At 44.5% G+C, this 144179-nt stretch overlaps 3 protein-coding genes and 1 long non-coding RNA gene across 6 annotated transcripts in view; 1 reads left to right on the plus strand and 3 right to left on the minus strand.

Moving 5' to 3' along the window:
• Positions 1-1921: 1921 nt before the first annotated feature.
• Positions 1922-64402, minus strand: LOC128703432 (uncharacterized). Its single transcript, XM_070104585.1, has 5 exons — positions 64378-64402; positions 63144-63788; positions 9548-9736; positions 7909-7989; positions 1922-3998 (listed from the first exon to the last, which is right to left on the minus strand). Exons 2-5 carry the CDS (start codon positions 63147-63149, stop codon positions 3369-3371), a joined length of 906 nt encoding a protein of 301 aa, XP_069960686.1. The 5' UTR covers positions 63150-63788; positions 64378-64402; the 3' UTR covers positions 1922-3368.
• On the minus strand, positions 4208-7050 carry LOC138855416 (uncharacterized). Its single transcript, XR_011394654.1, has 2 exons — positions 5211-7050; positions 4208-4595 (listed from the first exon to the last, which is right to left on the minus strand). It is a non-coding gene; the product is annotated as an uncharacterized lncRNA (long non-coding RNA).
• A 34788-nt stretch (positions 64403-99190) lies between the features above and the next one.
• On the minus strand, positions 99191-126649 carry LOC128703516 (serine/threonine-protein kinase PAK 2). Of its 3 annotated transcripts, none has more exons than XM_070104584.1 (11): positions 126531-126649; positions 124114-124308; positions 122718-122866; positions 120890-120933; positions 118671-118787; positions 117949-118067; positions 116192-116378; positions 115185-115310; positions 113707-113856; positions 110327-110509; positions 99191-107869 (listed from the first exon to the last, which is right to left on the minus strand). In XM_070104584.1, the coding sequence occupies exons 2-11, from the start codon at positions 124299-124301 to the stop codon at positions 107705-107707; spliced, it is 1428 nt and encodes a 475-aa protein (XP_069960685.1). In that variant the 5' UTR covers positions 124302-124308; positions 126531-126649; the 3' UTR covers positions 99191-107704. The 3 variants fall into 3 exon arrangements, with proteins under 3 accessions (XP_069960685.1, XP_069960683.1, XP_069960684.1); XM_070104582.1 differs by having other exon boundaries at positions 122715-122866; XM_070104583.1 differs by having other exon boundaries at positions 122715-122866; positions 126427-126618.
• Positions 126650-129745: 3096 nt separating this feature from the next.
• Positions 129746-144179, plus strand: part of U3-55K (U3 small nuclear riboprotein factor 55K) — an 18488-nt gene continuing 4054 nt past the window's right edge. The window contains exons 1-7 of the mRNA XM_070104586.1: positions 129746-129883; positions 131665-131878; positions 133842-134084; positions 135871-135992; positions 138155-138348; positions 139348-139545; positions 143339-143475. Of these exons, the coding sequence (XP_069960687.1) occupies positions 129836-129883; positions 131665-131878; positions 133842-134084; positions 135871-135992; positions 138155-138348; positions 139348-139545; positions 143339-143475 (1156 nt within the window). The 5' untranslated portion in view covers positions 129746-129835. The remainder of the gene's footprint in view (positions 129884-131664; positions 131879-133841; positions 134085-135870; positions 135993-138154; positions 138349-139347; positions 139546-143338; positions 143476-144179) is intronic.

Consider the following 144179-nt stretch of genomic DNA (forward strand, 5'->3'; position numbering starts at 1 on the left):
AACAATTCACAACCACAATACCATGGCTGGAACAATTCATTCCCACAATACCCTGGCTGGAACAATTCCCAACCCACAATACAGTGGCTGGAATAATTCACAACACATACAATACCCCACAATGGCTGGAACAATTCACAACCACAATACCCTGGCTGGAACAATTCACAACCCACAATACCCTGTGGAAAAATTCACAACCCACAATACCCTGGCTGGAACAATTCACAACCCACAATATCCTGGCTGGAACAATTCACAACCCACAATATCCTGGCTGGAACAATTCACAACCACAATACCCTGGCTGGAACAATTCACAACCACAATACCCTGGCTGGAACAATTCACAACCATAATACCCTGGCTGGAACAATTCACAACCCACAATATCCTGGCTGGAACAATTCACAACCACAATACCCTGGCTGGAACAATTCACAACCCACAATATCCTGGCTGGAACAATTCACAACCACAATACCCTGGCTGGAACAATTCACAACCCACAATACCCTGGCTGGAACAATTCACAACACATAATACCTTGGCTGGAACAATTCACAACCCACAATATCCTGGCTTGAACAATTCACAACACACAATATCCTGGCTGGAACAATTCACAACCACAATACCCTGGCTGGAACAATTCACAACCCACAATACCCTGGCTGGAAAAATTCACAACCCACAATACCCTGGCTGGAACAATTCACAACACACAATACCCTGGCTGGAACAATTCACAACCCACAATACCCTGGCTGGAACAATTCACAACCCACAATACCCTGGCTGGAACAATTCACAACACACAATATCCTGGCTGGAACAATTCACCCACAATATCCTGGCTGGAAAAATTCACAACCCACAATACCCTGGCTGGAACAATTCACAACCCACAATACCCTGGCTGGAAAAATTCACAACCCACAATACCCTGGCTGGAACAATTCACAACCCACAATACCCTGGCTGGAACAATTCACAACCCACAATATCCTGGCTGGAACAATTCACAACACACAATATCCTGGCTGGAACAATTCACAACCCACAATACCCTGGCTGGAACAATTCACAACCCACAATACCCTGGCTGGAACAATTCACAACACACAATACCCTGGCTGGAACAATTCACAACCCACAATACCCTGGCTGGAACAATTCGCAACCCACAATACCCTGGCTGGAACAATTCACAATACACAATACCCTGGCTGGAACAATTCACAACACACAATACCCTGGCTGGAACAATTCACAACACACAATACCCTGGCTGGAACAATTCACAACCCACAATATCCTGGCTGGAACAATTCACAACCACAATACCCTGGCTGGAACAATTCGCAACCCACAATACCCTGGCTGGAACAATTCACAACACACAATACCCTGGCTGGAACAATTCACAACCCACAATATCCTGGCTGGAACAATTCACAACCACAATACACTGGCTGGAACAATTCACAACCCACAATACCCTGGCTGGAACAATTCACAACCACAATACACTGGCTGGAACAATTCACAACCCACAATACCCTGGCTGGAACAATTCACAACCACAATACACTGGCTGGAACAATTCACAACCCACAATACCCTGGCTGGAACAATTCACAACACACAATACCCTGGCTGGAACAATTCACAACCCACAATACCCTGGCTGGAACAATTCACAACACACAATATCCTGGCTGGAACAATTCACAACCACAATACCCTGGCTGGAACAATTCACAACACACAATATCCTGGCTGGAACAATTCACAACCACAATACCCTGGCTGGAACAATTCGCAACCCACAATACCCTGGCTGGAACAATTCACAACACACAATACCCTGGCTGGAACAATTCACAACCCACAATATCAACAATTCACAACCACAATGGCTGGAACAATTCACATCCCACAATACCCTGGCTGGAACAATTCACAACCACAATACACTGGCTGGAACAATTCACAACCCACAATACCCTGGCTGGAACAATTCACAACACACAATACCCTGGCTGGAACAATTCACAACACACAATACCCTGGCTGGAACAATTCACAACCCACAATACCCTGGCTGGAACAATTCACAACCACAATACCCTGGCTGGAACAATTCACAACACACAATACCCTGGCTGGAACAATTCACAACCCACAATACCCTGGCTGGAACAATTCACAACACACAATACCCTGGCTGGAACAATTCACAACACACAATACCCTTCCTGGAACAATTCACAACACACAATACCCTGGCTGGAACAATTCTGGATATCAAACTATCGGTCCTCCCTGGAACATCAAGATGTTTCGGTCCGTCCAGGACCATTATCAAGTAACTTTTCGGTCCAGGGAGAACCGAAACGTCATCTAAAGTTCCCTCTCTGAATTGTAGGTTAGATACAAATCAAGGGACCTTGCTGGAGGACACAATATCGTACACAGTTCTTACGTTTCACTTATATATTGCAAACAAAATTGCAGAGAAAGTCACTAGAGCAAAAAGTTGCCACAATAGAGCTTAATCATCACTTGGATTGACCTTATAGAGCTCTACATAGAGCAAGAAGTTGTCCCAGGTGGAACTCTATACCTGCCTTTTTTTCTCTCCATTTTTAGGAAAGTTGAGATTCGGTTTTTGACGGCTCAGTACAATGGGCAATAAAGGCAAAAATAGTGGTATTAACATGGTGTGTGAAACTATCTGCCTCGAGTCATGGAGGATTGGATCTAAGTTATGTAGTTGACAATTCTTTTATTTCGATTCGCGAGTCATGTTTAGCAACATTTGTCTTGGAGTCATCGCTGCATTTATGGCGTTATATGAGTTGGCGTGTGAAGGGATTTTTAAGTAAAGAATATGTGGAGAAATATTGCAGTAGGCCTACTGGCCTATACTAAAGAGGTATGGGCCAGTATGGACCGGTATGGACCACTAGCAAAGCAATTATGGCCCTTGCATATTCTTTGGCTTGCCTCCAGAATTGCTAATATGAAGAAATGACATAGGTTACAGACCTTTTTCTCTGTGTAGAGTTTTAATCATAACTCTAGCTCTATATAGAGCGATATATTGTCCCAATAAAAACTCATTCTCAAACCTATGCCTTCTGTTTACAATTGTCAATAGTACTATACATGAATCTAGATTAGTTTATAATCATTTTTAAGCAAATTAGGAACGGGTACAGAGGTGGCACTACCTATAATATAGCTTATAACTCAATGCACAGTCCTCCATTAACAAAAAAATAATAACAGCAGACACTACGAACGATAATGGAAAACTTTGATAGGCGCTGGACGCATTTAAACCCCAAAATGACTAAGAATTAAGGAATATTAGAAAGGGGTGGGAAGAGCTGCTGTTCACTGGGTTTCTCGTTGGCCAAAGGGAGGACTCCAGCGTTGACAGCTGGAACTGGATTTACCAGCAGTTCTTCCACTGAATTTGAGTTTATTGGTGGTAGGGGTCGTATGGGGCGAGGGGTGGCCAGGTCCACTGCTTGTAAGATAGTGGGAGGAGGTGGGGAAGGTGGGGAAGGGAGAGAAATAGGTTTGGGTGCTTGGGGACGGGGTGGAGGTGGAGGGGTCATGCCCAGGATGGTGTTGGTGATGGGGTTGGGTAGTGGGTTTGTGATGGGTTTGGAAGGGGAGAATATTTCTGGTGGGGGTGCTTGTGGTCGTCGGGGTTGTGATTGTGAATTAGTAATGAGGGAGTCGGGTCGTGGTGATCCAAAACCACTGAGGTCAGATGGAGGTTTTCGAAGCTGTTGTTGTTGAAGGCGTTGTTGCTGTTGCAGCTTCTGCTGTTGTTGTTGAAGGAGTTGTTGTTGTTGCAGCTTCTGCTGTTGTTGTTGAAGGAGTTGTTGTTGTTGCAGCTTCTGCAGCTGCTGCTGTTGCAGTTGTTGCTGCAGCTGCTGTGGCCGAGAGAACTGTGGCGTTGGTCGACGTTGTGGTGTCTGAAAAAAATTTAAGTCATAAATATTATAGTTTCACCTTAAAGTGAAAAAAAAAATCACAAATTAAGGGAAACTAAAACATTTTAATTTGTAACATAAAAGTTATTTTAATTTATAATTAAAATGGACCAATAAAATATTAATAAAATAATTAATTAAATAAGAAAAAATAAAATTAATATTACTCTAATAAAAATAAATAATTTAGAAAAGAAATTAAGGAAATGATAATATAAAATAATGGGTAATTTTTAAGAAATATACGCTACGGATTTCTGTAAGCGCTAAATTAGTATGGGTACTTTAATGTTGGGAGTGATCTACTTCAAATCAGAGGGAAAAGTGAGCTCTAATTCCCTTGATCAAGAGCCTTCATTAACATCAATTAGGTTTAGGAAAGCAGTGAAAGATGACGCCATAAATGGGATCTTAAGTCAATATTGCACAAGGTTACAGTGCAATGACTTGTGCAACGTTAAGGAATGAGTAAAATAAACACACTCAGCCTCTATAAGGCGATGTTTCGCTCATGTGCGAAGATGTCAGTGCCTACAACAAGACCTGAGACTTGTGCTTTACTGTCCTGGCCTCACATACCTGTAGGATAAATAACAAAAAGGCACAATACCGTGACTGGAACGATACACAAATAACCCGCACATAAAAGACAGAAGCTTACGACGACGTTTCGGTCCGACTTGGACCATTGACAAAGTCACACTAACAGAGGAGGAGCAGGACGGCTATATATAGGCAGGAAGAGGTGGAGGTAGTAGTAGTGGTAGTAGTAGTAGTAGTAGTAGTACAAGAATTGTATATAATACCGACAGGATGAAATGACACATGCACAACACCCGGGCATCCCCACCGTAGACGTTTCGCCATCCAGCCAGCCACTGGATGGCGAAACGTCCACAACAAAGACAACCCGACGCCGCACATGTGTCTAATTTCATCAGTGGGGATGCCCGGGTGTTGTGCATGTGTCATTTCATCCTGTCGGTATTATATACAATTCTTGTACTACTACTACTACTACTACTACTACTACTACTACTACTACTACTACTACTACTACTACTACCTCCACCTCTTCCTGCCTATATATAGCCGTCCTGCTCCTCCTCTGTTAGTGTGACTTTGTCAATGGTCCAAGTCGGACCGAAACGTCGTCGTAAGCTTCTGTCTTTTATGTGCGGGTTATTTGTGTACCTGTAGGATACATGACAGTTCTTGGTAGATCGTCTCTGTGGACTACCATGTCCTCTGATAGTTGTTTCCCGTGTACTCCCACGTACTCATGCACTCCCATGTACTCTCATGCACTCTCATGAACTCCCGTGTACAACATTACCAGGGAAAAACGAAGTGTTATCATGTCAAGTTTTGGGTTCTGGGCATCTCAAGAAAAATCAAGTTGCTGGTGGTCGTCACGGCTCACAGAAGGGGTGTGGAGGTCGTCATGGCTCACAGAAGGGGTGTGGAGGTCGTCACGGCTCACAGAAGGGGTGTGGAGATCGTCACGGCTCACAGAAGGGGTGTGGAGATCGTCACGGCTCACAGAAGGGGTGTGGAGATCGTCACGGCTCACAGAAGGGGTGTGGAGGTCGTCATGGCTCACAGAAGGGGTGTGGAGGTCGTCACGGCTCACAGAAGGGGTGTGGAGGTCCTCAAGTCAGGACCCAACCACCCTCCCTACATCTCTTCCTGCAGCAGTGGCCTCTACAAGCAGGTCGACGAGGTTTTCACAGGAGTACAAATCGTCCTGGACGCAGGAGGAGAGGGACCTGGTCGTCGTCGACCTGAGAGAGAGTGGACAAGTTGCCCTAGACGGCAGAGGGTCATCCTAGGTCACGCAGGGCTGGTCAGAACACTCAGTGGACCAACGTTAACAAAACCAGATCGAAGCAACACATGCAACATCCGAACCAGAACAACAGGATCAGGACGTTCGTCGAGTCGTCGTACAAGTCGTACACGTCGTACACAGAGTAGTAGTCATAGTAGTCCATGGACGAACACTCTACACAATTACATTCGTATACCATTTTTTTAATTCAAAATACGTGATTATTGAGAGCAATAGAAAATAAATGAATACGTAATCAGTGATACAAAACATAGGCTGGGTGTAGGACTAAGGCCTATTGAAATGTTTCTGAAGCTGCCGTAGGCACTGAACTATAGTGGAATGTTTGATGATACCCTCATTACTTGGGTAACAGTAACTCCAGCACTGCTGGAAGGTAACTTTGAGGCTGTCGTAGTTACTGTACCATAGTGGAATGTCTGATGATACCCTCACCACCTTGCTGAAGTCTACCAGCTAAGATTGACACATTTTATGAGCTGATGTACGTAGCCCATCCTGTTCAGTTAGGTTAATATCTTAATTTCACAGCCCATACCCACCCTGTGGGAGGTAGTCGAAAGATTACAGAGGTACATAATGGGTCCAGGGACTGTACCTCAAAATTACAGAGGTACATAATGGGTCCAGGGACTGTACCTCAAAATTACAGAGGTACATAATGGGTCCAGGGACTGTACCTCAAAATTACAGAGGTACATAATGGGTCCAGGGACTGTACCTCAAAATTACAGAGGTACATAATGGGTCCAGGGACTGTACCTCAAAATTACAGAGGTACATAATGGGTCCAGGGACTGTACCTCAAAATTACAGAGGTACATAATGGGTCCAGGGACTGTACCTCAAAATTACAGAGGTACATAATGGGTCCAGGGACTGTACCTCAAAATTACAGAGGTACATAATGGGTCCAGGGACTGTACCTCAAAATTACAGAGGTACATAATGGGTCCAGGGACTGGGCCCCAAAGTTTTGATACCTAAACAAGGTACAAAGGTAATAAGCTCCAGGTAGATCTGGTCACAATCATGACCAAGTTACAAGGTAATGAACTCCAGGTAGATCTGGTCACAATCATGACCAAGTTACAAGGTAATGAACTCCAGGTAGATCTGGTCACAATCATGACCAAGTTACAAGGTAATGAACTCCAGGTAGATCTGGTCACAATCATGACCAAGTTACAAGGTAATGAACTCCAGGTAGATCTGGTCACATTCGTGACCAAGTTACAAACCTTGTAATTTGCTCATGATTGTGACCATGTATGACGTGTGAATGATTCATTACCCATCCTGTATGATGTAATGTTGGTTGAGTATGATGTATGATGTAATGTTGGTTGAGTTGTTAGGGTTACAATGTAATGAGTTGAGGGTCATTAAGGCTGCATGTCACCTGTACACCACTAGTCAAGAATAACTAAAATACTGATTAATGTGATATACTGAGATATACACTGAGATATACACCTCTCAGTGTATATACACTGAGATATACACCTCTCAGTGTATATACATTGAGATATACACCTCTCAGTGTATATACATTGAGATATACACCTCTCAGTGTATATACACTGAGATATACACCTCTCAGTGTATATACACTGAGATATACACCTCTCAGTGTATATACACTGGTCCAAGTCGGACCGAAACGTCGTCGTAAGCTTCTGTCTTTTATGTGCGGGTTATTTGTGTATCGTTCCAGTCACGGTATTGTGCCTTTTTGTTATTTATTTATTTATTTATATACACTAAGATATACACCTCTCAGTATATATACACTAAGATATACACCTCTCAGTGTATGTACACTAAGATATACACATCTCGGTGTATATCTAACAAAACAAATTCCCTTCTGTGTACCTGTCACTGACCCATTGTGCCTAGTGGGCAAGCCAGGCATGTTGCCCCTTGCCCTACCTGCTTCCCTACCTGCTTCCCTACCTGCTGCCCTACCTGCTTCCCTACCTGCTTCCCTACCTGCTGCCCTACCTGCTGCCCTACCTGCACCTGGATTATACTCACGGGTCTGATTATAGGAGATATGAGGTTCTGTTGAGGTGTGGGTGACTGTGGTCTGAGGACTGGAGGTGCTGGCCGACGGACCTGACAGAACAACAATGGAAAAAAACGAATTAGCATACAGATAGGAATTGCTCCTGTCCGGCTCTCAGCCAGACAGCCTTGCGACGAATAACCCACGTGGGTTTAGCTTTTAACGTGGATTACTAAAAATATATCCATAATAAAAGCATTAGTCGGGTGTATTCCAGCTGCTGCGTGATCCAATACCCGTATGGCATAATCCCAATCCCCTCTACCTCAGAGCACGCGATTGGAATAGTGGGGTGTATGGCATAATCCCAATCCCCTCTACCTCAGTGCACGCGATTGGAATAGTGGGGTGAGTATAATACACTGGTCTAAGACCAGTTTGCCATGGGTTCGAGTCTCCTTCCCCTTCGATATTTCGTTAGTAAGAAATCTTGCGTGTAGAGAGCGATGCGTGAGAGCGAGCAATAAGACGGTGTCCCGTAGCTGGGTTGGTAGCGCATTCATCTCACGCATTGAGGTCGGTGGTTCGATCCCCGGTCACTTGTTCTATCTAGGCTGGAATATTGCTGCACACTAACAGCACCTTTCAAGGCAGGTGAAATTGCTGACCTAGAAAATGTACAGAGAACTTTCACGGCCCGCATAACGGAGATAAAACACCTCAATTACTGGGAGCGCTTGAGGTTTCTAAACCTGTATTCCCTGGAACGCAGGAGGGAGAGATACATGATTATATACACCTGGAAAATCCTAGAGGGACTAGTACCGAACTTGCACACGAAAATCACTCACTACGAAAGCAAAAGACTTGGCAGACGATGCACCATCCCCCCAATGAAAAGCAGGGGTGTCACTAGCACGTTAAGAGACCATACAATAAGTGTCAGGGGCCCGAGACTGTTCAACTGCCTCCCAGCACACATAAGGGGGATTACCAACAGACCCCTGGCAGTCTTCAAGCTGGCACTGGACAAGCACCTAAAGTCAGTTCCTGATCAGCCGGGCTGTGGCTCGTACGTTGGTTTGCGTGCAGCCAGCAGCAACAGCCTGGTTGATCAGGCTCTGATCCACCAGGAGGCCTGGTCACAGACCGGGCCGCGGGGGCGTTGACCCCCGGAACTCTCTCCAGGTAAACTCCAGGTAAACGGTTGTAAATATTAGGACATGTTTCCTTAACACACCTGTTGTCCATGTTCACCTAGCAGTAAGTAGGTACCTGGATGTTAGTCACCTTGCATCTGCTGTCACTGTTCACCTAGCAATAAGTAGGTACCTGGGTGTTAGCAGACTGGTGTGGGTGGCATCCTGGGGACAAAATTAACCTAAGTTGCGGGAAATGCTCTACATAACCAGGAACTTTCTATATAGTATGTCATAGGTGTCAGCTATGGTCTGTATAAGTTGTATCATGTACTGGTAGAAATAAAGATTATTATTATTATTATTATTATTATTATTATTATTATTATTATTATTATTATTAGTAGTAGTAGTAGTAGTAGTAGTAGTAATAGTAGTAGTAGTAGTAGTAGTAGTAGTCGTAGTAGTAGTAGTAGTAGTAGCAGTATTAGCTGGATATATAACATATAAGCGAATTACGAACACTCACCTGCTGCGGGCGGAACTGGGCGGGCGGGGTGATGAACGGAGGTCGTGGGCGCGGGCGTGGGCGTGGGCGTGTAAACAGGGGTCTGAAGGCTCCGAAGAATATTTCAGGGGGTGATGGCAGTTCGGGGAATCTAAACTGTGCTTGTATATGTGAAGTTGTGACCATCACAACCACCACTGTCACCCACACCTGGAAAACGACCGGCAGAGGAGTATGAGAAGGAAGGAGCACTGCAGGAGGTCTACTGGTCCATGCTAAGCAGGTTAAGCCATCAGTTAAAGCTGGTATTGCAGAGGTACTGGATGTAGACACAGGTTGTGTATTAATGGTAGACAATACCGACAATATAAAGAATTAGACACATATGCAACATGTAGGTATATTTATTTGTAGACGTTTCGCCCATCCAGTGACTTTATCAATACAAGATGGAAAAAGAATAACGTTTTAAGACGTCAGACACAAGCTGACATCTATCAGCACATAGTTAATTAAGAAAAGATTGTCAGCTCAGCCTGCTGATTAGCGCTTAATGACACCTGCTGACAGGTAAGTAGGTAAACACACACACAGGAGGGGCCAGGAGCTATGAATCGACCGCTGTAACCACAATTAGGTGAGTACACACACCTGGACGATCTTTCAGGTCAATTTCGGGTCACTTTTTGCCCTCTCACAATTTTTCCGGTCATATCACCCTCGTTTCCCCTCCCTCCCTCCCTCCCCTCCCCTTTCTCCCCTCTCTCTCTCACCTTTCACCCCTCCCTGCCCCTCCCTGGGTAGCCAGTGCCCCACCTTCACTCACCTGAGTGCTAGCTATACCCATTGACCTAACGTCCACTCTAACTCCAGTGCCAACCTGCAACTGTGGTTGTTTCAGTTGTGGTTGTTTCAGTTGTGGCTGTTTCAGTTGTGGTTGTTTCAGTTGTGGTTGTTTCGGTTGTGGTTGTTTCAGGTGTGGTTGTTTCAGTTGTGGTTGTTTCAGTTGTGGTTGTTTCAGTTGTGGTTGTTTCAGGTGTGGTTGTTTCAGTTGTGGTTGTTTCGGTTGTGGTTGTTTCAGTTGTGGTTGTTTCAGTTATGGTTGTTTCAGTTGTGGTTGTTTCAGTTGTGGTTGTTTCAGTTGTGGCTGTTTCAGTTGTGGTTGTTTCAGTTGTGGTTGTTTCGGTTGTGGTTGTTTCAGGTGTGGTTGTTTCAGTTGTGGTTGTTTCAGTTGTGGTTGTTTCAGTTGTGGTTGTTTCAGGTGTGGTTGTTTCAGTTGTGGTTGTTTCGGTTGTGGTTGTTTCAGTTGTGGTTGTTTCAGTTATGGTTGTTTCAGTTGTGGTTGTTTCAGTTGTGGTTGTTTCAGTTGTGGTTGTTTCAGTTGTGGTTGTTTCAGTTGTGGTTGTTTCAGTTGTGGTTGTTTCAGTTGTGGTTGTTTCAGGTGTGGTTGTTTCAGTTGTGGTTGTTTCAGTTGTGGTTGTTTCAGTTGTGGTTGTTTCAGTTATGGTTGTTTCAGTTGTGGTTGTTTCAGTTGTGGTTGTTTCAGTTGTGGTTGTTTCAGTTGTGGTTGTTTCAGTTGTGGTTGTTTCAGTTGTGGTTGTTTCGGTTGTGGTTGTTTCAGTTATGGTTGTTTCAGTTGTGGTTGTTTCAGTTGTGGTTGTTTCGGTTGTGGTTGTTTCAGGTGTGGTTGTTTCAGTTGTGGTTGTTTCAGTTGTGGTTGTTTCAGGTGTGGTTGTTTCAGTTGTGGTTGTTTCAGTTGTGGTTGTTTCAGTTGTGGTTGTTTCAGTTGTGGTTGTTTCAGTTGTGGTTGTTTCAGTTGTGGTTGTTTCAGTTGTGGTTGTTTCAGTTGTGGTTGTTTCAGTTGTGGTTGTTTCAGTTGTGGTTGTTTCAGTTGTGGTTGTTTCAGTTGTGGTTGTTTCAGTTGTGGTTGTTTCAAAAGTTGCTATAATTATTATTGTTTTCAGCATATAGAGATGTTGGAGCAGAATAGGATGACAATGAGGGTGTATAAGACTTGGGATGAAGGAAGGAGGGGTAGGGGATCGAGGGAAGGAAGGAGGGGGTAAAGGTTTTGTGTGAGAGGGGCTTGGACATCCAGCAGGCTTGTGTGAGCGTGTTAGAGCGGAGTGCATACAAGGGGCTTTGCCGGCATGGTAGCATTTATGAAGGGATTCAGGGACACTAGTTGGCAGGACTTGAGTCCTGGAGGTGGAAAGCACAGTGCCTGCACTCTGAAGGATGGTTGGGAATGTCATGTAAGTGGGAACACCAGCAGTGTTGCTACACTATTCTATATGACAGTGCTGTTTGTCTAGTACATCTCAGTACACCTAAGTAGAACTAGGCGAGTACAAGCATGCAGGTCATTAGTCATTTCAACACAGGAAAGGTCACCTGGGTCACTGAAAGGTCAACAAGCTGAAAGGTCAGAAATTCATTTTTATTTTTGACCTCTTACGAGTTTTGTAACCAGAGATTTATTGTTATTATTATTATTATTATTATTATTATTATTATTATTATTATTATTAGTAGTAGTAGTAGTAGTAGTAGTAGTAGTAGTATTAAGTGTAGTTATCGTGTGATTTTAGTGATTGAGCACACACACACACACACACACAGACAGTAGAGCCAGAAAGGAGTTCAGAAAGCCGGAATGGAAGGGTGCACCAGCAAGTGCTGGATACACTACACACAGAAGAGGAGGAGGTGAAGAGATTTCTAAGTGAATTAGATACCTCAAGGCAGTGGGACCGAACATCTCTCCGTGGGTCCTGAGAGAGGGAGCAGAGGCGCTATGTGTGCCACTGGCAACACATCTATCAAAACTGGGCGACTACCTGAGGTGTGGAAGACAGCAAATTTAGTCCCAAGTTTTAAGAAAGGAGACAGACAGACAGCACAAAACTACAGCCCACTGTCACTGACATGTATAGTATGCAAAGTCATTGAGAAGATTATCATGAGAAGAGTGGTGGAGCACCTAGAAAGATTGAGTTTATACACGATAACCAGCACTGTTTCGGGAAGGGAAATCGTGTCACTAACCTACTGGAGTAAGGCAAGAGAGAGAGGGTTGGGTAGATTATATTTTCTTGGTATGTAACAAGGCTTTCGACACAGTTCCGCTCAAAAGATTAGTGCAGAAGCTGGAGGACCAGGCAGGTGTAACAGGGAAGGCATTGCAATGGATCAGAGAATACCTGACAGGAAGACATCAGTGAGTGATGGTATGTGACGAGGTGTCAGAGTGGGCGCCTGTGACGAGCGGGGTCCCACAGGGGTCAGCCCTAGGACCTGTGTTGTTTCTGGTATATGTGAATGACATGACGGAAGCGATACGTTCAGAGGTGTCCTTGTCTGTACACGATGTGAAGCTAATGCGAAGAATTCAAGTGGATGAGGATCAGGCAGAACTACAAAGGGATCTGGACAGGCTACAGACCTGGTCCAGCAGCTGACTCCTGGAGTTTAATTCCACCAAGTGCAAAGTCATAAAGATCGGGGAAGGGCAAAGAAGACCACAGACAAAGTACAGTCTAGGGGACCAAAGACTGCAAACCTCACTCAAGGAAAAAGATCTTGGGGTGAGTATAACACCGAGCACATCTCCTGAGGCGCACATCAACCAGATAACTGCTGCAACATATGGACGCCTGGCAAACCTAAGAACAGCATTCCGATATCTCAGTGAAGAGGCGGGCCCAGGAGCTGTGAATCGACCCCTGCAACCGGAAATGGGTTAGTACAACCACACACACACATTCCTCTCTCTTTCTCTCTCTCTCTCTCTCTCTCTCTCTCTCTCTCTCTCTCTCTCTCTCTCTCTCTCTCTCTCTCTCTCTCTCTCTTTACAGTACTGTATTTTCCATTTATATTTCTTCTTTCTTCCATCTTTCTTCTTTTATTTTCTCTTCTCTTTCCATTCACTACTCTTCTTATGTACTCACCTGTTCGTACTCAACTATTTGTACTAAATATTTTCCATTAACCTGCTTACTTATGGTTGCAGGGGGTCGAGTCTCAGCTCCTAGTCCTACTAGCCTCCTGCGCCCGGTCATACCTAGCCTTAAAACTACATACGAAGCCTTCCTTCTGCCTCTAACACTTGTCCGTCCACTTCCTGGCCACCATGAGGCTGAAGAAATACTTCCTATCATCCCTGTGAGTAATCTGTGACTTTAAACTCCTCCTGTGCCCTCGTGTACCTCTTTCCCGCCTCTCGAAATCTTTCTTCCAGTCAACCCTGTCAACTCCTGTGAAAATTTTGCATGTTGCTATCGTCTCTTTGGCCACTTACCTTTTATATCCTACCTCACTCCCCCTCCCACCCTTTTCCAATATATCTATCCCTACCCATCCTTCTATCTTACCCATCTTACCAAAGACTCTTGTCATAAGAATCGAAATCATATCTCCCCGTACCTCTGTCCAGTAAAGTCATTCAGTTTAGTTTGAGTTGCCCGTCTTGTCAGCTCTTCCCTAGTTACTGGACTAGTTCTCTTGCAAATCTCTGCACTTTCTCTAGTTTCTAAAAATGTTTTGATCAGGCACTTTGTGTGTGTGTTTGTTTGTGTGTGTGTGTGTGTGTGTGTGTGTGTGTGTGTGTGTGTGTGTTTGTGTGTTTGTGTGTGTGTGTTTGTGTGTGTGTGTGTGTGTGTGTGTGTGTGTGTGTGTGTGTGTGTGTGTGTGTGTGTGTGTGTGTGTGTGTGTGTGTGTGTGTGTGTGTGTGTGTGTGTGTGTGTGTGTGTGTGTGTGTGTGTGTGTGTGTGTGTGTGTGTGTGTGTGTGTGTGTGTGTGTGTGTGTGTGTGTGTGTGTGTGTGTGTGTGTGTACTCACCTCACCTAGTTGAGGTTGCAGGGGTCGAGTCCAAGCTCCTGGCCCCGCCTCTTCACTGGTCGCTACTAGGTCACTCTCCCTGAACCATGAGCTTTATCATACCTCTGCTTAAAGCTATGTATGGACCCTGCCTCCACTACATCGCTTCCCAAACTATTCCACTTACTGACTACTCTGTGGCTGAAGAAATACTTCCTAACATCCCTGTGATTCATCTGTGTCTTCAACTTCCAACTGTGTCCCCTTATTACTGTGTCCAATCTCTGGAACATCCTGTCTTTGTCCACCTTGTCAATTCCTCTCAGTATTTTGTATGTCGTTATCATGTCCCCCCTATCTCTCCTGTCCTCCAGTGTCGTCAGGTTGATTTCCCTTAACCTCTCCTCGTAGGACATACCTCTTAGCTCTGGGACTAGTCTTGTTGCAAACCTTTGCACTTTCTCTAGTTTCTTTACATGCTTGGCTAGGTGTGGGTTCCAAACTGGTGCCGCATACTCCAATATGGGCCTAACGTACACGGTGTACAGGGTCCTGAACGATTCCTTATTAAGATGTCGGAATGCTGTTCTGAGGTTTGCTAGGCGCCCATATGCTGCAGCAGTTATTTGGTTGATGTGCGCTTCAGGAGATGTGCCTGGTGTTATACTCACCCCAAGATCTTTTTCCTTGAGTGAGGTTTGTAGTCTCTGACCCCCTAGACTGTACTCCGTCTGCGGTCTTCTTTGCCCTTCCCCAATCTTCATGACTTTGCACTTGGTGGGATTGAACTCCAGGAGCCAATTGCTGGACCAGGTCTGCAGCCTGTCCAGATCCCTTTGTAGTTCTGCCTGGTCTTCGATAGAGTGAATTCTTCTCATCAACTTCACGTCATCTGCAAACAGGGACACCTCAGAGTCTATTCCTTCAGTCATGTCGTTCACAAATACCAGAAACAGCACTGGTCCTAGGACTGACCCCTGTGGGACCCCGCTGGTCACAGGTGCCCACTCTGACACCTCGCCACGTACCATGACTCGCTGCTGTCTTCCTGACAAGTATTCCCTGATCCATTGTAGTGCCTTCCCTGTTATCCCTGCTTGGTCCTCCAGTTTTTGCATCAATCTCTTGTGTGGAACTGTGTCAAACGCCTTCTTGCAGTCCAAGAATATGCAATCCACCCAACCCTCCCTCTCTTGTCTTACTGCTGTCACCATGTCATAGAACTCCAGTAGGTTTGTGACACAGGATTTCCCGTCCCTGAAACCATGTTGGCTGCTGTTGATGAGATCATTCCTTTCTAGGTGTTCCACCACTCTTCTCCTGATAATCTTCTCCATGATTTTGCATACTATATATGTCAGTGACACTGGTCTGTAGTTTAATGCTTCATGTCTGTCTCCTTCTTTAAAGATTGGGACTACATTTGCTGTCTTCCATGCCTCAGGCAATCTCCCTGAATATTGTTGTTAGGGGTACACATAGCGCCTCTGCTCCCTCTCTCAGGACCCATGGGGAGATGTTATCTGGCTCCATTGCCTTTGAGGTATCTAGCTCACTCAGAAGCCTCTTCACTTCTTCCTCGGTTGTGTGCACTGTGTCCAGCACATGGTGGTGTGCCCCACCTCTCCGTCTTTCTGGAGCCCCTTCTGTCTCCTCTGTGAACACTTCTTTGAATCTCTTGTTGAGTTCCTCACATACTTCACGGTCATTTCTTGTTGTCTCTCCTCCTTCCTTCCTTATCCTGATTACCTGGTCCTTGACTGTTGTTTTCCTCCTGATGTGGCTGTACAACAGTTTCGGGTCAGATTTGGCTTTCGCTGCTATGTCATTTTCATATTGTCTTTGGGCCTCCCTTCTTATCTGTGCATATTCGTTTCTGGCTCTACGACTGCTCTCCTTATTCTCCTGGGTCCTTTGCCTTCTATATTTCTTCCATTCCCTAGCACACTTGGTTTGTGTGTGTGTGTGTGTGTGTGTGTGTGTGTGTGTGTGTTTGTGTGTGTTTGTGTGTATTTGTGTGTGTGTTTGTGTGTATGTGTATTTGTGTGTGAGTGTGTGTGTGTACTCACCTATATGTGGTTGCAGGGGTCATTCACAGCTCCTGGCCCTGTGTGTGTTACAATAGGCAGCAAATCATACTGGTGACCCTGACAGGAGGAAGACAAGACCCTCACGTCCAATAAACCAGAGAATACAATTGATAAATCCACTTACATTCCCACAAATAAAGACAGTGTTTCCAGGTCCCTCACACTGAATAAGTGTGAGAATTTTAATAATAATAACAATAATATTTCTACCAGTACATGATACAACTTATACAGACCATAGCTGACACCTATGACATACTAAATCGAAAACTCCTTGTTCTGCAGAGTATTTAGAGCAAATTAAGTGAAGTTTTTTCCCCAGGATGCGACCCACACCAGTCGACTAACACTCAGGTACCTACTTACTGCAAGGTAAACAGGGACATCAGGTCCTAATGTTTTCATCCGTACCGGAGATCGAACCACGGACCTCAACGTGTGAGTTGAGTGCGGTAACACAGAGATATTTTCACAATAACAACGAAAACGATAAATTTATAGCGCCTGTGCGATAACCCCACATTTGTAAACAATGACTTGCCGATGTTTTTTTTTTTTTAATAAATTTCTAGAGGAAAGGGTGCTCTTGAGCGGCCCTTAGAGATACTTTTCCCCATACTCGAAAATTCACATGGCTGGTATAACCTCAAAAACGATCATTTTTTTTTTTTGCAGTTATCATTTGCGGAGAAATAAATACGAAAATAAACGACGCCTGTACGATAATTTCACTTTTGTAAACAATGCCTTCCCGAGGAAAGATAGTTACACTTTTTTTTTTTTAAATAAATTCCCTTCTGAGAAAAAAAATGTCAATGTACGACCTCTAAAGGAATTTCTTCCTCCTTTCTCGGAAGCTCACATAGTTATTATAACCAAAAACGACCAAATTTTTACGATAAGTGAGTCAAGTAAAAACGATAACTCTGCGGTGCTGTACGATAACCTCAAATTTGTAAACAATAACTTGTGGAGGTACGATGCTTCAACCTTTTTTTCCGCGACATTCCTGGCTAGAGGCTATATTTATGGAGCTCATAGAGCGGAAAATATATATAAAATGACATGCAAACGATCGCCCTTATTATACAGGAAGAAGTTCAGACCGACATTCACTGTGGATATGCATGACTCAGCATAAACAGAATGAAAGGAAAAGTGAACAAGACAATGGTGTGTTCTGAGAGTCTGACAATGTAACTATCATATAGAATAGTGTAGCAACACTGCTGGTGTTGCCACAATGTAACTATCATATAGAATAGTGTAGCAACACTGCTGGTGTTCCCACAATGTTACTATCATATAGAATAGTGTAGCAACACTGCTGGTGTTCCCACAATGTAACTATCATATAGAATAGTGTAGCAACACTGTTGGTGTTCCCACAATGTTACTATCATATAGAATAGTGTAGCAACACTGCTGGTGTTCCCACAATGTAACTATCATATAGAATAGTGTAGCAACACTGCTGGTGTTCCCACAATGTTACTATCATATAGAATAGTGTAGCAACACTGCTGGTGTTCCCACAATGTAACTATCATATAGAATAGTGTTGCAACACTGCTGGTGTTCCCACAATGTAACTATCATATAGAATAGTGTAGCAACACTGCTGGTGTTCCCACAATGTAACTATCATATAGAATAGTGTAGCAACACTGCTGGTGTTCCCACAATGTAACTATCATATAGAATAGTGTAGCAACACTGCTGGTGTTCCCACAATGTAACTATCATATAGAATAGTGTAGCAACACTGCTGGTGTTCCCACAATGTAACTATCATATAGAATAGTGTAACAACACTGCTGGTGTTCCCACAATGTTACTATCATATAGAATAGTGTAGCAACACTGCTGGTGTTCCCACAATGTAACTATCATATAGAATAGTGTTGCAACACTGCTGGTGTTCCCACAATGTAACTATCATATAGAATAGTGTAGCAACACTGCTGGTGTTCCCACAATGTAACTATCATATAGAATAGTGTAGCAACACTGCTGGTGTTCCCACAATGTTACTATCATATAGAATAGTGTAGCAACACTGCTGGTGTTCCCACAATGTAACTATCATATAGAATAGTGTAGCAACACTGCTGGTGTTCCCACAATGTAACTATCTTATAGAATAGTGTAGCAACACTGCTGGTGTTCCCACAATGTAACTATCATATAGAATAGTGTAGCAACACTGCTGGTGTTCCCACAATGTAACTATCATATAGAATAGTGTAGCAACACTGCTGGTGTTCCCACAATGTAACTATCATATAGAATAGTGTAGCAACACTGCTGGTGTTCCCACAATGTAACTATCATATAGAATAGTGTAGCAACACTGCTGGTGTTCCCACAATGTAACTATCATATAGAATAGTGTAGCAACACTGCTGGTGTTCCCACAATGTAACTATCATATAGAATAGTGTAGCAACACTGCTGGTGTTCCCACAATGTAACTATCATATAGAATAGTGTAGCAACACTGCTGGTGTTCCCACAATGTAACTATCATATAGAATAGTGTAGCAACACTGCTGGTGTTCCCACAATGTTACTATCATATAGAATAGTGTAGCAACACTGTTGGTGTTCCCACAATGTAACTATCATATAGAATAGTGTAGCAACACTGCTGGTGTTCCCACAATGTTACTATCATATAGAATAGTGTAGCAACACTGCTGGTGTTCCCACAATGTAACTATCATATAGAATAGTGTAGCAACACTGCTGGTGTTCCCACAATGTAACTATCATATAGAATAGTGTAGCAACACTGTTGGTGTTCCCACAATGTAACTATCATATAGAATAGTGTAGCAACACTGCTGGTGTTCCCACAATGTAACTATCATATAGAATAGTGTAGCAACACTGTTGGTGTTCCCACAATGTTACTATCATATAGAATAGTGTAGCAACACTGCTGGTGTTCCCACAATGTAACTATCATATAGAATAGCGTAGCAACGCACACACACAAACACACACACACACACAAACACACACACAAACACATGCACACAAACACGCACACACCACACACACAACACACGCACACAACAAACACAACAACAAGGGGAGACAGCAACAAGGGGACAGAGCAACAAGGGGACAGAGCAACAAGGGGACAGAGCAACAAGGGGACAGAGCAACAAGGGGACAGAGCAACAAGGGGACAGAACAACATGGGGACAGAGCAACAAGGGGACAGAGCAACAAGGGGACAGAGCAACAAGGGGACAGAGCAACAAGGGGACAGAGCAACAAGGGGACAGAGCAACAAGGGGACAGAGCAACAAGGGGAGACAGCAACGTAACTACCCACCAACATGGCGGTAAAGTCACGTGACAACCACCAGCCAATCACAGCCCTAGTAACTACCCACCAACATGGCGGTCAAGTCACGTGACAATCACCAGCCCTCGTAATTGCCCGCCAACATGGCGGTCAAGTCACGTGACAACCACCAACCAATCACAGCCCTCGTAACTACCCACCAACATGGCGGTCAAGTCACGTAACAACCACCAGCCAATCACAGCCCTCGTAACTACCCACCAACATGGCGGTCAAGTCACGTAACAACCACCAGCCAATCACAGCCCTCGTAACTACCCACCAACATGGCGGTCAAGTCACGTAACAACCACCAGCCAATCACAGCCCTCGTAACTACCCACCAACATGTCGGTCAAGTCACGTGACCTCCACAAAACAGTCACGACTCAATCAGCTTCGTTACGTAACATTATTATTACAATCAAGGGGGAAGCGCTAAACCCGGAGGATTATACAGCGCCTGGGGGGGGATGTGGAAGGCATTCAGGCTTAATTTGGGGAACTGGAGCACAGATCCAATTCCCTAAATCAAGAGCCCCTCACCAACATCAAGGAACCTTCCTTGAGGGGTCGTTACGTAACAATTCCCATCATTGCTCACTTGCAATTCAGTAGTTAATGACCTTCATGTCACTGGTACACTCTAATAACTACCCTAACCCTCCCCCCCTTCCTCCTGTTGTGGTCACAGACCTCTACAGTACGACCGTTAACAGACAACGGGACCCGTTGATTCGACATGTGGTTATTGCATTAAATCTTATGGAATTGCCATTTCAGAGTGAGCGAAACGTCTGGGCAAGTCTCCTTACACGTATATTATATAAATATGTCCGTGTTGAATAAGTAGAACTTGTGAATTTTGGCTTAAATAGCAACGCTCTTCTTGCCGAATAAGCAGGAGAAAATTTGTGTTTGCAATAACTTCGCCAAAATAATTCTGAACCTAACGAAAAAAATATATGCTGTATACATGCTGTAAATGTATGCTGTATGATCATACAGCCTCTGTGTATGTGCCTGGTGCATGCTGTATGATCATACAGCCTCTGTGTATGTGTCTGGTGCATGCTGTATGATCATACAGCCTCTGTGTATGTGTCTGGTGCATGCTGTATGATCATACAGCCTATGTGTATGTGTCTGGTGGATGCTGTATGATCATACAGCCTATGTGTATGTGTCTGGTGCATGCTGTATGATCATACAGCCTCTGTGTATGTGTCTGGTGCATGCTGTATGATCATACAGCCTCTGTGTATGTGTCTGGTGCATGCTGTATGATCATACAGCGTCTGTGTATGTGTCTGGTGCATGCTGTATGATCATACAGCCTCTGTGTATGTGTCTGGTGCATGCTGTATGATCATACAGCCTATGTGTATGTGTCTGGTGCATGCTGTATGATCATACAGCCTATGTGTAAGTGTCTGGTGCATGCTGTATGATCATACAGCCTATGTGTATGTGTCTGGAGCATGCTGTATGATCATACAGCCTATGTGTATGTGTCTGGTGCATGCTGTATGATCATACAGCCTCTGTGTATGTGCCTGGTGCATGCTGTATGATCATACAGCGTCTGTGTATGTGTCTGGTGCATGCTGTATGATCATACAGCCTCTGTGTATGTGCCTGGTGCATGGTGTATGATCATACAGCCTATCGGTAAGTGTCTGGTGCATGCTGTATGATCATACAGCCTCTGTGTATGTGTCTGGTGCATGCTGTATGATCATACAGCCTCTGTGTATGTGCCTGGTGCATGCTGTATGATCATACAGCCTATCTGTAAGTGTCTGGTGCATGCTGTATGATCATACAGCCTCTGTGTATGTGCCTGGTGCATGCTGTATGATCATACAGCCTATCTGTAAGTGTCTGGTGCATGCTGTATGATCATACAGCCTCTGTGTATGTGTCTGGTGCATGGTGTATGATCATATAGCGTCTGTGTATGTGTCTGGTGCATGCTGTATGATCATACAGCGTCTGTGTATGTGTCTGGTGCATGCTGTATGATCATACAGCCTATCTGTAAGTGTCTGGTGCATGCTGTATGATCATACAGCCTATCTGTAAGTGTCTGGTGCATGCTGTATGATCATACAGCCTATGTGTAAGTGTCTGGTGCATGCTGTATGATCATACAGCATATGTGCAAGTGCCTGGTGCATGGTGTATGATCATACAGCGTCTGTATATGTGTCTGGTGCATGGTGTATTATCATACAGCCTCTCTGTCTCGTGTATGATGTAAGGATGACCATACAAGTCTGCGTGTATGTGTCTGGTGTAAGCTGCAAGACACTGTAACACAGCCACCACAGATTACAGCAACCCCAGCAGCTGTAACCACATATTTTGAAGCTCGAAATTACACCATCCCCCTGGCACTAAATGCCAGTAACAACAGCTCTGTTGCTCACTAAGCTCTTGTTTACACGGTAATTTTAGTAAGTATGAGTCTGAATTATTGTCGTGGTCTCAAGAGTTTTGATTATATATACTGGTTGTGTGTACACTGAGAGGTGTATATCTCAGTGTATATACACTGAGAGGTGTATATCTCAGTGTATATACACTGAGAGGTGTATATCTCAGTGTATATACACTGAGAGGTGTATATCTCAGTGTATATACACTGAGAGGTGTATATCTCAGTGTATATACACTGAGAGGTGTATATTTCAGTGTATATACACTGATAGGTGTATATCTCAGTGTATATACACTGAGAGGTGTATATACACTGAGAGGTGTATATCTCAGTGTATATACACTGTGAGGTGTATATCTCAGTGTATATACACTGGTAGTTTACATTAATCAGTATTTTAGGTATTAAAGTATTCTTGACTGGTGGTGTACAGGTGACATGTAGCCTTAATGACCCTCGTGTAGTAGATAGTCTTGAAACCCCATTAACCAACCAACCAGTCTTAATGACCCTCGTGTAGTAGATAGTCTTGAAACCCCATTAACCAACCAACCAGTCTTAATGACCCTCGTGTAGTAGATAGTCTTGAAACCCCATTAACCAACCATCCAGCCTTAATGACCCTCGTGTAGTAGTCTTGAAACCCCCATTAACCACCTATAAACAAGAGATAGGTACTATAGGAACCAAGACTCGAACCTTGGCAAGGACAAGGCAGTACATACATAGGTTGTCTTGGGTCCAAGAGTTCGACCCCCCGAAACACAAATTGGCGAGTGCATATAAAGTTAATACACACACACACACATACACATGCACATACACCATACACAACAGACAAGCGCAAACACACACACACCACTAACTACAAACAACAGGCCAAGTGTCTATCGACAAGTGCCTTTGACAACTGGTAACTAACAAAGGCACACACACACACACACACAAAGGCAAGAGTTTCCTCAAGCATATTGACAGAGCAAGCACTGTCGAGTGTGTGTGTGTGTGTGCAAGAATCAGTGAGAGTCATCAATCTTGAGTGCCTGGCACTGTCAGCACCAGCAATTATTTCCTCCATTTCCCTCACACAAACATTAATGATGTCGTTAGACTACACAACCCAGACCAGCCTGGCACACACACACACACACACACACACAGCACACGTCACACACGCAAAGAACACACACACACACACACACACACACACACAAGGTGGACAAGGACAGGATGTTCCAGGGAGGGGACACAGAAACAAGAGGCCACAATTGGAAGTTGAAGACACAAATGAGTCAGAGAGATAGTAGGAAGTATTTCTTCAGTCATAGAGTTGTAAGGCAGTGGAATAGCCTAGAAAATGACGTAGTGGAGGCAGGAAACATACACAGTTTTAAGACGAGGTTTGATAAAGCTCATGGAGCGGGGAGAGAGAGGGTCTAGTAGCAACCGGTGAAGAGGCGGGGCCAGGAGCTAGGACTCGACCCCTGCAACCACAAATAGGTGAGTACACACACACACACACACACACAGCTCAAACCTGCTATCTACATTCCTAGCGCACATTTCGTTGGTCATCGCGAAATTCGTAGGGTAAAGGGCGGTAATCAGGCTTGATCCGAAGAATGTGGGGATGCTTCCAGTTCTCTGGATCAACACTTTTCTCACCAGCAAAGAAAAGAGATTTACATCAGTCAAGTCAAACTGTGTTGAGGGTGATGTTTAGGGTGACAGTGTCGACCCCATTTGTCTGGGCCGTAGGTTGAACCAACCGGACCGTGGGATCACTAGTTCGAACTGTAAGTTGAGCCCCTCGGGCGGTGGGTTCGGCGGTTGGGATGATGGGTTCATCACCTGGGACCGTGGGCTGAACAGTTCCGTTCGGTTTTACATCCTCCGGGTGTCCAACACTGGCTTCGGTGGAGCAACAACTTCCTGGAGTCGTTTGACACTGCAAACACATTCCAGATTCATCCGTGTTTGGATTCGTTACGGTGCTCTCGGAAAAGTTCTTGAAGAGACGTACCGGACCCGATACGTTAATCAACAGGCGTGTGGAGTTGGATTCTGGACTTTGGGAGAGTGAAGCCGACGAAGAATTTCCAGGTGGTATTAGAGAGCGCTTAGCTCTAGCGAGGGAGGTCGGGGGCATAAGAGATTTGTTAGCTAGGAGGGACCCCTGAGAAGGAGAGATTTTCATACCTGAGAGGGACCTCTGAGTAGGGGAGGTTGTCTTAGCTGAGAGGGACTTCTGAGGAGGAGAGGTTGTCTTAGCTGAGAGGGGCGTCTGGGAAGAGGTGACAGACGTCTCAGAAGAGGAGTCGGAGATGTACTTCCTGTAGACTATAATCGTCGAGGAGCGATTTGAGGGTTTAATCTGATTCTCCTTCTGCAAGGGCAGCTCCAAGGTCCACAGGTGGTTCCTAAAGCAAGCCAGCAGAAGATGGGTTGAGGGCAGGCGCCTGTTCCGTCTGTCCCTAAGTTCAAGGGACAAGACCCTCGGGTCTTGAGTGTCGCCCTTACCCACGCGAGAGTCCCGCGAGCCCAGGTACTGCACTACCTTGTAGGTAGACTTGTAGGTCCTCTCGCTACGGTGAGACAGGAAGATGGCCATCTCCCTGTCGTTCTCCTTGTTGATCCACCGTCCCTCCACGGAGCAGTTGGATAGTGCCACAAGTCTCGTATCACCTTCGCCTACCACAGGAGCCCGCCCTTCCCGTGCACTGCCCAGCAAGAAACCCAAGGCCAGACGGTAGTTCTTCTCCACACTAGCCGTCACGCCCAAGATGTCCATCCCCTAAAGTGTCCCCCCCTCTCCCTCCTGCGAGGCCTTATCTGACCTCTCGTCCGACCTAGCACTCACCACCATCATCAAAGACACTAAAGTATGAATTTTCATTTTTATTTTATGCGAAATAAATTTGGTTGAGAGTTTAGATCCGGGCGTCGTGGATTATTAATGAAGGTGAGGGACCAACGTCTGGCTCATTTAACCTTCAGGTTCTCTTCGTCTGGAAGGTAACCCCTTACCCTCTTCTCAACACTTTCTTTCCTCTCTGTTCCCCTCAGGGAAGGTTCCTTGATGTTGGTGAGGGGCTCTTGATTTAGGGAATTGGATCTGTGCTCCAGTTCCCCGACCCCTCAAGGAAGGTTCCTTGATGTTGGTGAGGGGCTCTTGATTTAGGGAATTGGATCTGTGCTCCAGTTCCCCGACCCCTCAAGGAAGGTTCCTTGATGTTGGTGAGGGGCTCTTGATTTAGGGAATTGGATCTGTGCTCCAGTTCCCCGAATTAAGCCTTAATGCCTTCCACATCCCCCCCCAGGCGCTGTATAATCCTACGGGCTTAGCGCTTCCCCTTGATTATAATAATAATAATTTCCTCTCTATTCCTTCTTTCCTTCACTTCCTCTCTCTCTTTCTCGTAATCCTTGTTTATTCCACATCCTCTCATCTCGCTTCGTCTCCTCGTTTTCTCTCCTACGTTTATTCCTCTTTCTCCTTCCATTAGTTTTTCCCTCATCCCTTTCTTCCCTTTCCACGGACCTTTCCTTCTCCTCTTCCTCCTCCTTCTTGACTCTTCTTCCAGGAAGTCTCCACAAATCCAGCATCTCCTGGAGTCTTCCAGGTTTTGCTTGCCCATACATTATTGCTTTTAGAGCCCTAACAGAGTTATTATGGAAAGGACTAGCAGCTAGAGCTCAACGTCTCGTAGAGACAAATGTGTGGATGCAGGATGGATGACCTGGAAGTGTGTGGATGCAGGATGGGCGACCTGGAAGCGTGTGGATGCAAGATGGGTGACCTGGAAGCGTATGGATGCAGGATGGGTGACCTGGAAGTGCATGGATGCAAGATGGGTGACCTGGAAGCGTATGGATGCAGGATGAGTGACCTGGAAGCGTATGGATGCAGGATGGGTGACCTGGAAGTGTATGGATGCAGGATGGGTGACCTGGAAGTGTATGGATGCAAGATGGGTGACCTGGAAGCGTGTGGATGCAGGATGGATGACTTGGAAGCGTGTGGATGCAGGATGGATGACTTGGAAAAATGACTTGAGTCATCACTGGTAAAACACGAGAAAAAGAGGTAATTACCTGTGATTACCTGGGCGCAACCTGTGGCTCAGTACAATGGTAGATTTATCCGTTTAGTGTACCTGCAAAACATTGTAATAAGAGAGAGAGAGAGAGAGAGAGAGAGAGAGAGAGAGAGAGAGAGAGAGAGAGAGAGAGAGAGAGAGAGAGAGAGAGAGAGAGAGAGAGAGAGAGAGAGAGAGAGACTATCAATACAGAATCTCACAGCTCAGACTGACAATACAGAATCTCTCAGCTCAGACTGACAATACAGAATCTCTCAGCTCAGACTGACAATACAGAATTTCTCAGCTCAGACTGACAATACAGAATCTCTCAGCTCAGACTGACAATACAGAATCTCTCAGCTCAGACTGACAATACAGAATCTCTCAGCTCAGACTGACAATACAGAATCTCTCAGCTCAGACTGACAATACAGAATCTCTCAGCTCAGACTGACAATACAGAATCTCTCAGCTCAGACTGACAATACAGAATCTCTCAGCTCAGACTGACAATACAGAATCTCTCAGCTCAGACTGACAATACAGAATCTCTCAGCTCAGACTGACAATACAGAATCTCTCAGCTCAGACTGACAATACAGAATCTCTCAGCTCAGACTGACAAAACAGAATCTCTCAGCTCAGACTGACAATACAGAATCTCTCAGCTCAGACTGACAATACAGAATCTCTCAGCTCAGACTGACAATACAGAATCTCTCAGCTCAGACTGACAATACAGAATCTCTCAGCTCAGACTGACAATACAGAATCTCTCAGCTCAGACTGACAATACAGAATCTCTCAGCTCAGACTGACAAAACAGAATCTCTCAGCTCAGACTGACAAAACAGAATCTCTCAGCTCAGACTGACAATACAGAATCTCTCAGCTCAGACTGACAAAACAGAATCTCTCAGCTCAGACTGACAAAACAGAATCTCTCAGCTCAGACTGACAAAACAGAATCTCTCAGCTCAGACTGACAATACAGAATCTCTCAGCTCAGACTGACAATACAGAATCTCTCAGCTCAGACTGACAAAACAGAATCTCTCAGCTCAGACTGACAATACAGAATCTCTCAGCTCAGACTGACAATACAGAATCTCTCAGCTCAGACTGACAATACAGAATCTCTCAGCTCAGACTGACAATACAGAATCTCTCAGCTCAGACTGACAATACAGAATCTCTCAGCTCAGACTGACAATACAGAATCTCTCAGCTCAGACTGACAAAACAGAATCTCTCAGCTCAGACTGACAAAACAGAATCTCTCAGCTCAGACTGACAATACAGAATCTCTCAGCTCAGACTGACAATACAGAATCTCTCAGCTCAGACTGACAATACAGAATATCTCAGCTCAGACTGACAATACAGAATCTCTCAGCTCAGACTGACAATACAGAATCTCTCAGCTCAGACTGACAATACAGAATCTCTCAGCTCAGACTGACAATACAGAATCTCTCAGCTCAGACTGACAATACAGAATATCTCAGCTCAGACTGACAATACAGAATCTCTCAGCTCAGACTGACATTCCAACCCTTAGTATGCCAACCATTCTGTGTGATGGTATATGACAAGGGAACCTAACTAGCTGGTGTTCCCACAGTGTAGCAACACTGCTGGTGTTCCCACAGTGTAGCAACACTGCTGGTGTTCCCACAGTGTAGCAACACTGCTGGTGTTCCCACAGTGTAGCAACACTGCTGGTGTTCCCACAGTGTAGCAACACTGCTGGTGTTCCCACAGTGTAGCAACACTGCTGGTGTTCCCACAGTGTAGCAACACTGCTGGTGTTCCCACAGTGTAGCAACACTGCTGGTGTTCCCACAGTGTAGCAACACTGCTAGTGTTCCCACAGTGTAGCAACACTGCTGGTGTTCCCACAGTGTAGCAACACTGCTGGTGTTCCCACAGTGTAGCAACACTGCTGGTGTTCTCACAGTGTAGCAACACTACTGGTGTTCCCACAGTGTAGCAACACTGCTGGTGTTCCCACAGTGTAGTAACACTGCTGGTGTTCCCACAGTGTAGCAACACTACTGGTGTTCCCACAGTGTAGCAACACTGCTGGTGTTCCCACAGTGTAGCAACACTGCTGGTGTTCCCACAGTGTAGCAACACTGCTGGTGTTCCCACTGCTGGTGTTCCCACAGTGTAGCAACACTGCTGGTGTTCCCACAGTGTAGCAACACTGCTGGTGTTCCCACAGTGTAGCAACACTGCTGGTGTTCCCACAGTGTAGCAACACTACTGGTGTTCCCACAGTGTAGCAACACTGCTGGTGTTCCCACAGTGTAGCAACACTGCTTGTGTTCCCACAGTGTAGCAACACTACTGGTGTTTCCACAGTGTAGCAACACTGCTGGTGTTCCCACAGTGTAGTAACACTGCTGGTGTTCCCACAGTGTAGCAACACTACTGGTGTTCCCACAGTGTAGCAACACTGCTGGTGTTCCCACAGTGTAGCAACACTGCTGGTGTTCCCACAGAGTAGCAACACACTGTGTAGCAACACTGCTGGTGTTCCCACAGTGTAGCAACACTGTAGCTGGTGTTCCCACAGTGTAGCAACACTGCTGGTGTTCCCACAACACACTGCTGGTGTTCCCACAGTGTAGCAACACTGCTGGTGTTCCCACAGTGTAGCAACACTGCTGGTGTTCCCACAGTGTAGCAACACTGCTGGTGTTCCCACAGTGTAGCAACACTGCTGGTGTTCCCACAGTGTAGCAACACACTGCTGGTGTTCCCACAGTAGTACAGCAACACTGCTGGTGTTCCCACAGTGTAGCAACACTGCTGGTGTTCCCACAGTGTAGCAACACTGCTGGTGTTCACACAGTGTAGCAACACTGCTGGTGTTCCCACAGTGTAGCCACACAGTGTAGCAACACTGCTGGTGTTCCCACTGTGTAGCAACACTGCTGGTGTTCCCACAGTGTAGCAACACTGCTGGTGTTCCCACAGTGTAGCAACACTGCTGGTGTTCCCACATTGCTGGTGTTCCCACAGTGTAGCAACACTGCTGGTGTTCCCACAGTGTAGCAACACTGCTGGTGTTCCCACAGTGTAGCAACACTGCTGGTGTTCCCACAGTGTAGCAACACTGCTGGTGTTCCCACAGTGTAGCAACACTGCTGGTGTTCCCACAGTGTAGCAACACTGCTGGTGTTCCCACAGTGTAGCAACACTACTGGTGTTCCCACAGTGTAGCAACACTGCTGGTGTTCCCATAGTGTAGCAACACTGCTATTGTTCCCACAGAGTAGCAACACTGCTGGTGTTCCCACAGTGTAGCAACACTGTTGGTGTTCCCACAGAGTAGCAACACTGCTGGTGTTCCCACAGTGTAGCAACACTGCTGGTGTTCCCACAGAGTAGCAACACTGCTAGTGTTCCCACAGAGTAGCAACACTGCTGGTGTTCCCACAGTGTAGCAACACTGCTGGTGTTCCCACAGTGTAGCAACACTGCTGGTGTTCCCACAGTGTAGCAACACTACTGGTGTTCCCACAGTGTAGCAACACTGCTAGTGTTCACATAGTGTAGCAACACTGCTGGTGTTCCCACAGTGTAGCAACACTGCTTGTGTTCCCACAGTGTAGCAACACTGCTGGTGTTCCCACAGTGTAGCAACACTACAGTGTAGCAACACTGCTGGTGTTCCCATAGTGTAGCAACACTGCTATTGTTCCCACAGAGTAGCAACACTGCTGGTGTTCCCACAGTGTAGCAACACTGTTGGTGTTCCCACAGAGTAGCAACACTGCTGGTGTTCCCACAGTGTAGCAACACTGCTGGTGTTCCCACAGTGTAGCAACACTGCTAGTGTTCCCACAGTGTAGCAACACTGCTGGTGTTCCCACAGTGTAGCAACACTGCTGGTGTTCCCACAGTGTAGCAACACGCTGTTGGTGTTCCCACAGTGTAGCAACACGCTGTTGGTGTTCCCACAGTGTAGCAACACGCTGTTGGTGTTCCCACAGTGTAGCAACACTGCTGGTGTTCCCACAGAGTAGCAACACTGCTGGTGTTCCCACAGTGTAGCAACACTGCTAGTGTTCCCACAGTGTAGCAACACTGCTGGTGTTCCCACACAGTAGCAACACTGCTGGTGTTCCCACAGTGTAGCAACACTGCTGGTGTTCCCACAGAGTAGCAACACTGCTGGTGTTCCCACAGTGTAGCAACACTGCTGGTGTTCCCACAGTGTAGCAACACTGCTGGTGTTCCCACAGTGTAGCAACACTGCTGGTGTTCCCACAGAGTAGCAACACTACTGGTGTTCCCACAGTGTAGCAACACTGCTGGTGTTCCCACAGTGTAGCAACACTACTGGTGTTCCCACAGTGTAGCAACACTGCTATTGTTCCCACCGAGTAGCAACACTGCTGGTGTTCCCACAGTGTAGCAACGCTGCTGGTGTTCCCACAGTGTAGCAACACTGCTAGTGTTCCCACAGTGTAGCAACACTGCTGGTGTTCCCACAGTGTAACTATCATACAGAACAGAAAGGCTGTAGGCCAGTGTGTTGAGCGAGACTGCAAGGTGACTGTGCAATGTTGCATAGTCACCTTAAAGCAGGAAAAACCACTGACGTGTTGCATTAGTATTGCGAGAGAGAGAGAGAGAGAGAGAGAGAGAGAGAGAGAGAGAGAGAGAGAGAGAGAGAGAGAGAGAGAGAGAGAGAGAGAGAGAGAGAGAGAGAGAGAGAGCGAGAAATGAGGTTGTGACGAGCAGTTTAACGTGTTAGGTTAAGCAGGTTGAAGCAGTCCGCTAAGCAGGTCAAGGCAGGTCAGAGCAGGTGCAGGCTGGTCATTGTGGGGGTGGGGGGAGCAATGATGTCACAGGTCACTGTGGGAGGGGCTAGTGTGGGAGGAGGAGGTCAGAGGTCATGTGGTGGTCCACTACGATGACCTTAAACCGAACTTACTGGTAGACTTGTGTTCTGAACTAGATAGATAGACAGATAGATACATAGTTATATAGACAGCTAAATAGATAGATAGATATGTAGATAGACAAATATAGAGATGGATAGACAGACAGATAGACGACAAAAGATAGGTAGACAGACGGATAGATAGACATGCAGATAGACAAATAGACAGGTAGACAGGTCGACAGACAGATGGATAGACAGATCAGCAGACAGATGGATAGACAGATCAACAGATAGACAGACAGATCAACAGACAGACAGATAGACAGATCAACAGACAGACAGATAGACAGATCAACAGACACATAGACAAATCAGCAGACAGATAGACAGATCAACAGACAGACAGATCAACAGACAGATAGACAGATCAACAGACAGATAGACAAATCAACAGACAGATAGACAGATCAACAGACAGACAGATCAACAGACAGACAGATAGATCACCAGACAGACAGATAGATCAACAGACAGATAGACAGATCAACAGACAGATAGACAGATCAACAGACAGATAGACAGATCAACAGACAGATAGACAGAGAAGATAGACTGAGTCATGCACGCTACATTCACTTAACCTTCTACCAGTCGCTGCTCTGAATATACAGACTTCTCCTCCAAGCTGTGTTTCGCCCATTGGACGGGTGAAACATCTGGAAGCAAGTTCTCCTAGATTAGATAGGCCTTGTTGCATAGGCCTATCCAATCGTTGGTTAATTTTCGACTTTATTTTCTGTTTAAATCGTGTTTATAATATTAAATTGTAGTATACCTGGAGTATACCTTCAGTATACCTGGAGTATACCTTCAGTATACCTGGAGTATACCTTCAGTATACCTGGAGTATACCTTCAGTATACCTGGAATATATCTTTAGTATACCTGGAGTCAACCTTTAGTATACGTGGAGGAGTATACCTTTAGTATACCTGGAGGAGTATACTTTTAGTATACCTGGAGGAGTATACCTTTAGTATACCTGGAGGAGTATACCTTTAGTATACCTGGAGGAGTATACCTTTAGTATACCTGGAGTATACCTTTAGTATACCTAGAGTATACCTTTAGTATACCTGGAGGAGTATACCTTTAGTATACCTGGAGGAGTATACCTTTAGTATACCTGGAGGAGTATACCTTTAGTATACCTGGAGGAGTATACCTTTAGTATACCTGGAGGAGTATACCTTTAGTATACCTGGAGGAGTATACCTTTAGTATACCTGGAGGAGTATACTTGGAGTATACCTCTAGTATACCTGGAAGAGTATACTTGGAGTATACCTCTAGTATACCTGGAGGAGTATACTTGGAGTATACCTCTAGTATACCTGGAGGAGTATACCTTTAGTATACCTGGAGGAGTATACTTGGAGTATACCTCTAGTATACCTGGAGGAGTATACTTGGAGTATACCTCTAGTATACCTGGAGGAGTATACTTGGAGTATACCTCTAGTATACCTGGAGGAGTATACCTTTAGTATACCTGGAGGAGTATACTTGGAGTATACCTCTAGTATACCTGGAGGAGTATACCTTTAGTATACCTGGAGGAGTATACTTGGAGTATACCTCTAGTATACCTGGAGGAGTATACCTTTAGTATACCTGGAGTATACCTTTAGTATACCCGGAGTATACCTCTAGTATACCTTTATTATACCTGGAGTCTACTTGTAGTATACCTTGAGTATACTACAAGGCTGACCATATTCTAATAACATTTATAATATTAATAATAATAATAATAATAATAATAATAATAATAATAATAATAATAATAATATTTATTTCTACCAGTACTTGATGCAACTTATACAGACCATAGCTCACACCTATGACATATTTATATAAAAAGTTCCTGGTTATGTAGAGCATTTCCCGCAACTTAGGTTAATTTTGTCCCCCAGGATGCCACCCACACCAGTCTGCTAACACCCAGGTACCTACTTACTGCTAGGTGAACAGGGACAGCAGGTGTAAGGTGACTAGCACCCAGGTACCTACTTACTGCTAGGTGAACAGGGATAGCAAGTGTAAAGTGACTAACACCCAGGTACCTACTTACTGCTAGGTGAACAGGGATAGCAAGTGTAAAGTGACTAACACCCAGGTACCTAATTACTGCTAGTTGAACAGGGATAGCAAGTGTAAAGTGACTAACACCAGGGTACCTACTTACTGCTAGGTGAACAGGGACAGCAGGTGTAAGGTGACTAACACCCAGGTACCTACTTACTGCTAGTTGAACAGGGATAGCAAGTGTAAAGTGACTAACACCAGGGTACCTATTTACTGCTAGGTGAACAGGGACAGCAGGTGTAAGGTGACTAACACCCAGGTACCTACTTACTGCTAGGTGAACAGGGACAGCAAGTGTAAAGTGACTAACACCAGGGTACCTACTTACTGCTAGGTGAACATAGACAGCAGGTGTCTTAAGGAAACACATCCTAATGTTCCCAACCGTACTGGGGATCGAACCAAGGACCTCACGAACCTAATTATGTACGTTAGACATATATGTGACAACTGGGTTAGATTATGTGACCCCCTGTCTTCTAGGTCACTTCAGAGAGCCTGCTCTATAACCTCTATCACCTCTAATACTAGAATATTTCTAGTTCTAAGGGGCTTAATGCCAGCCCAGGCCTCTAGACGTCGTTCCTAGAAGTTGTGATAGTGTCTAGACGTCGTTCCTAGAAGTTGTGATAGTGTCTAGACGTCGTTCCTAGAAGTTGTGATAGTGTCTAGATGTCGTTCCTAGAAGTTGTGATAGTATCTAGACGTCGTCCCTAGAAGTTGTCATAGTGTCTAGATGTCGTTCCTAGAAGTTGTCATAGTGTCTAGACGTCGTTCCTAGAAGTTGTCATAGTGTCTAGACGTCGTTCCTAGAAGTTGTGATAGTATCTAGACGTCGTTCCTAGAAGTTGTGATAGTATCTAGACGTCGTTCCTAGAAGTTGTGATAGTGTCTAGATGTCGTTCCTAGAAGTTGTGATAGTATCTAGACGTCGTTCCTAGAAGTTGTGATAGTGTCTAGACGTCGTTCCTAGAAGTTGTGATAGTGTCTAGACGTCGTTCCTAGAAGTTGTGATAGTGTCTAGATGTCGTTCCTAGAAGTTGTGATAGTGTCTAGACGTCGTTCCTAGAAGTTGTGATAGTGTCTAGACGTCGTTCCTAGAAGTTGTGATAGTATCTAGAAGTTGTGATAGTGTCTAGACGTCGTTCCTAGAAGTTGTGATAGTGTCTAGATGTCGTTCCTAGAAGTTGTGATAGTGTCTAGACGTCGTTCCTAGAAGTTGTGATAGTGTCTAGATGTCGTTCCTAGAAGTTGTGATAGTGTCTAGACGTCGTTCCTAGAAGTTGTGATAGTGTCTAGACGTCGTTCCTAGAAGTTGTGATAGTATCTAGACGTCGTTCCTAGAAGTTGTGTCTAGATCTGTGTATACGGTTATTATTATTGCTATAATGACCACTGTCTGGTGTATAAAGTCATTAATACGTCTATTAAGCCCGTGTTCAAGAGTATGGTAGGGAAATTGCCCGTATTCGGCTGGTATTTATGATATAGACAGAAGTTGTGATAGTGTCTAGACGTCGCTCCTAGAAGTAGAGGCGTCGTTCCTAACCGTTCCTAGGGAAGCTGCCAGTTTTGAGAGACGTTCCTAGAAGGTCATGCGACTCTCACCATACATTAATTGTTCTCCTGTATGTAACTATCTGAGTTTACCTTGTATTCACTGTAGACTTGGAATACTTATCTCTCAGTGTATATACACTGAGATATACTACACCTCTCAGTTTTGTATATGTCGTTCCTACGATAGTGTCTAGATGATATACTAGACGTCGTTCCTAGAAGTTGTGATAGTATCTAGTGTATATAGTGTCACTGAGATATACACCTCTCAGTGTATATACACTGAGATATACACCTCTCAGTGTATATACACTGAGATATACTACACCGCTCAGTGTATAACTATCTGATTTACACTGAGATAATACTTATCTCTCAGTGTATATACACTCTCAGTGTATATTCACTGAGATATACACCTCTCAGTGTATATACACTGAGATATACTACACCTCTCAGTGTATATACACTGAGATATACACCTCTCAGTGTATATACACTGAGATATACACCTCTCAGTGTATATACACTGAGATATACACCTCTCAGAGTATATACACTGAGATATACTACACCTCTCAGTGTATATACACTGAGATATACGCCTCTCAGTGTATATACACTGAGATATACACCTCTCAGTGTATATACACTGAGATATACACCTCTCAGTGTATATACACTGAGATATACTACACCTCTCAGTGTATATACACTGAGATATACACCTCTCAGTGTATATACACTGAGATATACACCTCTCAGTGTATATACACTGAGATATACACCTCTCAGTGTATATACACTGAGATATACGCCTCTCAGTGTATATACACTGAGATATACACCTCTCAGTGTATATACACTGAGATATACACCTCTCAGTGTATATACACTGAGATATACTACACCTCTCAGTGTATATACACTGAGATATACACCTCTCAGTGTATATACACTGAGATATACACCTCTCAGTGTATATACACTGAGATATACACCTCTCAGTGTATATACACTGAGATATACTACACCTCTCAGTGTATATACACTGAGATATACACCTCTCAGTGTATATACACTGAGATATACACCTGTCAGTGTATATACACTGAGATATATTCACCTCTCAGAGTATATACCTGTGTGTGTGGGTCGTATATCTTGATAAAAGAGGTTGTTGGTGCTGTTTAGTATGCAAAACACACACACACACACACACACACACACACACACACACACACACACACACACACACACACACACACACACACACATGAGCCACAGGGATGTTAGGAAGTATTTCTTCAGCCATAGAGTTGTCAGGAAGTGGAACAGTCTGGCAAGTGATGTAGTAGAGGCAGGAACCATACATAGCTTTAAGATGAGGTATGATAAACCTCATGGAGCAGGCAGAGGGAGAACCTAGTAGCGCCTAGTGAAAAGGCGGGGCCAATAGCTGTGAATCGACCCCTGCAACCACAACTAGGCGAGTACATATTAGGACACAGTATAACTAGGATATAAAAGGCGTTACCCCTCTGAATCGCAACACAGAGGTCCTGGAACAGAAAATTCCCTGCCCTTGGGCCTTTAATTGCCCTAATGAGACTTTAGCCTAGCTCCTGGGATGTGATCTTTGTCCCACGGGTCAAGGGTCACTGTGGCCATGACAGCAGACATATAATGGTAGGTTCAGCAGATTTTTCAGAATTTTTGAGGGGTGAGGCTCCCTGAAGCCGGTGGCTACACTTCCCTCCCTCCCCGGTGTACTCTAGACCAGTGAGGATACACTTGTGTACTCCCATACCACTACCAGCGTGCCGCCTGCCCAACCTTGCAAGGTAATTCCAAATTAGGAGACAACCAACAGGAAATCCCCAGCATGAGGAGCTCTCATGCGGAGATAATGTGTGCGTGTGTGTGTGTGTGTGTGTGTGTGTGTGTGTGTGTGTGTGTGTGTGTGTGTGTAAACCTGTTTTCTTTGGTGTTTTAATGTATATTTACTCAAAAAAATAGTCCATTTTTTTCTGTACTGCGTCACCTGGTGCCTGGCACTGCCATCTGATGTCTGTGTGAAGGTTTGAAACCGATCACAAGAGTCGTTCTTTAGGTATTTCGTTGGGTACCTTAAGGGGATAAACACTGGGATTATCTTGGCTTGATAATCCACCTGTTTGCAAGCTTCTCCTTCCTGTTACTTAACAGAGGGAGGGAGAGAGGGAGGGAGAGAGAGGAAGAGAGGGAGGGAGAGAGGGAGAGAGGGAGGGAGAGAGGGAGGGAGAGTGAGGTAACTGTAGGAGAATGGAGGAAAAAGGAGGAAGAAAGTGATGAGGTCAAGGCAGAGTGAGAGGGAGAGAACTGGGTGATGGAGGGAGGCAGGGAGGGAGGGAGAGAGGGAGAGAGGGAGAGATGGAGAGAGGGAGGGAGAGAGATTCAGAACACAAACATTATTTAATTACAGACATACTAGGCCTACCCTTCCTTCCCTCCATCATCTCCTCCTCCAACATCTCCAACACCTCCAACATCTCCAACACCTCCACCTCCACCAAGTCAGGTAACCAGCACAGGTCACCTGTTGTCCTCCAGCAACCATCCAGGTCTAACCTGTTCACTCTTTATATATTAAATTATTATTATTATTATTATTATTATTATTATTATTATTATTATTATTATTATTATTATTATTATTATTATTATTATTTATTATATTTATTATTCAGAATTAATGGGTTAGTTAGTTAGTTAAAGATTAGCCGGTATTCTCCCGGCCCGGGCCTTGTCCAAGTGGTGGCCCGGCCTTGGCTCCCTCTTTAGGGAGTTTCTGAGACCTAAGTCTCCCATGGGAGGAGGCACAAGTACCTCCTCATCATTGGGACCAACTGTCCCCAGGCCTAGCCACAAGCTAGGCCTCTCTGGTCTGCCATCCCCACCCCAAGGGGGCTAATGGGAATAACAGTCTTATGAGCTAAAGGCTCGGGCTCAGGCACCTACCCTACCCTAGAAGGGTTAGGCATGGTGTCGATCCAATTAATGGGTAACTTAACTAAAATATATTAATCTAAAAATATATAAAATACAAGGATAAGCCTAAATTTATGTAATATTTATTTTTATAGACATTATTAATAAAAAATAATAATAAATTACTAACTAATAATAATAAAACTAATTTATCATAGCTGAATATAATGAAAAAATTAATTAGAAAGATGTTAATTAGAGAAATAAGATTAACGAGGATAATTGACGTTGTCAGCATGTGTACGTAACACCTTGAGTGTGTACACAGTGTGTGTGTGTGTGTACACGCTGTGTGTGTGTACACAACAGTGTGTACACGGGAAGAGAAGTACAACGGCTAGAGACAACAGTAGTATCAGTTTGCCAACGGTAACAAGCTAAGAGGGGGGCACCTCTCTCCAATGGTAACAGGCAGCGGGGGTTAACGGTATGGCTAGTACGTCAACGGGGAAACGGCAGAAGGTAACAGGAAGGTATTATCTGTTAGAGTTCACAAAAAGGCCGCTTACCTAGCATGGAAACGGGTAACTGTTGGAAAGTACGGTACAATAACAGAAATAAACGGGGGGTGAAAATGGAGGACTTTCAACGGAAAGGCTGCCAACGGAAAGGATGTCAACGGGAAGGGTAACAGCGGAAGAGCTGTCAACGGGATGGGTGACAACGGTAAGGCTGCCAACGGGAAGGCTGTGAACGGGAAGGCTGGCAACGGGAAGGGTGACAACGGAAAGGTTGTCAACGGGAACGAATTTCACCTAGACAACAGGTGTTGAATCAATATTAGCAACGGGAGACTATTTTTTCTCTCTCTTTCTCTCTCTCTCTCTCTCTCTCTCTCTCTCTCTCTCTCTCTCTCTCTCTCTCTCTCTCTCTCTCTCTCTTTTTACACAGGGTTTGACAAGGTTAGGTTAAGGATCCCTAGCTTTATTGACAAGCTAAGAGCTGTTACCTACATCAGCTCATTTGAAAGCATTTTTATTGTTATGAGACATACGAGTAGGGAGCAGGATGAAGTTGGAGCCATCTGTGGACCAGCTGAGAGTCATCTGTGGGTCAGCATTTTCATTTGATCAACTGACTTTATCTCGTTGACATCATGATGCTGTACGAATGCGTTCCATACTCGAGTCATCCTGGGAATAAATGATCCCAGATGAAGTGATGTTCTGGAGAAGGGTACAGCCAGAGTGAAGTTGCTACTGGCTGCCCGTCTTGTGGTATAGAAGCTTGCTTCTCGCTGTCCTCGAAGTGGATCCAAGTGTGGTACTTTGACAATATTGGCCTTGTACATAACAGTAAGGCCACCCACATCCCTCCTGTGTTGAAGGCTCTGCTGAAATGACAGATCTATCCAGGATGGGTCCAGGCGAGAGATGAGACGTCTTGCTCTGTTCTCTACTCTGTCAAGCAGTCGCAGATGAGAAGGGGGGGGGGCAGGCAAACCAAGAAAGTGGAGCATACTCAAGGTGCGAGCGTACTTGTGCCTCGTACAGAATCTTGCAGCCCCTACTGTCAAGCAGATGCGAGATACGGCGAAGTGCTGTAAGCTTCCTGGCTGCCTTGTTTACAAGATTTACAACGTGATTTTTCATGGTCAGTATGGAGTCAAATTTCATCCCAAGGATATCAACTTCTTCTCCAGGTGCCAACACCCTCCCATTCATCCTTACTACTGCACCAGCATTACCATCATGGTGCCTAGAGACCATCACCATTTGTGTTTTCTCAGGTGCAAATGTTACTTGCCATCTATTTCCCCAAGCTGATATAGCTCTCAACTGGTGATTGATGTAGCTTAGAGCAGCTGGCATTTCTTCTCTTGGATAAGTGAATGTCAGTGTACAGTCGTCTGCATATGCATGTGATTCTGGGATGAGATGAAGAAGGTCGTTGAAGTAGACATTCCATAACAATGGACCCAGCACGCTTCCTTGTGGAACACTTGCCCCAATAGGATGTCTTGCTGATTTTGTTTCATTGAGGACTACCCTTAGAGATCTACCATGATGGTAATCACTGAGGAGACATAGCGCAGAGCCTGCGATTCCCAGAGCTTGCAGTTTTGCTAAGAGACCCTGGTGCCACACCCGGTGCCACACCCGGTGCCACACCCGGTGCCACACCCGGTGCCACACCCGGTCGAAAGCACCAGCAATGTCCAGTGCTACCACACAGCTGACTTTGGATTCATCCAGTGACTGGTGCCACTTAGTGGAGAGGTTTAACAACAGATCAGCAGCAGAGTGACTTTCCTGAAGCCATATTGAGGGTGACAAAGTAGTGAGTGGTAGTCAAAAAACTCTGTCATTTGTCTTGAGATTATTGTCTCAAGGAGCTTGCCAGTGATTGACAGGAGTGACACTGGTCTTGCCAGTGGCTGACAGTAGTGACACTGGTCTGTAGTTGCTGATTTCTGTTCTGGTCTTCTTTTTGTGAACAGGGACTATATTTGCCTCTTTCCACAGAGAGGGCCATTTACACTGTACTAGGCAGTGCTGAAAGATGCTAGTTAGAGGTGCTGCTAGCTGGTCTGCACATCTTCTCAACAATCTTGGGCTCAACTTGTCTGGGTCAACAGCCTTTTCTTGGTCAAGTGACTTAAGAAGGAAATGCACCTCCTCCTGCCTTATTGTCACCACTGACAGTTTTGACACAGTTCTTGCAGCTAGCAAGGAAGGAAGGCAGGCAGGAAGGAAGGAAGGAAGGAAGGAAGGAAGGAAGGAAGGAAGGAAGGAAGGAAGGCAGGAAGGAAGGAAGGAAGGAAGGAAGGAAGGAAGGCAGGCAGGCAGGAAGGAAGGAAGGAAGGAAGGAAGGAAGGAAGGAAGGAAGGCAGGCAGGCAGGAAGGAAGGAAGGAAGGAAGGAAGGCAGGCAGGCAGGAAGGAAGGAAGGAAGGAAGGCAGGCAGGAAGGAAGGAAGGAAGGCAGGAAGGAAGGAAGGAAGGAAGGAAGGAAGGAAGGCAGGAAGGAAGGAAGGAAGGAAGGCAGGCAGCCAGGAAGGAAGGAAGGAAGGAAGGAAGGAAGGAAGGAAGGAAGGAAGGAAGGAAGGAAGGAAGGCAGGCAGGAAGGAAGGAAGGCAGGAAGGAAGGCAGGCAGGAAGGAAGGAAGGAAGGAAGGAAGGCAGCCAGGAAGGAGGAAGGAAGGAAGGAAGGAAGGCAGGCAGGAAGGAAGGAAGGAAGGAAGGAAGGAAGGAAGGAAGGCAGGCAGGAAGGAAGGAAGGAAGGAAGGAAGGAAGGCAGGCAGGCAGGAAGGAAGGAAGGAAGGAAGGCAGGCAGGCAGGAAGGAAGGCAAGAAGGAAGGAAGGCAGGAAGGAAGGCAGGAAGGAAGGCAGGCAGGCAGGAAGGAAGGCAGGAAGGCAGGCAGGAAGGAAGGAAGGAAGGAAGGAAGGAAGGCAGGAAGGAAGGAAGGCAGGAAGGAAGGAAGGCAGGAAGGAAGGAAGGAAGGAAGGAAGGAAGGCAGGAAGGAAGGAAGGAAGGCAGGAAGGCAGGCAGCCAGGAAGGAAGGAAGGAAGGAAGGCAGGAAGGAAGGAAGGCAGGAAGGAAGGAAGGCAGGAAGGAAGGAAGGCAGGAAGGAAGGAAGGCAGGAAGGCAGGCAGCCAGGAAGGAAGGAAGGAAGGAAGGAAGGAAGGAAGGAAGGCAGGAAGGAAGGAAGGCAGGAAGGAAGGAAGGCAGGAAGGAAGGAAGGCAGGAAGGAAGGAAGGAAGGCAGGCAGGCAGGAAGGAAGGAAGGAAGGAAGGAAGGAAGGAAGGAAGGAAGCAAGCGGCAACAACATGTCACTGTTCACAGTAACATGTGTCACCAGCTGATTTATTCAGCATCAGCAAGTGTTATGTGTCACATTAGGAATACATGATATATCCCTCACCTGTATCCCTCACCTGTATCCCTGCCATCCCCTGTATCCCTCACACCTCTTCTACCTCTCCTACCCTCGTGTATTAGGTTTAAATCTATCTACTACACTAGGATCATTAAGCCTACTGTCACTTGCACACCAGAAGTATACCTAAACAGAAATTAAAATTAACTTTCAGTGTATATCCAGTGTATATACACCTCTCTGTGTATATACACCTGTGTATATACACCTCTCTGTGTATATACACCTGTGTATATACACCTCTCTGTGTATATACACCTGTGTATATACACCTCTCAGTGTATACGACCTCGTCCTTCTTATTGTCCACCTTCACTTGGTCTGAATGCTACTCAAAGAATACCGAAACCCTTATATCTAATGCTCCACGAATGCCTCCATGTATAAATTATGAAGGAAGATCACCAATGATGTGAATCTTCTTCGCCAGAGGTTCTTAGAGTTCAATGAAGTCTGTGTCAGGCTCTTCAGATACAATGGTACTTTCTACTCTTAATGGTATGGTATGGCCATGGGAAACCCTCTGGGTTCTGGTCTAGCTAGCATGTTTACTGTAAACCTCTGAATTGAAGGATTCCTCTCCCAGTACTGTAGCTTGATTTTGGTAAATCTATATCTAGATGACTTAAGATCCACGACTTTCTTAATAACAATAATAATAATAATAATAATAATAATAATAATAATAATAATAATAATAATAATAATCTTTATTTCTACCAGTACATGATACAACTTATACAGACCATAGCTGACATCTATGACATACTATATAGAAAGTTCCTGGTTATGCAGAGCATTTCCCGCAACTTAGGTCAATTTTGTCCCCATGATGCGACCCACACCAATCGACTAACACCCAGGTACCTGCTTACCGGTAGGTGAACATGGACAGCAGTATAATATGACTAACACTCAGGTACCTATTTTACTGATAAGTGAACAAGGACAGCAGGTGTCTTAAGAAAACACGTCCTAATGTCTCCACCCGTACCGGGGATCGAATCACGGACCTGAATATGTAAGCTAGGGGACACCTCATAGATTCAGCCAGCCAGGAGCTGCGACTCAACCCCTGCGACCACAGTGATACAGGCACTCCATCACGACCACTCCGGAGTGTGTGAGCGGGGGGAACTGCCGTTCTGCTTGCCCTCCGCTGCAGGGCACTGGGCACTGGTATTCTCCCTTCAAAGTGCCCAGAATGCCAATAGGATACATTTCCAACACTTATGTATCTTACACAACAGTAGATGACACAGAGAGGTGTAGTTACCATGCAAAAATGTTTTTAAATTAGATAAATTTAGATTTAGAAAGGACATAGGAAAGCTGTATGGGCCAGTAGGCCTTCTGCAGCCTTCCTCCATTTTCGGGTATCTATATTTCTTCAGTCAAATACAGAGGCAGTAGGTTTAGTAGTGAAATGAACATGATGTAATCAGTCCAACAACCTTGGATAGTGTTTGTGGTGGTCAGTCCCTCAGCCTGGAGAAGGTTATTGCTTCATAATCTGGAATAACGTCAAGTTGAAGCAACGGTATGGAAACTAATGTACTGTCAGAGGTGAGACGCAAGATAATCTATGTAATACATGAGCCGCCATCCAGAGGATGGAAATGGGGTGCCTGATATAGCCATTAAATTCCATTACTCCAACCGCTGGTGATGCTGGAGTGAGTATCGTGTAGGAATGTGAGTGGAAGTACTTGGGAAACACCCCAGGGATGCCTTCGACAAGGTTACGCGAACACGAACGAGAGTAAGGTGGTGATGAGCGGTGTTCTGCTTACGTAAACTAGAGGAGGCTGCGGGTCATCTCCTGGCTTAAGATGGGGCAGCTGCCAAGATGCTCTGTTTGTTAAATGGTTGATACATTGTGGGGACAACCGCAGTGTGCAGCTACACTATTCTATATGATAGTTATATTGTGGGAACAAAAGCTAGTTAGATTTTCCTAGAGAGAGAGAGAGAGAGAGAGAGAGAGAGAGAGAGAGAGAGAGAGAGAGACAGACAGACAGACAGACAGAGAGGGAAAGAGAGGAAGGAGTGTAAGCTATCATCTTCACCAGAATCCGTGACTAATACCAGGTTATGTCTCTCCTCTGTGTGTGTGTGTGGAGTGTTAGCTCTTGGCCCCGTCCTTTACGCTGCTGCAAACCTTACTGATTCCTGGGCCCTGTCATACCTACTCCTGAAACTGCATGCTTAATTGTCTATTTTCTACAAAATAGAGAGAGTTCAGATTTATATGCTTACGAGTCATCCAGTCCACCACAGACCACAACCAGTCCACCACAGACCACAACCAGTCCACCACAGACCACAACCAGTCCACCACAGACCACAACCAGTCCACCACAGACCACAACCAGTCCACCACAGACCACAACCAGTCCACCACAGACCACAACCAGTCCACCACAGACCACAACCAGTCCACCACAGACCACAACCAGTCCACCACAGACCACAACCAGTCCACCACAGACCACAACCAGTCCACCACAGACCACAACCAGTCCACCACAGACCACAACCAGTCCACCACAGACCACAACCAGTCCACCACAGACCACAACCAGTCCACCACAGACCACAACCAGTCCACCACAGACCACAACCAGTCCACCACAGACCACAACCAGTCCACCACAGACCACAACCAGTCCACCACAGACCACAACCAGTCCACCACAGACCACAACCAGTCCACGACAGACCACACAGTCCACCACAGACCACAACCAGTCCACCACAGACCACAACCAGTCCACCACAGACCACAACCAGTCCACCACAGACCACAACCAGTCCACCACAGACCACAACCAGTCCACCACAGACCACAACCAGTCACCACAGACCACAACCAGTCCACCACAGACCACAACCAGTCCACCACAACCACAACCAGTCCACCACAGACCAGTCCACCACAGACCACAACCAGTCCACCACAGACCACAACCAGTCCACCACAGACCACAACCAGTCCACCACAAACCACAACCAGTCCACCACAGAACCACAACCAGTCCACCACAGACCACAACCAGTCCACCACAGACCACAACCAGTCCACCACAGAACCACAACCAGTCCACCACAGACCACAACCAGTCCACCACAGACCACAACCAGTCCACCACAGACCACAACCAGTCCACCACAGACCACAACCAGTCCACCACAGACCACAACCAGTCCACCACAGACCACAACCAGTCCACCACAGACCACAACCAGTCCACCACAGACCACAACCAGTCCACCACAGACCACAACCAGTCCACCACAGACCACAACCAGTCCACCACAGACCACAACCAGTCCACCACAGACCACAACCAGTCCACCACAGAACCACAACCACTCCACCACAGACCACAACCAGTCCACCACAGACCACAACCAGTCCACCACAGACCACAACCAGTCCACCACAGACCACAACCAGTCCACCACAAACCACAACCAGTCCACCACAAACCACAACCAGTCCACCACAGACCACAACCAGTCCACCACAAACCACAACCAGTCCACCACAGACCACAACCAGTCCACCACAGACCACAACCAGTCCACCACAGACCACAACCAGTCCACCACAAACCACAACCAGTCCACCACAAACCACAACCAGTCCACCACAAACCACAACCAGTCCACCACAAACCACAACCAGTCCACCACAGACCACAACCAGTCCACCACAGACCACAACCAGTCCACCACAAACCACAACCAGTCCACCACAGACCACAACCAGTCCACCACAGACCACAACCAGTCCACCACAGACCACAACCAGTCCACCACAGACCACAACCAGTCCACCACAGACCACAACCAGTCCACCACAGACCACAACCAGTCCACCACAGACCACAACCAGTCCACCACAGACCACAACCAGTCCACCACAGACCACAACCAGTCCACAGACCACAACCAGTCCACCACAGACCACAACCAGTCCACCACAGACCACAACCAGTCCACCACAGACCACAACCAGTCCACCACAGACCACAACCAGTCCACCACAGACCACAACCAGTCCACCACAGACCACAACCAGCCCACCACAGACCACAACCAGTCCACCACAGACCACAACCAGTCCACCACAGACCACAACCAGCCCCCCACAGACCACACCCAGCCCACCACAGACCACACCCAGTCCACCACAGACCACAACCAGCCCACCACAGACCACAACCAGTCCACCACAGACCACAACCAGTCCACCACAGACCACAACCAGTCCACCACAGACCACAACCAGTCCACCACAGACCACAACCAGTCCACCACAGACCACAACCAGTCCACCACAGACCACAACCAGTCCACCACAGACCACAACCAGTACACAGACCACAACCAGTCCACCACACACCACAACCAGTCCACCACAGACCACAACCAGTCCACCACAGACCACAACCAGTCCACCACAGACCACAACCAGTCCACCACAGACCACAACCAGTCCACCACAGACCACAACCAGTCCACCACAGACCACAACCAGCCCACCACAGACCACAACCAGTCCACCACAGACCACAACCAGTCCACCACAGACCACAACCAGTCCACCACAGACCACAACCAGTCCACCACAGACCACAACCAGTCCACCACAGACCACAACCAGTCCACCACAGACCACAACCAGTCCACCACAGACCACAACCAGTCCACCACAGACCACAACCAGCCCACCACAGACCACAACCAGCCCACCACAGATCACAACCAGTCCACCACAGACCACAACCAGCCCACCACAGACCACAACCAGTCCACCACAGACCACAACCAGCCCACCACAGACCACAACCAGTCCACCACAGACCACAACCAGTCCACCACAGACCACAACCAGTCCACCACAGACCATAACCAGTAAACCACACACCACAACCAGTCCACCACAGACCACAACCAGTCCACCACAGACCACAACCAGTCCACCACAGACCACAACCAGCCCACCACAGACCACAACCAGTCCACCACAGACCACAACCAGTCCACCACAGACCACAACCACCCACCACAGACCACAACCAGTCCCACCACAGACCACAATCACCCACCACAGACCACAACCACCCACCACACACCACAACCACCCACCACAGACCACAACCAGTCCCCCACAGACCACAACCACCCACCACAGACCACAACCAGTCCTCCACAGACCACAACTACCCACCACAGACCACAATCACCCACCACAGACCACAACCACCCACCACACACCACAACCACCCACCACAGACCACAACCAGTCCCCCACAGACCAAACCACCCACCACAGACCACAACCAGTCCACCACAGACCACAACCAGTCCACCACAGACCACAACCACCCATCACACACCACAACCACCCACCACAGACCACAACCACCCACAACACACCACAACCAGTCCTCCACAGACCACAACCACCCACCACAGACCACAACCACCCACCACAGACCAAAACCACCCACCACAGACCACAACCACCCACCACAGACCACAACCACCCACCACAGACCACAACCAGTCCACCACAGACCACAACCAGTCCACCACAGACCACAACCAGTCCACCACAGACCACAACCAGTCCACCACAGACCACAACCAGTCCACCACAGACCACAACCAGTCCACCACAGACCACAACCAGTCCACCACAGACCACAACCAGTCCACCACAGATCACAACCAGTCCACCACAGACCACAACCAGTCCACCACAGACCACAACCAGTCCACCACAGACCACAACCAGTCCACCACAGACCACAACCAGTCCACCACAGACCACAACCAGTCCACCACAGATCACAACCAGTCCACCACAGACCACAACCAGTCCACCACAGACAACAACCAGTCCACACACCACAGACCACCACACACCACAACCACCCACAGACCACAACCAGTCACACCACAACCAGTCCACCACAGACCACAACCAGTCCACCACAGACCACAACCCGACCCCCACAGACCACAACCAGCCCACCACAGACCACAACCAGCCCACCACAGACCACAACCAGCCCACCACAGACCACAACCAGCCCACCACAGATCACAACCAGTCCACCACAGACCACAACCAGTCCCACCACAGACCACAACCCACAACCAGCCCACCACAGACCACAACCACAGACCACAACCAGTCCACCACAGACCACAACCAGCCCACCACAGATCACAACCAGTCCACCACAGACCACAACCAGTCCACCACAGACCACAACCAGTCCACCACAGACCATAACCACCCACCACAGACCACAACCAGTCCACCACACACCACAACCAGTCCACCACAGACCACAACCACCCACCACAGACCACAACCAGTCCACCACACACCACAACCAGTCCCCCACAGACCACAACCACCCACCACAGACCACAACCACCCACCACAGACCACAACCAGCCCACCACACACCACAACCAGTCCACCACAGACCACAACCACCCACCACAGACCACAACCAGTAAACCACACACCACAACCAGTCCACCACAGACCACAACCACCCACCACAGACCACAACCACCCACCACAGACCACAACCACCCACCACAGACCACAACCACCCACCACAGACCACAACCAGTCCACCACAGACCACAACCACCCACCACAGACCACAACCACCCACCACACACCACAACCACCCACCACAGACCAAACCACCCACCACACACCACAACCACCCACCACAGCCCACAACCAGTCCACTACAGACCACAACCACCCACCACAGACCACAACCAGTCCTCCACAGACCACAACTACCCACCACAGACCACAATCACCCACCACAGACCACAACCACCCACAACACACCACAACCACCCACCACACACCAAAACCACCCACCACAGACCACAACCACCCACCACAGACCACAACCACCCACCACAGACCAAAACCACCCACCACAGACCACAACCACCCACCACAGACCACAACCACCCACCACACACCACAACCACCCACCACACACCAAAACCACCCACCACACACCAGAACCACCCACCACAGACCGCAACCAGTCCACTACAGACCACAACCACCCACCACACACCACAACCACCCACCACAGACCACAACCACCCACCACAGACCACAACCACCCACAACGGACCACAACCACCCACCACAGACCACAACAACCCACCACACACCACAACCAGTCCAACACACACCACAACCACGGACCACAACCACCCACCACACACCACAACCAGTCCAACACACACCACAACCACGGACAACAACCACCAACCACAGACCACAACCACCCACCACACACCACAACCAGTCCAACACACACCACAACCACCCACCACACACCACAACCACCCACCACACACCAAAACCACCCACCACACACCAGAACCACCCACCACACACCACAACCAGTCCAACACACACAACAACCAACACTCCCCACCACACACAACAACCAACACTCCCCCACCACACACAACAACCAACACTCCCCCACCACACACAACAACCAACACTCCCCACCACACACAACAACCAACACTCCCCCACCACACACAACAACCACCCAACACACACCACAACCACCCAACACACACCACAACCACCCAACACACACCACAACCACCCACCACACACCACAACCACCCACCACACACCACAACCACCCACAACACACCACAACCACCCACCACACACCACAACCACCCACCACACACCACAACCACCCACCACACACCACAACCACCCACCACACACCACAACCACCCACCACACACCACAACCACCCACCACACACCACAACCACCCACCACACACCACAACCACCCACCACACACCACAACCACCCACCACAGCACCATCCCAACACCAACAACACATTAAGCAGTGTCATCCAGTGTCGTAACTACACAATACTGCAGGATTCTGACACAATCACTGCACAACCTTTGCAACCAGAGGCCATATATATATATATATATATATATATATATATATATATATATATATATATATATATATATATATATATATATATATATATATATATATATATATATATATATATATATATATATATATATATATATATACATTATATATATATATATATATATATATATATATATATATATATATATATATATATATATATATATATATACATATATGTATGTGTGTACTCACCTAGTTGTACTCACCTAGTTGAGGTTGCGGGGGTCGAGTCCGAGCTCCTGGCCCCGCCTCTTCACTGATCGCTACTAGGTCACTCTCCCTGAGCCGTGAGCTTTATCGTACCTCTGCTTAAAGCTATGTATGGATCCTGCCTCCACTACATCGCTTCCCAAACTATTCCACTTACTGACTACTCTGTGGCTGAAGAAATACTTCCTAACATCCCTGTGATTCATCTGTGTCTTTAGCTTCCAACTGTGTCCCCTTGTTACTGTGTCCAATCTCTGGAACATCCTGTTTTTGTCCACCTTGTCAATTCCTCTCAGTATTTTGTATGTCGTTATCATGTCCCCCCTATCTCTCCTGTCCTCCAGTGTCGTCAGGTTGATTTCCCTTAACCTCTCCTCGTAGGACATACCTCTTAGCTCTGGGACTAGTCTTGTTGCAAACCTTTGCACTTTCTCTAGTTTCTTTACGTGCTTGGCTAGGTGTGGGTTCCAAACTGGTGCCGCATACTCCAATATGGGCCTAACGTATACGGTGTACAGGGTCCTGAACGATTCCTTATTAAGATGTCGGAATGCTGTTCTGAGGTTTGCTAGGCGCCCATATGCTGCAGCAGTTATTTGGTTGATGTGCGCTTCAGGAGATGTGCCTGGTGTTATACTCACCCCAAGATCTTTTTCCTTGAGTGAGGTTTGTAGTCTCTGACCCCCTAGACTGTACTCCGTCTGCGGCCTTCTTTGCCCTTCCTCAATCTTCATGACTTTGCACTTGGTGGGATTGAACTCCAGGAGCCAATTGCTGGACCAGTTCTGCAGCCTGTCCAGATCCCTTTGTAGTTCTGCCTGGTCTTCGATCGAGTGTGTGTGTGAGTGTGTGTGTGTGTGTGTAAAACGAGAGTGAAGTGGTTGGCTGTACTGAAAGGTAACAACGAAGTGGTAACTAAGTGGTAACAAAGTGGTGATTAAGTGGTGATTAAGTGGTAACTAAGTGGTGATTAAGTGGTAGCTAAGTGGTAACTAAGTGGTAACTAAGTGGTGATTAAGTGGTAACTAAGTGGAGATTAAGTGGTAACTAAGTGGAGATTAAGTGGTAATTAAGTGGTAACTAAGTGGTAACTAAGTGGTGATTAAGTGGTAACTAAGTGGTGATTAAGTGGTAACTAAGTGGAAATTAAGTGGTAATTAAGTGGTAACTAAGTGGTAACTAAGTGGTGATTAAGTGGTAACTAAGTGGTAACTAAGTTGTAACTAAGTGGTAACTAAGTGGTGATTAAGTTGTAACTAAGTGGTAACTAAGTGGTAACTAAGTGGTGACTAATTCGTGGGAGAAAGTGGTAGCTTGAAGCTAAGTGATTAAAGAGCGACACTTTTTAAGTGTTGCAGTGTTGCTGTGTTGCTGTGTTGCTGTGTTGCTGTGTTGCTGTGTTGCTGTGTTGCTGTGTTGCTGTGTTGCTGTGTTGCTGTGTTGCAGTGTTGCTGTGTTGCAGTGTTGCTGTGTTGCTGTGTTGCAGTGATGCTGTGTTGCTGTGTTGCTGTGTTGCAGTGTTGCTGTGTTGCAGTGTTGCTGTGTTGCAGTGTTGCTGTGTTGCAGTGTTGCTGTGTTGCTGTGTTGCAGTGATGCAGTGTTGCTGTGTTGCAGTGTTGCTGTGTTGCAGTGATGCAGTGTTGCTGTGTTGCTGTGTTGCAGTGTTGCTGTGTTGCTGTGTTGCTGTGTTGCAGTGTTGCTGTGTTGCAGTGTTGCTGTGTTGCTGTGTTGCTGTGTTGCAGTGTTGCTGTGTTGCTGTGTTGCAGTGTTGCTGTGTTGCAGTGTTGCTGTGTTGCTGTGTTGCTGTGTTGCAGTGTTGCAGTGTTGCTGTGTTGCTGTGTTGCAGTGTTGCTGTGTTGCTGTGTTGCTGTGTTGCTGTGTTGCAGTGATGCAGTGTTGCTGTGTTGCAGTGTTGCTGTGTTGCTGTGTTGCTGTGTTGCTGTGTTGCAGTGATGCTGTGTTGCTGTGTTGCTGTGTTGCAGTGTTGCTGTGTTGCAGTGTTGCTGTGTTGCTGTGTTGCAGTGATGCAGTGTTGCTGTGTTGCAGTGTTGCTGTGTTGCAGTGTTGCTGTGTTGCTGTGTTGCAGTGATGCAGTGTTGCAGTGTTGCAGTGTTGCTGTGTTGCAGTGATGCAGTGTTGCTGTGTTGCTGTGTTGCTGTGTTGCTGTGTTGCAGTGTTGCTGTGTTGCTGTGTTGCAGTGTTGCTGTGTTGCTGTGTTGCTGTGTTGCTGTGTTGCTGTGTTGCTGTGTTGCTGTGTTGCTGTGTTGCAGTGTTGCTGTGTTGCAGTGTTGCTGTGTTGCAGTGTTGCAGTGATGCAGTGTTGCTGTGTTGCTGTGTTGCTGTGTTGCTGTGTTGCTGTGTTGCTGTGTTGCTGTGTTGCAGTGTTGCTGTGTTGCTGTGTTGCAGTGTTGCAGTGTTGCAGTGATGCAGTGTTGCTGTGTTGCTGTGTTGCAGTGTTGCTGTGTTGCTGTGTTGCTGTGTTGCTGTGTTGCTGTGTTGCTGTGTTGCAGTGTTGCTGTGTTGCAGTGTTGCTGTGTTGCTGTGTTGCAGTGATGCAGTGTTGCTGTGTTGCAGTGTTGCTGTGTTGCAGTGTTGCTGTGTTGCTGTGTTGCAGTGATGCAGTGTTGCAGTGTTGCAGTGTTGCTGTGTTGCAGTGATGCAGTGTTGCTGTGTTGCTGTGTTGCAGTGTTGCTGTGTTGCAGTGTTGCTGTGTTGCTGTGTTGCTGTGTTGCAGTGTTGCTGTGTTGCTGTGTTGCAGTGATGCAGTGTTGCTGTGTTGCTGTGTTGCAGTGTTGCTGTGTTGCTGTGTTGCAGTGATGCAGTGTTGCTGTGTTGCTGTGTTGCAGTGTTGCTGTGTTGCTGTGTTGCTGTGTTGCTGTGTTGCAGTGTTGCTGTGTTGCTGTGTTGCTGTGTTGCAGTGTTGCAGTGTTGCTGTGTTGCTGTGTTGCTGTGTTGCTGTGTTGCTGTGTTGCAGTGTTGCTGTGTTGCAGTGTTGCTGTGTTGCTGTGTTGCAGTGTTGCTGTGTTGCAGTGTTGCTGTGTTGCTGTGTTGCAGTGTTGCTGTGTTGCTGTGTTGCAGTGTTGCTGTGCTGCAGTGTTGCTGTGTTGCTGTGTTGCAGTGTTGCTGTGTTGCAGTGTTGCTGTGTTGCAGTGTTGCTGTGTTGCAGTGTTGCTGTGTTGCTGTGTGGCAGTGTTGCTGTGTTGCAGTGTTGCTGTGTTGCAGTGTTGCTGTGTTGCAGTGTTGCTGTGTTGCAGTGTTGCTGTGTTGCTGTGTTGCTGTGTTACAGTGTTGCTGTGTTGCAGTGTTGCTGTGTTGCTGTGTTGCAGTGTTGCTGTGTTGCAGTGTTGCTGTGTTGCTGTGTTGCTGTGTTGCTGTGTTGCAGTGTTGCTGTGTTGTTGTGTTGCTGTGTTGCAGTGTTGCTGTGTTGCAGTGTTGCTGTGTTGCAGTGTTGCAGTGTTGCTGTGTTGCAGTGTTGCAGTGTTGTTGTGTTGCTGTGTTACAGTGTTGCAGTGTTACAGTGTTGCAGTGTTGCAGTGTTGCAGTGTTGCAGTGTTGCAGTGTTGCAGTGTTGCAGTGTTACAGTGTTGCAGTGTTGCAGTGTTGCAGTGTTACAGTGTTGCAGTGTTACAGTGTTGCAGTGTTGCAGTGTTGCAGTGTTGCAGTGTTGCAGTGTTACAGTGTTGCAGTGTTGCAGTGTTACAGTGTTGCTGTGTTGCTGTGTTGCTGTGTTGCAGTGTTGCAGTGTTGCTGTGTTGCAGTGTTGCAGTGTTGCAGTGTTACAGTGTTGCAGTGTTACAGTGTTGCAGTGTTACAGTGTTGCTGTGTTGCTGTGTTGCTGTGTTACAGTGGTGCTGTGTTGCTGTGTTGCTGTGTTGCAGTGTTGCAGTGTTACAGTGTTGCAGTGTTACAGTGTTGCAGTGTTACAGTGTTGCTGTGTTGCTGTGTTGCTGTGTTACAGTGTTGCTGTGTTGCTGTGTTGCAGTGTTTCAGTGTTGCTGTGTTGCTGTGTTACAGTGTTGCTGTGTTGCTGTGTTGCTGTGTTGCTGTGTTGCTGTGTTGCAGTGTTGCTGTGTTGCTGTGTTGCTGTGTTGCTGTGTTGCTGTGTTGCAGTGTTGCAGTGTTGCTGTGTTGCTGTGTTGCAGTGTTGCTGTGTTGCTGTGTTGCAGTGTTGCTGTGTTGCTGTGTTGCAGTGTTGCAGTGTTGCAGTGTTGCTGTGTTGCTGTGTTGCTGTGTTGCAGTGTTGCTGTGTTGCTGTGTTGCTGTGTTGCAGTGTTGCTGTGTTGCAGTGTTGCTGTGTTGCTGTGTTGCAGTGTTGCTGTGTTGCTGTGTTGCTGTGTTGTTGTGTTGCAGTCTTGCAGTGTTGCTGTGTTGCAGTGTTGCTGTGTTGCTGTGTTGCAGTGTTGCTGTGTTGCAGTGTTGCTATGTTGTTGTGTTGCTGTGTTGCTGTGTTGCAGTGTTGCTGTGTTGCTGTGTTGCAGTGTTGCTGTGTTGCTGTGTTGCAGTGTTGCTGTGTTGCAGTGTTGCTGTGTTGCTGTGTTGCAGTGTTGCAGTGTTGCTGTGTTGCAGTGTTGCTGTGTTGCTGTGTTGCAGTGTTGCTGTGTTGCAGTGTTGCTGTGTTGCAGTGTTGCTGTGTTGCTGTGTTGCTGTGTTGTTGTGTTGCTGTGTTGCAGTGTTGCTGTGTTGCTGTGTTGCAGTGTTGCTGTGTTGCAGTGTTGCTGTGTTGCTGTGTTGCAGTGTTGCTGTGTTGCAGTGTTGCTGTGTTGCTGTGTTGCAGTGTTGCTGTGTTGCAGTGTTGCTGTGTTGCAGTGTTGCAGTGTTGCAGTGTTGCAGTGTTGCTGTGTTGCAGTGTTGCAGTGTTGCAGTGTTGCAGTGTTGCAGTGTTGCAGTGTTGCAGTGTTGCTGTGTTGCAGTGTTGCAGTGTTGCAGTGTTGCATCCACTACATGCTATGCACTGTATGAGGGGGCGCTGTAGCAGGCCTACTGGCCTATGCTAGGCACTGTATGAGGGGCACTGTAGCAGGCCTACTGGCCTATGCTAGGCACTGTATGAGGGGCACTGTAGCAGGTCTACTGGCCTATCCTAGGCACTGTATGAGGGGGCGCTGTAGCAGGCCTACTGGCTTATGCTAGGCACTGTATGAGGGGGCGCTGTAGCAGGCCTACTGGCCTATGCTAGTCACTGTATGAGGGGCACTGTAGCAGGTCTACTGGCCTATGCTAGGCACTGTATGAGGGGCACTGTAGCAGGTCTACTGGCCTATGCTAGGCACTGTATGAGGGGCACTGTAGCAGGTCTACTGGCCTATGCTAGGCACTGTATGAGGGGCACTGTAGCAGGCCTACTGGCCTATGCTAGGCACTGTATGAGGGGCACTGTAGCAGGCCTACTGGCCTATGCTAGGCACTGTATGAGGGGCACTGTAGCAGGTCTACTGGCCTATGCTAGGCACTGTATGAGGGGGCGCTGTAGCAGGCCTACTGGCCTATGCTAGGCACTGTATGAGGGGGCGCTGTAGCAGGCCTACTGGCCTATGCTAGGCACTGTATGAGGGGCACTGTAGCAGGTCTACTGGCCTATGCTAGGCACTGTATGAGGGGCACTGTAGCAGGTCTACTGGCCTATGCTAGGCACTGTATGAGGGGCACTGTAGCAGGACTACTGGCCTATGCTAGGCACTGTATGAGGGGCACTGTAGCAGGCCTACTGGCCTATGCTAGGCACTGTATGAGGGGCACTGTAGCAGGCCTACTGGCCTATGCTAGGCACTGTATGAGGGGCACTGTAGCAGGCCTACTGGCCTATGCTAGGCACTGTATGAGGGGCACTGTAGCAGGCCTACTGGCCTATGCTAGGCACTGTATGAGGGGCACTGTAGCATGCCTACTGGCCTATGCTAGGCACTGTATGAGGGGCACTGTAGCATGCCTACTGGCCTATGCTAGGCACTGTATGAGGGGCACTGTAGCATGCCTACTGGCCTATGCTAGGCACTGTATGAGGTGGCGCTGTAGCAGGCCTACTGGCCTATGCTAGGCACTGTATGAGGGGGCACTGTAGCAGGCCTACTGGCCTATGCTAGGCACTGTATGAGGGGGCGCTGTAGCAGGCCTACTGGCCTATTTTAGGCACTGTATGAGGGAGCGCTGTAGCAGGCATAATGGCCTATTTTAGGCACTGTATGAGAGGGCGCTGTAGCAGGCCTACTGGCCTATTTTAGGCACTGTATGAGGGGGCACTGTAGCAGGCCTACTGGCCTATTTTAGGCACTGTATGAGGGGGCGCTGTAGCAGGCTTGCTGGCCTATTCTAGGCACTGTATGAGAGGGCGCTGTAGCAGGCCTACTGGCCTATTTTAGGCACTGTATGGGGGGCACTGCAGCAGGCCTACTGGCATATTTTAGGCACTGTATGAGGGGGCGCTGTAGCAGGCCTACTGGCCTATTCTAGGCACTGTATGAGGGGGCACTGTAGCAGGCCTACTGGCCTATTCTAGGCACTGTATGAGGGGGCGCTGTAGCAGGCCTACTGGCCTATTCTAGGCACTGTATGAAGGGGCACTTTAGCATGCCTACTGGCCTATGCTAGGCACTGTAAGAGGCGGCACTGTAGCAGGCCTACTGGCCTATGCGGCACTGTATGAGGCGGCACTATATGAGGCGGCACTGTATGAAGCGGCACTCTAGCACGCCTACTGGCTAATGCTAGGCACTGTATGAGGGGGCGCTGTAGCAGGCCTACTGGCCTATTCTAGGCACTGTGTGAAGGGCACTGTAGCATGCCTACTGGCCTATTCTAGGCACTGTATGAGGGGGCACTGTAGCAGGTCTACTGGCCTATTTTAGGAACTGTATAAGGGGGCGCTGTAGCAGGCCTACTGGCCTATTCTAGGCACTGTATGAGGGGGCGCTGTAGCAGGCCTACTGGCCTATTCTAGGCACTGTGTGAGGGGACACTGTAGCAGGCCTACTTACCTATTCTAGGCACTGTATGAGGGGTCGCTGTATCAGGCCTACTGGCCTATTCTAGACACTGTATGAGGGGGCACTGTAGCAGGCCTACTGGCCCATGCTAGGCAGGTCATTCTCGGCCACACACCTGACAACAACACGAGCGATGGTTCACACAGCCATCAAGACCGACACTGTTGCTTCGTACATAATACTTGTGTCATACATATGACCAGAACCTCAAGAAAGAGGATCTAATCCTCTAGAAAGAGGATCTAATCCTCCAGAAAGAGGATCCGAGCTTCCAGACGGAAGATCCAGTCCTCGAGAAGGATTCAATCCTCAGAAAGGAGGATCCAATTCTCAAAGACGAGGACTCAATCCTCGAAAAGAGGATCGAATCATGAAGAAGGTGGATTCAATCCTCAATAGGGATGATCCAGTCCTCAAGGTGGAGGATTCAATCCTCAAAAAGGAAGATCCACTAATCAAGGCTGATCGAATCTTTAAAAAGGAGGATCTAACTCTCAAAAAGAGAATCGAACCCTGAAGGTGAATCCAATCGTCAAGAAGGAGGATCCAGTCATCAAGAAGGAGGATTCAATCCTCTAAAAAGAGGATCTAATCCTGAAGGAGGAGGAGGATCGAATCTTTAAAGAGGAGGATCGAGTCCTCAAAAAGAGGATTGAACCCTGAAGAAGGTGGATCGAATCTTCAAGTAGGAGGATCGAATCCTCAAGGACGAGGATATGTATACACACACACATATATATATATATATATATATATATATATATATATATATATATATATATATATATATATATATATATATATATATATATATATATATATATATATATATATATGGGCCAAGGGTGTTCCTTTCTCTTTCGACTGAACGTGATTAGGCTCGGTTCTGCTCTGCCTCAGGGGATTAGGAACTGGTTATGTGACAGTGGTGGTAGTGACTACAACAATTCACAACTAACACAATACTCTGGCTACAACAATTCACAACTAACCCGTACAGGCACTGTAACTGGTCACTGTACTGAGGAAATGATGCAGGGTGGTAACACTGGCAGGGTGATAGCACTAACAGGTTGGTAACACTGGCAGGGTGGTAACACTAGCAGGGTGGTAACATTGACAGGGTGGTAACACTGACACGGTGGTAACACTGACAGGATGGTAACACTGGCAGGGTGGTAACACTGACAGGGTGGTAACACTGGCAGGGTGGTAACACTGACAGGGTGGTAACACTGACAGGGTGGTAACACTGACAGGGTGGTAACACTGACATGGTGGTAACACTGGCAGGGTGGTAACACTGACAGTGTGGTAACACTGACAGGGTGGTAACATTGACAGGGTGGTAACACTGACAGGGTGGCAACACTGACAGGGTGGTAACACTGACAGGGTGGTAACACTGGCAGGTTGGTAACACTGGCAGGGTGGTAACACTAGCAGGGTGGTAACACTGGCTGGGTGGTAACACTGACAGGGTCGTAATACTGGCAGGGTGGTAACACTAACAGGGTGGTAACATTGACACGGTGGTAACACTGACAGGGTGGTAACACTGACAGGGTGGTAACACTGGCAAGGTGGTAACACTGACAGGGTGGTAACACTGGCAGGGTGGTAACACTGACAGGGTGGTAACACTGACAGGGTGGTAACACTGACAGGGTGGTAACACTGACAGGGTGGTAACACTAACAGGGTGGTAACACTGGCAGGGTGGTAACACTGGCAGGGTGGTAACACTGGCAGGGTGGTAACACTGACAGGGTGGTAACACTGGCAGGGTGGTAACACTGGCAGGGTGGTAACACTGGCAGAGTGGTAACACTGGCAGGGTGGTAACACTGGCAGGGTGGTAACACTAACAGGGTGGTAACAATGACAGGGTGGTAACACTGGCAGGGTGGTAACACTAACAGGGTGGTAACACTGACAGGGTGGTAACACTAACGGGGTGGTAACACTGACAGGGTGGTAACACTGGCAGGGTGGTAACACTGACAGGGTGGTAACACTAACAGGGTGGTAACACTGACAGGGTGGTAACGCTAACAGGGTGGTAACACTCACAGGGTGGTAACGCTCACAGGGTGGTAACACTGGCAGGGTGGTAACACTGTCAGTGTTATCAACCAACCAGCCTTAATGACCCTCGTGTAGTAGATAGACTTGAAACCCCATTAACCAACCAACCAGCCTTAATGACCCTCGTGTAATAGATAGTCTTGAAACCCCATTAACCAACCAACCAGCCTTAATGACCCTCGTGTAGTAGATAGTCTTGAAACCCCATTAACCAACCAACCAGTCTTAATGACCCTCGTGTAGTAGATAGTCTTGAAACCCCAATTAACCAACCAACCAGTCTTAATGACCCTCGTGTAGTAGATAGTCTTGAAACCCCATTAACCAACCAACTAGCCTTAATGACCCTCGTGTAGTAGATAGTCTTGAAACCCCATTAACCAACCAACCAGCCTTAATGACCCTCGTGTAGTAGATAGTCTTGAAACCCCATTAACCAACCAACCAGCCTTAATGACCCTCGTGTAGTAGATAGTCTTGAAACCCCATTAACCAACCAACCAGCCTTAATGACCCTCGTGTAGTAGATAGTCTTGAAACCCCATTAACCAACCAACCAGTCTTAATGACCCTCGTGTAGTAGATAGTCTTGAAACCCCAATTAACAAACCAACCAGTCTTAATGACGCTCGTGTAGTAGATAGTCTTGAAACCCCATTAACCAACCAACCAGTCTTAATGACCCTCGTGTAGTAGATAGTCTTGAAACCCCATTAACCAACCAACCAACCTTAATGACCCTCGTGTAGTAGATAGTCTTGAAACCCCATTAACCAACCAACCAGCCTTAATGACCCTCGTGTAGTAGATAGTCTTGAAACCCCATTAACCAACCAACCAGCCTTAGTGAACCTCGTGTAGTAGATAGTCTTGAAACCCCATTAAACCAACCAACCAGTCTTAATGACCCTCGTGTAGTAGATAGTCTTGAAACCCCAATTAACCGACCAACCAGCCTTAATGAGTAGATAGTCTTGAAACCCCAATTAACCAACCAACCAGCCTTAGTGAGTAGTATAGTCTTAATGACCCTCGTGTAGTAGATAGTCCCCCATTAACCAACCAACCAGCCTTAATGACCCTCGTGTAGTAGATAGTCTTGAAACCCCAATTAACAAACCAACCAGCCTTAATGACCAGTAGATAGTCTTGAAACCCCATTAACCAACCAACCAGCCTTAATGACCCTCGTGTAGTAGATAGTCTTGAAACCCCAATTAACCAACCAACCAGCCTTAGCCAGCTTTAATGACCCTCGTGTAGTAGATAGTCTTGAAACCCCATTAACCAACCAACCAGCCTTAATGACCCTCGTGTAGTAGATAGTCTTGAAACCCCATTAACCAACCAACCAGCCTTAGTGAACCTCGTGTAGTAGATAGTCTTGAAACCCCATTAACCAACCAACCAGTCTTAATGACCCTCGTGTAGTAGATAGTCTTGAAACCCCAATTAACCAACCAACCAGCCTTAATGACCCTCGTGTAGTAGATAGTCTTGAAACCCCATTAACCAACCAACCAGCCTTAATGACCCTCGTGTAGTAGATAGTCTTGAAACCCCAATTAACCAACCAACCAGCCTTAATGACCCTCGTGTAGTAGATAGTCTTGAAACCCCATTAACCAACCAACCAGTCTTAATGACCCTCGTGTAGTAGATAGTCTTGAAACCCCATTAACCAACCAACCAGCCTTAATGACCCTCGTGTAGTAGATAGTCTTGAAACCCCTATTAACCAACCAACCAGTCTTAATGACCCTCGTGTAGTAGATAGTTTTGAAACCCCATTAACCAACCAACCAGCCTTAATGACCCTCGTGTAGTAGATAGTCTTGAAACCCCATTAACCAACCAACCAGCCTTAATGACCCTCGTGTAGTAGATAGTCTTGAAACCCCAATTAACCAACCAACCAGCCTTAGTGACCCTCGTGTAGTAGATAGTCTTGAAGCCCCATTAAGCAACCAACCAGTCTTAATGACCCTCGTGTAGTAGATAGTCTTGAAACCCTATTAACCAACCAACCAGTCTTAATGACCCTCGTGTAGTAGATAGTCTTGAAACCCCTATTAACCAACCAGCCAGTCTTAATGACCCTCGTGTAGTAGATAGTTTTGAAACCCCATTAACCAACCAGCCAGCTTTAATGACCCTCGTGAAGTAGATAGTCTTGAAACCCCATTAACCAACCAACCAGCCTTAATGACCCTCGTGTAGTAGATAGTCTTGAAACCCCATTAACCAACCAACCAGCCTTAGTGAACCTCGTGTAGTAGATAGTCTTGAAACCCCATTAACCAACCAACCAGTCTTAATGACCCTCGTGTAGTAGATAGTCTTGAAACCCCAATTAACCAACCAACCAGCCTTAATGACCCTCGTGTAGTAGATAGTCTTGAAACCCCATTAACCAACCAACCAGCCTTAATGACCCTCGTGTAGTAGATAGTCTTGAAACCCCAATTAACCAACCAACCAGCCTTAATGACCCTCGTGTAGTAGATAGTCTTGAAACCCCATTAACCAACCAACCAGTCTTAATGACCCTCGTGTAGTAGATAGTCTTGAAACCCCATTAACCAACCAACCATCCTTAATGACCCTCGTGTAGTAGATAGTCTTGAAACCCCTATTAACCAACCAACCAGTCTTAATGACCCTCGTGTAGTAGATAGTTTTGATACCCCATTAACCAACCAACCAGCCTTAATGACCCTCGTGTAGTAGATAGTCTTGAAACCCCATTAGCCAACCAACCAGCCTTAATGACCCTCGTGTAGTAGATAGTCTTGAAACCCCATTAACCAACCAACCAGCCTTAATGACCCTCGTGTAGTAGATAGTCTTGAAACCCCATTAACCAACCAACCAGCCTTAATGACCCTCGTGTAGTAGTTAGTCTTGAAACCCCAATTAACCAACCAACCGGCCTTAATGACCCTCGTGTAGTAGATAGTCTTGAAACCCCAATTAACCAACCTACCAGCCTTAATGACCCTCGTGTAGTAGATAGTCTTGAAACCCCATTAACCAACCAACCAGCCTTAATGACCCTCGTGTAGTAGATAGTCTTGAAACCTCAATTAACCAACCTACCAGCCTTAATGACCCTCGTGTAATAGATAGTCTTGAAACCCCAATTAACCAACCAACCAATCTTAATGACCCTCGTGTAGTAGATAGTCTTGAAACCCCAATTAACCAACCTACCAGCCTTAATGACCCTCGTGTAGTAGATAGTCTTGAAACCCCATTAACCAACCAACCAGCCTTAATGACCCTCGTGTAGTAGATAGTCTTGAAACCCCATTAACCAACCAACCAGCCTTAATGACCCTCGTGTAGTTGATAGTCTTGAAACCCCATTAACCAACCAACCAGCCTTAATGACCCTCGTGTAGTAGATAGTCTTGAAACCCCATTAACCAACCAACCAGCCTTAATGACCCTCGTGTAGTAGATAGTCTTGAAACCCCAATTAACCAACCAACCAGTCTTAATGACCCTCGTGTAGTAGATAGTCTTGAAACTCCAATTAACCAACCTACCAGCCTTAATGACCCTCGTGTAGTAGATAGTCTTGAAACCCCATTAACCAACCAACCAGCCTTAATGACCCTCGTGTAGTAGATAGTCTTGAAACCCCATTAACCAACCAACCAGCCTTAATGACTCTCGTGTAGTAGATAGTCTTGAAACCCCATTAACCAACCAACCAGTCTTAATGACTCTCGTGTAGTAGATAATCTTGAAACCCCATTAACCAACCAACCAGCCTTAATGACCCTCGTGTAGTAGATAGTCTTGAAACCCCAATTAACCAACCAACCAGCCTTAATGACCCTCGTGTAGTAGATAGTCTTGAAACCCCAATTAGCCAACCTACCAGCCTTAATGACCCTCGTGTATAAGATTTACTCTTAATTAAGCACCCAAACCGTAGAAAAAATCCGTATATTCCACACTTACCTTCATGTTGTAGCACTGCTGGCTCCTGAAGGAGAGGTCTGCCTTCTGAAGGAGGGGTCTTGCCTACTTCAGGAGGCCTTGCTTACTGCAGAATGGGCCTAGCTTCCTGCAGAAGAGGTCCTGCTTGCTGCAGAATGGGTCTAGCTTCCTGCAGAAGGAGTATAGCGTACTGGAAAATGATTCCTGCTTATTGTTGAAGGGGTCCACCTTACTGCAGGACGGGTCCTGCTTACTGCAGAAGGAGTCTAACCTTCTGCAGGAGTCTAGCCTACTGCAGGAGTCTAGCTTACTGCAGAAGAAGAGAGGTAGCCTACTTCAGAAGTAGTCTAGCGTACTGCAGAAGGAGTGTAGTAACCTAATGCAGAAAGGGGTCAACCCAACTTCAGAAGGATTCCTGCTTGCTGTAGAAGAGGTCAAGCTTACTACAGAAGGCGTGTTGTAGCCTACTGCAGAAGGCGATGTAGTCCAGGGTCTCAAGGCCACGCACTTCGAGAAGTCGAGGGCACTGGGTGTACCGCGACCAGTTCACTGTAGCAACATACACACACCTTCACTTTCAACCAGTCTTGACTGGCTATGCAACACTGCAACTCTTGTCAGTATAGACTGGCCACTGAGGTACATGTATCCACGGGAGAAATGTGCCTGAAGAGAGACAGAAATGTGCTTCAAGCACTCCAGTGATAGACACTAAAATGATTTTGACGGCGATAATAGATTTTTTTAATTTTGACGGCGATAATAGATTTTTTCAATTTCAAAATCGTGTTTCTATTTGACCATGTTTGAAAGAAACGTTGAAATGGGCCTAGGGAGAGGTTACTGGGTGAAATGTTGCTTTGTTGACAGAAATGTAGACATAGACGCGCCTTACTTAGAAGGAGGATTAGACAGATGGAGAGAGAGATTTTTTCATTACGTTTCGGCTTTGGGAGACCTTTGAGAAAGCTATTGGATGAGCGAAACGTTGAAGAGAGAGCTTGGTCTATCAGAATGTCTGGTGGACGGAGACGCGAGTTTCGGAATGTTATTACGGGCAACGTTTCGCTCCGTGTGGAGCTTTACCAGGTCGCGATCAAGCTCTACAAGGGGCAAAACGTTCTTAGGAAAGATTTCTGACACACGCACACACACACACACACACACACACACACACACACACACACACACACACACACACACACACACACACACACACACACACACACACACACACACACACACGCACACACACCCGTTCCTTGACGTTTCTCACCGACTACTGCCGTAAGTCCAGCTTTACGTTCCTCATCTGTTTCTGGCCCGAACTTCAAGGCCACCAGAGACGGGCTCCAATTGGTTCCTCACCGACCAATGAGAGACGTTCCCCATGTCCTACAAAGGTCGTTCACTTGTGACAGTAAAGGGTCATTGCTGCCGTATGCAATTTAGTCGATCCAAGCACAGCTTAGAGGCGCCGTGGTTGGCCGTGCCTGGCATAGGACTTTCCCTTTCGTTTCCACCCCCTTTGATGCCGGTGAAGGGCTTTTGATCCACGGAATTGGTGATTTCCAGGTCTCAACAGAGGCTAGGTTAAGACTGCAGCAAGCATTCCCCCTCTGGATGGCCACGTTGCGACGCTGGAACAGCAAAGTAGCCTCCCACGGGCCTCTAGTTTTGCCGATGGGATTAGAACCCAGTTCCTGGAAAAACTGGGTGTGCCTCAGGGTCCAGGGGCCTTTGACCCTACCAGGACATAGAAACAACATTGTGGTTGGTTGTGGTGGGTTGTGGTGGGTTGTGGTGGGTTGTGGTGGGTTGTGGTTGGTTGTGGTGGGTTGTGGTGGGTTGTGGTGGGTTGTGGTGGGTTGTGGTTGGTTGTGGTGGGTTGTGGTTGGTTGTGGTGGGTTGTGGTGGGTTGTGGTGGGTTGTGGTGGGTTGTGGTGGGTTGTGGTGGGTTGTGGTTGGTTGTGGTGGGTTGTGGTGGGTTGTGGTGGGTTGTGGTGGGTTGTAATTGGTTGTGGTGGGTTGTGGTGGGTTGTGGTTGGTTGTGGTGGGTTGTGGTGGGTTGTGGTGGGTTGTGGTTGGTTGTGGTGGGTTGTGTTTGGTTGTGGTGGGTTATGGTGGGTTGTGGTGGGTTGTGGTTGGTTGTGGTGGGTTGTGGTTGGTTGTGGTGGGTTGTGGTGGGTTGTGGTTGGTTGTGGTGGGTTGTGGTTGGTTGTGGTGGGTTGTGGTTGTTTGTGGTGGGTTGTGGTTGGTTGTGGTGGGTTGTGGTTGGTTGTGGTGGGTTTTGGTAGGTTGTGGTGGGTTGTGGTTGGTTGTGGTGGGTTGTGGTGGGTTGTGGTTGGTTGTGGTGGGTTGTGGTTGGTTGTGGTGGGTTGTGGTGGGTTGTGGTGGGTTGTGGTGGGTTGTGGTTGGTTGTGGTGGGTTGTGGTGGGTTGTGGTGGGTTGTGGTGGGTTGTGGTGGGTTGTGGTGGGTTGTGGTTGGTTGTGGTGGGTTGTGGTTGGTTGTGGTGGGTTGTGGTTGGTTGTGGTTGGTTGTGGTTGGTTGTGGTGGGTTGTGGTGGGTCGCAGTGGGTTGTGGTGGGTCGTAGTGGGTTGTGGTGGGTCGCAGTGGGTTGTGGTGGGTCGTAGTGGGTTGTGGTGGGTCGCAGTGGGTTGTGGTGGGTCGCAGTGGGTTGTGGTGGGTTGTGGTTGGTTGTGGTGGGTTGTGATGGGTTGTGGTGGGTTGTGGTGGGTTGTGGTTGGTTGTGGTGGGTTGTGGTGGGTTGTGGTGGGTTGTGGTGGGTTGTGGTTGGTTGTGGTGGGTTTTGTTGGTTGTGGTAGGTTGTGGTGGGTTGTGGTGGGTTGTGGTGGGTTGTGGTTGGTTGTGGTGGGTTGTGGTTGGTTGTGGTGGGTTGTGGTGGGTTGTGGTGGGTTGTGGTGGGTTGTGGTTGGTTGTGGTGGGTTGTGGAGGGTTGTGGTGGGTTGTGGTTGGTTGTGGTTGGTTGTGGTTGGTTGTGGTTGGTTGTGGTGGGTTGTGATGGGTTGTGGTGGGTTGTGGTGGGTTGTGGTGGGTTGTGGTTGGTTGTGGTGGGTTTGGTTGGTTGTGGTGGGTTGTGGTGGGTTGTGGTGGGTTGTGGTGGGTTGTGGTGGGTTGTGGTGGGTTATTTGGGTCAGGGAATTGTGTAACAGATGGTGGTATATACATTAACAAATATACCTCTCAGTGTATATACACTGACATATGCACCTCTCGGTGTATATACACTGAGATATACACCTCTCAGTGTATATACACTGAGATATACACCTCTCAGTGTATATACACTGAGATATACACCTCTCAGTTTATATACACTGACATATACACCTCTCTGTGTATATACACTGACATATATACCTCTCAGTGTATATACACTGACATATACACCTCTCAGTGTATATACACTGACATATACACCTCTCAGTGTATATACACTGACATACGGAGGAAATACGTGAAAGCATTCAAGGGAGGGTGGTGGAGGAGTATAATAATGGTGACACAAGACAAGAGGCAGGAATTGTTGTGTCAAACTGGTGGTTAGTGAGATTAATCTCACGTGTGGTGCCCCGTGGCCTGGTGGCTCAAATTGTCGCTTCACACGGTGAGTTCCAGGTTCGATTCCTGGCGAGGATAGAAACATTGGACGTGTTTCCGAACACTGGTTGTCTGTATTCACTCAGAAGTGTTAGTGGACTGGTGTGCGTCGCGTCCTGAGACAAAACTGACCTAATTTACGGGAAATGATCTGCATAACAAGCGGATTTCTAAATTGTCGTTGATGTCAGCTATGGTCTGTATTTGTAGTGAATACAGACATTAGTATTTTTATATTACGTACTCTGGGAAAGTTGTTCACTGGAATGCTTCAGTTACCCCTTCAACTGCGCAATCTCAAAGGTTCTTGTCGATAGAGACATGTGCTCGTTTATTTGTGGCTGCAGGGGTTGTTTCACAGCTCCTGGTCACGTCTCTTTGCTAGTCGCTACTCGCTACTAGGTCTACTCTCTCTCTCTCCCTGCTCCACAAGGTTTATCATACCTCTTCTTAAAGTTATGTATGGTTCCTGCCTCCACTACATCACTCTCCAGACTAATCCACTTTCTGACAACTCTGTGACTGAAGAAATACTTCCTAACATCCCTGTGATTCATCTGAATCTTCAATTTCCAGTTGTGACCCCTAGTTGCTATGTCCGCTTGTTGGTGTGTCCCCTTGTTGCTATGTCCTCTTGTTGCTATGTCCCCTTGTTGCTATGTCCCCTTGTTGCTATGTCCCCTTGTTGCTATGTCCCCTAGTTGCTGTGTCACATCTCTGAAATATCCTGTCTCTGCCCAACTTGTCAATTCTTCTCAGTATTTATATGTCGTTATCATATTTCCCCTGACCCTCCTGTCTTCCAATGTCGTCAAGTCGATTTCCCTTAACCTCTCCTCAGAGGACATGCGCCTTACCTCCGAGACTAGTCTTGTTGCAAACCTCTGCACTTTCTCTAATTTCTTGACGTGCTTGACCAGGTGTGGGTTCCGTACTGGTGCTGCATACTCCAGTATGGGTCTAACGTACACGGTGTACAGAGTCTTGAACTATTTCTTTCTCAAGTGCCGAAACGCTATACTTAGGTTTGCCAGGCGCCCATATGCTGCAGCAGTTATCTGCTTAATGTGCGCCTCAGGAGATGTGCTCGGAATTATACTCACCCCAAGACCCTTTTCCTTCAGCGAGGTTTACAGTCTTTGGCCACCTAGACTGTACTCTGTCTGTGGTCTTCTTTGACCTTCCCCGATCTTCATAACTTTGCACTCGGTGGGGTTAAACTCCAGGAGTCAGCTGCTGAACCAGGTCTGTAGCCTGTCCAGATCCCTTTCTAGTTCTGCCTGATCCTCATCCACTTGATTTCTCCGCATTAGCTTCACACCGTGTACAAACAAGGACACCTCTGAATACATCCCTTTCGTCATGTCACTCACATATACCAGAAACAGCACAGGTCCTAGGACTGACCCCTGTGGAACCCCGCTCGTCACAGGCGCCCACTCTGACACCTCGTCACATACCATGACTCGTTTTTGCCTCCCTGACAGGTATTGTCTGATACACTGTAGTGCCTTCCCTGTTACAGCTGCCTGGTCCTCCAGCTTTTGCATCAATCTCTTGTGTGGAACTGTGTCGGAAACTTTTTGCAGTGTGTGTGTGTGTGTGTGTGTGTGGGTGGGGGCTTGCAACACCCGCTGAAAACTGCAATAATGTCCAAGTTTAGTATATCTATTGTTATTATGACAGTGTTGTTTGTGTAAGTAATCACACACACACACACACACACACACTCACACAGACACACACACACACTCACACACACACACAGAGGGATGTTAGGAAGTATTTCTTCAGCCATAGAGTTGTCAGGAAGTGGAACAATCTGGAGAGTGATGTAGTGGAAGCAGGATCCATACATAGCTTTAAGAAGAGGTATGATACAGCTCATGGAGCAGGGAGAGAGTGGACCTAGTAGCGACCAGCGAAGAGGCAGCCCCAGGAGCTGTGACACGACCCCTGCAACCTCAAATAGGTGAATACACACACACACATACACACACACGTGTGTGTGTGTTGGCCAAACGTTGACAGTAATAAAGGTACTCGCTATATCTGTACTCACATAATTGTGGTGAGCGTGTGTGTGTGTGTGTGTGTGAGAGAGAGAGAGAGAGAGAGAGAGAGACAGAGACAGAGACAGAGACAGAGACAGAGACAGAGACAGACAGACAGACAGACAGACAGACAGAGACAGAGAGAGAGAGACAGACAGAGACAAAGCCACAGGGAGAGAGAGACCACATTAGTGAATGTTACATATGTCAACACACTCTGACATATCTCTGGCCCAAAAACAAAAGCTATATTTTTAATAAGTAAGTAGAGCCTGGTCTCAGACCGGGCCGCGGGGGCGTTGACCCCCGGAACTCTCTCCAGGTCTCTCCAGAGCCTCAGTTTAACTAAAAGTCTATATCAGGATACGTCCGGTTATTTAAAACTTTTTTCGGGTTAATAACAGATTTTTCTCATAAAAACTCAGTGTTATTTATTGGAGGCTTGATTCTCCATCCATTTATCGCTAAACAGAAATATATCGCACATTGTATGGTCTTTTCCCTACATTATTCCACTTATAAAGTGAGTGCCAGTTCAGAGTCTCTCTCAATAACTTATTATAAGTAGAATAAAAAATATATAAGTAGATTAGAACGGTAATCTACTGTTATTATTGTTGTTGGATTCTAGAGCCTACGAGGCCTCGCGCCGTATTTCAAAATGGTGGCACCTTTTATGGGCTTTTCTCTACATTATTTCACTTATAAAATGACCCCTAGCTCATAATCCATATAAATAACTTATCATAAGTAAAGAAAACTATATATAAGTAGAGTATAACGATAATCTACTATTATCATTGTTTGTTATTGGAATCTAGGGCCTACAAGGCCTCGCGCCGTATTTCAAAATTGTGGCACGTTGTATGGGCTTTTCTCTACATTATTTCACTTATAAAATGACCCCTAGCTCATAATCCATATAAATAACTTATCATAAGTAAAGAAAACTATATATAAGTAGAGTATAATGATAATCTACTATTATTATTGTTTGTTATTGGAATCTAGGGCCTACGAGGCCTCGCGCCGTATTTCAAAATGGCGGCTCGACCCGGATTTTGTTTACGTTTTTACAAGAGCTCGTAAAATCCAATTCTTGAGACAGCGTTCATATATGAATTTTTTTTTTTTTTGTAAATATCTTGGTCGTAAATCTTGCTGAGAGTTTTGTTTTAAAAATGTATTGTGATAATGATTTTGTCTTATCTTTCTCTCTCTTGAATGATAGCTCTGGGCCTTTCGTGTTGCAACACATCATCAGGAGCTTGCAGTGTTACAGAAATGAGTAGGAAGTCCAGGCAAATTCGTTCAGACGAACGTTTTTTGCTCGTTTCGGGCACCCAGACTACCACTCATTGAATGGCACCCCAGATTACCATCCCAATGAACGACACCCCAGACAACCACCCTAGTGAACGACACCCCAGACTACCACCCTAGTGAACGACACCCCAGACTACCACCCTAGTGAACGACACCCCAGACTACCACCCTAGTGAACGACACCCCAGACTACCACCCTTGTGAATGACACCCCAGACTACCACCCTACTGAACGACACCCCAGACTACCACCCTAGTGAACGACACCCCAGACTACCACCCTAGTGAACGACACCCCAGACTACCACCCTAGTGAACGACACCCCAGACTACCACTCTAGTGAACAACACCCCAGACTACCACCCTAGTGAACGACACCCCAGACTACCACTCTAGTGAACGACACCCCAGACTACCACCCTAGTGAACGACACCCCAGACTACCACCCTAGTGAACGACACCCCAGACTACCACCCTAGTGAACGACACCCCAGACTACCACCCTAGTGAACAACACCCCAGACTACCACCCTAGTGAACGACACCCCAGACTACCACCCTACTGAACGACACCCCAGACTACCACCCTAGTGAACGACACCCCAGAATACCACCCTAGTGAACGACACCCCAGACTACCACCCTAGTGAACGACACCCCAGACTACCACTCTAGTGAACAACACCCCAGACTACCACCCTAGTGAACGACACCCCAGACTACCACTCTAGTGAACGACACCCCAGACTACCACCCTAGTGAACGACACCCCAGACTACCACCCTAGTGAACGACACCCCAGACTACCACCCTAGTGAACGACACCCCAGACTACCACCCTAGTGAACGACACCCCAGACTACCACCCTAGTGAACAACACCCCAGACTGCCACCCTAGTGAACGACACCCCAGACTACCACCCTAGTGAACAACACCCCAGACTACCACCCTAGTGAACAACACCCCAGACTGCCACCCTAGTGAACAACACCCCAGACTACCACCCTAGTGAACGACACCCCAGACTACCACCCTAGTGAACGACACCCCAGACTACCACCCTAGTGAACGACACCCCAGACTACCACCCTAGTGAACGACACCCCAGACTACCACCCTAGTGAACAACACCCCAGACTGCCACCCTAGTGAACGACACCCCAGACTACCACCCTAGTGAACGACACCCCAGACTACCACCCTAGTGAACGACACCCCAGACTACCACCCTGGTGAATGACACCCCAGACTACCACCCTAGTGAACGACACCCCAGACTACCACCCTAGTGAACGACACCCCAGACTACCACCCTAGTGAACGACACCCCAGACTACCACCCTAGTGAACGACACCCCAGACTACCACCCTAGTGAACAACACCCCAGACTGCCACCCTAGTGAACGACACCCCAGACTACCACCCTAGTGAACGACACCCCAGACTACCACCCTAGTGAACGACACCCCAGACTACCACCCTAGTGAACGACACCCCAGACTACCACCCTAGTGAACAACACCCCAGACTGCCACCCTAGTGAACGACACCCCAGACTACCACCCTAGTGAACGACACCCCAGACTACCACCCTAGTGAACGACACCCCAGACTACCACCCTAGTGAACAACACCCCAGACTGCCACCCTAGTGAACGACACCCCAGACTACCACCCTAGTGAACGACACCCCAGACTAGTGAACGACACCCCAGACTACCACCCTAATGTGAACGACACCCCAGACTACCACCCTAGTGTGAATGACACCCCAGACTACCACCCTAGTGAACGACACCCCAGACTACCACCCTAGTGAACGACACCCCAGACTACCACCCTAGTGAACGACACCCCAGACTACCACCCTAGTGAACGACACCCCAGACTACCACCCTAGTGAACAACACCCCAGACTGCCACCCTAGTGAACGACACCCCAGACTACCACCCTAGTGAACGACACCCCAGACTACCACCCTAGTGAACGACACCCCAGACTACCACCCTAGTGAACGACACCCCAGACTACCACCCTAGTGAACGACACCCCAGACTGCCACCCTAGTGAACGACACCCCAGACTACCACCCTAGTGAACGACACCCCAGACTACCACCCTAGTGAACGACACCCCAGACTACCACCCTGGTGAACGACACCCCAGACTACCACCCTAGTGAACGACACCCCAGACTACCACCCTGGTGAACGACACCCCAGACTACCACCCTAGTGAACGACACCCCAGACTACCACTCTAGTGAACGACACCCCAGACTACCACCCTAGTGAACGACACCCCAGACTACCACTCTAGTGAACGACACCCCAGACTACCACCCTAGTGAACGACACCCCAGACTACCACCCTAGTGAACGACACCCCAGACTACCACCCTGGTGAACGACACCCCAGACTACCACCCTAGTGAACGACACCCCAGACTACCACTCTAGTGAACGACACCCCAGACTACCACCCTAGTGAACGACACCCCAGACTACCACCCTAGTGAACGACACCCCAGACTACCACCCTAGTGAACGACACCCCAGACTACCACCCTAGTGAACGACACCCCAGACTACCACCCTAGTGAACGACACCCCAGACTACCACCCTGGTGAACGACACCCCAGACTACCACCCTGGTGAACGACACCCCAGACTACCACCCTGGTGAACGACACCCCAGACTACCACCCTGGTGAACGACACCCCAGACTACCACCCTGGTGAACGACACCCCAGACTACCACCCTAGTGAACGACACCCCAGACTACCACCCTAGTGAACGACACCCCAGACTACCACCCTGGTGAACGACACCCCAGACTACCACCCTAGTGAACGACACCCCAGACTACCACCCTGGTGAACGACACCCCAGACTACCACCCTGGTGAACGACACCCCAGACTACCACCCTGGTGAACGACACCCCAGACTACCACCCTAGTGAACGACACCCCAGACTACCACCCTAGTGAACGACACCCCAGACTACCACCCTAGTGAACGACACCCCAGACTACCACCCTAGTGAACGACACCCCAGACTACCACCCTAGTGAACGACACCCCAGACTACCACCCTAGTGAACGACACCCCAGACTACCACCCTAGTGAACGACACCCCAGACTACCACCCTAGTGAACGACACAATCCAGCAAGTAGTCTTACTCTTAAAATAATTCACTCGCAAACACCAACAGTTCCAGAGAACACTTTCCCCCTCAGTGAACGTAACGACGAATCACCTTACAAATTAATGAACGTAAATCACTGAAAAAGACGGTAAATTCTGGGTACAATAGGAATAATTTAGTTCGATTTATAACACTAGAAGGTCGTACAGGCTGCACTTCCCCCCTTCACTGTTATTATCTGTAATTCTGTTTAAGGCCTGAAGCCTTGCGGGTTTAGCTGGTGTCGGTTCCCCGCCAGCTAAACTGGCTGCTGGCTTGATCGATTAGGCTGTTAATGGCCACCCATAGCATGGTATCCACCACAACCCGGCTAATCAGGAAGTGCTGTGAAGAAGCTGTTTGATTTGTCTCTTGAAGACAGCTAGGTGTTGGAGAGTCGTGGTACCTTTACATTTGTTGAGGTCTCTCTCAGTGTACCCATCGCACTGGATGTGTTTTGCACCATCTGCCAAGTTTATTGTGTTCAAGGTTGAGGGACTGATTCCCATAGCACTACCCATACACTTTTATCAAGTCTGAGGGACTGATAACCTCAGCACTTCCTTCTAAGGCTGTGGGATCAGACAGAAGGGTCACAAATGATTACTAATATTACAATGATATCCTCGTACCTTCTAGGATTGCGGGATGAGACAGCAGAGGTCACAGATTAATGACCTTCTCACAGACCCACATCCACCTCTCTCACTCCTGAGAACCTCAACATGAACCCCACAAAACATTCTTGTCTTACCCACTAAATCACCGTCAACACCTTCACTCCACCGGGAAACTAACAGGCAGTTAAGGCACGCGAATGCACCTGCAAAAATCATCCCATTGAGTAACTTTAAACACATTATGGCGTTACTTAGTAAAAATGACTCCTTGGAGCTAATGGGCCGGGAACAATGCAATCACAGGTTGATAAGATGCAACAGAAAGCACTGACGTGATTGTTGTTCATTGTTTTGCAAGTTTTCACGGGATAATAGTAGTTATTCATCACGACAATCACACAGAGAGTTATAATTGGGTGATAAAAGGCACAAGTCGGGAGATTGTGTTTGTGTCAGGATTATACATGTGTTTATAAGCATATGTGTTTAATTATAGCTATGTCAACGTATATGTACACATGACTAATGAGAAAATACAATTATTCACCACCTGGGTACCACCTGGTGGTACACAGGTGGTGGTAGGTGGCAGGAGACTAACAAAATCTCTGATTCACAAAGAACAACAGCCCTTCCAAGGCACGAAGGTTCCTCACCCAAGACAGGTGAAAGGAGAGTGCCGGCACTCACTGTGTGAGTGCTGGCACTCACTGTGTGAGGCAGCTAGATTGATGTGTTCTTTGTCAACACTGAACCCTGACTTCTGAGACATTACCTGAGTGATGGTCAAGCATTCCTTCTCTAAATCAACTGGGAAACACACACACACACACACACACACACACACACACACACACACACACACACACACACACACACACACACACACCTGGTCCAGCAACTGGCTTCTCGAATTTAACCCCGCCAAATGCAAAGTAATGAAGATCGGGGAAGGGCACAGAAGACCGCAGACGGAATATAGGCTAGGTGGCCAAAGACTAAACCTCACTCAAGGAAAAAGATCTTGGGGTGAGTATAACACCGAGCACATCTCCTGAGGTACACATCAACCAGATAACTGCTGCAGCATATGGGCGCCTGGCAAACCTAAGGATAGCGTTCCGATACCTCAGTAAGGAATCGTTCAAGACTGTACACCGCGTACGTCAGGCCCATACTGGAGTGTGCAGCACCAGTGTAGAACCCGCACCTGGTCAAGCACGTCAAGAAATTAGAGAAAGTGCAAAGGTTTGCAACAAGACTAGTCCCAGAGCTAAGAGGATTGTCTTACGAAGAAAGTTTAAGGGAAATTGGCCTGACGACACTGGAGGACAAGAGGGTCAGGGGAGACATGATAACGACATATAAAATAATGCGCGGAATAGACAAGGTGGACAAAGACAGGATGTTCCAGAGATAGGACACAGTAACAAGGGGTCACAATTGGAAGTTGAAGACTCAGATGAGTCAAAAGGATGTTAAGAAGTATTTCTTCAGTCACAGAGTTGTCAGAAAGTGGAGTAGTCTGGAAAGTGATGTAGTGGATGCAGGATCCATACATAACTTTAAGAAGAGGTATGATAAAGCTAATGGAGCAGGGAGAGAGAGGACCTAGTAGCGACCAGCGAAGAGGTGGGACTAGATATTATATATATATATATATATATATATATATATATATATATATATATATATATATATATATATATATATATATATATATATATATATATATATATATATCTTTCAACACAGTGGCAGTATCCCACCGAGGCGGGGTTTCCCAAAAAGAAAAACGAAAGTTTCTCCTTTTACATTTAGTAATATATACAGGAGAAGGGGTTACTAGCCCCTTGCTCCCGGCATTTTAGTTGCCTCTTACAACACGCATGGCTTACGGAGGAAGAATTCTGTTCCACTTCCCCATGGAGGTAAGAGGAAATAAACAAGAACTAGAAAGAAAATAGAAGAAAACCCAGAGGGGTGTGTATATATATGCTTGTACATGTATGTGTAGTGTGACCTAAGTGTAAGTAGAAGTAGCAAGACGTACCTGAAATCTTGCATGTTTATGAGACAGAAAAATGGACACCAGCAATCCTACCATCATGTAAAACAATTACAGGCTTTCGTTTTACACTCACTTGGCAGGACGGTAGTACCTCCCTGGGTGGTTGTTGTCTACCAACCTACTACCACAGGACAGTAGTACCTCCCTGGGTGGTTGTTGTCTACCAACTTACTACCACAGGACGGTAGTACCTCCCTGGGTGGTTGTTGTCTACCAACCTACTACCACAGGACGGTAGTACCTCCCTGGGCGGTTGTTGTCTACCAACCTACTACCACAGGACAGTAGTACCTCCCTGGGTGGTTGCTGTCTACCAACCTACTACCACAGGACGGTAGTGCCTCCCTGGGTGGTTGTCTACCAACCTACTACCACAGGATGGTAGTACCTCCCTGGGTGGTTGTTGTCTACCAACCTACTACCACAGGACGGTAGTACCTCCCTGGGTGGTTGTTGTCTACCAACCTACTACCACAGGACGGTAGTACCTCCCTGGGTGGTTGTTGTCTACCAACCTACTACCACAGGACGGTAGTACCTCCCTGGGTGGTTGTTGTCTACCAACCTACTACCACAGGACGGTAGTACCTCCCTGGGTGGTTGTTGTCTACCAACCTACTACCACAGGACGGTAGTACCTCCCTGGGTGGTTGTTGTCTACCAACCTACTACCACAGGACGGTAGTACCTCCCTGGGTGGTTGTTGTCTACCAACCTACTACCACAGGACAGTAGTACCTCCCTGGGTGGTTGTTGTCTACCAACCTACTACCACAGGACGGTAGTACCTCCCTGGGTGGTTGTTGTCTACCAACCTACTACCACAGGACGGTAGTACCTCCCTGGGTGGTTATTGTCTACCAACCTACTACCACAGGACGGTAGTACCTTCCTGGGTGGTTGTTGTCTACCAACCTACTACCACAGGACGGTAGTACCTCCCTGGGTGGTTGTTGTCTACCAACCTACTACCACAGGACGGTAGTACCTCCCTGGGTGGTTGTTGTCTACCAACCTACAACCACAGGACGGTAGTACCTCCCTGGGTGGTTATTGTCTACCAACCTACTACCACAGGACGGTAGTACCTCCCTGGGTGGTTGTTGTCTACCAACCTACTACCACAGGACGGTAGTACCTCCCTGGGTGGTTATTGTCTACCAACCTACTACCACAGGACGGTAGTACCTCCCTGGGTGGTTATTGTCTACCAACCTACTACCACAGGACGGTAGTACCTCCCTGGGTGGTTATTGTCTACCAACCTACTACCTAGGATATATATATATATATATATATATATATATATATATATATATATATATATATATATATATATATATATATATATATATATATATATATGCATTTGTGCATTATAAATTTATTTAAGTCAGTTTACCCTGGCGCGTCCCGGACATTTAAACTGGTAATGAATGGGATATTTAAACTGGTAATGAATGGGACATTTAAACTGGTAATGAATGGGACATTTAAACTGGTAATGAATGGGACATTTAAACTGGTAATGAATGGGATATTTAAACTGGTAATGAATGGGACATTTAAACTGGTAATGAATGGGACATTTAAACTGGTAATGAATGGGACATTTAAACTGGTAATGAATGGGACATTTAAACTGGTAATGAATGGGACATTTAAACTGGTAATGAATGGGATATTTAAACTTGTAATGAATGGGACATTTAAACTGGTAATGAATGGGACATTTAAACTGGTAATGAATGGGACATTTAAACTGGTAATGAATGGGACATTTAAACTGGTAATGAATGGGACATTTAAACTGGTAATGAATGGGACATTTAAACTGGTAATGAATGGGACATTTAAACTGGTAATGAATGGGACATTTAAACTGGTAATGAATGGGACATTTAAACTGGTAATGAATGGGACATTTAAACTGGTAATGAATGGGACATTTAAACTGGTCTAGACATTTAAATTCCCATTGTTTACAAACATTGTCCGGTTGCCATGTCAGGAATTTTTTTCTTTTTGTTTCGTATTTTTTAGTAGCTGCGTTGTAATAATGTATTCACAATTATGATAAAGAATATATATAGTGAAAGATTCCATCGAGGATAAAAGATGTATATAAATATAATTTTGAGAATATAATAATAAAATATATTTTCTCTGTGGCAACACTTTTTCCTGGCAGCTGATTGGCTCTCAGGAGAGAAAACCAGCGCGTCCAAGTTTATGTCATTTTTATTTTAGTTTTCAATCAACTTTTCATTTATATATTACTAAGAATATAGCTATTGTACTTAATATATTAAACTAAAGTTACTAATATTTATAAATTAGTTAGCTAATGCATGAAAATAGAAAATGTTTCACAGATGACAATTGATGGCAACTCTAAGTTCAAAAATTACATTTCTAAATATGCTTGAAAAAAATTAATAACCCAAAATATAATTATCAATCAAGAATAATTAAAAATCTACTTAATACAATAGCATCATGGAGACCAAATCAAGTACATTAATATATTTTTAAGAGAAATACCATCACTGCCGAATTTTTGAGAAATACCAACACGTCTCGGCCTTTGGGTAACTAAACTAAATTTGTAAATTTAATTAAGTTTTTTGGCTATATTTATAAAAATACATTAAAAGTTACTTAAATCACCCTTAAAATTATACATAATTTTATTAAGAAATTTAGTTTTTAATTTTTATATTGTTTTTATTAATGTGTTTTAAAAATTTAACATATTTTTATATGTCCAATAAATAATTTTTATTAAATATTATAAATATGTTATCAACAAATTTTGTTGAACACATCGACACCATGCCTAACCCTTTTAGGGTAAGGTAGGTGCCTGAGCCCGAGCCTTTAGCTCATAAGACTGTCATTCCCATTTGCTCCCTTGGGGCGTGGATGGCAGTCCAGAGAGGCCTAGCTTGTGGCTAGGCCTGGGGACAATTGGTCCCAAAGATGAGGAGGTACTTTTGCCTCCTCCCATGGGAGACTTAGGTCTCAGACACTCCCTAAAGAGGGAGCCAAGGCCGGGCCACCACTTGGAAAAGGCCCCGGGCCGGGAGAATGCCGGCTAATCTTTAATAATAATAATAATAATTTTGTTGAAAATAAGAAAAAGTTTTGGAGTGAGATTAACAAGTTAAGAAAGCCTAGAGAACAAATTGATTTGTCAGTTAAAAATAGGAGAGGAGAGTTATTAAATGGAGAGTTAGAGGTATTGGGAAGATGGAAGGAATATTTTGAGGAATTGTTAAATGTTGATGAAGATAGGGAAGCTGTGATTTCGTGTATAGGGCAAGGAGGAATAACATCTTGTAGGAGTGAGGAAGAGCCAGTTGTGAGTGTGGGGGAAGTTCGTGAGGCAGTAGGTAAAATGAAAGGGGGTAAGGCAGCCGGGATTGATGGGATAAAGATAGAAATGTTAAAAGCAGGTGGGGATATAGTTTTGGAGTGGTTGGTGCAATTATTTAATAAATGTATGGAAGAGGGTAAGGTACCTAGGGATTGGCAGAGAGCATGCATAGTTCCTTTGTATAAAGGCAAAGGGGATAAAAGAGAGTGCAAAAATTATAGGGGGATAAGTCTGTTGAGTGTACCTGGTAAAGTGTATGGTAGAGTTATAATTGAAAGAATTAAGAGTAAGACGGAGAATAGGATAGCAGATGAACAAGGAGGCTTTAGGAAAGGTAGGGGGTGTGTGGACCAGGTGTTTACAGTGAAACATATAAGTGAACAGTATTTAGATAAGGCTAAAGAGGTCTTTGTGGCATTTATGGATTTGGAAAAGGCGTATGACAGGGTGGATAGGGGGGCAATGTGGCAGATGTTGCAAGTGTATGGTGTAGGAGGTAGGTTACTGAAAGCAGTGAAGAGTTTTTACGAGGATAGTGAGGCTCAAGTTAGAGTATGTAGGAAAGAGGGAAATTTTTTCCCAGTAAAAGTAGGCCTTAGACAAGGATGTGTGATGTCACCGTGGTTGTTTAATATATTTATAGATGGGGTTGTAAGAGAAGTAAATGCGAGGGTCTTGGCAAGAGGCGTGGAGTTAAAAGATAAAGAATCACACACAAAGTGGGAGTTGTCACAGCTGCTCTTTGCTGATGACACTGTGCTCTTGGGAGATTCTGAAGAGAAGTTGCAGAGATTGGTGGATGAATTTGGTAGGGTGTGCAAAAGAAGAAAATTAAAGGTGAATACAGGAAAGAGTAAGGTTATGAGGATAACAAAAAGATTAGGTGATGAAAGATTGAATATCAGATTGGAGGGAGAGAGTATGGAGGAGGTGAACGTATTCAGATATTTGGGAGTGGACGTGTCAGCGGATGGGTCTATGAAAGATGAGGTGAATCATAGAATTGATGAGGGAAAAAGAGTGAGTGGTGCACTTAGGAGTCTGTGGAGACAAAGAACTTTGTCCTTGGAGGCAAAGAGGGGAATGTATGAGAGTATAGTTTTACCAACGCTCTTATATGGGTGTGAAGCGTGGGTGATGAATGTTGCAGCGAGGAGAAGGCTGGAGGCAGTGGAGATGTCATGTCTGAGGGCAATGTGTGGTGTGAATATAATGCAGAGAATTAGTAGTTTGGAAGTTAGGAGGAGGTGCGGGATTACCAAAACTGTTGTCCAGAGGGCTGAGGAAGGGTTGTTGAGGTGGTTCGGACATGTAGAGAGAATGGAGCGAAACAGAATGACTTCAAGAGTGTATCAGTCTGTAGTGGAAGGAAGGCGGGGTAGGGGTCGGCCTAGGAAGGGTTGGAGGGAGGGGGTAAAGGAGGTTTTGTGTGCGAGGGGCTTGGACTTCCAGCAGGCATGCGTGAGCGTGTTTGATAGGAGTGAATGGAGACAAATGGTTTTTAATACTTGACGTGCTGTTGGAGTGTGAGCAAAGTAACATTTATGAAGGGATTCAGGGAAACCGGCAGGCCGGACTTGAGTTCTGGAGATGGGAAGTACAGTGCCTGCACTCTGAAGGAGGGGTGTTAATGTTGCAGTTTAAAAACTGTAGTGTAAAGCACCCTTCTGGCAAGACAGTGATGGAGTGAATGATGGTGAAAGTTTTTCTTTTTCGGGCCACCCTGCCTTGGTGGGAATCGGCCGGTGTGATAATGATAATAAAAAAAATTATAAATATGGTCTCAGTCCAATTTTCGAGATGTAGCTTGTGTTGTCACCAGTCCGGGAGAGATACATGATTATATACACTGGAAAATCGTGATCGACACCATGCCTAACCCTTCTAGGGTAGGGTAGGGTAGGTGCCTGAGCCCGAGCCTTTAGCTCATAAGACTGTCATTCCCATTTGCCCCCTTGGGGCGGGGATGGCAGACCAGAGAGGCCTAGCTTGTGGCTAGGCCTGGGGACAGTTGGTCCCAAAGATGTGGAGGTACTTGTGCCTCCTCCCATGGGAGATTTAGGTCTCAGACACTCCCTAAAGAGGGAGCCAAGGCCGGGCCACCACTTTGGACAAGGCCCGGGCCGGGAGAATACCGGCTAATCTTTAACTAACTCAATTCTTTTAAATAATCGTAATTATGAGCATAATTAAGTATATATATATATCTTTCTTTCTTTCAACACACCGGCCGTATCCCACCGAGGCGGGGTGGCCCAAAAGGAAAAACGAAAGTTTCTCCTTTTACATTTAGTAATATATACAGGAGAAGAGGTTACTAGCCCCTTGCTCCCGGCATTTTAGTTGCCTCTTACAACACGCATGGCTTACGGAGGAAGAATTCTGTTCCACTTCCCCATGGAGATAAGAGGAAATAAACAAGAATAAGAACTAGAAAGAAAATAGAAGAAAACCCAGAGGGGTGTGTATATATGTGCTTGTACATGTATGTGTAGTGTGACCTAAGTGTAAGTAGAAGTAGCAAGACGTACCTGAAATCTTGCATGTTCATGAGACAGAAAAAAGGACACCAGCAATCCTACCATCATGTAAAACAATTACAGGCTTTCGTTTTACACTCACTTGGCAGGACGGTAGTACCTCCCTGGGCGGTTGCTGTCTACCAACCTACTACCTATAATATATATATATATATATATATATATATATATATATATATATATATATAGAATAAACTTGTTTCAGGGAAAACTCAAGGTTCTCCCTGAAGCTGTTTGAGAATTTTCTCCTACCACCCACTATATTTAATATATATTTTATTTAAAGACAAAATACATTGGCCAAACATTCACAAAAATACAACAGAAAGTAAAACAACATAGGTAACTCAGAGCTACATCTCGAATACTTCGTCCAGCTCCCCGGCGGTGGGCCGCGTGCCCAGAATGCTGCAGGCATTTCCTCTCTGGATCGCAACACTCAGTCTCTGAAAGAGGAAGCTGGCCGCCCTGTGGTCCTTGGTTTCTATGATGAGCTTTTCACCCAGCTCTTTGAGGAACTTTAGAGCACACTTGCCCCATGCTCCAAGTGTCTCCGACCCTATTGGGATGAAGTTATAGCAAGGAGGAAGGTCTTCATATTTTCGGATCTTCTGGGTCTCCCTGTGGCTGGCAGCTCCACCCCCTTCCACTACGGAGTATGGCAAGTAGGTGTCTGCCAATGTGGCAACACAGGTGTAGTCCCAGACAATCTGCTTACCATCCTTCCAGGGTAACATAGTGGCTCCATCAGGACGCTTTTGACTTCCGTCAGACCTCTGTACTTGGGGTTCCCGTTGAGCTGGGCAACGGGCTGTGGCGAGGCTTCTCTTTATTATGTCATTGACCTCCTCATGCCTGGCATACTTCCCTTCTGCTGTGTGACACACGAGACCATGAAGTCCGAATTGATCAGCTGTCGCTCTGCTGCAAATACACCTATGTTCGGTGAGGATGGGGGCGGCTAGACGAAGAGCAGCACCAACCCGAATGGCCTGTGGGTCGAGACGGGTGCCCAGGGAGGAATTGGGAACAGCTAACAGGAAATCTCCTGAGTGAGGTGCCTTCACTGCCAGGAGACTGTCCTTTCCTGAAGCATTGGAGAGCATTGTGCTGGCGATTTTTTCCATGATCGGTTTGTCCCAGTGGGACTTTGTGTTGTTTGGGAGGAGCTGGTCTACTGGAGGAGTCTATATATATATATATATATATATATATATATATATATATATATATATATATATATATATATATATATATATATATATATATATATATATATATATATATATATATATATATATATATATTGTAAAAATTTTTATTTAGGATAGTTTGGTAAGAGAAATGACTTAGCGATGCTGTGGGTCAAGGGTCAAGTGTTAAAAGGGTCAAAGGTGAGTAATGTTGATGGTGGTGCAGTGTGGAGGAGTCGTGGTGACTCAGGTATATTGTATAGTTAATACCCAGTCAGAGATGACTTACAGTTCCTGACACTCATTAGTGGTGAGAAGGACCTGCCTATTATGGGCCAGTAGGCTTGCTGCAGTGCTCCTCCTTCCTGCAGACTTCATGCTCACTCCTAGATCCTTTTTAAGCGAGACCTAAAAGTTCTTCCCCGAGACTGTACTCCGTATCCGGTCTTCTTGACCCCTTATTCATAACGTTGTATTAACTGGGGGTTGAATTCAAACAGCCACTTATATGGATACTCCTGTAGTATACTCACCTATATGTGGTTGCAGGGGTCGACTCATAGCTCCTGGCCCCGCCTGCATGTGTTACACACTTACATAACTCACCACAATGTATTTCCGGGGCCATAAAAACCTTTTACTTAAAGTTGAAAGTTTTCAACAATTATATTATTAACAATAATAATAATAATAATAATAATAGTATCAGGAGAAACAAAAGTAACTAAACCAACAAAAGTAACAGCAACGAAGGCAACAGCAGCAACAGCAACAACAAAAGTAACAACAGCAACAACAAAAGTAACAACAGCAACAACAAAAGTAACAACAGCAACAACAAAAGTAACAACAGCAACAACAAAAGTAACAATAGCAACAACAAAAGTAACAACAGCAACAACAAAAGTAACAACAGCAACAACAAAAGTAACAATAGCAACAACAAAAGTAACAACAGCAACAACAGCAACAACAAAAGTAACAACAGCAACAACAACAAAAGTAACAGCAACAACAACAAAAGTAACAACAGCAACAACAAAAGTAACAACAGCAACAACAAAAGTAACAGCAACAACAAAAGTAACAGCAACAACAAAAGTAACAACAGCAACAAAAGTAACAACAGCAACAACAAAAGTAACAACAGCAACAACAAAAGTAACATCAACAACAAAAGTAACATCAACAACAAAAGTAACAACAGCAACAACAAAAGTAACAACAGCAACAACAAAAGTAACAACAGCAACAACAAAAGTAACAGCAACAACAAAAGTAACAGCAACAACAAAAGTAACAGAAACAACAAAAGTAACAACAACAGCAACAACAAAAGTAACAGCAACAACAAAAGCAACAGCAACAACAAAAGTAACAGAAACAACAAAAGTAACAACAACAGCAACAACAAAAGTAACAGCAACAACAAAAGCAACAGCAACAACAAAAGTAACAGAAACAACAAAAGTAACAACAACAGCAACAACAAAAGTAACAGCAACAACAAAAGCAACAGCAACAACAAAAGTAACAGCAACAACAAAAGTAACAACAGCAACAACAAAAGTAACAACAACAAAAGTAACAGCAACAACAAAAGTAACAACAGCAACAACAAAAGTAACAGCAACAACAAAATTAACAGCAACAACAAAAGTAACAACAAAAGTAACAACAAAAGCAACAACAAAAGTAACAACAAAAGTAACAACAAAAGCAACAACAAAAGTAACAACAAAAGCAACAACAAAAGTAACAGCAACAACAAAAGCAACAGTAACAACAAAATTAGCAGCAACAACAAAAGTAACAGCAACAACAAAAGTAACAGCAACAACAAAAGTAACAACAGTAACAACAAAAGTAACAGCAACAACAAAAGTAACAGCAACAACAAAAGTAACAAAAGTAACAACAGCAACAAAAGTAACAGCAACAACAAAAGTAACAACAGCAACACAAAAGTAACAACAGCAACAACAAAACTAACAGCAACAACAAAAGTAACAACAGTAACAACAAAAGTAACAGCAACAACAAAAGTAACAACAAAAGTAACAGCAACAACAAAAGTAACAACAGTAACAACAAAAGTAGCAGCAACAACAAAAGTAACAACAGCAACAACAAAAGTAACAGCAACAACAACAAAAGTAACAGCAACAACAAAAGTAACAACAGCAACAACAAAAGTAACAGCAACAACAAAAGTAACAACAGTAACAACAAAAGTAGCAGCAACAACAAAAGTAACAACAGCAACAACAAAAGTAACAGCAACAACAACAAAAGTAACAGCAACAACAAAAGTAACAACAGCAACAACAAAAGTAACAGCAACAACAAAAGTAACAACAGCAACAACAAAAGTAACAGCAACAACAAAAGTAACAGCAACAACAAAAGTAACAACAGCAACAACAAAAGTAACAACAGCAACAACAAAAGTAACAACAGCAACAACAAAAGTAACAACAAAAGTAACAACAGTAACAACAAAAGAGCAACAACAAAAGTAACAACAACAAAAGTAACAACAGCAACAAAAGTAACAGCAACAAAAGTAACAACAACAACAAAAGTAACAACAACAAAAGTAACAACAACAACAAAAGTAACAGCAACAACAAAAGTAACAACAACAAAAGTAACAGCAACAACAAAAGTAACAACAGCAACAAAAGTAACAGCAACAACAAAAGTAACAACAGCAACAACAAAAGTAACAACAGCAACAAAAGTAACAGCAACAAAAGTAACAACAGCAACAACAAAAGTAACAGCAACAACAAAAGTAACAACAACAACAAAAGTAACAACAACAAAAGTAACAGCAACAACAAAAGTAACAGCAACAACAACAAAAGTAACAGCAACAACAAAAGTAACAACAGCAACAACAAAAGTAACAGCAACAACAAAAGTAACAACAACAACAACAAAAGTAACAACAGCAACAACAAAAGTAACAACAACAACAAAAGTAACAACAACAACAAAAGTAACAGCAACAACAAAAGTAACAACAACAACAACAAAAGTAACAACAACAAAAGTAACAACAGCAACAAAAGTAACAACAACAACAAAAGTAACAACAACAAAAGTAACAGCAACAACAAAAGTAACAACAACAACAACAAAAGTAACAACAACAAAAGTAACAACAACAACAAAAGTAACAACAACAACAACAAAAGTAACAACAAAAGTAACAACAACAACAAAAGTAACAACAGCAACAACAAAAGTAACAACAACAACAAAAGTAACAACAACAACAAAAGTAACAACAACAAAAGTAACAACAACAACAACAAAAGTAACAACAACAAAAGTAACAACAACAACAAAAGTAACAACAGCAACAACAAAAGTAACAACAACAACAAAAGTAACAGCAACAACAAAAGTAACAGCAACAACAAAAGTAACAACAACAACAAAAGTAACAGCAACAACAAAAGTAACAACAACAAAAGTAACAGCAACAACAAAAGTAACAGCAACAACAAAAGTAACAGCAACAACAAAAGTAACAACAACAACAAAAGTAACAGCAACAACAAAAGTAACAACAACAAAAGTAACAACAACAAAAGTAACAACAGCAACAAAAGTAACAGCAACAACAAAAGTAACAACAACAACAAAAGTAACAACAACAAAAGTAACAGCAACAACAAAAGTAACAACAACAAAAGTAACAGCAACAACAAAAGTAACAACAGCAACAACAAAAGTAACAACAACAACAAAAGTAACAGCAACAACAAAAGTAACAACAACAACAAAAGTAACAGCAACAACAAAAGTAACAACAACAACAAAAGTAACAGCAACAACAAAAGTAACAACAACAACAAAAGTAACAGCAACAACAAAAGTAACAACAGCAACAACAAAAGTAACAACAGCAACAAAACAACAAAAGTAACAGCAACAACAAAAGTAACAAGAACAAAAGTAACAACAACAAAAGTAACAACAGCAACAAAAGTAACAACAACAACAAAAGTAACAGTAAGCCACGACCAAAACAATTATCAACGACAACTCGTAATTATTAACGTAACTCCCACATAAGTTAGGAAACAAGACTAACAAAAACAACAACAACAGCCTGACTCCCTAATTATCCCCATCACTAATAATAATTGATAATTGGATTAATTGGGGAATTATTTTCTGGGGGGGATAATTAATGGCTGAGTAATTATCCTCCATAACTGAGTCTTCACATGGTAATTGTTGTGGTGGGGGAGGAGAGGAGGGAAGGGGGTGGAGAGAGGGAAGAGAGGAGGTGGGAGAGAGGAGGGAAGAGGGGTGGAGAGAGGGAAGAGAGAAGGTGGGGGAGAGGAGGGAAGAGGGGTGGAGAGAGGGAAGAGAGGAGGTGGGTAGAGAGGAGGGAAGAGGGGTGGAGAGAGAGGAGAGGGGAGAGAGGAGGTGGGTAGAGAGGAGGGAAGAGGGGTGGATAGAGGGGTGAGAGGAGGTGGGGGAGAGGAGGAAAGAATGGACAGAGGGAAGAGAGGTGGGGGAGAGGAGGGAAGAGGGGTGGAGAGAGGGAAGAGAGGAGGTGGGGGAGAGGAAGGAAGAGGGGTGGAGAGAGGGGAGAGAGGAGGGAAGAGGGGTGGAGAGAGGGGAGAGAGGAGGTGGGGGAGAGGACGCACGCGGGGTGGAGAGAGGGAAGAGAGGAGGTGGGGGAGAGGAGGGAAGAGTGGAGAGAGGGAAGAGAGGAGGTGGGGGAGAGGAGGGAAGAGGGGTTGAGAGAGGGAAGAGAGGAGGTGGGGGAGAGGAGGGAAGAGGGGTGGAGAGAGGGGAGAGAGGAGGTGGGGGAGAGGACGGAAGAGGGGTGGAGAGAGGGAAGAGAGGAGGTGGGGGAGAGGAGGGAAGAGTGGAGAGAGGGAAGAGAGGAGGTAGGAGAGAGGAGGGAAGAGGGGAGGAGAGAGGGAAGAGAGCAGGTGGGGGAGAGGAGGAAGAGGGGTGGAGAGAGGGGAGAGGTGGTGGGTAGAGTGGAGGGAAGAGGGGTGGAGAGAGGGGAGAGAGGTGGTGGGTAGAGTGGAGGGAAGAGGAGGGGAGAGAGGTGGGGGGTAGAGTGGAGGGAAGAGGGGTGGAGGGGAGAGAGGTGGGGGGTAGAGTGGAGGGAAGAGGGGTGGAGAGAGGGAAGAGAGGAGGTGGGGGAGAGGAGGGAAGAGTGGTCTAGAGAGGGAAGAGAGGAGGTGGGGGAGAGGAGGGAAGAGAGGAGGTGGGGGAGAGGAGGGAAGAGGGGTGGAGAGAGGGAAGAGAGGAGGTGGGGGAGAGGAGGGAAGAGTGGAGAGAGGGAAGAGAGGAGGTGGGAGAGAGGAGGGAAGTGGGGTGGAGAGAGGGAAGAGAGGAGGTGGGGGAGAGGAGGGAAGAGGGGTGGAGAGACGGAAGAGAGGAGGTGGGGGAGAGGTGGGAAGAGTGGAGAGAGGGAAGAGAGGAGGTGAGGGAGAGGAGGGAAGAGGGGTGGAGAGAGGGGAGAGAGGAGGTGGGTAGAGAGGAGGGAAGAGGGGTGGAGAGAGAGGAGAGGGGAGAGAGGAGGTCGGTAGAGAGGAGGGAAGAGGGGTGGAGAGAGGGGTGAGAGGAGGTGGGGAGAGGAGGAAAGAATGGAGAGAGGGGAGAGAGGTGGGGGAGAGGAGGGAAGAGGGGTGGAGAGAGGGAAGAGAGGAGGTGGGGGAGAGGAGGGAAGAGGGGTGGAGAGAGGGGAGAGAGGAGGTGGGTAGAGAGGAGGGAAGAGGGGTGGAGAGAGGGAAGAGAGGAGGTGGGGGAGAGGAGGGAAGAGGGGTGGAGAGAGGGAAGAGAGGAGGTGGGGGAGAAAAGGGAAGAGGGGTGGAGAGAGGGAAGAGAGGAGGTGGGAGAGAGGAGGGAAGAGGGGTGGAGAGAGGGAAGAGAGGAGGTGGGGAGAGGAGGGAAGAGGTGGGATTGGGCCTTATACAAGACCACGGACCTACATCCCTGCAGCTGCCTCAGTACCCTACCTCTCTCAAGGGCAGGCACCTAACATTCCCTACACACCCACCACCTCAAGCTGACCACTTCATCATGAGGAGCCAGTCTATCAGCATCCTGTCGGCCAACATTAGAGGTTTCATTACTAATGTTGGAGAGCTCACACATAGCTTTGTGAACACTCGACGTCCCGACATGATAGCTGTTGTTGAAACATTTTTGGATGACAGGACTCCAGAAAATTTTGCAAGAATTGCTGGCTACACCTCATGGATGAGAAGAGACAGGCAAGGGCAAGGAGGTGGTGTTGCTGTGTGCTTCTCTAAAAGTGTTCATGCCCAGCACATAGATGTTGCCACCCCTACACATCTTGAAATGATGTTCTTCAAGCTCTGTATAAACACTAGTACCTCTGTACTAGCATGTGCAATGTACAGACCTCAGTGGCAACATGCAGACCCTATCAACTTCCTAATGGAAAATATTGACTCCCTTCTGCTACAACACAACTGTCAACATATTATAATTGTTGGTGACCTCAACCAGCACCTTATACAGAGGGACTTTGATGACCTTCTTGCAGTGTTTGACATGAGAAACTTTGTTGATTTCCCTACTCATATCTCTGGCTCCTCCCTTGACCCAGTAGTGAGTGATCTGGCAGAAGGCATAGTCACTTGTCAACCCCTCGGCTACGTTGGATCGTCTGACCACAAGGCTGTTTTTACCACACTTAAGATCCCAACAGAACGAGGTGAGGAGTCCACACGCACAACCTGGCTATGGGAAAGAGGTAATTGGCCAGCCCTTTGCTCTGAGCTCGCCACCACCGACTGGAATGCTCTTCTCCAGGGGGATGTTGACAACCAAGTGAAAGCCTTCACTGGACACATCCTTAATCTGCAACAAGAACACATTCCTCACCGGCAATATGTGACAAAGCCTACAGATCAGCCTTGGTTTGGCTTTCGTTGTAGAGAGGCTGCTACTGCTAAGTACAAAGCATGGCGAAGGTATAAGAGACATCCTACCACCTATAACAGGAACTTGCACATGCAAGCCTGTAGGCATATGGGTGATGTTCAAAAGTGGGCCATTACTAAATGGGAGGTGGACACTAAAAGAAAGTTAGCATCAGGTAGGGTAGGCTCCAAAACCTGGTGGTCCCTGGTCAAGGACAGACAAGGTTATCTGCCTGATGAACTTATTCCACCTCTAAATCGACAGGATGGGACCACCTCTACTAGTAGTCAAGAGAAGGCGGACCTCTTTGCTGAACACTTTGCTACCAAAATGCAAGTTCCTGATCCAGCAAGGGACCCTCCTTGGCTAGCTGCAAGAACTGTGTCAAAACTGTCAGTGGTGACAATAAGGCAGGAGGAGGTGCATTTCCTTCTTAAATCACTTGACCAAGAAAAGGCTGTGGGCCCAGACAAGTTGAGCCCAAGATTGTTGAGAAGATGTGCAGACCAGCTAGCAGCACCTCTAACTCGCATCTTTCAGCACTGCCTAGTACAGTGTAAATGGCCCTCTCCATGGAAAGAGGCAAATGTAGTCCCTGTTCACAAAAAGAAGAGCAGAGCAGAAATCAGCAACTACAGACCAGTGTCACTCCTGTCAATCACTGGTAAGATCCTTGAGACAATAATCTCAAGACAAATGACAGATTTTTTTGACTACCACTCACTACTTTGTGATCGTCAATATGGCTTCAGGAAAGGTTACTCTGCTGCTGATCTGTTGTTAAACCTCTCCACTAAGTGGCACCAGTCACTGGATGAATCCAAAGTCAGCTGTGTGGTAGCACTGGACATTGCTGGCGCTTTCGACCGGGTGTGGCACCAGGGCCTCTTAGCAAAACTTCAAGCACTGGGAATTGCAGGCTCTACGCTATGTCTCCTCAGTGATTACCTTCATGGTAGATCTCTAAGTGTAGTCCTCAATGGAACGGAATCAGCAAGGCATCCTATTGGGGCAAGCGTTCCACAAGGAAGTGTGCTGGGTCCACTGTTATGGAATGTCTACTTCAACGACCTTCTTCATCTCATCCCAGAATCACATGCATATGCAGACGACTGTACACTGACATTCACTTATCCAAGAGAAGAAATGCCAGCTGCTCTAAGCTACATCAATCACCAGCTGAGAGCTATATCAGCTTGGGGAAATAGATGGCAAGTAACATTTGCACCTGAAAAAACGCAAATGATGTTCGTCTCTAGGCACCATGATGGTAATGCTGGCGCAGTAGTAAGGATGAATGGGACGATGTTGGCACCTGGAGAAGAAGTTGATATCCTTGGGGTGAAATTTGACTCCAAACTAACCATGAAGAACCATGTTGTAAATCTTGCAAACAAGGCAGCCAGGAAGCTTACAGCACTTCGCCGTATCTCGCATCTGCTTGACAGTAGGGGTTGCAAGATCCTGTACGAGGCACAAGTACGCTCACACCTTGAGTATGCTCCACTTTCTTGGTTTGCCTGCCCCCCCTCTCATCTGCGACTGCTTGACAGAGTAGAGAACAGAGCAAGACGTCTCATCTCTCGCCTGGACCCATCCTGGATAGATCTGTCATTTCAGCAGAGCCTTCAACATAGGAGGGATGTGGGTGGCCTTACTGTTATGTACAAGGCCAATATTGTCAAAATACCACACTTGGATCCACTTCGAGGACAGCGTGAAACAAGCTTTTATGCCACAAGACGGGCAGAAAGCAGCAACTTCACTCTGGCTGTACCCTTCTCCAGAACATCACTCCATCTGAGATCATACATACCCAGGATGACTCGAGTATGGAACACATTCGTACAGCATAATGATGTCAACGAGATAACGTCAGTTGATCAAATGAAAATGCTGGCCCACAGATGGCTCCAACTTCATCCTGTTCCCTACTTGTATGTCTCATAACAAAAATGCTTTCAAATGAGCTGATGTAGGTAACAGCTCTTAGCTTGCCAATAAAGTTAGGAATCCTTAACCTGTAAATAGCTGTCAATAAAGCTAGGGATCCTTAACCTTGTCAAACCCTGTGTAAAAAAAAAAAAAAAAAAAAAAAAAAAAAAAAAAAGGTGGGGGAGAGGAGGGAAGAGGGGTGGAGAGAGGGGAGAGAGGAGGTGGGTAGAGAGGAGGGAAGATGGGTGGAGAGAGGGGTGAGAGGAGGTGGGAGAGAGGAGGAAAGAATGGAGAGAGGGAAGAGAGGAGGTGGGGGAGAGGAGGGAAGAGGGGTGGAGAGAGGGAAGAGAGGAGGTGGGGGAGAGGAGGGAAGAGGGGTGGAGAGACGGAAGAGAGGAGGTGGGAGAGAGGAGGGAAGAGGGGTGGAGAGAGGGAAGAGAGGAGGTGGGGGAGAGGAGGGAAGAGGGGTGGAGAGAGGGAAGAGAGGAGGTGGGGGAGAGGAGGGAAGAGGGGTGGAGAGAGGGAAGAGAGGAGGTGGGGGAGAGGAGGGAAGGGTGGAGAGAGGGAAGAGAGGAGGTGGGGGAGAGGAGGGAAGAGTGGAGAGAGGGAAGAGAGGAGGTAGGAGAGAGGAGGGAAGAGGGGAGGAGAGAGGTAAGAGAGTAGGTGGGGGAGAGGAGGAAGAGGGGTGGAGAGAGGGGAGAGAGGTGTTGGGTAGAGAGGAGGGAAGATGGGTGGAGAGAGGGGAGAGAGGTGGTGGGTAGAGTGGAGGGAAGAGGGGTGGAGAGAGGGGAGAGAGGTGGTGGGTAGAGTGGAGGGAAGAGGGGTGGAGAGAGGGGAGAGAGGTGGTGGGTAGAGTGGAGGGAAGAGGGGTGGAGAGAGGGGAGAGAGGTGGTGGGTAGAGTGGAGGGAAGAGGGGTGGAGAGAGGGGAGAGAGGTGGGGGTAGAGTGGAAGGAAGAGGGGTGAAGGGGAGAGAGGTGGGGGGTAGAGTGGAGGGAAGAGGGGTGGAGAGAGGGGAGAGAGGTGGTGGGTAGAGTGGAGGGAAGAGGGGTGGAGAGAGGGGAGAGAGGTTGTGGGTAGAGCAGAGGGAAGAGGGGTGGAGAGAGGGGAGAGAGGTTGTAGGTAGAGCAGAGGGAAGAGGGGTGGAGAGAGGGGAGAGAGGTGGTAGGTAGAGCAGAGGGAAGAGGGGTGGAGAGAGGGGAGAGAGGTGGTGGGTAGAGCAGAGGGAAGAGGGGTGGAGAGAGGGGAGAGAGGTAGTGGGTAGAGCAGAGGGAAGAGGGGTGGAGAGAGGGGAGAGAGGTAGTGGGTAGAGCAGAGGGAAGAGGGGTGGAGAGAGGGGAGAGAGGTGGTGGGTAGAGTGGAGGGAAGAGGGGTGGAGAGAGGGGAGAGAGGTGGTGGGTAGAGCAGAGGGAAGAGGGGTGGAGAGAGGGGAGAGAGGTAGTGGGTAGAGCAGAGGGAAGAGGGGTGGAGAGAGGGGAGAGAGGTGGTGGGTAGAGTGGAGGGAAGAGGGGTGGAGAGAGGGGAGAGAGGTGGTGGGTAGAGTGGAGGGAAGAGGGGTGGAGAGAGGGGAGAGAGGTGGTGGGTAGAGCAGAGGGAAGAGGGGTGGAGAGAGGGGAGAGAGGTAGTGGGTAGAGCAGAGGGAAGAGGGGTGGAGAGAGGGGAGAGAGGTGGTGGGTAGAGTGGAGGGAAGAGGGGTGGAGAGAGGGGAGAGAGGTGGTGGGTAGAGTGGAGGGAAGAGGGGTGGAGAGAGGGGAGAGAGGTGGTGGGTAGAGCAGAGGGAAGAGGGGTGGAGAGAGGGGAGAGAGGTGGTGGGTAGAGCAGAGGGAAGAGGGGTGGAGAGAGGGGAGAGAGGTGGTGGGTAGAGCAGAGGGAAGAGGGGTGGAGAGAGGGGAGAGAGGTGGTGGGTAGAGCAGAGGGAAGAGGGGTGGAGAGAGGGGAGAGAGGTGGTGGGTAGAGTGGAGGGAAGAGGGGTGGAGAGAGGGGAGAGAGGTGGTGGGTAGAGTGGAGGGAAGAGGGGTGGAGAGAGGGGAGAGAGGTGGTGGGTAGAGCAGAGGGAAGAGGGGTGGAGAGAGGGGAGAGAGGTGGTGGGTAGAGTGGAGGGAAGAGGGGTGGAGAGAGGGGAGAGAGGTGGTGGGTAGAGTGGAGGGAAGAGGGGTGGAGAGAGGGGAGAGAGGTGGTGGGTAGAGTGGAGGGAAGAGGGGTGGAGAGAGGGGAGAGAGGTGGTGGGTAGAGCAGAGGGAAGAGGGGTGGAGAGAGGGGAGAGAGGTGGTGGGTAGAGTGGAGGGAAGAGGGGTGGAGAGAGGGGAGAGAGGTGGTGGGTAGAGCAGAGGGAAGAGGGGTGGAGAGAGGGGAGAGAGGTGGTGGGTAGAGCAGAGGGAAGAGGGGTGGAGAGAGGGGAGAGAGGTGGGGGATGGTGGTGGAACAGGAGGAATAAGAATAACAGAACCAGTAGGCGGAGACGGCGGTACATTATAAACAACAACGTACGCACCAGGTATAATCCCAGGAAAAAATATGAAAAATACCAATATATTTCATTATCTTTATTAAGTTTATCAAAAAACAAACTCAGATCAGATGAAAAAAAGTGAGTTAATTACATGAAATACATTATAGTGATAAGCGCTAAACCCACAAGGGGCCACACAGCACTTCACACACAAAGTAAAATTGTACCATACCGGCGAGACAGTGATGGAGCGAGTGATAGTGGAAGTGTTTCTTCTTTTTTGCGGTCACACTGCCTCGGCGGAAGGTGCCCGGCTTTGAAAAAAAAAAATGCCACAAATACGGTAAAAAATACATTTTTTATGTTCTTGATGACCCATACGGGTTTAGTGAATGTCATAATAATAATAATATTAGATTATTATTATTTAAAAAACTACAAAACCTAAAAGGGTCACAGAGCAACAGGGAAACAGGTCGAGGAATGTGGCTCCAACTCCACAGATGAAGAGCCCTTCACTAGCAACTAGCCGACCCCTTGAAAGGAATCAATCAAAAATATTTTAAATATTTGAAATCAAAACTACATGTATATATAAACAAGAAAGAAACTAATGAATGTCCTTACAAATTATTTCTATAAGGATATGTACATCAAATAATACAATACTGTATAAATTGGTAACGTTTTTGTAGCAATTACCATTAGAAAACATATTTTTCCTGTCTATAAAACAAATATTTTTTGTGTATCAAACATTTTTTGTCTACAAAATATTTTGTCTACAAAACATTTTTCGTCTACAAAATATATCTTTCTGATTTATTCCAAAGGTAATGAGACCAAAAGAACCAAATTCGACGAAAAACTTACAGAAGTACACAGGCGCAAAGTCAGGGCGCAATTTGTGCATCGGCAATTTCACCCACTTTGAGTCCTATTTTAAGCCAATTCCATTGCTCCATTGGACTAAATTCTTAAGTGTTAAAACAATGGAATGTGTTGTGAGGAGGTAGTGAGGGTTACAACCATTAGACACTTCTTAATATTTTTATAAAGCACCGCACTGATAAAATAAGACACGTGCAGCACTTGTATACCTTTATTGTGGAGACATTTGGCCACACAGTGGCTTCATCAGTCCAATACAAAGAAGAAGAATAGTGAAGATCAGAAGGAGGTTGAGGTAATCAGTCCATCAAACTTATCAAGACTGATGGACTGATTACATTGACTCCAGGCTGAGGGACTGATTACACTGACTCCAGGCTGAGGGACTTATTACACTGACTCCAGGCTGAGGGACTGATTACACTGACTCCAGGCTGAGGGACTGATTACACTGACTCCAGGCTGAGGGACTGATTACACTGACTCCAGGCTGAGGGACTGATTACACTGACTCCAGGCTGAGGGACTGATTACACTGACTCCAGGCTGAGGGACTGATTACACTGACTCCAGGCTGAGGGACTGATTACACTGACTCCAGGCTGAGGGACTGATTACACTGACTCCAGGCTGAGGGACTGATTACACTGACTCCAGGCTGAGGGACTGATTACACTGACTCCAGGCTGAGAGACTGATTACACTGACTCCAGGCTGAGGGACTGATTACACTGACTCCAGGCTGAGGGACTGATTACACTGACTCCAGGCTGAGGGACTGATTACACTGACTCCAGGCTGAGGGACTGATTACACTGACTCCAGGGCTGAGGGACTGATTACACTGACTCCAGGCTGAGGGACTGATTACACTGACTCCAGGCTGAGGGACTGATTACACTGACTCCAGGCTGAGGGACTGATTACACTGACTCCAGGCTGAGGGACTGATTACACTGACTCCAGGCTGAGGGACTGATTACACTGACTCCAGGCTGAGGGACTGATTACACTGACTCCAGGCTGAGGGACTGATTACACTGACTCCAGGCTGAGGGACTGATTACACTGACTCCAGGCTGAGGGACTGATTACACTGACTCCAGGCTGAGGGACTGATTACACTGACTCCAGGCTGATTACACTGACTCCAGGCTGAGGGACTGATTACACTGACTCCAGGCTGATTACACTGACTCCAGGCTGAGGGACTGATTACACTGACTCCAGGCTGATTACACTGACTCCAGGCTGAGGGACTGATTACACTGACTCCAGGCTGAGGGACTGATTACACTGACTCCAGGCTGAGGGACTGATTACACTGACTCCAGGCTGAGGGACTGATTACACTGACTCCAGGCTGAGGGACTGATTACACTGACTCCAGGCTGAGGGACTGATTACACTGACTCCAGGCTGAGGGACTGATTACACTGACTCCAGGCTGAGGGACTGATTACACTGACTCCAGGCTGAGGGACTGATTACACTGACTCCAGGCTGAGGGACTGATTACACTGACTCCAGGCTGAGGGACTGATTACACTGACTCCAGGCTGAGGGACTGATTACACTGACTCCAGGCTGAGGGACTGATTACACTGACTCCAGGCTGAGGGACTGATTACACTGACTCCAGGCTGAGGGACTGATTACACTGACTCCAGGCTGAGGGACTGATTACACTGACTCCAGGCTGAGGGACTGATTACACTGACTCCAGGCTGAGGGACTGATTACACTGACTCCAGGCTGAGGGACTGATTACACTGACTCCAGGCTGAGGGACTGATTACACTGACTCCAGGCTGAGGGACTGATTACACTGACTCCAGGCTGAGGGACTGATTACACTGACTCCAGGCTGAGGGACTGATTACACTGACTCCAGGCTGAGGGACTGATTACACTGACTCCAGGCTGATTACACTGACTCCAGGCTGAGGGACTGATTACGCTGACTCCAGGCTGAGGGACTGATTACATTGACTCCAGGCTGAGGGACTGATTACACTGACTCCAGGCTGAGGGACTGATTACACTGACTCCAGGCTGAGGGACTGATTAGACTGACTCCAGGCTGAGGGACTGATTACACTGACTCCAGGCTGAGGGACTGATTACACTGACTCCAGGCTGAGGGACTGATTACACTGACTCCAGGCTGAGGGACTGATTACACTGACTCCAGGCTGAGGGACTGATTACATTGACTCCAGGCTGAGGGACTGATTACACTGACTCCAGGCTGAGGGACTGATTACACTGACTCCAGGCTGAGGGACTGATTACACTGACTCCAGGCTGAGGGACTGATTACATTGACTCCAGGCTGAGGGACTGATTACACTGACTCCAGGCTGGGGGACTGATTATACTGACTCCAGGCTGGGGGACTGATTATACTGACTCCAGGCTGGGGGACTGATTATACTGACTCCAGGCTGGGGGACTGATTATACTGACTCCAGGCTGGGGGACTGATTATACTGACTCCAGGCTGGGGGACTGATTATACTGACTCCAGGCTGGGGGACTGATTATACTGACTCCAGGCTGGGGGACTGATTATACTGACTCCAGGCTGCTGGACTGATTATACTGACTCCAGGCTGGGGGACTGATTATACTGACTCCAGGCTGAGGGACTGATTACACTGACTCCAGGCTGAGGGACTGATTACACTGACTCCAGGCTGAGGGACTGATTACACTGACTCCAGGCTGAGGGACTGATTACACTGACTCCAGGCTGATTACACTGACTCCAGGCTGAGGGACTGATTACACTGACTCCAGGCTGATTACACTGACTCCAGGCTGAGGGACTGATTACACTGACTCCAGGCTGATTACACTGACTCCAGGCTGAGGGACTGATTACACTGACTCCAGGCTGAGGGACTGATTACACTGACTCCAGGCTGAGGGACTGATTACACTGACTCCAGGCTGAGGGACTGATTACACTGACTCCAGGCTGAGGGACTGATTACATTGACTCCAGGCTGAGGGACTGATTACACTGACTCCAGGCTGAGGGACTGATTACACTGACTCCAGGCTGAGGGACTGATTACACTGACTCCGGGCTGAGGGACTGATTACACTGACTCCAGGCTGAGGGACTGATTACACTGACTCCAGGCTGAGGGACTGATTACCTCATTCTTCTTGTGATTTTCTCTATTCTTCTTCATACTGGACTGATGAAGACACTGTGTGGCAAAACACTTCCACAATACAGATACCAAAGTGTTGCATGTCTAATTTATCAACTTGTCGGTTCTCTGAGCCATTTATCTACAACAATCTAAATACTGAGAAGGAATACCACAAGTTGAGCTTGTGGCTGACATTCAAACAATATCAAGATGGTTGACACAAACCCACTACCATTATAGTATGCTCCTTGCTTAGCAATGAATTCATTTGCCGACGTGGTCTTAGGAACGGAACTCCGTCATTAAGTGAGGAGAGGCTGTACTTTCTAGTGTTTGTCGGTATTTATTACCAAGGTTTATACCATGGTCCACAGTCTTGGACTGACACACATATTCAAGATTTCACCTCCAAATCCTAATTCACTGTCGTTATATACTTTATTATTTTATTATTGTATGATCGATACATATTAATACATATTTTTTATTATAGTAATAATATACTGACGTTTAAAGTATTTTATACTTAGATTAAAATAAATCATAATACGTAGTCTGAGACTGGGCCACAGGGTTACGGGGAGGAGACAGTGACCTCCGTAATTAATAGAAGGGTACAGTAAGTCTTCAACACACTGGGGACCTCCTGAATTGTGTATCATAATATATAAAAATGGCAGTATACACAATAATGATATAATAATGATATTATACATGATACAGAAGATTCTCAATGTGACTGTAAGTCAAGGACTAATGTACCCATCTACAGGTAATTTAACTACAGTTAAAAAATCACTTGGAAGCCAAAGATTCTCAATATAACGCAAACTGTCATTTCACATCCCATTACAGTGGACCCCCGGTTAACGATATTTTTTCACTCCAGAAGTATGTTCAGGTGCCAGTACTGACCGAATTTGTTCCCATAAGGAATATTGTGAAGTAGATTAGTCCATTTCAGACCCCCAAACATACACGTACAAATGCACTTACATAAATACACTTACATAATTGGTCGCATTCGGAGGTGATTGTTATGCGGGGGTCCACTGTATTACCGTTACAAGACAGGTCTGTTCCTAGGTCGTCTTCCTCGTACCAAATTCATCGTCTGTTGTACACTGTATAAAGTTTATGGTATAAAAATATATTTATTCAGTACTCTTTGAGATAAAAGTTATATGCAGAAAATATACAGATCAATTAAAATAATTGTAATATATACGTATAATAGAGATCAAGAAGTCATTAACATCATTAACACTTGTTAAGCTCTTATTTAAGGCCATAGAAAATTGGCAATGATTAAACATACATAAAGGGTTAAAAATGTTAAGGGTTTAATTGTTAAAATATTTACACCTGCTGGAAACTTATGCATTAGCGGCAAACTCTCCGTGTAACAGACTTTGATTTAACAGGTTTTGATAATGCAGGATAAAGTCCCCTGGGTCGACTGATTTGGAGACAAAGTTTATTTGCGACAGAATTGTCCACTGTTGTTGTAATCGTGGCAAAACAATCTAAATGTCCTGACCTGTACATAAAGTGTGTTTCTCCACATTTCGTCGGTATTACCATACCATTTGTTTATCTAATCTCTGTCCACCACACTCGTCATTACCGGTGACCTGCTCCCCTCTATTAGTCCATTAAATCAAAGATTTACTGTAAACTGCAACATAGGTAAGGCATCTTACATTCAATCATAGTACAGTAGAACCCAGCAGATTTGCTCTCCATGTTTCCAGTTATCTGTGGTTTACTGTGGCAAAAAAATAACCCTAAATTTTGCTTAAAATGACCTCAAAGCACTAAAGTAGTCGTGCTGGTGCTCCTTCAAAGCCTGTGAGAAGCCATAAGTGCTTCCCATCACTGAAAAAGTGCTAATTCTCAGCTTACCATGCATAATTTATCAATCAAACCTTATCGTGGGTATGTATGTAAACGAAACTCTGGATAGTTTGCTTCTATCCACAGTTTCGGGTATCCACGGTAGGTCTTGGAACGTATCCCCGGCGGATACAGGGAACTACCATACTACATATATTCAATAATCCTGAGCTAAACAACTCAACTTTCAGCAATAATACGAAGAGGATGTGTGCTCTATTATATCCTATTTGAGCTATAAGATTATAATTCTTAAGAAAACATAATACAATAAGTTCTCCCATAAAGGTCAAAGTGATTTTTTTGTGGATGCAATTGAAAGAGGATCTTTTCAACTGTAGTGTCAGCATGCCTCAGGCAAGACAGCAATGGAGCGAATGATGTTGAAAGTGTTTCTTCCTTTTTCAGGTCACCCCGCCTCAGCGGGAAATGGCCGACGAGTTAACAAAAACAAAATAAAGTTTTAAAGATTTATTTATTTCTTCGCATTGCTTTCAATGTGTTATTAGCATTCTGATTTGTTAAGTACAAAGAAAGCCACTATCATGCCGGGGCATTTCGGGCAGACTAAACAGGATCTTTATAAGAGAATTTACTGATGATGTATAAACAAGGTCTCCCACCATTAATCCCACCGTTCTTCTCTGTATTGGACTGAAGAAGCCAATGGCTGACAACATGTTTCCCCCAATAAAGTGTCCAATGCATACTCTGAGGACAGAGGATCAAGTGTCCGACTCACTCTCTGAGGACAGAGGATCAAGTGTCCGACTCACTCTCTGAGGACAGAGGATCAAGTGTCCGACTCACTCTCTGAGGACAGAGGATCAAGTGTCCGACTCACTCTCTGAGGACGGAGGATCAAGTGTCCAACACACACTCTGAGGATGGAGGATCAAGTGTCCGACTCACTCTCTGAGGACAGAGGATCAAGTGTCCGACTCACTCTCTGAGGACAGAGGATCAAGTGTTCGACTTGCACTCTGAGGACAGAGGATCAAGTGTCCGACTCACTCTCTGAGGACAGAGGATCAAGTGTTCGACACACACTCTGAGGATGGAGGATCAAGTGTCCGACACACACTCTGAGGACAGAGGATCAAGTGTTCGACACACACTCTGAGGATGGAGGATCAAGTGTCCGACACACACTCTGAGGACAGAGGATCAAGTGTTCGACACACACTCTGAGGATGGAGGATCAAGTGTCTGACTCACTCTCTGAGGATGGAGGATCAAGTGTCTGACTCACTCTCTGAGGACAGAGGATCAAGTGTCCGACACACTCTGAGGACAGAGGATCAAGTGTTCGACACACACTCTGAGGATGGAGGATCAAGTGTCTGACTCACTCTCTGAGGACAGAGGATCAAGTGTCCGACACACACTCTGAGGATGGTGGATCAAGTGTCTGACTCACTCTCTGAGGACAGAGGATCAAGTGTCCGACACACACTCTGAGGATGGAGGATCAAGTGTCCATCACCTTCTGTGTCTCACGGCCCACAGTGTTTTACCCCAGTAAAAAATAAAACATTAAAACAATTTCTCAATAAAAACACACAAACGATAATGTAATATAATCCCCCAAAAAAGCAAATACAAGAGAACTGTACCCTTTAAACACACAATAGCACAAATTACAATAATACTAACAATATCTAACCAGCTATTACCACAACTGTTAAATTAAATGCTCGTTTTTTTACGTTAATGGTAAAACTAAAATACCCATTACAGAAATGCATTACCGACTGATATACACACTTGTACATAAACACAAAAATTTCATAATTGTGAGCAAATGCAGACCACCACTCAAAAATTCTATATATTTCTCAGAGAAAGGGATCCTGTAATGAAACAAAGGTATACAATATCCTAACAAAGGAATATCATTACAGAACAAGGGGATACCTTATCAGAGGCAAGGGACACTGTATCAGAAGAAAGGGATACTTTATTAGAACAAAAGGATATTGTATCAAACAAAAGGATACTGTACCAGTACAAAGGGATACTGTAAAATACAAAGGGATGCTGTACAATACTAAGGGATACTGTACCAGTACAAAGGGATACTGTATAATATGACAGGATACTGTGCCAGTACAAAGGGATACTGTACAATATGACAGGATACTGTACCAGTACAAAGGGATACTGTACAAAACAAAGGGATACTGTACCAGTACAAAGGGATACTGTACAATATGAAGGAATACTGTACCAGTACAAATCAATATTGTATCAGAACTTCTGTATTTCTAAAATTACTAAGTCCTCACACTGGACGTAGCCTCTGGAAAAACTGAATCCAAAATGTGGAAAAGACACTTGTGTCCTTGTGTCCACCTCACAACATTTATAAAAAGAATTTTTTGACCAGCAGAAGCCAAAATATTTTTGACCACTAGTAGCCAAAATATTTGTGTCCACCAGTAGCCAAAATGTTTGTGTCCAGCAGTAGCCAAGATATTTTTGACCACAAGTAGCCAATGTGTGTGTCCACCAGCAGCCAAAATATTTTTGACCACCAATAGCCAAAATATTTTTTTCCACCAGTAGCCGAAATATTTTGACCACCAGTAGCCAAAATATTTTTGACCACCAGAAGCCAAAATAAATGTCCTGACCTATACTCAAATATACTTTTACCACTATTTACAACCTGGACCCAAAAAAAAACTTTGGCACATGGTCAATCAAAACTGAAATAAGTCTATATAACATAAAGTACCATCAATAATTAATTTCTGAAAAAAAAAAAAAAAAAAAATCTAGTCGAACTGTGTAAAATTTGTGCTCAAGAAAATGGTCTGTGGAAGATGGAGGGCATTTGTGGCTCAACTGGTAGCAGATTCAGCTCACACAGTCAGGGACTGGGGTTCAATCCCCGGGCAAGTGGAAACATTGGCCCTGTTCACCTAGCAGAAAGTAAGGTGCCTGGGTGTTAGTCACAATACACCTGCTGTCACTCTTCACCTAGTAATAAGTAGGTACCTGGCTGTTAGTTGACTGGTGTGGGTCGCATCCTGGGGGAGAGAATTAAAGGCTCTTAATGGAAAAGCCAGAGTCTAATGACAGTGGTTTTACTGGCTTATCCTGGGTAACTAATTCTCCAGGTTCACAATCCAAACAAAATAGTCTACCTTCTCGTGCCATGGAAGATGTGGCAACAGTGGTGGTGGTGGTTGTCAGCGATATAACCAACAATATGCTATTAAAATCTACAGCTAGCAATAAAATATTTCATTTGCTTAAATATAATATTGCACTAGTTGCAGTTCAGAGGGTCATTGCAAGTGTGAGGTCTACGCACTTCTGGCAAGACAACAATTGAATAATGAGCAAAAAGGCAACAAAAACAAGAATGGTACAATACACAAACAACCCGCACGTAGAATGCAGAAGTTTATGACGATATTTCAGTCTGACTCGGACCATTTACAAAGTCACACTGATGCAAAAGAGAGGGAGTCATTATATACAGTGGACCCCCGGTTAACGAACTTTTTTCATTCCAGTAGTATGTTCAGGTGCCAGTACTGACCGAATTTTTTCCCATAAGGAATATTGTGAAGTAGATTAGTCCATTTCAGACCCCCAAACATACACGTACAAACGCACTTACATAAATACACTTACATAATTAGTCGCATTTGGAGGGGATCGTTAAGCGGGGGTCCACTGTATAGGCGAGGTGGAGAGGGATGGGACCAAGAGAGGAAGAATAGTAGTAGTAGTAGCAAGATTAGTAATAAAAGTAGTAGCAGTACCACTACTACATCCACTACCAGCATTATCTCTTCCACTACTTTTTCTTCCTCTCTTGGTCCTAGCCCTGTTTCCCCCTTGCCTATATATACTGCTCCCCCCCCCTCACTTCATGTTAAGTGTGACTTTGTATACTATTGACTAAGTGATGGTGAATGTTTCCTTCCTTGGGTCATCTTGGTGGGAAAATCTCAAATACAGTGGACCCCCAGTTAACGATATTTTTTAATTCCAGAAGTATGTTCATGTGCCAGTACTGACCGAATTTGTTCCCATAAGGAATATTGTGAAGTAGGTTAGTCCATTTCAGACCCCCAAACATACACGTACAAACGCACTTACATAAATACACTTACATAATTGGTCGCATTGGGAGGTGATCGTTAAGCGGGGGTCCACTCTAGTAACAAAAACAGACACAAATCCATTTGTTACACACAACAGAGGGTGTAACTGAAAAGATCCATGACTATATATGCTCTTGAGAACCCAGTAAATTTTAAAAGTCATTACAAACAGGGCATTTGGAATACAATTAAAATTTTATGATTCCTAAACCCCCAGTAAGATCGTATGCAAAAACCAGGGGTGACTTTAGTAGAAGCTTTATATAGGACGGGGCTTAGGGGAGGCAATTTTGGAGGAAGAGTTGATGCTAGGGGTACTTGTCTTTAAGCAGTGTTATTATGTTTATATTGGGTGACTTGAGGCTTCAATCTCTCCTGCCTCCTCATCCTTACTGCCACCCACAGTGAAATCTAATTACCAGTTGAACTATCTTTACAACAAACAATTCATTGTAAACATGACTCACGAAATCGTAATGACACGGCTTTGAGGGGACTTGAGCTAGAGTTCGTCACGGCCACGCTAGCTGGAGATTCGTCTGTAAAAGCTTGCATTTGTGGTCACAGTGGTGCCTATGCTAGACTTCCTATGGTGTAGAAATATAACTAGTTGGACGAATCTTATTGTAGCTAGCTGGTCCAGTGGCTAACGCGACGGTCTGGAGTTTTGAGACTCTCTGATCGTGGGTTCTATCCCCGTCCATGGTATGGTTTAATTCATTGTAAAGTTGGAACATGATGAGTGGAACTTTTCCACAAGCTGAGTACCTCCTGTCCAGGTATTACAGCAAGCCTTGGTGAGAAATCACTAGCCATCTCCCACAGAGGTAGGATGACCCAAAAAGAGAAGAAACACATTCACCATCATTCATTTAATTACTGTCTTGCCGGAGGCATGCTGACATCACAGTTCAGATGACCCTTAGAACTTCAACATCCTCAGCCCTTACCTCAATGTTACAAAATATAATTGTACAGATTAACCCCTAAACTGTCCAAACATAGATCTACACTTGCTTGCGTAGCGCTCCGAACGTAGATCTACGTTTTTTACATGCTTTCAAATGGGGAAAATCAAAGTCGGAGCGCTACGTGCGTAAACGTAGATCTACGTTTGGACAGTTTAAGGGTTAAAGGAAAAGGACTGTACTTGAAGCACTAGTATGGCACATGTACTCGAGATGTGACTGCAGTGGTGCACATCTCTGTCTCACGACTAGTGTAAGGGGACATTCATCATGTATTGTGATGAATGGTCCACATGAATGTACCTCTTAACATGAGGTAAAATAAAAATTACTCCTTGTACTGCATAAGAACATCCAAACAAATTGCAATAATGCTGGCAGAATTACCAACATGTTAGGTAAAATTATTAAATTTTAAAATTACTAGATTTAAAAAGAGAAACTTTCGGTTTCTTTTACAAACATTCTGCCTTGGTGAGATACCTGGAGTTTACCTGGAGAGAGTTTCGGGGGTCAACGCCCCCGCGGCCCGGTCTGTGACCAGGCCTCCATACGGCTGGTTTGTTGAAAAAAAAGTTAGGAAAAATAATATATGCAACTAATGTGATATTACAATAAGTCCTCACTTAACATCGTCGATAGGTTTAAAAACAACGTTTGACAAAACCGCATCTCGCCCTCCATTGTCAAACCTCTTTAAAACTTGTAGTTTTGTTTCTAATGTTACACTTTTTCTCTGCTTTTTGTGGCCATAGACATCAGTGGTGCACAGTGCACCTTCAACACTCATTGCAACAGGGTTAAATCAAGGAATAAATGTTTGCAAAGGGAAAAATATATGAAACGCCTCCTACCACTACGCAGTTTAAAAACAAACAATAACAAATATGGCGTCAGACTCACTGCATTTTCGTACCACAATGTTTGTTGTTGTGCATTTGTATGATTATCATACACTTTACACATTTTTATTTTACATTATTTATTGTATTCATTAAATTTTTTTTCTCATCTGTGTTATAATGAAACGATGAACGAAATTATGTTATTCAAGGCCCTACTGTATATCATGGCAACGTTTTGCTCTCCGGTAACAGCTCGACTAAGCTCCTGGTGAATGAAATGTTGCCACAGTAAATGTTGCATCAGGTGCATGTGTCATTTTATCTAACATCGAAACAGAAGTTCAGTAAAGACACATGAATGCAAGGACACATATTGGTTATGTCAGATGTATCTTGTATGACTAGCAAAGTTTGTTAGTAGACCCTCGAGGACTCACGAAATCATAACAACACGACTGCAAACAAATCAGGGAATAGGTGAGACTTGAACCCATGGCCGGCGAGCCCTAAAGTTTATAGGTCAAGTGGTTAATGTACTGTCCTGTGAGTTTTAAGACTGTCTTGCCTTGGGTTCTAACTCCATTTGTTCCCTGACTGGAACCTCAATATAATGCACTTATAGTGCTCGGTGAATCAGAATAATGTTAAAATATAGGAGTAAAAAACTTAAGTACTCTACTGTCTTCCTAATTTACCTCTGTACACTCAATTTACAGATACATTGCAAGAAACATTGAAAATAACAGTTAATAATACAATATACTTAGCAGATTTTGCCTATTACTTCATAAATCTGTCATACTGATGTCTGTTATATTGTGAGGTTGACTGTAATACTGTAATTCTTGCAAGTCAAAAAAATTAATATTTTTTCAACAGTTATACTTAATTTGCTTATAAATCACAGTTTACTCTCAGTAAACAATAGATGCAAAATAACTGCAATGTAGACATAGGCCTCTTTGTTTTCAATGCACTGACCATCTCCCACTGAGGTAGAGTGAGATGGCAGGATAGCCACTAAACGAATGATGGTGAATGTGCTTCCTTCTCTGGGTCACCCTACCTTGGTGGGAAACGTCCAGTGCAGTTTAAATAAAAACTAGCCTTAAAAATATGTTGTTATGAGCATAGTCGTTCTCCATGGGGAAGTGGAGAAGAATTCTTCCTCTGTAAGTCATGTCTCTCATAAGAGGTGACTCAAATGCCTACCCTGCCTCGGTAGGAGATGACTGGTACAATAAAAAATAAAACTTTCTTTTTTCTTCTTCTTAGGTCACCCTGCCTCGGTGGGAGATGGCCGGTGCATTGGAAATAAACACAGTTGTGACTTCTAAACGTAAAACACCAACTCCGATTCAGTCCAGCTTAAGAGACCATGCTGATACGTTTCTCGAGGATCTTCTGAGCTGCCTCAATGTGGGGTTTCAGAGTCTTGGTGCTCACTGCTATAGTGAGGAATGGATGAGCGAGGAGTTCCTTGGCTGATGCACGTTTCTCCACATTAACTTCAAGGCAGCAGGTTAAAAAGTCCTGTAAAATATCAGACGTAAGACAGTTAATGGGGCTTAAAGTCAAGAGATTATACAAGGGTCAGTGGTAAGAGAGTGATCAAGGGAAGGTACGGTGTTTCACGATAATGAATACAAATAGAATGTCTAAATGTTTTTCAAGATAATGTTTGCAGGAAGGTAATGTGACTTCATGTCACCTCTACGTCACCAGTCAAAAATACTGGTAATCAGTATAAACACAGTGTGTATATATACACTGTGTGCATTACTCACACCATACAGAATACAAGTGGGCACCACTTATACAACAGGTTAGGTTCCAGGCTATTGCTGTAAAGTGAAACAATAACTCTTTTCCACTTTCAAATGCATATACAGTGGACCCCCGCATAACGATTACCTCCGAATGCGACCAATTATGTAAGTGTATTTATGTAAGTGCGTTTGTACATGTATGTTTGGGGGTCTGAAATGGACTAATCTACTTAACAATATTTCTTACGGGAACAAATTCGGTCAGTACTGGCACCTGAACATACTTCTGGAGTGAAAAAATATCGTTAACCGGGGGTCCACTGTAAAAGCCTATGTTTACACTATCATATATTAAGTGAGTAATACCGCTAGGCCTTAAACATGTATATACAGTACACACATTACTTACCTTAAAATATTTTCATCCTTAGCTTATGGTGAGTAGTGATTACTATATTCATTGTAGGAAGTCTGAATAAATGAAGAATGGTATAACTAAAAACCACTGCATTAGCAAAATGCTGTAAAGTGAAGCACTGTAAAGTTAAGTGCTGTAAAGTGAAGCACTGTAAAGTTAAATGCTGTAAAGTGAAGCACTGTAAAGTTAAGTGCTGTAAAGCTAAGTGCTGTAAAGTAGGGCCCACCTGTACAAGTAAATCATCAGCCTGACACTACTGAAGGACTCTAGATTTAAAAAACTGAAGTAAACCTTCTGTTCCTCAACTCAAACCTGATTAACCTTCCATTCACCAGACCCTGTGTAACTCACATGGATTCACCAGACCCTGTGTAACTCACAGGGATTCACCAGACCCTGTGTAACTCACATGGATTTACCACTTGTCCATGGACACAATAAAAAACAAATAAGCTGAACTTGCAGAACAGGATGAACTCCCTTAAAAATTTCATTTTTCCAAAAAAATTCACTTACAAAATGAACAACTGTAATAAGAATCTGTAAAAATATAGAGTTTAGTATTATACATGTAATTATTATTTTTAATATGTATATTATGTATTATTTTTTTACCTCTAAGGGCGTCTCCTGCTCATGGAAGAAAACCCGTTGATTATTACTTTTTATGGGGAAGCATTAAACCTGTAGGGGTTAAACAGCACATGAGAAAAGGGGGATATTCAGGTTTACCCTGAGGGCAACTTCGATTCCTTGGATCAAAAGCCCTTAACTGGCATCAAGGTGTCCACTCAAAGGATATAAAACCCGAGTCGTAAAAATTACGAAAATAATTTTCCCAAGAGCCTCCCGCATCCGAATACAGAAATTTAAAATTCTCTAAAATCAACGAATTTTACTTTAGCTTAGAGGCAAATTGAAGAAAATTCTTAGGTGGTTTTGGGCAAAGGCTGGACAGATAGGTGGGTGGGAATGGTTGGTTCTGAGAAGGACCTGCCTTGTATAGGCCAGTAGGCCTGCTGTAGTGTTCCTCCAAGAAATTGAAGCTAAAATAACCCCACCAATTTGCTTATTAACACATTGGCCGATTCCCACCAAGGCAGGGTGGCCCGAAAAAGAAAAACCTTCATCATCACTCCATCACTGTCTTGCCAGAGGTGTGCTTTACACTACAGTTATAAAACTGCAACAATAACACCCCTCCTTCAGAGTGCAGACACTGTACTTCCCATCTCCAGGACTCAAGTCCGGCCTGCCGGTTTCCCTGAACCCCTTCATAAATGTTACTTTGCTCACACTCCAACAGCACGTCAAGTATCAAAAACCATTTGTCTCCATTCACTCCTATCAAACACGCTCACGCAAGCTTGCTGTAGTATTTTGTATTCCTAAAATGTGTTTGAATTTCGTAATGTTTTCACATTTTTTAAGATTTGTCAAACTTTTTTGGAAATTAACATTTTTCTACAAAAAACAAGAATATTTTGGTTAAAAAGGTTTAATTTACAGTAAAAGTTTGCAATGCATGGCAAGACAGTGATAGAGTGAATAATGGTGAAAGTGCTTCTTTTTTTTTGGGGGGGGGGAAGACACCCCACCTTGACGGGAAATGACCACTGTTTTATAAAATAGAAAAAAGATTGAATAAATGATAGTGAATGTGTTTTTCTTCTTTTTGCCGCTCAGCCTTGGCTGGAGACGGCCGTTGACTTTAAGAAATTTTTTTTTTACAATTAAAGTTTTCTCTGGAAAAAAAAAGAATTGCAGGATATCAAAAAAAAAGGAATTTAAAATTATAAATACCTGAAAATCTGGGGATAATTTATTCCACGAAGGAATGTTTGGTCTGCCATTGAGAGCAATAAGATAGAGGGCTCTGAGCGGCGATTCCTTCAGGTATGGAGGTTCACCCTCCACCATCTCGATGGCCATGATGCCCAGGGACCAGATGTCCACCTTCTTGCCATAATGTTTACGATTCACAACCTAAGAGGTCAGGATCATTACACAGGCTGGACTAAAAGGATCATTACACAGGCTGGATTAAAAGGATCATTACACAGGCTGGATTAAAAGGATCATTACACAGGCTGGATTAAAAGGATCATTACACAGGCTGGACTAAAAGGATCATTACACAGGCTGGATTAAAAGGATCATTACACAGGCTGGATTAAAAGGATCATTACACAGGCTGGACTAAAAGGATCATTACACAGGATGGATTAAAAGGATCATTACACAGGCTGGATTAAAAGGATCATTACACAGGCTGAATTAAAAGGATCATTATACAGGCTGGATTAAAAGGATCATTACACAGGCTGGATTAAATGGATCATTACACAGGCTGGATTAAAAGGATCATTACACAGGCTGGATTAAAAGGATCATTACACAGGCTGGATTAAAAGGATCATTACACAGGCTGGATTAAAAGGATCATTACACAGGCTGGATTAAAAGGATCATTACACAGGCTGGATTAAAAGGATCATTACACAGGCTGGATTAAAAGGATCATTATACAGGCTGGATTAAAAGGATCATTACACAGGCTGAATTAAAAGGATCATTACACAGGCTGGATTAAAAGGATCATTACACAGGCTGGATTAAAAGGATCATTACACAGGCTGGATTAAAAGGATCATTACACAGGCTGGATTAAAAGGATCATTACACAGGCTGGATTAAAAGGATCATTACACAGGCTGGATTAAAAGGATCATTACACAGGCTGGATTAAAAGGATCATTACACAGGCTGGATTAAAAGGATCATTACACAGGCTGGATTAAAAGGATCATTACACAGGTTGGATTAAAAGGATCATTACACAGGCTGGATTAAAAGGATCATTACACAGGCTGGATTAAGAGGATCATTACACAGGCTGGATTAAAAGGATCATTACACAGGCTGGATTAAAAGGATCATTACACAGGCTGGATTAAAAGGATCATTACACAGGCTGGATTAAAAGGATCATTACACAGGCTGGATTAAAAGGATCATTACACAGGCTGGATTAAAAGGATCATTACACAGGCTGGATTAAAAGGATCATTACACAGGCTGGATTAAAAGGATCATTACACAGGCTGGATTAAAAGGATCATTACACAGGCTGGATTAAAAGGATCATTACACAGGCTGGATTAAAAGGATCATTACACAGGCTGGATTAAAAGGATCATTACACAGGCTGGATTAAAAGGATCATTACACAGGCTGGATTAAAAGGATCATTACACAGGCTGGATTAAAAGGATCATTACACAGGCTGGATTAAAAGGATCATTACACAGGCTGGATTAAAAGGATCATTACACAGGCTAGATTAACTCTTTCGCTGTCGATCCCATAATATTACGGCTTTGAAGCCAGTGTCAGTCCCATAACACTATGCCAAAATTCTAGCGGTTTCCAATCTTGCGGGAGAAAGCTGCTAGGCATACATATGAGAGAATGGGTCCGAGTGGTCAGTGTGCCCAGTATAAAAAAAAAAAAATCCTGCAGCACGCAGTGCATAATGAGAAAAAAAACTGCAACCGCATTTTTTATTGAAAACAGAGACTTTTGCGGTGTATTTTCGTGTGGTATTTGTGGTTGTATTCTCGTTTTCTTGATCTCATTTGATAGAATGGGAGATATATTACAGAAAAAGAGATGATTTTGAATGGTTTACAGACCAAAAGTAGCTTGAAAGTGAGATCAAAGGAGAAATGTTCAATTTTTTATAATACAGTGGACCCCCGCTTAACGATCACCTCCAAATGCGACCAATTATGTAAGTGTATTTATGTAAGTGCGTTTGTACGTGTATGTTTGTGGGTCTGAAATGGACTAATCTACTTCACAATATTCCTTATGGGAAAAATTCAGTCAGTACTGGCACCTGAACATACTACTGGAATGAAAAAAGTTCGTTAACCGGGGGTCCACTGTATTTGAGAGTAAACAAATCATGTCACGAGTTCAATATATATCAACTGGTGGGTCTAATATACTTTCACAAATGTTTTTTTTTTTTTTTTTTTTTTTCAACAAGTCGGCCGTCTCCCACCGAGGCAGGGTGACCCAAAAAAAGAAAGAAAATCCCCAAAAAGAAAATACTTTCATCATCATTCAACACTTTCACCACACTCGCACATTATCACTGTTTTTGCAGAGGTGCTCAGAATACAACAGTCTAGAAGCATAAACATATAAAGATACACAACATATCCCTCCAAACTGCCAATATCCCAAACCCCTCCTTTAAAGTGCAGGCATTGTACTTCCCATTTCCAGGACTCAAGTCCGACTATATGAAAATAACCGGTTTCCCTGAATCCCTTCACTAAATATTACCCTGCTCACACTCCAACAGATCGTCAGGTCCCAAGTACCATTCGTCTCCATTCACTCCTATCTAACACGCTCACGCACGCTTGCTGGAAGTCCAAGCCCCTTACCCACAAAACCTCCTTTACCCCCTCTCTCCAACCCTTTCGAGGACGACCCCTACCCCGCAGTAGTCTACATAACAGTAAATCCTCTACTTTCTGTGTGAATAAAAATTCAAAATGGAAAGCAAGCTTAATATAAGAGGGTCTGGAGACATGACTAATGAACAGAGAAAATGTTATTTTAGTGCCAGGAATGTTTACATTGTTTATTATGCACCCTATTTTGAAATTGGCCTTGCTTGAATTTTTGTATGAAATTGGCCAAATTACCAATTTCTGATCATTTTATTGGGTAACTGAAATAGGTAAATGGATGGTTTCTTGTACTCAATCAACAGAACAAAAGGAGTGCTAATGAAATTCCTATGAATATATTTGACTGGAATAATGGAATTGGCCCAAAAGAGGACTCAAAGTGGGCGAAATCGCTGATGTGTAAATATCACCAAGACCGCTAACCCCAAGAGCATAATTCCACAAGTTTTCCATCAAATTTCGTACTTCGGGTTTCATTACCATTGGGAAAAGATTCTCTATCATTTCACAAGAGAAAATAATTTTTTTTTAAATTCTTCGACACTGAGAGCAAGTTTGTGAGCAGGGGTCATGGCAGCGAAAGGGTTATAGGGGTTATTTAATTTTGGATGTAGTTTTTCAATCTCATTTATGAAAAATTGCATATACATGTATAGAGGAATTTTTACAAAAGGGCTGAATAATGTGGCTTACCTCAGGAGCCATCCAGTATGGGGTTCCTACCATGGTCTGACGCTTCTCGTCCCCAGTGATGTTAGCACAGAACCCGAAGTCGGTCAGCTTAATGGAACCATCTTTGCCGAGGAGAACGTTATCTGACTTGATGTCTCGATGTATCACTCCCTGAAAAAATAAAGTTACTAAACGACTGTGGTGTCAGTAACCCCCTTTCCTGTATACATTACTAAAGTTAAAAAGGGGAACTTTTGTTTTTCTTCTTGGGTCACCCTGCCTTGGTGGGACATAGCCACTTTGCTGAAAGAAGAAGCCATGCGTGTCATAAGAGGCGACTAAAATGCCGGGAGCAAGGGACTACATGTAGTAACCCCTTTTCCTACATAAATTCCTAAATGTAAAAAGAGGAAACACTCGTTTCTTTTTCTCGGGTCACCCGTCCTCGCTGGGAGGCGGCCTATGTTGAAAAAAGAAAATTATAAACAAAATCTTTAATGAATATCTAAATTTAATGAAATTCAGTACGTACACCATTCACGCAAAAATGGCTATGAGACATAAAAAATAACTTATGATAAAAGGCTCAAAGCACTAATTCAAATTCAGATTTATATTTCTTTTTATACAGTACAAAAATATACTTTACATGCAATAAAATAATGTTAGGCAAAAAAAGAAAGCCACTAGCATGCAACATATTTCAGGAAATGCAGGACGAGAGACATGATAGACAGACACAGACAAACACAGACACACACACAGACATACAGACACACACACACACACACACACACACACACACACACACACACACACACACACACACACACACACACACACACACACACACACACACACACACACACAAGGCCATAAAAGGACATGATAGAGTAGACAAAGGATTTTTTTTTGTACCAAAAAACAGGGATAACAAGAGACAACAGTTGTCAGTTTTAAAGTATGAAAATAGCAAAGCTGAAAGGACACTATTATATTTTTCTTCTCCACAGAGTGACAGATCAATGAGGATAATAGAAAAAGGCAGTAACAAGCACTACGACCATGGAAAATTTTAATATTATATGAAAAACAAATTACTGAAGGTGGGACAACTGTGGATGAAATTCCTCCAGTATATGAAGGTAGTGATATACCCCTTTTTGACAGGGCTACCCCCTTTTTTGGGAGAGGGGGTATTGCCCCTTCATAAACTGGGCAAATTTGATCACCCCCTTCATAAACTGGAGGAATTTCCTCCACAACAAGACAAGCATAGCATTGCTCCTGTAGCTGTCAACTGGTTGCAGGTGTGAGCAAGGTAATACCTGTAATGAACTGCACTGTCAAAAATAGCAGATAACTTAACTGCGGAAAGTTGAAAATCGACATACATCAAAGGAACAATATACTGGAACAATATACAATAACCCGCACATGGGAGAATGTTGTCATGGAGTTTCATTCCCCTACGAGCGGGTTTTTGCGTCTCAACATACATTATCATGAAGATAGTCGATGGCTCGTAGAGTGTGGTGGCACACTGCTGCAATCTGAGGTTCTTTCATGAGAGTCTCAGTAACTACATCCGTCAGAGGTCCACCATCCAGCAACTCCATGACAACCTGCAACGTATTACATGTTAATTCATTTGATTTTTAACAGAAAAAGAAAACATACTCACCATCATTCATTCAATCAGTCTTTCCAGAAATGTGGCGAAATCACAATTCAAATTACCATCCTTCAGAGTGTAGACATTGCCCTTCCTAACACCAGGAATGAAGTCCGATTAATTATTATTATACACAAATAATCTGCGCATAGGACACAAACTTATAATGGCAGTTTGGTCTGACTTAGACCATTAATTAACTAGTCACACAGAGAAGCGTGAAGAGAAGGGAGCCTGAACATATATATACGGGGAAGTGCTAAACCAATAGGGGACATGATGAAAAGTCAGTACGCATTATCTCGGCCACAGATAATGAAATGAATGATCAAAAAATGTTATCCCAGCATAGAAAATGTATTGTATGGTCAGTATACATTATCTTTAGCATAGAAAATATAATGTATGTCAACTTAACCCGACTTTAATATTAAAATGACACAACATACCATCATATTTCCCATTCTGTACATGTGAAAATTTGTTCATCAACAACCAAGAGAACGTATGAAAACCAGGACATTTTTTCTCGAACGCCTCATTCAAAAACCGATTTGTTCAACAAGTAATGCAATCGACAACCAATGTTCGACTGTACACTATATATTTTTTAACACACCGGCTGTTACCCACCAAGGCAGAGTGACCTAAAAAAGAAACAATTTCACTAGCATTCACCCTATCACTGTCTTACCAGAGGCATATCAAGTCCACTTATATTATTGCTATAATAAAAAAATGAAGCACTAAACCTACAAGGGTAAGTCCATTTATAACTTCTGGATGCTTTCCTGCAATAGAGAAACATAAAACAGAAATGAAGTTACTTACCCAGAGATGATTATTAAGTAAGAAGACATCGAGGAAGTTGACGAGGTTTTCATGCTGGAGATCTTTCATTACATGGATCTCATTTAGTATGAGTTCCTTTTTTGGTTGCTTGGCAAGATCAATGTCCTTCACTGCTACTTTACAACCAGTGGCTTTCTCACGAGCTATGAACACTGTTCCTGATGCCCTACCAAACAATTTAAATTAATTATCGAAGTACAGTAGAGATGCACATATACAGTGCCTCTTTTCGGCGTTCCGCATTTTCATTGGCTTTCAATTAAGCCATTGCCCCCCCCCCCCCCCGCTGGTGACTTGCGCCATCAGGTGGCACATAACAAACAACGGCTCAATTGGAAGCCAACATAAACATGGAACACTGAAAAGAAGAATGCTGTATATGCAGGGCCCTCTTATATAATTTTATTTTCATACCATGCCAGCAGTCTACCACCATGGTAGAATGACTCCCATCCCCCCAAAACAAGAAGTGAATTCATTCAATAGACGACTTGCTAAAAATTCACACTTAATATAAATGACCCCCTGAACTGCAACATCCCCACCCCATTATAACATATGACATATGCTCATAGGAAAGTGTTAAACCCATAGGGGCCATATAGATAGGGAGTGGGAGGTACTCAGGACTGAATCCAAGGAGAGACCAGCTGCTAATCACTGGATTAACGATGATGATATATATCTACTCCAGCTGCATTTCTACAAGTGTTGAATATGTCAATGACTGACTTACAATATTTTGACTTCACAATAGTGCGATGGTACTGTAAAACATTTTTTTGTACTGTGCACTACTGTAAATTTATTAAAAGGATACACTTTTTTTTTTTTTTTTTTTTTTCAACAAGTCGGCCGTCTCCCACCGAGGCAGGGTGACCCAAAAAAGAAAGAAAATCCCCAAAAAGAAAATACTTTCATCATCATTCAACACTTTCACCACACTCGCACATTATCACTGTTTTTGCAGAGGTGCTCAGAATACAACAGTCTAGAAGCATATACGTATAAAGATACACAACATATCCCTCCAAACTGCCAATATCCCAAACCCCTCCTTTAAAGTGCAGGCATTGTACTTCCCATTTCCAGGACTCAAGTCCGACTATATGAAAATAACACTTATATTCATTTAATTACTTTTCAATAATGGTATCTAGTTAGTTACAGAAATTACTTGTTTATTTACTAATTCAGCGAGAGTATTTATTTATTTATGGTATTGTATTCATATTCGACTTACAATATTTTCAACTTACGATGAATTCGTTAGAACGTAAACCCCATCGTAAGTCAAGGAGCAGAGTATTAAGAAGTCAGCTACAGAAATCTGTGATCTTACTATATTGGCGAAAGTCCAAGGTGACCCCAATCACACCTGTCAGACACAGCTTACAACACTGGTTCCTATCTTAATTATTATTATTTTTTTAATGCACTAGCTATCTCTCACCGAGGCAGGGTAACCTAACAAAAAAGAAGAAAATTTGTCTTGTTACATTTAGTAATGTATACAGGAGAAGGGGTGACTAGCCCCTTGTTCCCGGCATTTTAGTTGCCTCTAACGATACACATGGCCTACAGAGGAAGGATTCTTCTCCACTTCCCCATGGAGATTATTATTGCTATTATTATTATGTTCCATGGAAATTGGAGGGAAGTAGATATAATACCAGGAAGAAGACTAGCTCCTATTCCACACACGGAATTACAGGTCTGCTCCTGCAATTACGTACCCTGCGCCCAATTCCATGTCCCGCTCGTATATCATCTCGGGATTCCTCGGAGAGCAAATACGCCGAAATTCTGCCATGACCTCCTCGTCGCTCAGCGTGTGATCGGCCTTCCTCCGCATCTGTTGAAAGTCAAGGTTGGACCGGTGATAAATACAGGTATTATTTTCCCACTGTTATGCCAAAAACAGCTGTGTTTCTTCAAGTTATTACTTAGAAATGAAAAAAGAAATGAAAAAGAGAAAAAAAGAAAAGAGAAAGAAAGTAGAGGAACAAAAGAAAGAAAATAGAGAGACAGAAAATAGAGAGACAGAAAATATAGAGACAGAAAATAGAGAAACAAGAGAAAGGAACATGGAATAAAAAAAGAGAAAGAGCAGGAAAAAAGAAAGTATAAAGAAAAGAGAGAGTGGTAGTTAGAGTGGAAAATTTGACTATTTCTTCCACTCTCTTGAGCAAAGTCTACATACGTACATAAAAGACAACACAGGAGTCATCCCAACTTACAAATGCTGCCAATAATGTGATTCAGTCACTATATACTATTTTGAAATGACTATTCTGAATACGCTCTTCTTTTCTAGGCAGTACAATCAACAAATGTGTAAGTTAAAACACTAAGAATGTAGATCTACACGAGAGACCCTGATGTTTATAATGCAGATCTACATGACAGCAGCCACTCAAAGGGTTAACAATACATGCTCATCAACAAAAATATTTACCTGTACTGGGCTGTGGCCATTCTCCACTTCTGGTCGTTCATCATGGTTGTTTACGAGTCCTGGAATGTTCAGGTAGATGGGGTCTGCTGGCTGGTCTTGCTCAGTACTCTTTTTAACCTGTCAAGGAACAGTAATTGGCTAATAAACACTGTATTTTACGGCATCGAAGACACTATGTTTTCCCCCAAATAAGTCTCAAGAAATTAACCAGCGTCTTAGAGGCAAAAGTATCGTTTATCTTTTTCTCCAAAATTTAGCCAATCAGAAATGGGGGGCATCCTCAACACAGCATCTTGTTTGCCATAAAATATGGTATTCTTGTACGGGCACTCAACTTACGACTGGATTATGTTCCAACGAATCCACCGTAAGTTAAAATGAATTTTTTTTTTTTTTTTTTTTCAACAAGTCGGCCGTCTCCCACCGAGGCAGGGTGACCCAAAAAAGAAAGAAAATCCCCAAAAAGAAAATACTTTCATCATCATTCAACACTTTCACCACACTCACACATTATCACTGCTTTTGCAGAGGTGCTCAGAATACAACAGTTTAGAAGCATATACGTATAGAGATACACAACATATCCCTCCAAACTGCCAATATCCCAAACCCCTCCTTTAAAGTGCAGACATTGTACTTCCCATTTCCAGGACTCAAGTCCGACTATATGAAAATAACCGGTTTCCCTGAATCCCTTCACTAAATAAATAAATAAATAAAAAAATAAATAAATAACTACTGTCACTGAATAAATAAATAAACAAATAATTACCATAACTAAATAAATACCAGTATTGAAAAGAAAATAAATGAATACAAATTATGGACCTGTCACCTTCATGCTCGGTAATTATCCTAAGTTTTATTTTCAAAGTAATTACCTTTGCACCATTATAGAGTCCAAATACAATGGACCCCGACCTTACGAACAGCTCCCAACTCGAACAATTATGTAAGTGTATTTTTGTAAGTGCTTTTGTACGTGTATTTTTGGGGGTCTGAAACGGACTAATCTAATTTACAATACAGTGGACCCCCGCATAACGATCACCTCCGAATGCGACCAATTATGTAAGTGTATTTATGTAAGTGCATTTGTACGTGTATATTTGGGGGTCTGAAATGGACTAATCTACTTCACAATATTCCTTATGGGAACAAATTCGGTCAGTACTGGCACCTGAACATACTTCTGGAGTGAAAAAATATCGTTAACCAGGGGTCCACTGTATTCCTAATGGGAACAAATTCGTTCAGTAATGGCACCCGAACAGACTTCTGGAATGAATTAATATCGTAAGGTGGGGGTCCACCGTATTATAAGTCGAATCATTGTAAGTCAAGGAGCACCTGTTACTGTACATCTGAGAAACTTGCTACACAGACATAACCGAAACTTATTTCAATTTTTTATTTTTTTCTTCATGTTTACTGCTTTTGTTCTGTTTACTCTGACCTCTTACAAGAGGCCCCCACACATACAACACCTTTTCAGTGTTCTGTTTTTGTTGGCTTTCAAATGAGCCATTGTTCATTATGTTCAATGCTTTTACATTTTTCCGCCATTGTGTAACCGAAGGACGACAATCGCTATATATATTTCAGGTAAAGTATTGTGTGTACTGTGTATTTATTTTACTTTTTATGTTTTTTTATGCCTAGCTGCATCGTGCACGTCATATATGATAATGTAAACATGTTACCAGGTGTTTTAGATGCATTCAATAATGAAAAAACGTTCTTTTCCACTTGCAACTGATTTTTCCTCACTGAATGGGGTCAGGAACCTAATAGTCATACAAACAAGGCCTTCCTGTATAGTCTATTTGAATCAACTTTTCCTGTAAAGAAATCAACAATGAAATAATACAAGGAAGTTAACATTAAAGAAGAATAGGTAAAAAGATAGAGCCTGTGCGAGTAAATTAGGTCAGCAGTATACCACCTACTGAGGATATATGTACCTGATACAGTGGTACCCCGAGTTTCAGCCGCCTCCCAACTCGAACAATTATGTAAGTGTACTATTGAAAGTGCTTTTCTAAGTGTATTTTTGGGGGTCTGAAATGGACTAATCTAATTTACATTATTCCTTATGGGAACAAACTTGTTCGGTAGCGGCATCTGAACAGCCTTCCGCAACGAATTATGGCCGAAACTCGGGGTTCCACTGTATATGTATTAATTATAAAAGACAGTAAAGTTGAAATTGTACTTACATCTTCGGCTCTTTTTAATGGATGCGCCTCTTCAAAATTGCTACCTGGAAATAAAAAATGATATATGAAGTTGAGGTAATAATGGGAGAATTACTGACAAATTGTCAAGTAATTGGACACAGATCAATTAATGTGACATTTTATTTGGCAACGTTTGGTTCTCTAGGAGCTTCGTCAAGCAAAATGTTGCGACAACAACATGTCACATTAGTTGCATGTGTCCATTTACCTAACATGTTGAGGTAACTAGGCAGAGAGAGTAAGATATAATACTGACTGCTTTATTCAAATTTTACATACAAATTTAAGTTATTATAATGCTTGTTTTAATATATCCTCATATCTAGAGGTGCATAATATCTCCACTGATCCTTAGGGGTGCCGGCGATGTGCTTCTGACCTCCAGGACTCAAGTCTGGCTAACAGGTTTCCCCTGAACTGCATATCTCAGTCAATGTGACCTGACCTGACTAGGTTGGGTGCATTGGCTTAAGCCGGTAGGAGACTTGGACCTGCCTCGCATGGGCCAGTAGGCCTTCTGCAGTGTTCCTTCGTTCTTATGTTCTTAACTTAACCCTTAAACCATCCAAACGTACATCTACATTTTTTTTTTACAAAATAAAGAATGTAAAATTGAACGTAGATCTATGTTCGGAGCGCTACGCGTATGAACGTAGATCTACGTTTGCATGCGTAGCGCTCCGACCTTGATTGTCTCCGTAAGAAAGAATGTAAAAAAAAACATAGATCTACGTTTGGACAGTTAGAGAATTAAGGGTTAAAATGTCATAGCAACAGTTCCTTCTATAGTCTCCCTTAGCATATACAGTGGACCCCCGCATAACGATTACCTCCGAATGTGACCAATTATGTAAATGTATTTATGTAAGTGCGTTCGTACGTCTATGTTTGGGGGTCTGAAATGGACTAATCTACTTCACAATATTTCTTATGGGAACAAATTCGGTCAGTACTGGCACCTGAACATACTTCTGGAGTGAAAAAATATCGTTAACCGGGGGTCAACTGTACTGCATAAGTATAATGAAATGCAGATAACTCAAATTACAGCAAATCACTGACTATCTGGCAGTCACTTATCTGGTGATTAACATAATTTGGCACATATTATCTTACAAACATTGGAAAACATGAAGAGGAAAAGAAATCCAAAACAACAAGCAGCACAAAAAAAAAGATGAATTTATACAATGGTTTTAAAAATTTGATGGCACCTTCCTCTGAAGGAGGGCAAGCTAGTCTTAAAAATAAATCTGGTAAAATCTATAAAATCTGTTTTATTTATGTTTAAAATAAGTTAGCTGCTCTTCCTAATTAAATAAATAATTTTACTTGGTATATTAAAAGTCTGAGTGAATAACCGTAACCAGGAAGCTGCACAACAATTTTATTCTTGTTAATAAATGCTTTAGAAAACTGACAAGTTGATAAATGAGACGTTTGTGTAACATTCGGGAATCTTCATTCTGGAAATGTTCTGCCAGCCAGTGGCTTCGTCAGTCCAATGCAGAGAAAGGTGGAAGATGAGGAGGAGTTTGAGGTAATCAGTCCCTCAGCCTGGAGTTGATGTGTCCAGTCTATCAGTCTTCATAAGAATGATGGACTGATTACTTTCAGACTGAGGGATTGATTACCTCAATTTCCTCCCCATCTTTCACCTTCTCTATATTGGACTGAAGAAGTAACTGGCTGGCAAAACATTTCCAGAATTAAGATACCAAAATGTTGCACAAGTGTCTCATTTATCAATCTTGCGCTTACTGATACAAATAACAAGAAATTTATAACAAAATATGCGACATACCACCTTCGTTTGATTGTGTGTCAACTTGCAATACCGCCTGAGCAGGGGGCGACGAGTTGAATTTTGGTTCATCTTTCTGTTTGAATATTGATGCATTCCAAAACATAACTGCCGAGAAGACGGCCTCTGGGTTATTCTGCACCTCATCTTTGCTAAAAAAAAATAAAAAGCATAAAATTATACATGATGTTTTACTTGTAGGAGGCCCTGAGTTATCCTTACTACAGACATAATATACAAACAAGACGGTTGCAACTAAGAAAGTACCAACTCAGGGCCTCTTACAAGTGAAACACCCTATACGTGGACTCACAAAATCGTAATAACATGATTGCAAAAAAAGAAAAAAAAAACACGGAGCAGGTGGGATTAGAAACCATGTCAAGTGAGTCGTAATGTTCCAGGCCAGTATGTAAGCCACTAGGCCAGCTGGCTGCAATAAGATTCATCCAATTCACTTGCCATAAGTACTAACTCCACCCATACTGTGGTTAATTATACATAGATTTCAGAAAAGGCAAGAACAATTTACAATTCTATAGATTGGAGAGTAGTAGAATTTCCATTAGTTCTGGATCTGACGATGCTTCAGGATGGACCAAAACACTGCCTGAGGTTTCCTCCCAAAATTGTGGGTTGATGGAGTATTATGGACTGCAATAGTCTCCCTGTATCCGTGGGTGATACGTTCCAAGACCTACCTTGGATACCCAAAACTGTGGATAGTAGTGAACCCTATAAATCACTTTTCATTTACAAACATACTTATGATAAAGTTTAATTGATACATTACACACAATAAGTCAAGAATTATCACTTTTTCACTGATGGAAATTACTTCACGGCTTCTCTTAAGCTTTGAACAACTGCCAGCATCACTACTTATAACGTTGGTGCTATTATTAAGCAAAATTAAGGGATATTTTTGGACCACAGTAAACAACGGATAACCGAAGCCATGAAAACAGAGTCCATGGATACCGGGGTCCTACTGTACATACACAAAACTAAATTTTTAAAATGGTTTTAAATTGTACAGTGGATGCATAATGTGGAATTTAACCTACGACATTGCGATAAGTTCAAACAATATAACTTGTTTCCATTCCAGCCTTACATTCGATCACCAAATACTGTAGTACAAATAAACATATAAACTCACACACATATATGCACTCATTCACACACACATGCACTCATATATGCACACACACAAACATTAGCATAAAAAAAGTGCAAATACAAATAAATCAAAATTACCAGTTCCCAAAACAATAAGGAAAAACATAAACAGCAAAAAAATATAGAAAGCCATGATAAAAATTAGAATACAGGAATAAATATTCACAAAAATTTTTTTGCAAATACCGAACACTCTGGAATTACCAGTTCAACGTACCCTATGGTATTCTCAATGTATTTTTTCCATGCTGGCGGGATGCCCTCAAACGACTGCGTGTTTTTATTGAAGACGACGTGAATATCATGCTTAACAACAGTGGGAGATGATATTGTGATGACCTTGTCTGGGGTCTCTACTTCATGTTTTGTCGGGAAGTACTTATTAAGCGCCCTTAATACGTTCATCTTTTTTCTGCAAAATAGAAAAAACTGAAATATATACGTAATGAGAAGCTTCTGTTGGGTTATTAACCTGGAGGTTTAGTAACCTAGGTACCTACTAACATCCAGGTACCTACTAACATCCTGGTACCTACTAACATCCTGGTACCTAACCTGGAGAGAGTTCCGGGGGTCAACGCCCCCGCGGCCCGGTCTGAGACCAGGCCTCCTGGTGGATCCCTGATCAACCAGGCTGTTGCTGCTGGCTGCACGCAAACCATACGAGCCACAGGTACCTACTAACATCCCAGGGGTCTGTTGGTAATCCCCCTTATGTGTGCTGGGAGGCAGTTGAACAGTCTCGGGCCCCTGACACTTATTGGTACCTACTAACATCCTGCCAAGTCTTTTGCTTTCGTAGTGAGTGATTTTCGTGTGCAAGTTCGGTACTAGCCCCTCTAGGATTTTCCAGGTGTATATAATCATGTATCTTTCCCTCCTGCGTTCCAGGGAATACAGGTTTAGGAACCTCAAGCGCTCCCAATAATTGAGGTGTTTTATCTCCGTTATCCTGGTACCTACTAACAACCTAATAACATCCTGGTACCTACTAACATCCTGGTACCTACTAACATCCTGATACCTACTAACACTCAGGTACCTACTAACACCCAAGTACCTACTAACATCCAGGTACCTACTAACACCCAGGTACCTACTAACACCCAGGTACCTACTAACATCCAGGTACCTACTAACATCCAGGTACCTACTAACACCCAGGTACCTACTAACACCCAGGTACCTACTAACATCCAGGTACCTACTAACATCCTGGTACCTACTAACACTCAGGTACCTACTAACACCCAGGTACCTACTAACATCCTGGTACTAACACTCAGGTACCTACTAACACCCAGGTACCTACTAACATCCAGGTACCTACTAACATCCAGGTACCTACTAACACCCAGGTACCTACTAACATCCAGGTACCTACTACCACCCAGGTACCTACTAACACTCAGGCACCTAACATCCAGGTACCTACTAACACCCAGGTACCTACTAACACCCAGGTACCTACTAACATCCAGGTACCTACTAACACCCAGGTACCTACTAACACTCAAGCACCTATTACCATCCTGGTACCTACTAACATCCTGGTACCTACTAACATCCTGGTACCTACTAACATCCAGGTACCTACTAACACCCAGGTACCTACTAACACTCAGGCACCTATTACCATCCTGGTACCTACTAACATCCTGGTACCTATTACCATCTTGGTACCTATTAACACCCAGGTACCTACTAACATCCAGGTACCTACTAACACCCAGGTACCTACTAACACCCAGGTACCTATTACCATCCTGGTACCTACTAACACCCAGGTACCCACTAACACCCAGGTACCTACTAACACCCAGGTACCTACTAACATCCAGGTACCTACTAACATCCAGGTACCTACTAACATTCAGGTACCTACTAACACCCAGGTACCTACTAACATCCTGGTACCTACTAACACCCAGGTACCTATTAACACCCAGGTACCTACTAACACCCAGGTACCTACTAACATCCAGGTACCTACTAACACCCAGGTACCTACTAACACCCAGGTACCTACTAACATCCAGGTACCCACTAACACCCAGGTACCTACTAACACCCAGGTACCTACTAACATCCAGGTACCTACTAACACCCAGGTACCTACTAACATCCAGGTACCTACTAACATCCAGGTACCTACTAACATCCTGGTACCTACTAACACCCAGGTACCTATTAACACCCTGGTACCTACTGACCGCTGTCAGGAAATGTACCCAACATTTCCACCCGTGCCCGGGATCAAACCCACTTCCTTCGGTTGTAAGCCGAGCCCATCTTGGGCTCATGATCCAAGGATGAGGTAGCTCCAGTTCCTTGGATCAAAAGTCACGCACCAGCATGACCTCGGGCACCTAATGACTCCCCTTACAGGGGTCATAGTGCCTGTGGGAACAGTAAATACTCAGTTTTGATCCGAGGACGGGTAGAGCACCTCCAATACCTTGGATCAAGAGCACCAGCATCATAATATAAGTTAATACAACCCCCTGACGAAATTTTTTGAGATGTTCACCTTGAGGGACGCCCATGATATCTAATTTGATTATTTTCAGGTATTTTTCCCCATATTAAGACACCAAACTGCACACACAGGTGAGCAAAGATGATGTTTCTCACCACCAGAAGTTACAACCAGGATTACAGCAGTAATTTCAGCAGAAAATGGTGACTAAGAACTATCACTTAGTAATCAGTAACACATCCTGTGTTTGCCAGTGATCACGCAGTCTTTATATAAAAAAAAATATACAATGGGTATTTTTACTTGATAATCCATTATTTTTAAAGGTAAATTAGTAAATAATCAATATTCGGATTATATTTACATTTTTTTCCACAAAATTCTGCTAGAATTTGCAGATTTTTTTTCCGCGGTCCAGTGAACCCGGGTTCGTTTACCGGACTCGTTATTATATTATATTAACTAGAGAAAACTAAACCCATAGGGGCTATAAAGCTCCTGTATAATGGAATCTAATCAGGTTTGATTCGAGAAAGGGGAAGGTAGCTCCAGTTCCTCGCGTCAAAAGCCCATTATCAGAATGTGGACACACCCAGCAAGGAGTTTGCTAATGCATGAATCTGAATTAACTTACTTATAACTGCTAACTTTGATTATCTAGCAATAAAAATAGGTACGACGTATTAATTTGTTATTGTGGATTGCATCCACAGCAAAGTTCATGTGACATTCTGTAAGAAACTCGAGAAAAACAGGAAAACCGAAATGACCCGGATTCGTTTCCCAGGAAGAGTGATGCTTATGGTCAACTGTATTACTACTACTACTACTATTACTACTACTACTACTACTACTACTACTGCTACTACTACTACTACTATTACTACTACTATTACTACTACTACTACTACTGCTGCTGCTACTACTACTACTACTACTACTACTACACAGGTACCGAGTACACTGGTACAGAGTACACTGGTACCGAGTACACTGGTACAGAGTACACAGGTACCGAGTACACTGGTACAGAGTACACTGGTACAGAGTACACAGGTACAGAGTACACTGGTACAGAGTACACTGGTACAGAGTACACAGGTACAGAGTACACAGGTACCGAGTACACAGGTACAGAGTACACAGGTACAGAGTACACTGGTACAGAGTACACAGGTACCGAGTACACAGGTACAGAGTACACAGGTACCGAGTACACTGGTACAGAGTACACAGGTACCGAGTACACTGGTACAGAGTACACTGGTACAGAGTACACAGGTACAGAGTACACAGGTACAGAGTACACTGGTACAGAGTACACAGGTACAGAGTACACAGGTACAGAGTACACAGGTACAGAGTACACTGGTACAGAGTACACAGGTACAGAGTACACTGGTACAGAGTACACAGGTACAGAGTACACAGGTACAGAGTACACAGGTACAGAGTACACAGGTACAGAGTACACTGGTACAGAGTACACAGGTACAGAGTACACAGGTACAGAGTACACTGGTACAGAGTACACTGGTACAGAGTACACTGGTACAGAGTACACTGGTACAGAGTACACAGGTACAGAGTACACAGGTACAGAGTACACAGGTACAGAGTACACTGGTACAGAGTACACAGGTACCGAGTACACTGGTTCAGAGTACACTGGTACAGAGTACACTGGTACAGAGTACTCTGGTACAGAGTACTCTGGTACAGAGTACACAGGTACAGAGTGCACTGGTACAGAGAACACTGGTAGAGAGTACACTGGTAGAGAGTACACTAGTACAGAGTACACTGGTACAGAGTACACTGGTACAGAGTACACAGGTACAGTACACAGGTACAGTACACTGGTATAGAGTACACAGGTACAGTACACAGGTACAGTACACAGGTACAGAGTACCCTGGTACAGTACACAGGTACAGTACACAGGTACAGAGTACACAGATACAGTACACAGGTACAGTACACAGGTACAATACACAGATACAGTACACAGGTACAGAGTACACAGGTACAGTACACAGGTACAGAGTACACAGGTACAGTACACAGGTACAGAGTACACAGGTACCGAGTACACAGGTACAGAGTACACAGGTACAGTACACAGGTACCGAGTACACAGGTACAGTACACAGGTACAGTACACAGGTACAGTACACAGGTACAGTACACTGGTACAGAGTACACAGGTACCGAGTACACAGGTACAGAGTACACAGGTACAGTACACAGGTACCGAGTACACAGGTACAGTACACAGGTACAGTACACAGGTACAGTACACAGGTACAGTACACAGGTACAGTACACAGGTACAGTACACAGGTACAGTACACTGGTACAGTACACAGGTACAGTACACAGGTACAGTACACAGGTACAGAGTACACAGGTACAGTACACAGGTACAGTACACAGGTACAGTACACTGGTACAGTACACAGGTACAGAGTACACAGGTACAGTACACAGGTACAGTACACAGGTACAGTACACAGGTACAGAGTACACAGGTACAGTACACAGGTACAGTACACAGGTACAGTACACTGGTACAGTACACAGGTACAGAGTACACAGGTACAGTACACAGGTACAGTACACAGGTACAGTACACAGGTACAGAGTACACAGGTACAGTACACAGGTACAGTACACAGGTACAGTACACTGGTACAGTACACAGGTACAGTACACAGGTACAGTACACAGGTACAGTACACAGGTACAGTACACTGGTACAGTACACAGGTACAGTACACAGGTACAGTACACAGGTACAGAGTACACAGGTACAGTACACAGGTACAGTACACAGGTACAGTACACTGGTACAGTACACAGGTACAGAGTACACAGGTACAGTACACAGGTACAGTACACAGGTACAGTACACAGGTACAGAGTACACAGGTACAGTACACAGGTACAGTACACAGGTACAGAGTACACAGGTACAGTACACAGGTACAGTACACAGGTACAGTACACTGGTACAGTACACAGGTACAGTACACAGGTACAGTACACAGGTACAGTACACAGGTACAGTACACAGGTACAGTACACTGGTACAGTACACAGGTACAGTACACAGGTACAGTACACAGGTACAGAGTACACAGGTACAGTACACAGGTACAGTACACAGGTACAGTACACAGGTACAGTACACTGGTACAGAGTACACAGGTACAGTACACTGGTACAGTACACAGGTACAGTACACTGGTACAGAGTACACAGGTACAGTACACAGGTACAGTACACTGGTACAGTGTACACAGGTACATAGTACACTTGTACAGTGTACACAGGTACAGTACACTGGTACAGAGTACACAGGTACCAAGTACACAGGTACAGCGTACACTTCAGTAACCTTTAACAACCCCAACAAAGAACACCAGGACGCTAGTATTTTCAACACGTGGTTTTAAAAATGCCTTTTTTTCTTCGAGGAAAGCGGCCGGAGTTTAATAAACACAAGGTAATATCTCCATCAAGGTGGGGATGGATGCCTTGATGCTGCTCTAGGGCTCTTGTTTCAAGTGACCATAGCTGGCTGCCTCATGGATCAAGGGCTGTAATAAACCTTGTCGGGTTTTATGATGTTGGTGACGGGCTCTTGATTTAGGGAATTGGATCTGTGCTCCAGTTCCCCGAATTAAGCCTGAATGCCTTCCACATCCCCCCCCCCAGGCGCTGTATAATCCTCCGGGTTTAGCGCTTCCCCCTTGATTATAATAATAATTGTCGGGTTTTAGCACTTTCATTATTATAATGTGGCTCTTACTGGTTTAGAGCGTACTGAATATGCTGTGATTCCTACGGGTTTAGCACTTCAATTGGCCACATGTCCCACGAGGGGCTCTTGATCCAAGGAATTGATCTTAGTTCTCCCTTTCCTTGGATTGAACCCCATTGTCTTCCATTTCCCAGGTGCTGCATGACCCCTGTGGGTTTAGCATTTCTTGATAATAATAATATGAAACAATATTGCATCAGGTTGCTTGCAACATTGTAATAAAACAATGGCTATTATTGCATAGGCTTACCTGGAGGCCAGGCGCTGTATAATCCTCCGGGTTTAGCGCTTCCCCCTTGATTATAATAATAATAATAATTACCTGGAGGCTTACCTGGAGAGAGTTCCAGGGGTCAACGCCCCCGCGGCCCGGTCTGTGACCAGGCCTCCTTAGGTCAGTGTCCCAGGATGCGACCCACACCAGTCGACTAACACCCAGGTACCCATTTTACTGATGGGGAACATAGACAACAGGTTGAAAGAAACACGTCCAATGTTTCTACTCTGGCTGGGAATCGAACCCAGGTCCTCGCTGTGTGAAGCGAGAGCGTTAACCACCAGGCCACCAGAGATGTATCAGATATCCGCATCCGCGGAACATCCGCACAGTTTCTTATATCTGCATTTTACTGTAAACAGATATCCACACATGTATCCGCATCCGCAAAATAAGTAAGACATCCTCGTACGCATCCGCAGATATCTAAATTTTCACATCTGATACATCTTTATTGCAGACAGCTCCATGGTGGTGCTCGGGCATTATTTTACATTCTACTTTAGGTACGAGCTGTCTAGACCATGGAATAATTTGTTAATTTTTGTGCAAATTGTTATTTTGGAGATATTGGCTCAAGGACCCCAGTGGAATTAAGTTTTTTGATCTTGGGTTATCCTGGTGGGTAAATTACATGTACAGTATATGTTGCTACGTACAACCTCTCCTGACATAGCGACGTACTCGTTTTTCAACCACTCGAACTTATGACCAGTTCTCCAATCAGTATGCAAAGCTAAAAAATGTATATAAGAGCTGATTTCCTCTATTCTGTTTACTTCAGTATACAGTGAACTACTGTATAAACATTTAGACGAAGGGACTTATTTTCATTGGGATTCTTGTTGAGTTAGGTGACTGTGGGTTATGTTAGGCTATGTTGTATTAGGTTAGCTTGAGGTATGCGAGTACATTGCCAACCGAACCACAGGACACTGCATATATAAAATAAATTGTTTGTGTGGTTCACGTGCATGTGAGTATGGGGTGAAATGTTTGATTGGATTGTACGCTGAATGACTTGTTCCCGGTCCTTAGGAAAGTTTTTAAATTTCTTTGTATACTGCTCTAGACCCTCCAGGAAGTGCCTTGATGCTGGTTGAGAGCTCTTGTTCAAAGGAGCACCTTTATAGTAATTTTTAGTGCTTGTTGGTGTGAAGTCTTTACATTCTTGTCTTCATTTCAGAAAACTTTTAAAGGAGGAAGAAGAACTAATGAACCACTAGCCAAGAAAGGGAAGTTTACACGAGACCTGGATGAAGAGATTACAAGCGAAGAAGATGAACAGCACTTAAAAGGAAAGCCAATAAATGAGGAGGTGGAGGCAGAAGCAGAGGAGACCGCACAAGAGAAGAAAGTGAGGCTGGCTCGTCAGTACCTCGAGGAACTGGAAGCGCAAAGTAAATTCACAGTAAACGACTTTTTTTTTTAAACCAATGATCTTATAAACTGTTATCCTACATCACTTTATATGCAGGGTAATGTCTGTTATCTTCCTCAGCACATTTATGGATTAAGGTGTTATCCTGTCTTAACTCGATTTACAGGCTACGAGCTGATATCTTAGCTCAGTTCATTATATAAAATAAGAGCTGTTATCCTACAGTTCATTATATAAAATAAGAGCTTTCATTCTACCTCAGTTCATTATACAGAATAAGAGCTGTTATCCTACAGTTCATTATATAAAATAAGAGCTTTCATTCTACCTCAGTTCATTATACAGAATAAGAGCTGTTATCCTACAGTTCATTATATAAAACAAGAGCTTTCATTCTACTTCAGTTCATTATACAGAATAAGAGCTGTTATCCTACAGTTCATTATATAAAACAAGAGCTTTCATTGTTCCTCAGTTCATTATACAGAATAAGAGCTGCTATCCTACAGTTCATTATATAAAATAAGAGCTTTCATTGTAACTCAGCTCATTTCAAAGCTCTTTGATAACCACAGTTAAAATAACTTTTTAAGTATATAATATTGTACAGACATAAAATTTTCTTGTCCACTTTTCTACAGTAAACTCTCTTAAATACACAAATAGTATTTGTACAAGTACATGGTACAACTTATACAGACCATAGCTGACATCAGTGACATACTATATAGAAAGTCCCTGGTTATGTAGAGTATTTCAGGCAACTTAAGTTAATTTTGTCCCTAGGACGTGACCCACACCAGTCCAATAACATGCAAGTACCTACTTATTGCTAGGTGAACAGGGACAGTAGGTGTCTTAAAGAAACATGGATAACGTGGATAGCCTAGCAGTAAAATGGGTACCAGGGTGTTAGTGGACTGCTGTGGGTCACATCCTACAAACAAAATTGACCTAATTTGCCCAAAATACTCTGCATAACAAGGGGCTTTATATATAGTATGTCACTGATGTCAGCTATGGTCTGTATACGTTGTACGTATACTTGTAAAAATGAAGATTATTATTATTTAAAAAAAAAAACGGCTCTATCCCACCAAGGCAGGGTGACCTAAGAAGAAAAACAAAAGGGGGTTATTATTATTATTATTATTATTATTATTATTATTATTTTTATTATTATTATTATGAAAAGCTCCATACATAAAGAATTTTTTGTAAATGTGATTGAAGGACTACAACCAAAATTGAATAGCAAGTTAAAAGACCTTCATAGTACGTTCTGTTTTATTCAATTTTGGATGAACTCCTTCGATTGCATTTGTAAAGATAACACTATTCTTTATTGTGAGTTAGCTTTATTGTTTGTTTATAAAGAATGAAAAAGGCACAATACTGTGACTGGAATGATACATGCATAACATTCATATAGGAGAAGAAAATTGATGACAATGTTTGGGTCCGACTTGGACCGTTGATTGCTCACTGATTAATGGTCCAAGTCAGACCAAAACATCATCCTAAGTGTCATTCTCCTATGTGCTGGTTATTTGTGTATTGAGCAAGAAAGGTATAAAATACCGACAATATGAAAGTTAAGACACATGTGCAACATCTGGATATCTTTATTGTAGACGTTTCGCCATCCAGTGGCTTTATCAATACAGATTCTAGGACATAATAGGAAGACAGTAGAACTATATACAAAAGATGAGGTAATCAGTCCCTCGGCCTTGGAGTTAGTGTTCACACCACGATGCTGTGAATACTAACTCCAAGGCCGAGGGACTGATTACCTCATCTTTTGTATATAGTTCTACTGTCTTCCTATTATGTCCTAGAATCTGTATTGATAAAGCCACTGGATGGCGAAACGTCTACAATAAAGATATCCAGATGTTGCACATGTGTCTTAACTTTCATATTTGTGTATTGTTTGTGTCTACAAACACTAAATATATCTTACATATTTTATTCACTAGAATCGCAAGACGAAGACGACGAAGTTTCTAAAGACAAAGCCATTGGTACCCAACTTCGAGAAGACTTACTCGAAGCGTCCGGAAGACTGCGTAAGAATGTTGCACGCACATACCTAGAACCCCAGCAAGAGGACATTCGCATCTACAAGTCTAAACACCAGAAGCTTTCCATCACTTGTGTTTGTGTGACCTCTGATGAGAGATATATCTTCTCTGGTTCCAAAGATTGTGCCATTGTAAAATGTAAATGATGCATATTCACATTTATCAATATATATATACAGTGGACCCCCGCTTAACGATCACCTCCAAATGCAACCAATTATGTAAGTGTATTTATGTAAGTGCGTTTGTACGTGTATGTTTGGGGGTCTGAAATGGACTAATCTACTTCACAATATTCCTTATGGGAAAAAATTCGGTCAGTACTGGCACCTGAACATACTACTGGAATGAAAAAAGTTCGTTAACCGGGGGTCCACTGTATATATATAATAGATGTTATATTTTATAGACATATAGATTTCTTAACTTTCACTGGGAAATTTAATCTTAATTCTGAATTTGTTTCAGGTCAAAAAAAATGATAATAAAGAGTATTGGACTACGTAATTGGTAAAGTTAGGTTTGAGCTCATGTAAAGTTAGGTTTGACCTTGTGTAAAGTTAGGTTTGACCTTGTGTAAAGTTAGGTTTGACCTTGTGTAAAGTTAGGTTTGACCTCGTGTAAAGTTAGGTTTGACCTTGTGTAAAGTTAGGTTTGAGCTTGTGTAAAGTTAGGTTTGACCTTGTGTAAAGTTAGGTTTGACCTTGTGTAAAGTTACGTTTGACCTCGTGTAAAGTTAGGTTTGACCTTGTGTAAAGTTAGGTTTGACCTTGTGTAAAGTTAGGTTTGAGCTTGTGTAAAGTTAGGTTTGACCTCATGTAAAGTTAGGTTTGAGCTTGTGTAAAGTTAGGTTTGACCTTGTGTAAAGTTAGGTTTGACCTTGTGTAAAGTTAGGTTTGACCTTGTGTAAAGTTAGGTTTGAGCTTGTGTAAAGTTAGGTTTGACCTCGTGTAAAGTTAGGTTTGAGCTTGTGTAAAGTTAGGTTTGACCTTGTGTAAAGTTAGGTTTGAGCTTGTGTAAAGTTAGGTTTGACCTCGTGTAAAGTTAGGTTTGAGCTTGTGTAAAGTTAGGTTTGACCTTGTGTAAAGTTAGGTTTGACCTTGTGTAAAGTTAGGTTTGACCTTGTGTAAAGTTAGGTTTGACCTTGTGTAAAGTTAGGTTTGACCTCATGTAAAGTTAGGTTTGAGCTTGTGTAAAGTTAGGTTTGACCTTGTGTAAAGTTAGGTTTGACCTTGTGTAAAGTTAGGTTTGACCTTGTGTAAAGTTAGGTTTGACCTTGTGTAAAGTTAGGTTTGACCTTGTGTAAAGTTAGGTTTGACCTTGTGTAAAGTTAGGTTTGACCTTGTGTAAAGTTAGGTTTGACCTCGTGTAAAGTTAGGTTTGACCTTGTGTAAAGTTAGGTTTGACCTTGTGTAAAGTTAGGTTTGACCTTGTGTAAAGTTAGGTTTGACCTTGTGTTAAGTTAGGTTTGACCTCGTGTAAAGTTAGATTTGACCTCGTATAATGGTCCCTGAGAAACCATTGTTACCTCACCATGCAGGGACTGGAAGAGTACAGTGGACCCCCGCATAACGATCACCTCCCAATGCGACCAATTATGTAAGTGTATTTATGTAAGTGCGTTTGTACGTGTATGTTTGGGGGTCTGAAATGGACTAATCTACTTCACAATATTCCTTATGGGAACAAATTCGGTCAGTACTGGCACCTGAACATACTTCTGGAATGAAAAAATATCGTTAACCGGGGGTCCACTGTATTTGACTTTACTTTCTTCTTGTAGCTAGCCTCTCTTTCCTCAGATCAAACTTGATTGCCCCCCTCCCCCATTGCCCATACACTATGATGCCTATGGTTTCAACAGTTCCCCATGAATGTAATAACCATGATTTCCATATCTGCTACATATTTTGACTTTCTCCAGATACCCTGGATGGAAAAAGAATAGGGAATATCCCTGGCGGACGGAAAGGCACAGAAAATGTACATGTTGGTCACACGTCTCACATATACTCTGTGGCGGTCTCTTCAGATGGTAAATTTTTGGTAAGTTCTTGTATGTATTTTAACTTGCAGTGAGGTAAGGATGCTGCAGCCCTGGAGGTGGGAAATACAGTGCCTGCACTCAAAAGGAGTGAGGATATTGCAGTCCTGGAGGTGGGAAGTACAGTGCCTGCACTCAAAAGGAGTGAGGATATTGCAGTCCTGGAGGTGGGAAGTACAGTGCCTGCACTCAAAAGGAGTGAGGATATTGCAGCCCTGGAGGTGGGAAGTACAGTGCCTACACTCAAAAGGAGTGAGGATATTGCAGTCCTGGAGGTGTTTATTGTGTGATACTTTAAAAAAAGGTTCTTGAGAGGAGAGTGGGGATATTTGCAGTTTTTAACTGTTGTATTGGTGGCTCTCTGGCAAGACAGGAATGGAGTGAGTGATGGTGAAAGTGTTTTTTTCATTTTTGGGTCACCCTGCCTCGGTGGGAGACAGCCAGTTCGTTTAAAAAAAAATTATTGAGATATAACGCATGGTTGGACAGTGCCACCTATTACTCCATTATATTAAGGTTTATTGGTTTTAGGACTAGTTTATCACAGGTTTAGATCCCACTTGGCTTACCATGAGCTCAGATCCCACTTAACTTACTAATGGTTCAGATCCTCACTTGGCTTACTGTGGCTTCAGATCCCACCCGTTCTATGAATTCTTTACAATTGTGTCATTGTGGCCTCGCAATGACATTTGTAAATCAGAATGGAACTTAATGTTTGATTGAAAAATGGTATCAAATACCAATACGTTGAAGATTAAGACACACGTGCTGAACTTTTCTCCAGGCTGAGGGCCTGACCACTTTTTTTTTTTTCCAACAAACCCGCCATATCCTACCAAGGCAGGGCGGCCCAAAAAGAAAAACGAAAGTTTCTCTTTTTAAATTTTGTGATTTATACGGGAGAAGGGGTTACTAGCCCCTTGCTCCTGGCATTTTAGTCGCCTCTTACGACACGCATGGCTTACGGAGGAAGAATTCTGTTCCACTTCCCCATGGAGATAAGAGGAAATAAACAAGAACAAGAACTAGAAAGAAAATAGAAGAAAACCCAGAGGGGTGTGTATATATATGCTTGTACATGTATGTGTAGTGTGACATAAGTGTAAGTAGAAGTAGCAAGACGTACCTGAAATCTTGCATGTTTATGAGACAGAAAAAAGGTCACCAGCAATCCTACCATCATGTAAAACAATTACAGGCTTTCGTTTTACACTCACTTGGCAGGATGGTAGTACCTCCTTGGGTGGTTGTTGTCTACCAACCTACTACCAGAGGACGGTAGTACCTCCCTAGGTGGTTGTTGTCTACCAACCTACTACCACAGGACGGTAGTACCTCCCTGGGCGGTTGTTGTCTACCATCCTACTACCACAGGACGGTAGTACCTCCCTGGGTGGTTGTTGTCTACCAACCTACTACCACAGGATGGTAGTACCTCCCTGGGTGGTTGTTATCTACCAACCTACTACCATAGGACAGTAGTACCTCCCTGGGTGGTTGTTGTCTACCAACCTACTACCACAGGACGGTAGTACCTCCCTGGGCAGTTGTTGTCTACCAACCTACTACCACAGGACGGTAGTACCTCCCTGGGTGGTTGTTGTCTACCAACCTACTACCACAGGACGGTAGTACCTCCCTGGGCGGTTGTTGTCTACCAACCTACTACCACAGGATGGTAGTACCTCCCTGGGTGGTTGTTGTCTACCAACCTACTACCACAGGACGGTAGTACCTCCCTGGGTGGTTGTTGTCTACCAACCTACTACCACAGGATGGTTGTACCTCCATGGGTGGTTGTTGTCTACCATCCTACTACCACAGGATGGTAGTACCTCCCTGGGTGGTTGTTGTCTACCAACCTACTACCACAGGACGGTAGTACCTCCCTGGGTGGTTGTTGTCTACCAACCTACTACCTAGGACTGACCACCTTAGATACTTTTTTTTACAAGGTTGATGGACTGATTACATCATCTTTATTTCACTACTTCACCTGCTTCCTCTATATTTGACTGAAGAAGCCTTCTGTGTATAACTGGAGAGGGTTTCAGGGGTCAACGCCTCTGCGGCCCGGTAGGCGAAACATTTCATCAATAAAGATACTCAACTGTTGCACGTGGGCCTTAATCCAGAATTTAGTGTTTAATGACTTTTGCAGGCATCAGGTGATAAAGAGGGCTACATACACATCTGGAATGCAGACACTCTAGAACATCTGAAGAAATTTAAGAAGCACCGCGGAGCCGTGTCTGGATTGGCCTTCCGACGCGCAACACACACCTTGTTTTCCTCTTCGCACGACCGCATGGTCATGGTGTGGAACTTGGACGCAATGGCATTTGTGGAGAATTTGTAAGTGACCTTTTTTTAATATACCAGTGTACAATAGGACCTCCATATCCATGGGGGATGTGTTCCAAGGACCTGTCTTGGATGCCGAAACCGCAAATAGTAGAGAACCCCATATACAAGTCCTATACGTACCTATTATAAAGTTTAATTGATAAATTATGCACAATATGTGGAGAATTATCCCTTTTCACTGATGGGAAGCACTTCAAGGCTTCTCTTAGGCATTGAAACCTTCCACCATCACTACTTTTGCACTTTGTGGCCATTATTAAGTAAAATTAAGGGTTATTTTAGGGCCAAGGTAAACCATGGATAACTAAAACCTCAGATACTGGACCCGCAGATGTGGGGGCCTTATTGTCTTATGAATACGTAAGATGACAGGTGAATCTTACTGTCTCATGAGCACATAAGATGACAGGTGAATCTTACTGTCTCATTAACATGTAAGATGACAGGTGAATCTTACTGTCTCATGAGCACATAAGATGACAGGTGAATCTTACCGTCTCATTAACAAGTAAGATGACAGGTGAATCTTACTGTCTCATTAACATGTAAGATGACAGGTGAATCTTACTGTCTCATGAGCACATAAGATGACAGGTGAATCTTACTGTCTCATTAACATGTAAGATGACAGGTGAATCTTACTGTCTCATGACCACATAAGATGACAGGTGAATCTTACTGTCTCATTAACAAGTAAGATGACAGGTGAATCTTACTGTCTCATGAATACGTAAGACGTGTATAGTGAATGTAAACTTCTGTTTACATACACTATACACAAACCTTTACTTTCCTATATGCTTCTTAATGGTTTTTAATACTGTAATATTTCCTTTGTAACTTAGGAGGCTTTGGTCTGAGATCAAACTAGGGGAAGATAATCCCAAGGACCACTGACAGGCCCACTAACAGGACCACTAACAAATAACACCCTTATCCCTCACCCCCTCTTCTTCAAAGGGGATTCACAACGTTCGTGTATTCCAGAGGTGGTCATCAAGACGCAATTACCGGAATCGATGCATTCATGAGAGAAGCCTGTGTCACCAGCGGTGGCCGTGACCAGTCAGTGATTGTGTACGTGATCTCCGAAGACAAGCAGCTGAGGTTCTCCGGCCACCAGGATTCCATTGAAGGCATCAAACTAGTCAACGACAAAACATTTATCACCTTTGGCCAAGATGGGTGAGGATTTATTTTTCTACTCGACAGTCAGTCTTGTACCAACACCGGGTACCCCAAAGAAGGAAACACGTTCACGTTTTCACGCAAAATTATATATTTATTACTGTTTTTTCTGACTCGTATATGTGTATATGACATGAATGAAAAAAGTGATAATTTTTTGACGATTCAATTATAATTTTTTAAAGCAAGGAAGGACGTAGTATAAATCATTATTATAAAGCTCCTCTGAATGTAATCAGCTTTCTTATAAAGCTTACTTATATGGAGTCAGCTCTTATAAAGCTTAATTATATGGAGTCCGCTCTTACAAAGCTTACTTATATGGAGTCAGGTCTTATAAAGCTTATTTATATGGAGTCAGGTCTTATAAAGCTTACTTATATGGAGTCAGGTCTTATAAAGCTTATTTATATGGAGTCAGCTCTTATAAAGCTTATTTATATGGAGTCAGCTCTTATAAAGCTTACTTATATGGAGTCAGCTCTTATAAAGCTTATTTATATGGAGTCAGGTCTTATAAAGCTTATTTATATGGAGTCAGCTCTTATAAAGCTTATTTATATGGAGTCAGCTCTTATAAAGCTTACTTATATGGAGTCAGCTCTTATAAAGCTTATTTATATGGAGTCAGCTCTTATAAAGCTTACTTATATGGAGTCAGCTCTTATAAAGCTTATTTATATGGAGTCAGCTCTTATAAAGCTTACTTATATGGAGTCAGCTCTTATAAAGCTTATTTATATGGAGTCGGCTCTTATAAAGCTTACTTATATGGAGTCAGCTCTTATAAAGCTTATTTATATGGAGTCAGCTCTTATAAAGCTTAATTATATGGAGCCAGGTCTTACAAAGCTTATTTATATGGAACCAGGTCTTATAAAGCTTATTTATATGGACTCAGCTCTTATAAAGCTTATTTATATGGAGTCAGCTCTTATAAAGCTTATTTATATGGAGTCAGCTCTTATAAAGCTTATTTATATGGAGCCAGGTCTTATAAAGCTTATTTATATGGAGTCAGCTCTTATAAAGCTTATTTATATGGAGCCAGGTCTTATAAAGCTTATTTATATGGACTCAGCTCTTATAAAGCTTATTTATATGGAGTCAGCTCTTATAAAGCTTATTTATATGGACTCAGCTCTTATAAAGCTTATTTATATGGAGTCAGCTCTTATAAAGCTTATATGGAGCCAGGTCTCTTATAGAGCTTCCTTATATAGAGTCTGCTTTTGTATAAAGTTCCTTTATATAGTCAGCTATTATAAGCTCTTCTAAATACAGTCAGCTCTCTTATAAAGCTCTTCTATATACAGTCAACTATCTTATAAAGCTCCTCTATGAAGCAACTATACATACAGTCAGCTCTCCTATAAAGCTCTTTATACAGTCAGCTCTCCTGTAAAGCTCTTCTACATACAGTCAGCTCTCCTATAAAGCTCTTTATACAGTCAGCTCTCCTGTAAAGCTCTTCTACATACAGTCAGCTCTCCTATAAAGCTCTTTATACAGTCAGCTCTCCTGTAAAGCTCTTCTACATACAGTCAGCTCTTCTGTAAAGCTCTTCTACATACAGTCAGCTCTCCTGTAAAGCTCTTTATACAGTCAGCTCTCATGTAAAGCTCTTCTACATACAGTCAGCTCTCATATAAAGCTCTTTATACAGTCAACTCTCCTGTAAAGCTCTTCTACATACAGTCAGCTCTCCTGTAAAGCTCTTTATACAGTCAACTCTCATGTAAAGCTCTTCTACATACAGTCAGCTCTCCTGTAAAGCTCTTTATACAATCAGCTCTCCTGTAAAGCTATTCTACATACAGTCAGCTCTCCTGTAAAGCTCTTCTACATACAGTCAGCTCTCCTGTAAAGCTCTTTATACAGTCAACTCTCCTGTAAAGCTCTTCTACATACAGGCAGCTCTCCTGTAAAACTCTTCTACATACAGCCAGCTCTCCTGTAAAGCTCTTCTACAGTCAGCTCTCCTGTAAAGCTCTTCTACATACAGTCAGCTCTTCTGTAAAGCTCTTTATACAGTCAGCTCTCCTGTAAAGCTCTTCTACATACAGTCAGCTCTCCTATAAAGCTCTTTATACAGGCAGCTCTCCTGTAAAGCTCTTCTACATACAGTCAGCTCTCCTATAAAGCTCTTTATACAGTCAGCTCTCCTGTAAAGCTCTTCTACATATAGTCAGCTCTCCTGTAAAGCTCTTCTACATACAGTCAGCTCTTCTGTAAAGCTCTTTATACAGTCAGCTCTCCTGTAAAGCTCTTCTACATAGTCAGCTCTCCTGTAAAGCTCTTCTACATACAGTCAGCTCTTCTGTAAAGCTCTTCTACATACAGTCAGCTCTTCTGTAAAGCTCTTTATACAGTCACCTCTCCTGTAAAGCTCTTCTACATAGTCAGCTCTCCTGTAAAGCTCTTCTACATACAGTCAGCTCTCCTGTAAAGCTCTTCTACATACAGTCAGCTCTCCTGTAAAGCTCTTCTACATACAGTCAGCTCTTCTGTAAAGCTCTTTATACAGTCAGCTCTCCTGTAAAGCTCTTCTACATAGTCAGCTCTCCTGTAAAGCTCTTCTACATACAGTCAGCTCTTCTGTAAAGCTCTTCTACATACAGTCAGCTCTCCTGTAAAGCTCTTCTACATACAGTCAGCTCTTCTGTAAAGCTCTTTATACAGTCAGCTCTCCTGTAAAGCTCTTCTACATACAGTCAGCTCTCCTGTAAAGCTCTTCTACATACAGTCAGCTCTCCTGTAAAGCTCTTCTACATACAGTCAGCTCTTCTGTAAAGCTCTTTATACAGTCAGCTCTCCTGTAAAGCTCTTCTACATACAGTAAGCTCTCCTGTAAAGCTCTTCTACATACAGTCAGCTCTCCTGTAAAGCTCTTCTACATACAGTCAGCTCTTCTGTAAAGCTCTTCTACATACAGTCAGCTCTCCTGTAAAGCTCTTCTACATACAGTCAGCTCTCCTGTAAAGCTCTTCTACATACAGTCAGCTCTTCTGTAAAGCTCTTTATACAGTCAGCTCTCCTGTAAAGCTCTTCTATATACAGTCAGCTCTTCTGTAAAGCTCTTTATACAGTCATTTCTGTTATAAAGCTACTTTATATACTTAGTGTAGGAATTATCAAGAAGTCGGACAGCTTTCTTAAAAGTACTGGATCAGCTGGGTAATGATGGCTGACCAGGCAGTGGACAGGGAAGCTTGGCTTCAAGCTGGGCTGCTGGGGTACAAAATCATCATTATTATAATCAAAACTAAGCACTAAACCCACAAGGGTCATATAGCCTGGAGTAGAAAAGCCCCCAAAAGAGGTCAGGGGTACAGGTTGCATCTCTGCCTCGTAAAGTTGTACTAACACAGTTGCAGACAAATCCCAGAATGGATGGGGTTCAAACCCATGGCAGGGAATTCCCTGCCATGGATTGAACCCCATCCATTTTGGGATTTGTTAATACAGATGCTCCTTGCCTTACAATGTTTCAACTTACGATATTTTGACTTCATGATGTGTTTTTTTTTTTTACTGCACATTGCTGTTCATTTATTGATAGAATAAACTTGTATTCATTTATTTACTTTTCAATACTAGTATTAGTAGCTACAGTAATTATTTTTTCAGTGACAGTAGAAATTTATCATATTCGACTTACGATGGGTTCGTGGGTCCATCAGAGCGTAACCCCCATCGTAAGTCGAGGGGCGCTTGTATGTTGGTGTCACAAATATTTATAAATTCCATTAAAATTTGCGAATACTGTAAATGTGTTTTGTTTCTGCAGTGGACTGGCCTTATGGACAACATTCAAGAAGCGCCATCACTGTATTGTGAAAGCTGCGCATGGTTACCAGAGTAATGGACTACCCAACTGGCTGACTGCAGCTGCTGCTCTTGTCAACACTGACTTCCTTGCCTCAGGTATGTATCTTTCACACAATATTTATTCATTTTCAACAAAATGGCCATATCCCGAGGCAGGTGACCTAAAAAGAAAAACAATAGTTTTTCATTTTAAATTTAGTAATTTATACAGGAGAAGGGGTTACTAGCCTCTTGCTCCCAGCATTTTAGTCGCCTCTTAAGACACGCATGGCTTACAGAGGAAGGCTTCTTCTCCATGGAAAGTATTTGAATTATCACCACCATAATTACTACACTGTCATAATTGAAGGATGGGTGGAGATGATGTGGTTCTGGAGGTAGAAAGTACAGTATCTGAAGGATGGGCGAGGACACTGAAGGATGGGTAAGGATGTTGCAGTCCTGGAGGGTCGTAAGTTAATGTTTTCTTTGCCTCGCCTAATCTTGCTGGAGAAACAACAGATTTAGAAACAAAAATTACACAATTTTCCCCTGAACTCGTGGTATCCCTGTATAGCACATGCCTCTTAAGTAAACTATCAGAGTATGGCTAGGAAGAGTGCCTCTCACTTAGTAGACAGATTATTATTACAATAATCATAACTAAGCGCTAAATCCACAAGGGTCGTACAATGCTGATGTAGTAAACAGTGGATCAGCCACTCTATGCTGACTAACCCACCCATGCAGGTTTAGTATTTTACACAATCTAGTTGCTCCTCCTGGGATGTTGATTCCTTGCTAGTCACTTTCATGCTTGC

Source organism: Cherax quadricarinatus, chromosome 93 (genome assembly GCF_038502225.1).
Source record: "Cherax quadricarinatus isolate ZL_2023a chromosome 93, ASM3850222v1, whole genome shotgun sequence".
Classification (NCBI taxonomy): domain Eukaryota; kingdom Metazoa; phylum Arthropoda; class Malacostraca; order Decapoda; family Parastacidae; genus Cherax; species Cherax quadricarinatus.

Coding starts and splice junctions, on each gene's coding strand:
- LOC128703432 (XM_070104585.1), bottom strand. Junction 7,990..9,547: donor CCCAGTTCCGCCCGCAGCAG/GTGAGTGTTCGT, acceptor TTGTTCTGTCAG/GTCCGTCGGCCAGCACCTCC. Junction 3,999..7,908: donor TATCTCCTATAATCAGACCC/GTGAGTATAATC, acceptor AATTTTTTTCAG/ACACCACAACGTCGACCAAC.
- LOC128703516 (XM_070104582.1), bottom strand. CDS start 124,301: ATGAACGTATTAAGGGCGCTTAATAAGTACTTCCCGACAAAACATGAA. Junction 118,068..118,670: donor ATGGCCACAGCCCAGTACAG/GTAAATATTTTT, acceptor GACTTTCAACAG/ATGCGGAGGAAGGCCGATCA. Junction 110,510..113,706: donor CATACTGGATGGCTCCTGAG/GTAAGCCACATT, acceptor CTGACCTCTTAG/GTTGTGAATCGTAAACATTA.